The 126,756-nt window shown below is 49.5% G+C and overlaps 2 protein-coding genes across 4 annotated transcripts; both read left to right on the top strand.

Annotated features, from left to right (window-relative positions):
• Nucleotides 1-17,585: 17,585 nt before the first annotated feature.
• Nucleotides 17,586-119,473, top strand: LOC140390377 (large proline-rich protein BAG6-like). Of its 3 annotated transcripts, none has more exons than XM_072475488.1 (26): nt 17,586-17,763; nt 27,704-27,792; nt 32,549-32,666; nt 35,178-35,389; nt 37,316-37,387; nt 68,001-68,075; nt 77,816-78,087; nt 81,499-81,628; nt 83,225-83,419; nt 84,740-84,983; nt 85,341-85,406; nt 90,611-90,715; nt 97,566-97,678; nt 98,773-98,881; nt 100,854-101,164; nt 101,806-102,100; nt 102,383-102,552; nt 105,545-105,598; nt 106,037-106,139; nt 106,892-107,016; nt 111,079-111,243; nt 112,709-112,777; nt 113,831-113,971; nt 114,850-114,957; nt 117,950-118,096; nt 119,118-119,473. In XM_072475488.1, exons 2-26 carry the CDS (start codon nt 27,724-27,726, stop codon nt 119,211-119,213), a joined length of 3,564 nt encoding a protein of 1,187 aa, XP_072331589.1. In that variant the 5' UTR covers nt 17,586-17,763; nt 27,704-27,723; the 3' UTR covers nt 119,214-119,473. The 3 variants fall into 3 exon arrangements, with proteins under 3 accessions (XP_072331589.1, XP_072331588.1, XP_072331591.1); XM_072475487.1 differs by having other exon boundaries at nt 84,737-84,983; XM_072475490.1 differs by lacking the exon at nt 37,316-37,387 and having other exon boundaries at nt 84,737-84,983.
• On the top strand, nt 119,315-123,925 carry LOC140389141 (uncharacterized). The gene is made up of 4 exons (XM_072473298.1): nt 119,315-119,319; nt 119,500-119,506; nt 119,781-120,579; nt 120,622-123,925. Exons 1-4 carry the CDS (start codon nt 119,315-119,317, stop codon nt 123,000-123,002), a joined length of 3,192 nt encoding a protein of 1,063 aa, XP_072329399.1. The 3' UTR covers nt 123,003-123,925.
• Nucleotides 123,926-126,756: the final 2,831 nt, after the last annotated feature.

The following is a 126,756-nucleotide window of genomic DNA, read 5'->3' as shown; positions in this document are numbered from 1 at the left end:
CTGCCCTGTATGTTCTATGTTCTATGTAATGTCTGTTGTCCCTTTGGAATAGAACGCTACAGATTCCAGGGTTCTTACCCGCCCAAATAAAAGCAGATATCAATTTGTTAACCTTAATAAAAAAGTATTTGGGCAGAAAAAAGGCGGAGAAATTGAAAGAAAAATAGAAACCGAGGAAGTACATTCATTTTAACCTGCCAGAGACAGAGGACGACTGTTCCACCTCCAAAGATCCATTTTAACATTATTGATCAGGCTTGAGTAATTTAACTTATGAAGTGAGGCCCAATTGCGGGCCACCCGGATCTCCAAATAGCAGAAACATGTATAAAAGAAGCGGAAAGGTAACATGCCTAATTGAGCTTGCCTCCCAGGGGGTTGACCATAAAACATTCACCCGTGCCTAGATTTAACTTATAGCCAGAGAAGGAGCCAAATGTATTAAGTGACTTTATTATGCCGTCCATGGGGGGAGTTTGGTCCGTAATATACAGAAGTAGGTTATCTGCACAAAACGATACCCGATGCTCCATCTCATACCCCTCCATTGACTTGAGGCCCACAATGTTATAGAGCGGTTCTAATGCCAAGGTGAATAAAAGTGGGGATAGGGGGCAGCCCTGTCTAGTGCCCCTATTTAAGGGGAGATAAGTGTTCATGTGAACGCTGGCCGTAGTGGAATTATAGGGATCCAAGAGGGGGATTTATGGCCGAAACCAAATCTCCTGAGAATCTCAAATAAATATTCCCATTCCACTCTATTGAATGCTTTTTCAGCATCAAAAGAAACTATCACCTCAGATTCGGGTGCAGTGCAGGGGAAAAGAACGATGTTTAAAAGGCGACATATATTGACCGATAATTGTCGGCCCCTGTTTGATCCTCTGGAATTATACTTGGGAAGCAAGGCTCCAACCGGAGCGCCAAAACCTTAGTGAGCAGCTTGATGTCCGCGTTTAACAGGGAGATGGGTTGATGTGAACCGCACTTACTTGTCCCGCTTAAGGAGCAAGGAAGTAGAGGTTTGAGTGAGAGTCGGAGGCAAAGAACCCTGAGACAGGGAGTCATTATGCATATCCAATAGCAAGGGTACGAGCTGTTCCAAGAACTTGTTGGAAAACTCGACCAGACAGCCATCCGGGCCTGGGGCCTTGCCAGACTGCATCAGCCCAATACATTTTAAAATCACATCCGGGCGTAGTGGGGAATCCAACTCACAGCTCTTCCTCACATCAACAATTGGGCTGGGCAGACCGTCCAGAAAGTCAGACATGATCGATTTATCTGCAGGGGGTTCTGATTCATACAGGTCGCAGTAATAGGATTTAAATGCTGCATTGACCTGAAGGGGGGGCGGAAAGGAGATTGCCATCCCGATTGAGTATCTGAGGGATCTCATGGGAGGCCGCTTGTCTTTTGAGTTGGTGAACTAGAAGACGGCTGGCCTTCTCACGCACTCATAAATAGTGCCCCTGGAGCGCTGTAACTGCTGCACTGACTTGTTAGTGGACAGCAGCTCAAACTGGGTCTGTGATCTTTTCCTCTTTGCTAATAGCTCAGGAGTAAAATCGAGCGATTATAAGGTGATCCACCTCTAAGATGGGCAGCACGGTAGCACAGTGGTTAACACTGTTGCTTCACAGCGCCAGGGTCCCAGCTTCGATTCCCGGCTTGGCTCACTGTCTGTGCAGAGTCTGCACGTTCTCCCCGTGTCTGCGTGGGATTCGTCCGGGTGCTCCAGTTTCCTCCCAAAGTCCCGAAAGACGTGCTGTTAGGTGATTCGGATATTCTGAATTCTCCCTCGTGTACCCAAACAGGCGCCGGAATGTGGCGACTAGGAACTTTTCCCAGTAAGCCTACTTGTGACAATAAAGCTATTAATATTAGTATTCTTTTTCCCCCCTCCCCCTCCCCGTCCCCCGCGCGCCCCACCCCTCCCCCTCCCCGCGTGCCCCGCCCCCACCCCCGCACTCCCGCCCCCCCCCCCCCCACGTGCCCGTCCCCGTGCAACCCACCCCACCCCGCGCAACCCACCCCACCCCCCCCAGCCCCAAAACACTATACAATGGTCCCTGGGCACCCCGGTCCAAACGCCAACACATAACAAATGTCAGCATGGCACCTTCAGGCTGACATCCAGGTGGCACTCCCAGGCTGTCTAGGTGGGATCATCAGTACCAGGGTACCACCCTGCCCAAAGGGCATGCACCTGGGGGCTCTGATACTCTGGAAGACCTGAGTGTCGTTCTGTCTGGTCCCCACTTATGGAGACCAATACTGAACGGTACTCATCCAAGGTCTCCGAGCCCTAATATTAGTATTCCAAAGTCTAGAGAGTATAGGCCGAACTGTTCAATTTCTCCTCATGCGACAAACCCCTCTTCTCTAGAATCAATCTAGTGAACCTCCTCTGAACTGCCTCCAATTCCACATCTTTCCTCAAATAAGGGGTCAAAACAGTGCACAATACTCCCAGGTGCAGTCTTACCAATGCCTTGTATAGTTGCAAAAACACTTCCTTACCTTTGTACTCAATTCCTTTAGGTACAAATGCCAACATTCCATTTGCTGTCAACATTCCATTTGCATTCAGTGGTCAACTGAAGGCCGCGTGATTATGTCCATGTGAATTCTCTTCTTTTGAGGTTTAGCAATCCTTCCACTCAGTCACAGTGTCCCTCTGTGAGATTTAATTTGATGTCATGTCAACCTCACTGAAGATCGTTCCCGCAGCCAGAGCGGCATGGTAGTACAGTGGTTAGCACTGTTGCTTCACAGCGCCAGGGTCCCAGGTTCGGTTCCCAGTTTGGGTCACTGTCTGTGCGGAGTCTGCACGTTCTCCCCGTGTCTGCGTGGGTTTCCTCCGGGTGCTCCGGTTTGCTCCCACAAGTCCCGAAAGACGTGCTGTTAGGTGAATTGGACATTCTGAATTCTCCCTCTGTGTACCCGAACAGACACTGGAATGTGACGACTCGGGGCTTTTCACAGTAACTTCATTGCAGTGTCAATGTAAGCCTACTTGTGACAATAAGGATTATTATTATTGTGTGATGTCAAGGAGATGATAAAAAATCTTTGTGGTAAGTATGTGTTTAGTGTGCTTGTAACCCTTTACCCTGATGACACACCATTGTGTGAAGGCAGCTCAGCAGCCTTGAAGGGTTAGTGTTAGTTGTGTCTCCTCGATGGTAGTGACAAGGAGAAGATTGGATGGGAGGAGAAATCCCCAACACTGTCCTCATCCTACTGGCCGCTGTACTTTCTCATCAATGTGGCGAATACGTTTCTGCCGAGTTCTCGCTGCTGTTTTGTCTCTCACTTCCCAGAGCGAGCACATACAGAGTGCACTGCCGATCTTTGTAGAGATCACGGCTTGGTCAACTCATGAAGCTGGAAGGTGCAAGTCTGAATGTTAAACTTTCGCTCTGTTTGACTGGATGGACATCCCTTTCAATGCAATGGACTGGCATTAAGAAACAGAGGGAACATGACCATCTCCCATTGCCTTTACTTCCTCCTGGAATCTGGTGGCAATTAAAGTGGCATGGGCACGGTCTTCCACATTGTGCTTCCTCAATGGGCGTTGTCCTGTGGTAGCTGACCCTCTACACACTGGCCCTCCTGCTCTACATGCTCTGAGGAGCTCCCATCCTCCTCCATTTCTCCCTCTGGGAAGAGATCTCCCCTCTGCAGCACAAGGCTGTGAAGGGAACGACAGACGGCGATGATGTGGAATACCCCACCTGGACTGTACACCAAACATCGGAAGAAGTGCATCTTCAGAATGCCTATGGTCGAGCAATGAGGGATTATGTGGAGCTATGAGCCACATTGTATCTCTCCTCCGAGGCACTCTGAGGATAATACACAGGTGTCATGAGCCAAAGTTTCAGCGAGTACCCCTTATCCCCAAGCAGCCATCCACCTCCACATTCAGGCTCTTCGAGTAGCTGAGGGACCTGGGAGTAATTCAGGATGTATGATTCAGGGAAACTTCCAGGCTTCCGATGTTCACAGACCACTTGAAAATTCACGGAATAAAAACCTTTACAGTTGATAAACAGTAGGGGCTGCTGTCATGGAGCCCTTAATGCCAAATGGGGCAGTCGATTGCACCAACTCTTGGGAAACGTGAGATAGCTGCAAATCCATTGAATATCGTAACCGGGCGATCTTCATTGAATGCAAATCTCACATAGTGCCCTGCTGTGGAGGGTATCTGTGACCTCTGTTACGACACCCTGGGCTAGTGCACGGTCAATTCCAGGTCCATAGGCTCCGGAGTCCAAACACAAGTGAATTAACCAATAATTTGTATAAAGTTTCTGATATCCTTAACTCCTCCAATGACTTTCAGGCACCAGGGGCGAAATTCTCCGGAAACGGCGCGATGTCCGCCGACTGGCGCCCAAAACGGCGCCAATCAGACGGGCATCGCGCCGCCCCAAAGGTGCGGAAGGCTCCGCATCTTTGGGGGCCGAGCCCCAACATTGAGGGGCTAGGCCGACGCCGGTGGAATTTCCGCCCCGCCAGCTGGCGGAAATGGCCTTTGTTGCCCCGCCAGCTGGCGCGGAAATGACATCCCCGGGAGGCGCATGCGCGGGAGCGTCAGCGGCCGCTGACAGTTTCCCACGCATGCGCAGTGGAGGGAGTCTCTTCCGCCTCCGCCATGGTGGAGACCGTGGCGGAGGCGGAAGGGAAAGAGTGCCCCCACGGCACAGGCCCTCCCGCGGATCGGTGGGCCCCGATCGCGGGCCAGGCCACCGTGGGGGCACCCCCCCGGGGCCAGATCACCCCACGCCCCCCCAGGACCCCGGAGCCCACCCACGCCGCCTTGTCCCGCCGTTCAAAAGGTGGTTTAATCCACGCCGGCAGGACAGGCAATTTATCGGCGGGACTTCGGCCCATCCGGGCCGGAGAATCGAGCGGGGGGGCCCGCCAACCGGCGCGGCCCGATTCCCACCCCCGCCGAATATCCAGTACCGGAGACTTCGGTAACCGGCTGGAGCGGGATTCACGGCAGCCCCTGGCGATTCTCCAACCCGGCGGGGGGGGGTCGGAGAATGACGCCCCAGATTTGTAAGTGAAACACAACAACTGTTTATTTACAAACAATAACAGAAAATAAGATAGGCAATAATTATACTAGAATAACAGCCAGCTAATCTACTGCTCTCCCCCCTCCCTTTTACCATCCCACCCTCTACCCAAACACACACAAGACGGACACACACACAGAAAAGGGGAGGGTAAAAATAATAGAGGATTTATGTGAGATGGAAGATGAGTGTCCTTGTTTCGGATGTTGACGTTGTTTTCCAACTGACTGTCCTTCCAGGACATGAAGTGATTGTGAACCACCGGTTGGATGGCTAACGAGGATCTTCTGGCTGTAACCTTCAGCCAGAACTCTCAAGCTGCAGGATCCCCTCTGGGGAGTCACTTTAGTTTGTATTAACCCGGGCCTTCACTCGGAAGATCCGCCTCAGGTCTGTTTAATTCTGACTTACTTCCAACTCCACCAGAATAAATAACACCCTCACTGAGATAAGACTAGAGTTCTCCACACGAGATTGCAAGAAGGATGTTTTAAACCACTGACGTTGCTCAGTGGCTGCATTGGATGCTTAAACGCAGCTTGGATTTTTAATCTTACTTGATGTCCAGTTTCCCTAGAGCATCTACCAGCTTGGCTGAGGAGAAAGCAGAGCCTCCAGCTGGGGTGTTTGAGGGAGTTTTACCATCTGAGAGAGAGATTCCGAAAGAGCTTTCTTCAGCTCTGTGTTCAAAAAGAAACTGAAACTTCTGAGAACAAACTTGCCTTTGCAGAACATTCTGGAACGGCCAGCGCCAATCAGCATCGAGTATCGGTTAAGACCCGGGAATATAAATTGGGTGACGGTCAAATCCGTCAAGGCGTGTCATTATTGATGTCAGAGCAATAGCACGGCCTTCTGGGTGTCTCCTGGTTTTGAATTAAAGGTGCACTTCATCTTAAAAGTATCGTCAAGTTTTGTATTGAGGTTTAGAAAGGGCAAAATAACAGAAAATAAAGGGAATACAAAGAGAAAACAAAGTTTAAACAGGAGGATCCTTACACACCTTGGTGCATTGGTGGGTGGCGACAGACTGCAAGGTGCCAACAGGTGCCCTGTGGATCCCTAGAACGATCTGCAAGCAAAGAAATTGAGCGCAGTGATGACCTTAAAGGCAGGGGATAGCCTCCCATTCCACGGGGCGTTAGTTCTTCTTGAAGAACGTGGCAGATATGATCCTTGGGACAAGCGCAGACATGGGTGGCATTGTCTCTCACTCATCTTGCGTAGGCTCAGGCCCTAGTGAGTCGCGTCCGTGGTCCGGGTCTACCCTCCTGATCCTCATGTTCTCGCTATGGCTCTCCTGCATCCTGGACCGCCTGAAGCTGCGCTCAGCTTCACTTGTTCCTTCTCCGCCTCCTCCATTCTATGGGAACCGTCAAAAAGGCCATATTCAGGCCTGGGTGCATAACATTTTTGTCCTCCCCTTTGAAATGATAGATTGAATAGATGAATGAATAACATTTGAAAACACTGAAGCTCACAATCTTCAACCACTAGCAACTACAATGACCGATATTACTTCTGCCCTACAAACCTTGTCACGCATGTAGCTTGCATCTGAGGTGCTATCATTCATATTGTGGTATTCAAGGTGCCATCCCTGAGACTTAATATCTGTGCCCCACTGATGTTGAAGAAGATCTGAATGACACGAGTGACTTGACCTAGCTCAGTTTGAACCATAGAATCCTTACAGTGGAGAAGGAGGCCATTCAACCCATCAAGTCTGCACCAGCCCTCTGAAGGAGCAGCCTACCTCGGCCCACTCCACCGTCGTAACCCCACCTAACCTGCACAACCTTGGACATTAAGGGGCAATTTTTTTTTTTTTAAACAAACAATTTTATTGAAGTATTTTAGGCATGTAGAAAAAGTGACATTGTATAATACAAAAAAAAAGTCAAGACACAAATTAAACATAGTGCAAACCACGGCTCTGTTCACGCAAGGACCTGCCTCAATATCCCCCCTACTCTACTCTACCTTAGCCCCCCCCCCCCCGCTGACACTTACTCCTCGGCGAAGAAGTCAATAAATGGCTGCCACCTTCGGGCGAACCCCAGTAGCGAACCTCTCAAGGCGAACTTGACTTTCCCTCGGCCAAGAAAGCTCGCCATGTCCGATAACCATACCTCAGCCCTCGGGGGCTTTGAGTCCCTCCATGCTAACAGTACTCATCGCCGGGCTACCAGGGAAGCAAAGGCCAGAACGTCGGCCTCTCTCTTCCTGGACTCCCGGGTCCTCCGAAACCCCAAAGATTGCCACCTCAGGGCTCATTCCAACCCCAGTTTTCAATACCCGGGACATGACATCTGCGAATCCCTGCCAGTACCCCCTGAGTTTAGGGCACGACCAGAACATCTGTACATGGTTAGATGGCCCTCCGGCGCATCTAGCACACTTGTCCTCCATCCCGAAGACTTTTCTCATCCGGGCCACCATCATGTGGGCTCGGTGCACGACCTTAAACTGGATCAGGCTGAGCCTGGCGCATGTTGCGGTCGTGTTTACTCTGATCAGGGCTTCTGCCCAGACACCATCCTCCATCTCTCCCCCGAGCTCCTCTTCCCACTTAAGCTTCAGGTCCTCGGTCTGCGTATCCTCAGCTCCCATTAGCTCCTTGTAGATGTCTGAGACTCTACCCTCTCCCACCTATCCCCTAGAAACTACCCTGTCCTGCCTCCCCTTCGGCGGGAGACGTGGGAAGGACGGCACCAGTCTGCGTACAAAATCCCGCACCTGTAAGTACCTAAAGTCGTTCCCTCTCGCCAGCCCAAACTTCTCCTCCAGCGCCCTCAAATTCGGAAAGCTCCCTCACAGGAACAGATCCCCCATCCTCACAATCCCCGCCCTCCTCCACAGTCGATACCCCCCCCGTCCATGTTACCCGGGGCAAATCGGTGGTGGCCTGATATTGGGGTCCACACCGATGCTCTTACCTCCCCTACATGCCTCCTCCACTGGCCCCAGATCCGAAGAGCCGCCACCACTATCGGGCTGGTGGAGTACCGTGCCGGCGGAAGCGGCAGAGGCGCCGTGACCAGGGCTGCTGAGCTAGTGTCCCTGCACGAAGCAGCCTCCATCCACTCCCAAACCGACCCCGCACCCACCATCCATTTACTTATCATTGCTATGTTGGCCGCCCAGTAATAGTTGCTCAGGTTCGGCAACGCCAGCCCCCCTTCTCCTCTGTTCCTTTCAAGCATCACCCTCTTCACCCGCGGGGACTTCCCTGCCCATACAAACCCCAGAATAATTTTATTCACCCTCTTAAAGAAGGACCGCGGGATAAAAATGGGGAGACACTGAAAAACAAACAAGAACCGCGGGAGAATCGTCATCTTAACAGTCTGCACCCTCCCCGCCAATGACAGCGGGAGCGCATCCCACCTCCGGACCTCCTCCCTCACTCGTTCCAGCAGTCGGGACAGGTTGAGCTTATGCAACTTGCCCCAGTCCCGTGCCACCTGAGTCCCCAAATATCGGAAACTCTCCCCCACTAGCCTGAACAGCAACCCCTTCAGCCTACTCTCCTGCCCCCTCACCTGAATTACAAACAACTCGCTCTTAGCCATGTTCAGTTTGTATCCGGAGAACCGGCCAAATTCCCTCAGGGTTGCCATAATACCGTCCATCCCCACCATTGGGTCCGATACATATAACAGCAGATCGTCTGCGTATAATGAGACTCTATGTTCCACTCCCCCCTGGACCAGTCCTTTCCAGCCCCGAGAAACTCTCAGTGCAATTGCCAGCGGCTCTATGGCCAGCACAAACAGCAGTGGGGAGCGAGGGCAGCCCTGACTTGTCACACGGTGCAGTCTAAAGTAGTCCGATGTCATCCTGTTCGTCCTTCCACTTGCCTCTGGGGCCTGATACAATAGCCTAACCCAGTCGATGAACCCCAATCCGAAACGTCCTAGTATCTCCCACAGATAATCCCACTCGACCCGGTCAAAAGCCTTTTCAGCATCCATGGCTACCACTATCTCTACCTCCCTACTCTCCGGGGGCATCATAATCATGTTGAGGAGCCTTCTTAGGTTGGCCTCCCCTTTACAAACCCGGTTTGATCCTCCACAATTACATCCGGTACACAGTCCTCAATTCTTGTCGCCCAAATCTTGGCCAGTAACTTGGCGTCTATGTTGATCAAAGAGATCGGCCTGTATGACCCACAGGCCTTCGGGTCCTTATCCCGTTTCAGAATGAGCGAGATGGTGGCCTGCGACATTGTCGGGGGTAAACTCCCTCTGTCTCTTGCCTCGTTAAAGACCCTGACCAGCACCGGCCTCACTATCCCAGCAAATCTTTTGTAAAACTCCACCGGATACCTGTCCGGCCCCGGGGCTTTACCCGACTGCATGACCTTCAGGCCCCCCAGTACCTCTTTGATCCCAACCAGGGCCCCCAGACGGTCTACCAACCCCCTCCCCACTCTTGGGAAGGTCAGACCGTCCAGGAATCGCCTCATCCCCCCCCCCCCCCCGCCGGTTCCGAAGTGTACAGCTTCCTATGAAAGTCCCAAAAGACCTTGTTCAGCCCTGCCGGGTCACCCACTAGATTACCTTCCCCAGCTGCTTCCCTCTTCCTTAGTTGTTGCGCAAGCATTCTACTGGCCTTTCTCCCCATGCTCATAAATTGCACCTTTACCTTTCTAAGCTGCTCTACAGCCTTGCCTGTAGTCAGCATCCCAAATTCGGACTGCCGCCTCTGTGTTTCCTGAGTAACTCTGGCCTCGGGGATTCCGCGTAACTCCTGTCCGTCCGTAGAATTTACTTGATCAGTCGGTCCGTCTCTGCCCTGTCTGTCCTGTCCCCGTAGGCCCGGATTGAAATCAGCTCCAGTCTCACCACTGCCTTCAGTGCCTCCCAGAGCACCGCTGCCGAGACTTCTCCATTATTGTTCACCTGCAGGTAATTCTGCATGCATTTCCTCAGCCTCTCACACACCGCCTCGTCCGCAAGTAATCCAACTTCCAGCCTCCATGGTGGGCGCTGAAAGCTGTCCTTACAAAACTGCAGGTCTACCCAGTGTGGAACATGGTCCGATATGGCAATTGCCGAATATTCTGCCCCCACCATTCCGGCCAGCAGGTCCCTACTCACAATAAAGTAGTCAATTTGGGAATACACCTTGTGGACGTGGGAGTAGTACGAGAACTCCCTCGCCGTCGGCCGGCTAAATCGCCACGGATCTGCTCCCCCCGTTTGCTCCATGAACCCACTCAGTTCCTTTGCCACAGCTGGCAACCTGCCCGTTCTTGAACATGACCTGTCCAGGCTCGGGTCCAGGACTGTATTAAAGTCCCCGCCCATGATCAGCTTAAGCAAGTCCAAGTCGGGGATCTTCCCTAGCATCCTCCTAATAAAATCCACATCGTCCCAATTAGGGGCATACACACTGACCTGGACTACTCTTACACCTTCAAGCTTACCCCTCACCAGAACGAACCTGCCACCCCCATCCACGACTGTGCCCTCCGCCTCAAATTGTACCCTATTATTAATCAGGATTGCAACCCCCCTCGTCTTAGAATCCAGCCCCGAATGAAAGACCTGACTGACCCAGCCCTTCCTTAACCTAACCTGGTCTGCCACTTTCAGGTGTGTCTCCTGCAGCAAGACTATGTCCGCCTTCGGAACCCGCAGATGAGCAAACACACGCGCCCTCTTCACTGGCCCGTTTAACCCTCTAACATCCCAGGTGATCAGCCTGGTTGAGGGGCACTTCGCCCCCTCCCTTTGCCGATCAGCCATCCCCTTTCCTTGGCCAGCCCCCCAGCCATGTGTCGCGCTTCATCTGGCCCGCCTCCTGACCGGCTCCATGCCCAGTTTCCATCCCCAACAGCAGAACGACTCCCCGCTCCCGCCCCTCCCCCCTCACCCCCTAGCAACACCATCCTATCACCTAACCCCTGCTCTAATCTAACTATATGCACACCTCCCACCTCGGCTACCGTTGACTAACCCCACTCAGCTAGCCTGGGGCTCCCAGCCTCGGCGCCAGCACGTCTCCCACCCATTGTTCCCAGTCACCCTGACCCCGACCCATCCATACCACTTCCCCAGATCAGCCCTACTTAAGTAACCACTCTATACAAGTCATAAATAACCCCCACAATAGCACAATTCAAGTTATACAAGAAAAAAGAGATAAGAAATAACAGGCACTCTCAGTCCTTCCTATACAGACACAGAAAAAGATTGCACAAAGTTCCCCTGAAGCATCCATTTTAACCCAACCCTTTTAACTCTTTTCTTTATTATTTTCCCCCCAGCCAAACTCCAACTAATCAAAGAGCCCAAACAGGAAACATTCAGGTAAACCACGCAAAAAGCACGCAAAAAAACACATCCCTACCACCTTCCAACACCCTAAAAAGGTCGAAAAAAGAAACAACAAAAACAGACCCAAACATGCAGCACTTTTCAAAACGGGAGAGACACCACATATACTTAAAAGTTCTAACATGAGTCCAAACATCCTCAGCTCAAGGCCAGCCCTTGCTTCTTGATGAAGTCCATCGCCTCTTTGGGTTCCTCGAAATAGTGGTGCTGACCCTCATACGTAACCCATAGTCGCGCCGGAAAAAGCAGCCCGAATTTCGCCTTGTTTTTATACAGTATCTCCTTCACCTGCCTGTAGCCTCCCCTCCTCCTGGCCACCTCAGCGCTCAGATCCTGGTAAACACGTTGGGTGGTATTGTCCCAAATACAGCTTTGTGTGCTCTTTGCCCATTGCAGCACCCGTTCCTTGTCCAGGTACCTGTGAAAGCGTACCACCATCGCTCGTGGGGCGCCCCCTCGTCGCGGCTGCCTCACCTGCACTCTGTGTGCCCTGTCCACCACCGGCGGGCGCGGGAACACCTCGTTCCCCAGCAACTTCTGAAACATACCCTCCACATACGCTGCAGCGTCCAGCCCCTCTGCCCCCTCCGGTAGGCCCACGATTCTCACGTTCTGCCGGCGAGATCTGTTGTCCAGGTCCTCCAGCCTTTCCAGAAGCACTTTTTGCTGGTCCCTCAGCCTCCAAATCTCCACATCCGCCACCGTTTGAAAGTCAGCCTGCTCCTCCACTGACTTCTCCAACTGCTGGAGCTTCTCAGTCTGATCATCCAGACTTTTCCCCATCCGGTCAATCGACTTCTGTAGCAGCTCCAAGTTGTCACGTTTCAGAGCCAAAAAGCCCTCCTGCATAGTCTGCAGCAGCTGCTCCATTGTGGGCTGGGCTGTCGGCACTTTGCTCTGAACACCAGCCATGCTGGTCCCTCTCACAGCCTCCACTGAGCCCTTACTCGACCACTTCTTCTGCTGTTTATGGTCTCTCCAGCTTCTTAGGTCCAAACAATTCTGTATGGGTCCTGTGCCTGAGTACTATTGCTTTCCAGTTCCGTGCTCAAAAGCGCAAAAAAAGTCGGGGGAAAAGGTCCAAAAGTCCGGCCGAAACGGGAGCCACCAAATGTGCGATCTACTCCCTCAAAGCCGCCACTGGAAGTCCATTAAGGGGCAATTTAACATGGCCACTTCACCTAACCTCCACAACTTGTGGGGGAAATGGGAGCACCCGGAGGGAACCCACGCAGATGCAGGGAGAACACGCAAACTCCACACAGTCACTCAAGGCTGGAGTTGAAACCAGGTCCCTGACACTGTCATCATAGAATTTACAGTGCAGAAGGAGGCCATTCAGCCCATCGAGTCTGCACCGGCTCTTGGAAAGAGCACCCTACCCAAGGTCAACACCTCCGCTCTATCCCCATAACCCAGTAACCCCACCCAACACTAAGGGCAATTTTGGACACTAAGGGCAATTTATCATGGCCAATCCACCTAACCCGCACATCTTTGGACTGTGGGAGGAAACCGGAGCACCCGGAGGAAACCCACGCACACACGGGGAGGATGTGCAGACTCCGCACAGACAGTGACCCAAGCCGGAATCGAACCTGGGACCCTGGAGCTGTGAAGCAATTGTGCTATCCACAAGGCTACCATGCTGCCCTAAAGGGTGTGAGGCAGCAGTGTTGACCACTGTGTTTCCATGTCGCCCGATAGTTCTCCTATCTCAGTTCTGACACAAAAGACTGCTCACGATTAATTCTGGAAATCAGATGGAGGACTTGCATTGACAGGATGCCGTGTGTGCAGCACCTGTGACTGCTTAAATGTTGCACATTCCTCTGTGTTCATGTTGAAATGCGGCAATTGTGACATTAAGCAAGTGACTCTGATACTACCTTACAACAGTGGGACAAAGGGCATGGATTACAATGGCTAGATTTTCAAGAACGTCTTCCTCCTTGCACTCAGCTCTAACTCCATTTTAATGTTGTGGCACCAACAAATTAGAGGACACCCCCAGAAAGGGTCCTTAGTCCAGCAGTGTGCTCTTCCCTCAATGCCTCAGGTGCCTCCCATGCAGGTTTGCTTCAACTTTCCATGTGTAACTGCACCATTAGTTCAAGACAAGATGGCCGTTCTCCACTATCGCTTTTGCTCGCAGGTTCGACACTTCCATTTACACTATCTGCATCGCAGAAATTTAGTTTGAACCTCACAATGTGAAGGTAGGATCCCCTCCTGTTATTCCACTCAGTAATACTGGATCCCATTGATGCTGTTGTCAACATTACTACCCTCTCCCCTCAACTTATCCCTGTTGACGTGCCCATACCCCATGTGGATTTCTACCCTCCCCAACTGGAGGCTATGAGCAATGGCACCTACAACTACAGCCCACTCCGCAGGATATCCTCACATACCACCCCTCCCCCCCACCCTTGACTATTTTTCCCAAATCCAGGCTACAGATGCCTCCAATTACCACTGCATCCCTCCCAATCTGCAGACCAGACCAGAGGCAGTAAACCAAATGCACACCCAAGGTGAACACGCCCTGCACACCAAGCTGAGCAGTATCCCATTGAGCACACAGTCTTTGCCCTTCCCTGTGGTCGGAGTACAACATTGCATGCCATACATAGCCTTGTAGAGTGGCCCACTGAACCCCAGATTGTCTATTCTTGCTATTCCTGACTGTGAGCCCTAGGACAGTCTGTACTCTCTCAATCCTTAATCTGAGTCCAAAAACAGTCTGTACTCTCTCTCGCTGTTCAACTAACTTTCTGGAGTTTTTAGAGGCGGTAACAGAAAAGGTCCATGAGGGTAATGCTGTTGATGTAATGTTCATAGACTATTTGATTCAGTGCACCACACATTACAGGAAGAATGTGATTGCACTAGAGAGGGGGCAGAGGAGATTCACCAGGATGGTGCCTTCGCTGGAATGTTTCAGCTATGAAGAGAGGCTGTTGTTTTCCTTAGAGCAGAGAAGACTGAGGGGGGCCTGATCGAGGTCATATGAGGGTATATGATATGAGGGTCATAGATGGGGTAGATAGGAAGAAACTTTATCCCTTAGTAGAGGGGTCAATAAGCAGGGGCATAGATTTAATGTAAGGGGCTGGAGGTTTAGAAGGGATTTGAGCAAAAACATTTTCACCCAGAGGGGGTGGGAATCTGGAACACGCGGCCTGAAAAAGGTGGTCGAGGTGGGAAGCCTCACAACATTTAAGAAATATTTAGATTAGCACTTGAAATGGCATAAAAGGCTATTGACCAAGTGCTGGAACATGGGGTTAGAATAGATTGGTGTTTAATGGCCAGCACAGACAGGATGGGCTTAAGGACCTCTTTCTGTGTTGTAAAACTCCATGATTCTATGATTTGTGAGAAAAGTTAAAGCTCATGAACCAAAAGGGACAGGAGCAACATGGATATAAAATTGATTGTATAATAGCAAGCAGAGGGTAATGGTCCACGGATATTTTTCTGGAGGAAATTTTGTAGCGGTGTTCCCAGGGATTGGGGCCCTTGCTTTTCCTGATCAATACTAAATAATGATCCAGATCTTGGGGTGCATGGGGACAATTTCAAAGTTTGTGGATGATATAAAGCTTGGAAATATTGTAAACTGTGATGAGGACAGTATAGAACTTCAAAAGGATATAAAAGTTGGTGGAATGGGCAGATAGGTGGCGGATGAAGTTTAATGTTGAGAACTGTGAAGTGATGCATTTTTGTAGGAAGAATATGGAGAGACAATATAAAATACTGTAAGGGGTAAAATTCTTAAAAGGCTTCTTCATCGGCGATTACTCGCTAACAAGTAAGATTTTCCACCTAAGAAACTCCATGTTGCTGGTCATGGGTTCTTACATGGCTCATGAGTCCGATCCTCGAGCCACATCTTTGACCGCACACTTGGCAGGTGTTTCTGAGAGGTGGGATCGGTCCTTGGATTCTCGATCACTGGTATTCCTTTCCCAGGCACCTTTTCCAGGCCTCCTCTTGCCGTCGAGTGTCCTCAAAGAATTGTGTCCCTTCAATCAGGAGGTTCCTCCAAGTAGGTTTCTTCTGAGCAAAGGTCTCCCAGGCATTGACATCTATGTTGTTTCTTGAGGTTAAACCTTCAGGGTGTCTTTGAAGTGCTTCCTTTGTCCTCCTCTTGTTTGGGAGCCTTCTTGGCGTTGGGCAAAGAAGATTTACTTTGGAAGTCAGGACTCTGACCTCCTAGGCACATAGCCCGTCCAGTGGAGTTGGTTTTGGATGATCATGGCCTCAATGCTGGTGCTCTTGGTTCCTTCAAGGATGCTGATGTTAGTAAACCTATCCTCACAGCTGATGCAGAGAATGTGTCTCAGGCAGCATTGATGGTAACTCTCCAGAGTGTCGAGATGGCATCTGTATGCAGTCCAAGTTTCTGAGACGTATAGAAGAGTTGGGAGGGCGACTGCCTTGTACATGAGGAACTTGGTGTCAGCACAAATTTCGTAGTCTTCAAAGACTCTTGTGCAAAGGAAGCGCTCACGGATTGGATGCCATGTTGGATCTCCGCATCAATGTCAACCTTAGAGGAAAGGTGGCTCCCCAGGGTAGGGTAAATGTTCCACATTTCGTAGGGTTGATCTTGGTATCTATCAGGGTAAAATTGGCAGATCCATCCGAAGTTAACGATTTAAATTACTTCTGTTGGTTGGATTCCAGCCTAGCTCAATTGTCCAGAGGAAGTTAGCACTTAAAATCTCATGTGGGAATGTCCAAGAGGGATTCCCCAGCGCATCCCTGCAGTACCTGCTAAATCTGACGCTGTGGATCCCGGATGTTATGGGAAGATGTGTGTGAACACAGACAGTAAGTCTGAACAGTCTGTGAGTTTGAACATTCAGTGAGTGTGAACAGTGAGTGTGGAGACTGATTGTGAACAGAGTGAGTGTGGACAGACAGGGATTGTGAAAAGACAATTTGTGAACAGTCAGTGTGAACAGATAGTAAGTGCGAACAGAGAGAGACAGTCTGAATAGACTGAGTGGTGCGACCATCAATTCACTCAAAGACACGAGTATGAAAAATGAAAATCGCTTATTGTCACAAGTAGGCTTCAAATTAAGTTACTGTGAAAAGCCCCTAGTCGCCACATTCCGGTGCCTGTTCGGGGAGGCTGGTATGGGAAGTAGAAGTAAACCGTGGTTTTAATCAGCTTAGAAGTGCCTGCCTGCAACTGGTACAATACAGTGAACCGCCTACAGGTCAACTGCTCTTTATACTTCCTTTCAAGGGGAGGAGCCATGGGCGGAGCCCTGACATGCCCCAACATATCCCCCTGTGGGTGAAGCCACACAATGGCCCATAGGTGGAGCCCACAAGGTCAACAACATAACATAGCTGTAACCCAATGGCAGAACATGATACTAATACACTGGTGAATTACGAGTACTATACATTCACCACACTGAGTATGAGCAGACTGTGAGTGTGGACAGGCAGTGAGTGAAAACAGCCAGTTGAGTGTGAACAGGAAGATAGTTAGTGTGAATAGTGAGTAATCAGGCAGTGAGTGAATACAGTGAGTGAATGTGAACAGTTGAACAGTGAGCGATAATAGGAAGACTGAACAGTGAGTAAACAGACAGGCAGTGAGTGTGAACAAAGAGACAGTGAGTGTGAACAGATAGTGAATAGTCAGGTAGTGAGTGTGAACAGATGTACAGTAAGTGTGAACAGAGAGACAGTGAGTGTAAACAGATAGTGAGTGTGGACAGGCAGTCAGTGTGAACAGACAGGGAGTCAGTTTGAACCGATAAGTGAGTGTGAACAGCGAGTCAGTGTGAACAGTCAGTGAGCATGAACAGATGGACAGTGAGTTGAGCACCATGTGAACAGAGAGTGTGAACTGAGTGTGAAGTCAGTATGAACAGAGGCAGTGAGTGTAAACAGAAATAGTGAGTGTGAACAGGCTGTGTGAAGTGAGTGTGAACAGACAGTGAGTGTGAACAATGAATGAACATAGAGATAGTGTGAACAGTGAGTCTGAACAACGAGTGAACAGAGATTGAGTGTGAATAGACAGTGAGTGTGAACAGGCGGGGAGCGGGGCAGCCGCGGTCTCCATGGCAGCGGGAGGTAGGGGTCCTGGCGGCCCTGCGCACGCGCACTGCAGACACCGGGACAGCGCCGGAGCCGGAGAGAAGCTGTGGGGACGGCGCTGGGATCGCTCTCCCACCAACCCCTGTCCCTGCGCCCAGGGAGCAGCCTCCCTGCCACCCTCCCCGCTGGGTCGAGATCGTGAACCCCGAGAGCCCGGAGCAGGAGCCGGATCCAGGGTGAGTGCGACCCTGGCAGGCCCGAGGCCTGAGCAGTAGGCCGCAGGCAGAGGCCAGGGGGGTGGACCATTGTCCAGAGTGGAGAAGGTAGTGGCGGAGAGTGAGCAGCGGAGCGGGCTCAGCCTGACCCTCCTATCACCGCCCACAAATCTTCACTCTCCACACTAGCTGCCAGACTTGCTGAGCATTTCCAGCACTTTCACATCGTATAAAACACCAGTTGGGCCACAACTGGAGACCTGCTGCTCTGCTCGCCCACATATGGGAAAGCAGGGTGACCAATTCTGTGCCAGGGAGGGAGGGAAGAGGGTAGGGTTACATTTTAGGGTATGGCGCTGTTGGTGTCACTCACCTCCAAGAGAATCTCGCGGACCTGGGTGAACGCTCAAATCCCCCCCTCGAGCCTTCCCTTCCTCCTACCATGCACAAATCATGGCACCCACAGGGCCGATGCTGAGCGGGAACAACCGGCAGCCGGCGTATCGAGGGCCGGCAAAGATGGCAGCCGGCGTATTGAGGGTCGGCAGACACGCCCGCTGGCGTATTGAAGGCCGGCGGACAAGCCAGCTGGCGTATCGAGGGCCGGACGTCACTCCAGCCGGCCTGCCGTGGGTCGGCCGACACTCCCGGTGGCGTGACGATGGTCGGCCGACACTCCCGGTGGCGTGACGAGGGTCGGCCGACACTCCCGGCGGCGTGACGAGGGTCGGCCGACACTCCCGGCGGCGTGGCGAGGGTCGGCCGACACTCCCGGCGGCGTGGCGAGGGTCGGCCGACACTCCCGGCGGCGTGACGAGGGTCGGCCGACACTCCCGGCGGCGTGCCGAGGGTCGGCCGACGCTTGTGCAGCCACAGAAAAACGATTTTTTTTCTCTGAGGGTTGTAGGACTTATAACTTTTTTCCCTGGAGAGTGGTGATGGCTCAAGGTCCTTGAACCTTTCCGATTCAGAGGTGGATTGATTCTTGACATTGGGGGTGGGTTGGGGTGGATTTAGGTGGGACTGTGGAATTGATGTCACAATTAGATCAGCCATGATTTTAGAGTGGTGGAGCAGTCTTGAGGGGCTGAATGGCCGACTCTTGCTCTTAATTTGTTTAAGAGATGCAAATAAATTATGGAACAAAAAATGTCCTGGGAAGGTGTGACATGGAACAAAAGGGCTAATTACAGTGGATGACCGAGGGTGTTGTCTGACCCGACTCAACCCCCCCGAATGCAGCCGCATGCCCCCGGAGAGGGAACCTGTGGAGTCCACTGGCGCAATTGTGCCCTACCATGCCAGATGGGCACCATGGCCTGGGCTGCCTTGACCACACGTTAATCACATTTTGGTACTTAAATTTCATTTGTTTTTGTTTAAGGCGGGATCTCTATAAGGGACGGCCCCTTAATTTATCCCTCAGTTTATTTGATTTAGTTTCCTTGGTTGTTTGAATACCAAAATAATTGGAATTCACTGACGAGGGGCAGTAGAGGCAGAAACCGGAGCAACCGGAGGAAACCCACGCAGACACGAGGAAAACGTGCAGACTCCGCACAGACAGTGGCTCAAGCCGGGAACCCGGGTCCTTGGCGCTGTGAAGCAACGGTGCTAACCACTGTGCCACCCAATGAGTTCAGATCCCATGAGCTAGGGGAATTTAAACTCAAATGTATTAATAAAATGGCCGCTCTCTTAAGTGGCCTTAAAACCATTGGATTATTGTAAACCCCATCTTGTGTATGAATGTCCCTCAGAGAAGAAAATCTGCATCCTCATCCACTCCGGTCTACATGTGATTCCAAGCCCACAACAGTGTGTTTGACTTCAACCTCCGAAATGGCTGAACGAGGCCAGCCCTGTTCACTCAGAGCACTCAGTTCAAGGATAGTATTCAAGTAATTGTGAGAACCTGTGTTTGGACCATAGAATGGATAAAGCACAGAAGGAAGCCATTCAGCCCATTGAGCCAGTGGCAGAGTAATATAGCCAGTCCCACTCCACCTCCCCTTTTCGGTAGCCCTGCAAATATTTTTCCTTGGTATCTTAACCGACTTGGATAATTAAATTGGCCTCCCCCACACTCAGGCAGTACATTCCAGCCCCTAATTGTTCAGTATGTTGAAAAAGAAATTTGTCGTGTCACCTATAGTTCCTTTTTCAATTGGTTTCCCCTGGTTTTTGACCCTTCCTCAATGCTTTGTCTAGACCTCGTGATTTTGGATCAACTCAATTCAATCTCTTCAACTTCCCTGCTCTGAAAGATAGCAACCACGTTATCTCCACTTAATGAAGTCCCTCGACCCTAATCTATTCTCATGCGTCCTCCCTAAAGCCTGCACATTTTTCCGAAAGTGCGGTACCCAGAATTGGACACATTACGCCAGTTGTGGCTGAACCAAAGGCTCATTGTAACTTCCTTGCTTTTGTACTCTATGCCCCTATAAAGCCCAGGATTGTGTATACCTTTTTGATCATTTTTGTTTCCTCCCTAACACCTTCAATTATTTATACCCACATAACCCCCCAGGTATCCACTTTAGAAGCACCCCCTTCAGTTTGTATGGCATCCATGGTGAAAGGCAAAAATGAGGCTAACAATGACCATAGATGAAGGATTACAGGAAGGAAGCAATAGGACGGAAGTGGTTTCAAGTCAGTGGGGGCAGCTGGATGTTCCTCATTAGAAAATGGCCTTTGAATAAACCACTGGTTTGGGCAATGGTCAAAAATACATCTAGATTATCTGATGAGCCGACTTGTACCTGTCTGAGAGGTCGAGCTAAGCTAAACTATTGTCCTTATCTGTGTTAAATTTGAGATGTGTGCAGCAAGGGTACAGCAGTTATTATGGGGTGACTTCAATCTGCACATTGATTGGGTTAATCAAACTGGTAGCAATGCGATGGAGGAGGATTTCCTGAAATGTATAATGGATACAATATGTCGAGGAACCAACTAGAGAGCAGGCCATTCTAGACTGGGAATTGTGCATTGTGAGAGGATTAATTAGCAACATTGTGGTACGAGATTTATTCGGGAAGAGTGACCATAATATGGTAGAATTCTTCATTAAGGTGCAGAGTGACACAGTTAAGTCTGAGACTGGGGTCCTGAGCTTAAAGAAAGCTAACTTTGATGGACTGGGACGTGCATTGGCTAGGATAAGCTGGCAAAGGATACTTAAGGGGTTGATGGTGGGTAGGCAATGGCAGACATTTAAAGAACACATGGATGAACTTCAACAATTGTACATTCCTGTCTGGCACAAGAGTAAAACGGTGAAGGTGGCTCAACGTGGCTAACAAGGGAAATCAGGGATAGTGTTAAAGCCAAAGAGGAGGCAAATAAATTGGCCAAAAAAAGCAGCAAGGCTGAGGACTGGGAGAAATTTAAAATTCAGCAGAGGAGGGCAAAGGGTTTAATTCGGAAGGGGCAAAAAGAATACAAGAGTAAGCTTGCAGAAAATGTAAAAACTGACTGCAAAAGCTTCCATAGATATATGTGAAGAGAAAAAGACTGGTGAAGACAAATGGAGGTCCCTTGCAGTTAGAACCAGGTGACTTCATAATGGGCAACAAATATGGCAAACCAGTTGAACAAATACTTTGGTTCTGTCTTCACTGAGGAGGGTACAAATAACCTTCTGGAAATACTAGGGGACAGAGTGTCTAGCATGAAGGAGGAACTGAAGGAATCCTTATTAGTCAAGGAATTGAATTGGGGAAATTGATGGGATTAGAACCAGATAAGTCCCCAGGTCCTGATGCTCCACATCCCAGAGTACTTAAGGAAGTGGCTCTAGAAATAGTGGACGCATTGGTGATCATTTTCCTGCATTCTATAGACTCTGGAAGAGTTCCAGTGGATTGGAGGGCAGCTAATGTAACCCCACAAAGGAGGGTGAGAGAAAACTGAATTATAGACTGGTTAGCCTGACATCGGTGGTGGGGAAAATGCTGGAGTCAATTATTACGGATGGAATAACTGCTCATTTGGAAAGCGGGACAGAATCCAAGTCAGCATGGATTCACTAAAGGGAAATCATGCTTGACAAATCGTCTGTCATTTTTTGAGGCTGTCTTTTGGGTAGCACAGTGGTTAGCATAGTTGCTTCACAGCTCCAGGGTCCCAGGTTCGATTCCTGGCTTGGGTCACTGTCTGCAAGATAGGAGAGGTTACTGGTGTTACGGGCATAGGTTGATAGTGTGGGCTTGGGTGGGGTGCCCTTTTCAAGGGCTGGTGAGGACCCGATGGGCCGGATGGCCTCCTTCTGCACTGTAAATTCTATGCTCTATGTGACCAGTAAAGTGGACAAGGGTGAACCAGTGGATGTGTATCTGGCCTTTTAAAAGGCTTTTGACAAGGTCCCACACAAGAGATTAGTGAGCAAAATTAAAGCTCATGGTAATGGGGGTGATATATTGATGTGGATAGATGATGTGAGGAGGATGCAAAGAGCTTGCAGGCTGATTAGGACCGGCTAGCTGAGTGGGCAGACACTTGGCAAATGCAATATAATGTGGGTAAATATGAGGTTATCCACTTTGATGGCAAAAGCAGGAAGGCAGATTATTATTTGAATGGTGGCAGTTTAGGAAAAGGAGAAGTGCAACGAGACCTGGTTATCATGGTGGAACAGTCGCTGAAGGTTGTCATGCAGGTACAGCAGGCGGTGAGGAAAGCTAACGGCATGCTGGCCTTCATAGCGAGAGAATTTGAGTACAGGAGTAGGGATGTCTTGCTGCAGTTATGCAGGGCCTTGGTGAGGCCACACCTTGAGTATTGTGTGCAGTTTTAGTCTCGAGGAAGGACATTCCTGCTATTGGGGGTGTCCAGTGACGGTTCACCAGACTAATTCGCAGGATGGCAGGACTGACATATGAAGATAGACCGGATTGACTGGGCTTGTACTCACTGGAGTTTAGAAGAATGCGAGGGGATCGCAGAGAAACATATAAAATCCTGATGGGACTGGACAGGATAGATGCGGGCAGAATGTGCCCGATGTTGGGGACGTCCAGAACTCCGGGTCACAGCCTAAGAATGAGGGGGTAAGCCATTCAGGACTGAGATGAGGAAGAACTTCTCTCAGAGAGTTGGGAACTTGTGGAATTCTCTCCCACAGAAGGCTGTTGGGGTCAGTTGGAAAGATTCACCCCATCCACAAACATTCACTCCCTCTGCCACCGGACTGTATACCATCTGCGCACCATGTACAAGATGCACTGCAGGAACTCGGCAAGGTTCCTTAGACCCGACCTTCCAAACCCACGACAACTACCATCCAGCTGGACATGGCCCTTGCTGCTGAAGGGATCAAGGGGTTTGGAGAGAAAGCGGGAGTGGGATACTGAATTTGCATGAGCAGCCATGCTCATATTGAATGGTGGTGCAGGCTCGAAGGGCTGAATGGTCTACCCTTCCTATTTTCTATGGCTGTCATTGTTGCGTCTGGAGCAATGTGTGAGTGACAGAAAATCTTTGAATTCGATTTGGGTAAAGAATATTTTCCAGTGTGTTTTCGGGATGGAAATCTGGCCTTGTAACTGGTCTGGCTTGTATGTAACTCCAGTGACACAGTACCGTGTGTGCTTCTTAACTGCCCCCTGGAATGGCCGAGCAAGCTACCCAGTTATGTTCAATAAGGTGGTTCATATCAGCCCTCCCAAGCACAGTTAAGGATGGTCTGGCTGTAAATGCTGGCCTTGTAAATGCGGGCAACACAGGTGGAGAAGGTAGTCAAGAAGGCATACGGCATGCTTGCCTTCATTGGCCGGGGCATTGAGTATAAGAATTGGCAAGTCATGTTGCAGCTGTATAGAACCTTAGTTAGGCCACACTTGGAGTATAGTGTTCAGTTCTGGTCGCCACACTAGCAGAAGGATGTGGAGGCTTTAGAGAGGGTGCAGAAGAGATTTACCAGAATGTTGCCTGGTATGGAAGGCATTAGCTATGAGGAGCGGTTGAATAAACTCGGTTTGTTCTCACTGGAACGAAGGAGGTTGAGGGGAGACCTGATAGAAGTATACAAAATTATGAGGGGCAGAGACAGAGTGGATAGTCAGAGGCTTTTCCCCGGGGTAGAGGGGTCAATTACTAGGGGGCATTGGTTTAAGGTGAGAGGGGCAAGGTTTAGAGTAGATGTACGAGGCAAGTTTTTTTACGCAGAGGGTAGTGGGTGCCTGGAACTCTCTACCGGAGGAGGTAGTGGAAGCAGGGACGATAGGGACATTTAAGGGGCATCTTGACAAATATATGAATAGGATGGGAATAGAAGGATACGGACCCAGGAAGTGTAGAAGATTGTAGTTTAGTCGGGCAGCATGGTCGGCACGGGCTTGTAGGGCCGAAGGGCCTGTTCCTGTGCTGTACACTTCTTCGTTCTTTGTTTGTCAGCAATTGCAAATTACTGCGGATGCTCTTTGACAAAGAATAATCTGCTTTGCCAGACTTGAAACGTTAGCTCCCTTCTCTCCACAGGCCTGCTGAGATTGTACAGTATATTCTGATTTAAAAAAAAATGAATGTGTGACTTGTTCTCTGTATATACCCAGTGTTGTGCTTCCCAATTGGGATTACTATCTTTCTCCTCTGTTCGCCCACAGCCACGTAACATGAATAATTCTGTCCAAATTCCACCCTTCCCTTGCAGCATAGCCTCATGATCTGGTCCATGGGATGGGGAGGAAAAAGCAACATGCAAACTCTTTCCAATGCCCCACAAGCATTGGGATGGCGGTAACTCGGGAAGCACTGGGGTAGTGTACAAATACGAATTAGGAGCAGGATTTAAGAAATTCGGTTCTTCAAGCCCGCTCTGCCATTCAATGAGATCATGGCTGATCTGACTGTGACCTCAACCCCACTTTCCTGTCCACCCCTGCTGTGTTTTGACCCTGTTGTTGGTCACGAATCGATGTACTGAAGCAGTCCATGTCCAAATGCAGCAAGACCTGGAGAATATCTAGGCTTGGGCTGACGGGTAACATTTGTGCCACACAAGCGCCAGACAATGTTTATCTCCAACCAGAATGAATCTAACCTTGACATTCAATGGCATGACCATCGCTGATTCCCCCACTATTAACATCCTGGGGATTACCATTGACCAGAAATTGAACTGGACAAGCCCCATAAATACTGTGGCGAGTAACTCACCAGCTGACCCCACAAAGCCTGTTTGTCATCTTTTAAGGCACAAGTCAGGAGTGTGATGGAATAATCTCCACTTGCCTGGATGAGTGCAGCTCCAACAACACCCAAGAAGCACAAACCCATATAGTATAAAGCAACCCGCTTGATTGGCACCCCATCCACAAACATTCACTCCCTCTGCCACCGGACTGTATACCATCTGCGCACCATGTACAAGATGCACTGCAGGAACTCGGCAAGGTTCTTTAGACACAACCTTCCAAACCCACTACCATCCAGAAGGACATGGGCAGCGGATGCATTGGAATCCCACCACCTGGAGGTTTCCCTCCAAGTCACTCACCATCCTCACTGTCGCTGGGATAAAGTTCTTTATTGTGCTCCCTACCAGCACTATGGGTGTACCTACACCTTATGGACTTCAGCAGTTGAAGATGGCAACTCACCACCACCTTCTTAGGGCAATTAAAGATGGGCAATAAATGTTGGCCTAGCCAGAGACATCCACATGAAGTTTAAAAAACAATATCCTGCTGCTGTAAAAATATTCAATCACCCTTTCTCTACTGCTCTCGGAGAAAGAGAGTCCCACAGACCCACGACCTGTGAGAGAAAATAATTCTAGAACATAGAATGTACAGTGCAGAAGGAGGCCGTTCGGTCCATTGAGTCTGCACCACCCACTTAAACCCTCACTTCCACCCTATCCCCGTAACCCAATAACCCCATCTAACCTTTTTGGTTACGAAGGGCAATTTATCATGGCCATTCCACCAAACCTGCACGTCTTTGGACTGTGGGAGGAAACCCACTCACACACGGGGAGAGCGTGCAGACTCTGCACAGACAGTGACCCAGCGGGGAATCGAACCTGGGGCCCTGGAGCTGTGAAGCCACAGTGCTATCCACTTGTGCTACCGTGCTGCCCTCTCTCTCTCCTAATCTCTGTCTTAAATGGAATACCCCCTGTATTTAGATTAGATTTAGATTTATTGTCACGCGATCGCGGTACAGCATTGTATTCTGCGTACGCTCCACGCAGAATGTAGGAAGAGGATCTATGGGAGCTCGCTCGCAGAGTCACTGCACTCCGGCGCCAATTAAACCGTGTCCCTAGTTCTAGTCTCTCCCATAAGTGGAAACAGCCTCTCAGCATCCACATTGTTGAGTTCCCGTAGGATCTATTATTTTTGAACATAGTCACCCCTCATTCTTCTAAACTCCAATGGATACAGGCCCGACCTTCCAATTTCCTCAAGAAAGTGGAAAAATGGCAAATAGAATTTAATCCAGAAAATTGAGAGGTTATGCATTTTGGAAGGGCAAGAAGGCGAGGCAATGCTCAATATACCCAAAGGTATTGCGAGGAATAGAGGAAATGAGAGATCCTGGATTGCATGTCCACAGGTCCCTGACAGGTGGATAAGGTATTAAAGAAAGCATATGGAATGCTTTCCTTTGTTGGGCGAGGTGGGATATAATGATGGAACTGTAACTTTAAAACGCTTGTTAGGTCACAGTTTTGTGTACAGTTCTGGTCAGTACATTACAGGAAAGGACATAACTGCTCTGGAGAGAGTTCAGAGGAGATGAATAAGAATGCTGCCAGGGCTTGAAAATTGCAGCTATGCGGAAAGATTGAGTAGACTAGGGTTGTTTTCCTTCAAACAGAGGAGGTTAAGGGGTTCCCGTACCGGCTTACCCGAACAGGCACCGTGGCGACTTAGGGGCTTTTCACAGTAACTTCATACTTGTGACAATAAATGATGATTATTATTATTATAAGTGAGGGGCACAAAATTATGAAGGCCTAGGCAGGAAAGACTTGTTTCCCCTTGCTGAGAGGTCACTTACCCGAGGGCACAGATTTAAGGTGATTGTCCAAAGATTAGAGGGGACATGAGGACAAGTTTTTCACGCAGAGGGTGGTGGGTACTTGCAAATTATTTCTGCGCCTAGATGATTCATTGTGTGGTTTCTGTTTTAAATGCCAATATGACAAATATATAAGTATCCAAATTGGTGCCTGTTACTGCGTTGATTTCTGCAAAATAATGTACCCATATACTGTCTGCTGAAACATCCATTTATATTTGACCCATGCAGCCAGTCGTCCCAGGTAAGTTTTTGATGCTACGTCTATAATTAACTTTCTGATCCTGCTCTCCCCGCATTAGTTGATTCAAACTTTCTGTCCCCGATAATTCTGCTGCTGGAGCCCACAGATTTTTCCCACCGTGTGTTAACGTGCCTGCGACGACATAAGTAGTGGGAATGCTGGCATGTACTCGGTTAGTGGTGGTGGGATCGGTTTAAGATGATGCATTGAGGGTCCTAAATAAGATGCACGTGCTGGAAGTACAAATTTTGCTTTTGAACTGTTCTGAATAGCTCCAGTCACATTGCCAGCTCTTTTGTGCTATTTTATTTTTGTTTAGGTGAGAGATGGAGCTCTTTCCATTTTGGACAGCCAGCTGCTTCCAACCCAAACTCCTCCGGAGTACCGTCTAGTTATCTGTCTAGTGTCAGGGGTGGGCCCTGATTTACTGATTCAGAGAGCAGAGTGAGCCACAACCAACCCCCTCATAAGATGCTTCTCCCAGTCTGGGCTGCATTTGAACCCCAGTATCAGAGGTGATAGGACTGTATCTAAACTGAAGTCACAGAATCGTTCAGTGCAGCAGGGGACTATTTGGCTGTCGCATCTTCAGATCATTATCTTCCATCTACTGTGAACAGTTTAAAAAAATGTTGTGATTGCAGCAACCATAACAATTACAAATGGTCTGTTCTGTTGCAGAGGAGGACAGCAAACCAGGCATGGCCATGGTAGAGGTTACAGTGAAGACTCTGGACTCTCAGAGCAGGACCTACACAGTTGAAGAAGAGGTAAGTACTGAGCACTGGTTGAATCTGTAGGAGGCCCATGGCCGCTCCTTTGATACCTCCTTTCTCCCGCTCAGCACCACCCAGCAGGGAGGTGCAATTTCAAAGAACTAACTTGCCCGTCCAATTGCTCTGTGTTTATTCATCAAACCAGTCGAAGAATCTTAGTGCTGGACAATATCAGGCTTCCCATTTCAGACTGAAGCCCATTTCTCAAGATGTCATCTGGTCTGTGGCTTATCAGTATCCTTTTCAAAGATCCAGTGGGAGGAGCTGAGTTGTCTCCTAGTCATAGTCATTATGATGCAGAAGGAGGCCGTTCGGCCCATTGAACCCATGCTGGCTCGGAGTAGATCCAATTCCCCCTGATCTACCTCTAGCCCTGTAAGTTTATTTCCCTCCAATGCTCATTGAAATCATTTGTGTCTGTTTCCTCATAGGCAGCAAGTCCCAGACTTTTAGTTCTTCCTCACTACCCCACCCCCTCCCCTCATCTCTTGCTTGAAACCTAAATCCGTGCCCCCCTAATCCTTGTACCATCAGCTGATGGGATCAGATTGCCTGCCTTATCTAAACCTGTCATAATCTTGTACACCTCTATCAAATTTCTCCTCCATCTTTGCTCCAAGGAGAACCACCATAGCTTTTCCAACCTAAGCTTGTGGTTAAAATTCCTGAACCCGAGAACCATAGGGGCGAATCTCCTCTGCACCCCCTGATGGGGCCCTCACACTCTTCCTAAAGTGTGGTGACCAGAAATGGACTCTGTTCTCCTATTGTCGCCTAATCAGAACTTTATGAAGGTTTAGTGTAACTTTCTTACTTTCCGGCAAGTTATGCCAAATGGAGTGCCATGGGAACCGTGCTGGGACCTCTATTATTTACAATCTATATCAATATCAATGACTTTAATGATGGGACTGAATGTATGGTTTGCTAATGACTCAACGATAGACAGGAAGGAAAATTGTGAAGAAGACATGTGTCTACAAAGTGATATCGGCAAGTTAAGTGAATGGCAGATGGCGCATAATGGGAAAGTGTGAACTTGCCCACTTTAGCAGGAAGAATAGAAAAGCAGCAAATTATTTGAATGGAGAGAGATTGCAGAACTCGAGGAGCAGAGGGATGTCTCCTGGTGCATGATTCATTAAAAAGCTCGTCTGCAGGTACAGCAATTGAGTAGGAAGGGAAATGGAATGCAGTTTATCGCAAGGGGAATGGAATAGAAAAAGAGGAATATTTTGCTACAGTTGTACAGGGTGTTGATGAGACCGCATCTGGAATACCGTGCACAGTTCTGGTCTCCATATTTAAGAAAGGATGTAATTGCATTAGAAGCAGTACAGAGAAGGTTAACTTTGACTGACAGCTATCTTCTGAAGAAAAGTTGAACAACTTAGGCATTTATCCGTTGGAGTTTAGAAGAATGAGAGGCGATCTTCCGAAACATCATAAAATCCTGAGGGGACTTGACAGGGTGGATGCGGAAAGATTATTTCCCCTTGTGGGAAGACATAGAAATAGGGGACAAGGTTTAAAAATAAGGGGTCTCCCATTTAAAATGGAGATGAGAGATTTTTCCTCTGAGGGTCATGACTCTATGGAGCTCTCTTCCCCCACAAAGCTTGATGGAGACAAGGTCGTTGAATATTTTTAAGGCAGCAATAGATAGATACTTTTTTGGGGGGCAATAGGTAGATACTTGACTAACAAGGGAACCAAAAGGTATTGGGGTAGCTAGGAAAGTACAGTTGAGGCCATAGTCTGATCAGCCATGATTTTGTCAAATGGTGGAGCAGGCCTGAGGGTCGAATGGCTTATCCCAGATTCATAAGTTTGTATGTACTCGGTACCTCCATTTGTGATGCTCAACATCCTGTATGCTTTGCTAACAATTACCTTAATATACCTGATTCAAAGATCTGTTCATGTGCACCACCGGTTCCATCTGTCCCTGTACACTCTTTACAACTGAGTCCTACAGTCTACATTGTCTCTTCTTATTCCTTGTGCCCAAATGCTCACCTCACAGATTGACCGCTTGCCCATTCTGCTAGCCTACCTATGTCCTGGTGCAGTCGATTGGTGTCGTCCTCACTGTCACACCTTGCAAGTTTGATATTGTTCCAAATTTCAGAATTGTACTCTATTCCAAAACCCATGTTATTTTCATATATACAAGTGGTCCTGACAATCTTGGGGGAGCATCACTGTAACCTTCCAGTCCGTGAAAACACCATTTACCACAACTCGCTGGTTTATTGTCCTGAGCCAATTATTTTTATATATGCAAGCTAACACTTGCCCTCCTATTCCATGAGCCTCAATTTGGTTAACCAGCCTTTTATGTGGCACTTCATCAAAAACTTTGTGAAAATCCACATAGACAACATCCATTGCTCTCCTTTGTCAACTTTCTTTCCTACTTGATCAAAAACTCCACTTGGGTTAGTCGTGCACGCTCTGCCTTTTACAAGTCTATGTTGGCTCCACTTAATTAACTCAAACCTCTCCAATACCCTGTTGATTGTTTTCTCCCCAATATTGTTCCTAAAGCGTCCAACTACCACTGATACTAATCTGCCTGGCTTGTAGTTACCAGAAATGTGCTTGTGCCCTTTCATAAGGCCATCACGTTTGCCACTCTCCAGTCCGCTGGCCCTCTTTCACCCCCTTCCATTGAACATAGAACGTATAGTGCAGAAGGAGGCCATTCGGCCCATCGGGTCTGCACCGACCCATTTAAGCCCTCACCACCCTATCCCTGTAACCCAATAACCCCTCCTAACCTTTTTTGGTCACTAAGGTCAATTTATCATGGCCAATCCATCTAACCTGCACATCTTTGGACTGTGGGAGGAAACCGGAGCACCCGGAGGAAACCCACGCAGACATGGGGAGAACGTGCAAACTCCACAGAGACAGTGACCCAGCGGGGAATCGAACCTGGGACCCTGGCACTGTGAAGCCACAGTGCTATCCACTTGTGCTACCGTGCTGCCCAAAATGAAAATCGCTTATTGTCACAAGTGGGCTTCAAATGAAGTTACTGTGAAAAGCCCCTAGTCACCACATTCCGGCACCTGTTTGGGGAGGCTGGTACGGGACTTGAACCGTGCTGCTGGCCTGCCTTGGTCTGCTTTTAAAGCCAGCAGTTTAGCCCTGAGCTAAACCAGCCCCTCAGTCTAGGGAAGATTTGAAGATAATGGCAAACCTTTTCTCTATCTCCACTCTGCACATTTAGCAACCTGGAATACAAGCCACCTGAACCAGGCAACTTACTCTCAGGATCATCAGCCTCACCAATATATGCCACCTATCAGCTTTTACCCCATCCATTACCTCTAATATTTCTGCTTTTACCACTATTTTGTCAGCACCCTCTTCCTGGGTACACACTGACATTAAGAATTCTAGCCTTACCCTAATCATGTATCACCCTCTTTGTCCCTTATAGGCCCCACCCCACCTCATTGCCCGCTTGCTATTTACATTAGAAGATGTTTGAGTTCTCTTTTATGTGACTATTTTTTTCCAATTGTCATATCTCTCTGCCCGTTGTATTTTCCTCTTCACTTCTCTCTCCACCCATTTTATTCTGATTCTTGCCTGAAGAATTCACCTGACCTGCATCATACTGCCTCTGTTTTTTCACATATTCTATGTCTTGTCATTCAGTAAGTTCTGGCTTTGGTTTCCCTGCCTTTCGCCCTTGTTGGAATGTATTTAGCCTGTACCTGAAACTTCTTAAAGATCACCCATTGGTCCATTACAGTTTTCCCCGCCGTCTTTGGTTCCATTTCACCCTCCCATTTAAGGGACCCCTCTTCCAATTTAGGAGTTATACTTTAAAGAACACATTTCTGGAATTCTTTCCTTTAACTCTAAGACTATCCCAATCGATATTAAATAATTAAAGTCCCCCGCCAGTATCGCCACTCTGTAGTTCTTGCACATGGAAACATAGACATCGAAAATATGAGCAAAAGTAGGCCATTTGGCCCTTTGAGCCTGCTTCTCCGTTCGATGTGATCATCGTCGATCTTCTATTTCAACGCCATACTTCAGTGCTCTCCCCATAATCCCTTGACACCTTTTTAAGTCAAGCAATCTATCTGTTTCCTCAAATATATTCAGTGACTTAGCCTCCACAGCTTTCTGTGGCAGAATTCCACAGGTTCGCCACCCTCTGAGCGAAGATGATTCTCCTCCTCGCAGCCTGTATCCTGAGACTACGATCCCTTGTTCTAGACTCTGTGATTTCCCTACAGATTTGCTCATCAGGTGCTCTCTCGGTATTTGGAGGCCTTTAAAATGCTCCCAGCACCGCAATTATCCTCTTTTACTTCTCAATTCTAACCAAATGATTACGCCCTGGCCTGCTGAGGGATGTCTTCTCTTTCCAACACTACAATGTCTTCCCTAATGAGTATTGCTACTCCATCTCCCTTTTTTTCCTTCTCTGTCTATTGTGAACTGCATTGTGTACCGTGCTGTATTCTATGAAGATCTAGAAATACTCTCTCTCTCAGTTTTCCCTGTTGAGAAGCACCAGGTTGTAGGTCAGACGATCCTTGTAACAACGCTGATGAGGTTCCGGACCCCTCCGGAATCTCGGCTGTTAACCTGCGTCGTTATCTACTCTGCATTGCATGTGTTTTATGTCTACATTTGTGCTAAATAGTTTGAGTACGTTTTGCTGATTTGTCATTTGTTGTAGCTCACTTTGACTGATCTGATGTTTGTTCTCCTTCAGCTGACAGTCAAAGAATTCAAAGAGCACATCTCTAGCTCTGTGAACATCCCAGCCGACAAGCAGCGGCTCATTTACCAGGGTCGGGTCCTGCAAGATGACAAGAAGCTGAAAGAGTATGGCAAGTATTAACCCCAGGATTACTCTTCCTTTAAGGCACTCAGTTTTGTTCCTCCACCCCATGGTACAGAACTTCTTTTTACAAATCTTATTACATAATGGCATAGATAATGGCATAGTGTAGGTGATAATGGCATAGTGTAGGTTAGATGGCTTTTGTGATAATGGCATAGTGTAGGTTAGATGGCTTTTGTTTCGGTGCAACATCGTGGGCCGAAGGGCCTGTACTGCGCTGTATTGTTCTATGTTCTATGTTCTACATTGAATATACATCAGAAATTGACCATTTAGCCCAGTTGATCGCGGTGACAACAATACGGACAATGTCTTGGCTTTGCGGGTGGGGAAGGGCGGAATGGAAAGCAGGGAATTCACAATCCTCTTCAAGCCAGAGGCAGTGGAGAGAAATCCAGCGGTTGTTAACACACTTCCAAAATGAATATTGGCCAGCAAAATCTTGAAACGTTTTCACCCTATAAACGGGAGAGGATGTAAATTTGTGCCTCAAGTGCAAACTGCAAGTCTACTGACCAAAAGCATTAGGTTGGGTCGCTTTTTTTTTAGTTCACACAGGCATGAGGAGCCTCTTTCTGTGCTGAAACTCTCCTAGGAGTCCAAGAATCTTGCAGGGTATGTACCTGCTTGAAGACTAACGTTTGCCTTTAACTTACTCAGACTAAATAAGGAGAAGCTGTTTTATGTAGTAGAAGGGTTGGTAACAAGAGGACAAAGAACCAGAGGCAGCGTGAGACAAAAATATTTCACGCAGTGAGTGTTGCGATTTGGAATGCACTGCCTGAAAGGGTGATGGCAGTAGATTCAGGAGTAACATTCAGGATGTAATTACGGTCTCTCACTACTTGCTAATCGACAAGCAGGCCTAGGGACTAGTCTGTGCTGAGTGTTGGCTAGCAACTGTTTGTTTCTGCAGCAGTATTAATCACGTAGTATATTACACGTAGTATTCACAGCACAGTCAACAGGCCGGAGAATGCACTGCACGCAAGCCTCCTCCCGCTTTACTTCATTTCCCCCTCGCTCTCACCCTATCGTATAAACATTGAGATGGTGGAGGTTTTTATGAACCGTGCCAATGCCAGTATCTCATTTATCTTAGAGCTTGAATTTGGTTTTCACAAGACAGCAATTCCATTGATAAGTGAGGCCTGTTATCTGCAGTTGCTGACTGGCCCAACTCTGCATTGAAGAAAATGCATTCAGCTCAAGAAAGGCCCCGGGTTTCATCATCTCCGCTAAATTGACAGGTTACAGATTGGTTGCAGGCTGGAGGCAGTGGAGGTGTGGTGCCTGCCATGTGCAGGTTGGCACCATCATACATTTTTGAAGTGAGCAAAGATGTCCAACTCCTGAGTTCATAGAATCCCTACAGTGCAGAAGGAGGCCATTTAGCCCATCGAGCCTGCACCGACCCGCCAAAAGAACACCCTACCTAGGCCCATTCCCCCACACACCGCCCCCACAACCTAACTTACACATCTTTCGATACTTGGGGACAATTTAGCATGGCCAATCCACCTAAACTGCACACTGTTGGACTGTGGGAGAAAACTGGAGCACCCGGGACAACCACATGCAGTCACAGAAATAATGTGCAAACTCCACACAGACAGTCCCCCAAGGCCGGGATTGAACCCGGGTCCCTGGCGCTGTGAGGCAGCAGTGCTAACCACTGTGCCGCCATACACTTGCCTTTGAGTGCACACGGTTACGTCCTATAATATCTTAGAAGTAAGTTATTCTTGCGGTGTTGTCAGCCCTAACTCTGGCCAAACGTGACTCCTTGACTTTCGTCGCTCCACCATTGGCGAATCTGCTGTCATCTGGCTGGGCACTGGGCTCGTGAATTTCCTCCCTAAACCGCTGCATTTCTCTGTCTGTCCTCCTTTACAATGCTGCTTGAAACCTACCTGTTCAACCCAGCTTTTGGTCATCTGTCCTGATGTCCCCTTGCTGGCTCAGTGTCAAATTTTGTTTAACAATACCTGCCACAAAGTGCGTTGTGATGTTTGGCGCTGATGGAGGTGCTAAATAAATTGCAAGTTAAGTGAAATATTCAGCACTCAGACTGGGTTTGCACATGGTTTCATGGCCTTTTGGTTTAGGCAGTGAAGGTTCATTAACAGCCTGGTACCATGCAACTTGAAGCAGTGTGGCATAAGTGGTGGTGTGGTGGTATTGTTGCTGGACTATTAATCCAAAGACCCAGGGTAATGCTCTGGGACCCGGGTTTGAATTCCATCACTACAGATGGTGAAATCTGAATTCAATAAAAATAATCTGGAATTAAAAATCTAATGATGACCATGAAACCGTTGTGGATTGTCATAAAAACCCATCTGGTTCACTAATGTCCTCTGGGGAAGGAAAGATAGAAGGACTTTTATCATATTTGTTCATAATATTTATTATATGCCTTTAAACAAGTAGCTAAATTTATGTGTCACTCGCTGCAGAGTTTTAACTTTTTATTTGTGTTCCATCTTCTCTTCAGATGTCCACCACAAAGTCATCCATTTGGTGGAGCGCGCTCCACCGCAAGCTCAGCAAGCCACGGGAGGGCCCTCCTCGGCGGGCGCCTCCATGCCACACCCCGGAGGTGCACGTGGGACTCCAGGCGGACCCCATGACAGGAATGCCAACAGTTATGTGATGGTGGGCACCTTCAATTTGCCAGTCAACCTTCTAGACCCTCAGCAGATACAGGTTAGTGGCGGAGATCTGAGGGTAAGGGGCAGCGAGTGGAGCCAACTGGAAGTGTGAAACCCCTTTCCCTACGCTGTCCCTGCCCCTCCCAAAAAAAAAACTATGTTTTAACCTCGGGTGGCATGTCAGGTTTTCTGCTTCCTAACCATTGCAAGCTCATTGCATGTGCCTCTTCCAAAATAATAGAGCGCCTTCATGACACTGAAAATGGCCTGTGAAAATCCGTGGCCTATTTCTCCATCTACGGCCCTTAGCAGCAAGTATTTTGCATTCGATCCATTGCTGTTAAAATGAAGAAATATCCCAAGGAGCTTTGTAAATAGCTGTTACAGGGCAGATGGCCAGCCAGGAAGAGAGAGATTATCAGGACTGGCCAGGAACTTGGTCAGGGGTCTTCACAAGCATTTTAATTAAAAGAAGAGGCAGGCAAAAGCGTTGCAGGGGGAATTCCAAATGTAGGACGGAGCTGGCTGATTGCTGTCATAACAGTGGATGGATGAAGGTGCCGGAGGCGGGTAGGGATGAGCCCCAAGTTTCTTTTTGAGCTGTGGAGTTTGGGAAGCAATTCGCTTGGACTGCAGTGAGTATAATGTATCAACAGTAACAGACCTACCTGTTCTGGGGATGCCCAGTCTCCATATCTCCATCAAAACAAATCTCACCCTCCGTATTCGCCGCTGTTCTGACTGTGGCACTTGTACAGTAATTGCAGTTAATGCCAGGCCACGCTGTTTTAATGGTGATTTTCATTTTTGTTTCCAGCGTTCCGACTTTGGTTGTCTTATTAAATCTAGTTGAGGATTTTAGTGATCGTGTATGAGCCAAGCAGCTTTAATATTTGTTGCAATAACTTGTATAAGTTTATGCAGACCCTCGGCTAGGCTTGTAACCAGTAGCACTTCATTCTAGGATTGCTTCTCTTCGTATATGGGGAGATGGTGGCGTAGTGGTAATGTCCTGGGCTAATAATCCTGAGGCCTGGGTCCTGGGGACAAGGGTTCAAATCCCACGACGGCAGCTGGTACAATTCAAAATTCGATGAAATACATGGCGATTGTCGTAAAAATCAGTCCAGTTCACTAATGTCCTTACCTGGTCTGGCCTCCATGTGATTCCGATGTGATTGACTCTTAACTGCCCCTCTGAAATGGCCTTGTGAGACACTCAGTTTGAGTACACGTCCCATGAAAGAATAAATAGTATATGCAAACCAAGTTTGAAAGGACAGATGCAGGGAGTACACTGTGTCAATAAGACCTGCCCTTTCTGGGGTTTCCCAGTCTCCATAATCTCAGCTTTTCCATTAATATGAATCTCATCCCTCATACTCTGCACTGCTCTGGCCCTTGCATACTAATTGCAGTTGGTTCTAGGCTGCACTGTTTTAATGGTGATTTTCATTTTCGGTCCCAGGGTTACGACATTGGCCGTAGTGTTAAAATCTAGTTGAGAATGTTGGTGGTTGTATATTGTCGCATGGGCATTTTTCCACAGTTAAGAGTACAAGACAGTGGTCGTGTGTTCACATTCACACTTCACTGACACTGCAATTACTCTAAAGCAGGGAACGACACCGCAGATAATCTGCCGGAACAAAACCTTGACATGCCCACTGGTTTTCAGGGAAGTGTGACATATTTTGCACAGCAACCAGGCAATTCTGCGTATTTAATCTGTTAAGTCTTTTAACAGTATTAAGTCGCAAACCAATATGGTGGTAGATATCCTGCGTACGTCTTACAGTTGTGCTTGCTTTTAGGAAGGCTTCCAGGTAACTGCGAATACATGCACGTTGCAAGGGCACCTCTGATTATTTTTGTGATGCGTGTGTTCCCATGTAAGGTGACACTGATTTATAGTGTGGAGTACATCCACATGGGTGCTGCAGTGTCGTCCCGATGATGTTTCCTTTCCCTATTGTTACAGCAATCAGTACAGCAGGTGATGGCAGGTTTGGGTGAGGCTGGTCGGAATACAAGAGTTACAACTTCCACCGGGGTAAGTGTCAGTGTGTGTCTTTGATTGTACTTGGGGGTGAGGGCTGGGGGCAGGAAAGGTTTGTAAGGTGCGCAGACTGACTGGCGCAGTTATGGCAATTAAAAAATAAATATTATTTCAGCATTCAAAGCTAAATTTAATTCTCCCAGGGATTCCAGCCTTGCAAACCTTTCAATATACAACCAGTTATGATTGTCGATTCAGTTCCAACATCTTATCAGATTGCTCATTTTGTCAAGGCTAGTATTTTGCCACATTTACTCATGAGTATTGCAAGTTGTGACACACAGAAAGCCGGACATGCTCCATACTGTTTAAGCTCCAGGTTGTTGGGCACTTGTTTCGGCAAAGTGTTCGAATTATTGGATGTTTTAGCTAGCGTTTAATATTGTCACACCTTAGAGACTGGCATTGAGGGTAATATGTAAGTAGTACGTGGAGTTCAGGGGAATATAAAGGTGGTTGCAGGACAGGAAGAGTAGTGGTAAAAGGCAGCTATTCAGAATAATTAGGTAGTTTGTCTACGTTAGCATCTATAGTATATTTACTATTTATCAAAGTGATCTGGGCTTAGGTGTTGAAAGAGCCAAATTGATATTTTATTGACTCTGGGTTGTTGAAAATTGTAATACATTGTGAGGAAGATTGTGAAAGATTGCAGGGGGAAACAGGCGAGTAGGATTGACAGAGTGGGATTAGCATAAATGTATCACCTTTGGGAAGTAATATATTTTAACAGGAGCAGAGGGAATCTCAGATATAGAGGTCATGAAAGGTCTAAGTAAGGATGGATCCAGAAGTATAGATTAGAAAAATAAGTTGGAAGCGTCAAACCTGATTGTGTGCAAGACTGCCGACCAGTTATTTTTAATTCCTCTGTGGGATGTGGGCATTGTTGGCAAGGCAAGTATTTGTTGCCCATCCCTAATTTTTCTTCAACTGGATGGTCTGATTTGGCCATTTCAGTGGGCCTGGAGTCACAAGTAGGCCAGACCAGGGTAAGGACGCTGACTTCCTCGTGAACCAGATGGGTTTTTATGATGGTCGATAATAGGGTCACGGCCACCATTACTGAGACCAACTTTCAATTCAAATTTAGCTGCTGTGCTTGGATTTGAATCCCTGTCCCTTGAGAACTAGCCTGGATCTCTGTTCCAGTGACATTCTCTCCTAGCCACCATCTCATTCCTTGCTGGAGTATTTCCTACAGTTTTGGAGAACGTGTTGGAGGTGCAGAGTAAATTAAGTGGAATGTTGTCAGAGAGGAGGCGTTTTTGGGGGAAATTGGTGACAAATTGGGTTGCTTTTCAGGAGAGCTGAGAAAAGCTGAGGAGTGACCCGGTAGAGCTCTTTAAAATCTGGCAATTATCAACTGGCTCTCGCTCCTTGACAAGCGATAAATAAGAGGGTGCGAATCAGATGAGCACAAGCGACTTGGGGATATGGTTAAAATTCCTTCATCCGCACAGTTTTTAAAAGCTGGAAGCTTTTGCCATAAACCATTATTTAAAGTCTTCAAAAGGCAATTAGATGGCTCTTTGGGAATAAAAGATTGAAGGTATTGGTGGCCACCAGTAAATTGTGAGACCAGATTAGAAGGCCTGTGGGAAGGAAGGAATGAGTTCAAAATCAAATGGCTGAATGGTTATCTCTGTTTCAAAACATTTTATAAAATGCAACTAGAAGAAATGGTGCGAGCCTGACCAAGGAAGCCATTCTTTGAATGTAGTGTTGAATGATGTTTTTCATGTTTCTGAAGGAGCGATCACCACAGTGCAGTCTAGATCATGTAGATGTGCAAAAGCTGTTCCCTATTTCACTCCAGTCCCCATTGAATGGTGGGTAAGCGCACAACCTATTGTTTTACAAAGCAGGGTAGACCTGGAAGTTCCTGGTTGTGGATTGAACTGCTTGGAGAGAGAAAAGCAGCAAGATTACTATGCAGTGACCTTTTTTTGTTATTCACTTAAGGGATGTGGATTTCGCTACTTAGGTCAGCATTCATTGTCCATTGCGGAGGCTGCTCGGAGGTGGTGGTATAACTGAGCTGAACAGTTGTAATCTCTAAGACAGAAATTCTGTTTTTGAATCATGGTAATAAGGGCAGTTATTCGAAAGCAGCTCGTGGCCCATATAACTGGATAAAGGGTTAAACATTGAGAGCTGGTGTGGGATCGGCACCTTGAGAAGTGTTGGTGTGGGATCTGCACCGCGGGGAGAGTCGGTGTGCGATGGCACCACAAGGAAAGTCGGTGTGGGATCGATGCCGCGAGGAGAGTCGATGTGGGATCAGCCCCGTGAGGAGAGTCGGTGTGGGATCAGTGCCACGAGGGCAGCCGGTGAGGGATCGGCACCACAAGGAGAGTCGGTGTGGGATCGGCACCGCGAGGAGAGTCGGTGTGCGATCGGCACCGCGAGGAGAGTTGGTGTGGGATCAGCCCCGTGAGGAGAGTCGATGTGCGATCGGCACCGCGAGGAGAGTCGGTGTGCGATCAGCCCCGTGAGGAGAGCCGGTGAGGGATCAGCACCGCGAGGAGAGTCGGTGTGCGATCGGCACCGCGAGGAGAGTTGGTGTGGGATCAGCCCCGTGAGGAGAGTCGATGTGCGATCGGCACCGCGAGGAGAGTCGGTGAGGGATAAGCCCCGTGAGGAGAGTCGATGTGCGATCGGCACCGCGAGGAGAGTCGGTGTGCGATCAGCCCCGTGAGGAGAGCCGGTGAGGGATCAGCACCGCGAGGAGAGTCGGTGTGCGATCGGCACCGCGAGGAGAGTTGGTGTGGGATCAGCCCCGTGAGGAGAGTCGATGTGCGATCGGCACCGCGAGGAGAGTCGGTGTGCGATCGGCACCGCGAGGAGAGTTGGTGTGGGATCAGCCCCGTGAGGAGAGTCGATGTGCGATCGGCACCGCGAGGAGAGTCGGTGTGCGATCGGCACCGCGAGGAGAGTTGGTGTGGGATCAGCCCCGTGAGGAGAGTCGATGTGCGATCGGCACCGCGAGGAGAGTCGGTGTGCGATCGGCACCGCGAGGAGAGTTGGTGTGGGATCAGCCCCGTGAGGAGAGTCGGTGTGCGATCGGCACCGCGAGGAGAGTCGGTGTGCGATCGGCACCGCGAGGAGAGTTGGTGTGGGATCAGCCCCGTGAGGAGAGTCGATGTGGGATCAGCCCCGTGAGAAGAGTCGATGTGCGATCGGCACCGCGAGGAGAGTTGGTGTGGGATCGGCACTGTGAGGAGAGTCGGTGTGGGATCGGCACCGCGAGGAGAGTCGGTGTGCGATCAGCCCCGTGAGGAGAGTCGGTGTGCGATCAGCCCCGTGAGGAGAGTCGGTGTGCGATCAGCCCCGTGAGGAGAGTCGGTGTGGGATCAGCCCCGTGAGGAGAGTCGGTGTGGGATCGGCACCGCGAGGAGAGTTGGTGTGGGATCAGCCCCGTGAGGAGAGTCGGTGTGCGATCAGCCCCGTGAGGAGAGTCGGTGTGCGATCGGCACCGCGAGGAGAGTTGGTGTGGGATCAGCCCCGTGAGGAGAGTCGATGTGCGATCGGCACCGCGAGGAGAGTCGGTGTGCGATCAGCCCCGTGAGGAGAGCCGGTGAGGGATCAGCACCGCGAGGAGAGTCGGTGTGCAATCGGCACCGCGAGGAGAGTTGGTGTGGGATCAGCCCCGTGAGGAGAGTCGATGTGCGATCGGCACCGCGAGGAGAGTCGGTGTGCGATCGGCACCGCGAGGAGAGCGGTGAGGGATCAGCACCGCGAGGAGAGTCGGTGTGCGATCGGCACCGCGAGGAGAGTTGGTGTGGGATCAGCCCCGTGAGGAGAGTTGGTGTGGGATCAGCCCCGTGAGGAGAGTCGATGTGCGATCGGCACCGCGAGGAGAGTCGGTGAGGGATCGGCACTGCGAGGAGAGTCGGTGTGCGATCGGCACCGCGAGGAGAGTCGGTGTGCGATCAGCCCCGTGAGGAGAGTCGGTGTGCGATCAGCCCCGTGAGGAGAGTCGGTGTGGGATCAGCACCGCGAGGAGAGTCGGTGAGGGATCGGCACCGCGAGGAGAGTCGGTGTGGGATCGGCACCGCGAGGAGAGTCGATGTGCGATCGGCACCGCGAGGAGAGTCGGTGAGGGATCGGCACCGCGAGGAGAGTCGGTGTGGGATCGGCACCGCGAGGAGAGTCGGTGAGGGATCGGCACTGCGAGGAGAGCCGGTGTGGGATCAGCCCCGTGAGGAGAGTCGGTGTGGGATCGGCCCCGTGAAGAGAGTCGGTGTGGGATCGGCACCGTGAGGAGAGTCGGTGTGGGATCGGCACCGCGAGGAGAGTCGGTGTGGGATCGGCACCGCGAGGAGAGTCGGTGTGGGATCGGCACCGTGAGGAGAGTCGGTGTGGGATCGGCACTGTGAGGAGAGTCGGTGTGGGATCGGCACCGCGAGGAGAGTCGGTGTGGGATCAGCACCGCGAGGAGAGTCGGTGTGGGATCGGCACCGCGAGGAGAGTCGGTGTGGGATCGGCACCGCGAGGAGAGTCGGTGTGGGATCGGCACCGCGAGGAGAGTCGGTGTGGGATCAGCACCGCGAGGAGAGTTGGTGTGCGATCGGCACCGCGAGGAGAGTCTGTGGGATCAGCACCGCGAGAAGAGTCGGTGAGGGATTGGCACCGCGAGGAGAGTCGGTGTGGGATTGGCACCGCGAGGAGAGTCGGTGTGGGATTGGCACCGCGAGGAGAGTTGGTGTGCGATCGGCACCGCGAGGAGAGTCTGTGGGATCAGCACCGCGAGAAGAGTCGGTGAGGGATTGGCACCGCGAGGCGAGTCGGTGAGGGATCAGCACCGCGAGGAGAGTCGGTGAGGGATCGGCACTGTGAGGAGAGTCGGTGTGGGATCAGCACTGTGAGGAGAGTCGGTGTGAGATCGGCGACCACACACAGTCGGTGAGGGATTGGCACCGCGGGGAGAGTCGGTGTGGGATCGGCACCGCGAGGAGAGTCGGTGTGGGATCGGCACCACAAAGAGAGTCGGTGAGGGATTGGCACCGCGGGGAGAGTCGCTGTGGGATCGGCACCGCGAGGAGAGTCGGTGAGGGATCGGCACCGCGAGGAGAATCGGTGTGGGATCGGCACCGCGAGGAGAGTCGGTGTGGGATCGGTGCTCCGAGGGGGAGCCGGTGTGGGATCGGTGCTCTGAGGGGGAGCCGGTTTGGAATCAGTGCCCTGAGGGGGAGCCGGTTTGGGATCGGCACCGCGAGGAGAATCGGTGTGGGATCGGCACTGTGAGGAGTGTCGGTGTGGGATCGGTGCTCTGAGGGGGAGCCGGTTTGGGATCGGTGCTCCGAGGGGGAGCCGGTTTGGGATCGGTGCCCTGAGGGGGAGCCGGTTTGGGATCGGTGCTCCGAGGGGGAATCGGTTTGGGATCGGTGCCCTGAGGGGGAGCCGGTTTGGGATCGGTGCCCTGAGGGGGAGCCGGTGAGGGATCGGCACTGTGAGGAGAGTCGGTGTGGGATCGGCACCGCGAGGAGAGTCGGTGTGGGATCAGCACCGCGAGGAGAGTCGGTGTGGGATCGGCACCGCGAGGAGAGTCGGTGTGGGATCGGCACCACGAGGAGAGTCGGTGTGGGATTGGCACCGCGAGGAGAGTCGGTGTGGGATCAGCACCGCGAGGAGAGTTGGTGTGCGATCGGCACCGCGAGGAGAGTCTGTGGGATCAGCACCGCGAGAAGAGTCGGTGAGGGATTGGCACCGCGAGGTGAGTCGGTGAGGGATCAGCACCGCGAGGAGAGTCGGTGAGGGATCGGCACTGTGAGGAGAGTCGGTGTGGGATCAGCACTGTGAGGAGAGTCGGTGTGGGATCAGCACTGTGAGGAGAGTCGGTGTGAGATCGGCACCACACACAGTCGGTGAGGGATTGGCACCACGGGGAGAGACTGTGGGATCAGCACCGCGAGGAGAGTCGGTGTGGGATCGGCACCGCGAGGAGAGTCGGTGTGGGATCGGCACCGCGAGGAGAGTCGGTGTGGGATTGGCACCGCGAGGAGAGTCGGTGTGGGATCAGCACCGCGAGGAGAGTTGGTGTGCGATCGGCACCGCGAGGAGAGTCTGTGGGATCAGCACCGCGAGAAGAGTCGGTGAGGGATTGGCACCGCGAGGCGAGTCGGTGAGGGATCAGCACCGCGAGGAGAGTCGGTGAGGGATCGGCACTGTGAGGAGAGTCGGTGTGGGATCAGCACTGTGAGGAGAGTCGGTGTGGGATCAGCACTGTGAGGAGAGTCGGTGTGAGATCGGCACCACACACAGTCGGTGAGGGATTGGCACCACGGGGAGAGACTGTGGGATCAGCACCGCGAGGAGAGTCGGTGAGGGATCGGCACCACACACAGTCGGTGAGGGATTGGCACCGCGGGGAGAGTCGGTGTGGGATCGGCACCGCGAGGAGAGTCGGTGTGGGATCGGCACCACAAAGAGAGTCGGTGAGGGATTGGCACCGCGGGGAGAGTCGCTGTGGGATCGGCACCGCGAGGAGAGTCGGTGAGGGATCGGCACCGCGAGGAGAATCGGTGTGGGATCGGCACCGCGAGGAGAGTCGGTGTGGGATCGGTGCTCCGAGGGGGAGCCGGTGTGGGATCGGTGCTCTGAGGGGGAGCCGGTTTGGAATCAGTGCCCTGAGGGGGAGCCGGTTTGGGATCGGCACCGCGAGGAGAATCGGTGTGGGATCGGTGCTCTGAGGGGGAGCCGGTTTGGGATCGGTGCTCTGAGGGGGAGCCGGTTTGGGATCGGTGCCCTGAGGGGGAGCCGGTTTGGGATCGGTGCTCCGAGGGGGAATCGGTTTGGGATCGGTGCCCTGAGGGGGACCGGTTTGGGATCGGTGCCCTGAGGGGGAGCCGGTTTGGGATCGGTGCCCTGAGGGGGAGCCGGTTTGGGATCGGTGCCCTGAGGGGGAATCGGTTTGGGATCGGTGCTCTGAGGGGGAGCCGGTTTGGGATCGGTGCTCCGAGGGGGAGCCGGTTTGGGATCGGTGATCTGTGGGGGAGCCGGTTTGGGATTGGTGGCCTGAGGGGGAGCCGGTTTGGGATCGGTGCTCCGAGGGGGAGCCGGTTTGGGATCGGTGCTCCGAGGGGGAGCCGGTTTGGGATCGGTGCTCCGAGGGGGAGCCGGTTTGGGATCGGTGCTCCGAGGGGGAGCCGGTTTGGGATCGGTGCCCTGAGGTGGAGCCAGTTTGGGATCGGTGCCCTGAGGGGGAGCCGGTGTGGGATCGGTGCTCTGAAATGAAATGAAAATCGCTTATTGTCACGAGTAGGCTTCAATGAAGTTACTGTGAAAAGCCCCTAGTCGCCCCATTCCGGCGCCTGTTCGGGGAGGCTGGTACGGGAATCAAACTGTGCTGCTGGCCTGCCTTAAAAGCCAGCGATTTAGCCCAGTGTGCGAAATCAGCCTCTTGAGGGGGACCCGGTTTGGGATCGGTGCTCTGACGGGGAGCCGGTGTGGGATCGGTGCCCTGAGGGGGAGCAGATTTGGGATCGGCGCCTTGGTGGGATGAGGTGCAAGATCGGCATTTTGAGGGGAGTCAGTCGGGGTCTCAACGGGAGCCAGTTGGATCCAGCCCATTGATGGGAGATGGTGTGGGATCGGGGTCTCGAGGGGGAGATAATAACTGGGACAAAGTTTCAGATTAGCTGCTGAATTGCAGGTCAGATCTAACCCAGTTGGATGAAGCAACAACATTTAACTAATCTCAAAATGAGGTCAACTTTAAAAATGTTCTTGCTCAGTGAACTCGTGTGTGTTGCCCTTTTAAAGTTGTTGGGACCTTTTGACGATGTGAGTCGCGTTGCGATGACTGTTTAGCAACTAACCCGTGGTGGTGTCTTGTGCAAATGGATGCTGAAGAAACCTGGTTCTCAATCTGTGGAAATGGTTAAAATCTTTCCGATCCCTGCAATGTTCTGCACGACGTGTCCCTAATATTTGCAGAAGGAAGCACCCAATATAACGAGGAGGAAAGGATATAATTTAATTAACATCATAGACATATAACAGAGAATATACAGCATATAAACAGGCTGTTTGACCCAAATATTCTCTGCTGGTGTTTATAATCAAAGTGTCTCCTCCCATTCCATCTGCTTTCCAGTTTATTTCTAGAAGCATCTGAACAATTCATTTCATCCACTTCCTTGGCAGCAGATTTTACAGTCACCTCGGCCGCCGATGCTGTTTTCAATAATTTGTTCACCAGAATCTCTGGATCCCTTTTCTTTTCTACTCCATGGGGTGGAACCTGGTACATCGAGTTCCTTTGTGTAGGAGCCACTCCTGATGTGCTCATGCCAGAATAAAGTACTGCAGATTACCTCCCACAGTCCAAAGACTTCTTGCTGTGCCCACCCCTGTCCAGCGCCAGCATCTCCACATCATGACATAAGTTTAATATTAATCTTTATTAGTGTCACAAGTAGGCTTACATAACACTGCAATGAAGTTGCTGTGAGAATTCCCTAGTCGCCACATTCCGGCACCTGTTCGGGTACACTGAGGGAGAATTCAGAATGTCCAGTTCGCCTAACAACCATGTCTTTCGGGACTTGTGGGAGGATAGCGGAGCATCCGGAGGAAACCCACGCAAACCTAACAAGCACTTCTGTAGGGAGGAACCTGGAGCGCCTGGGGAAACCCACGCAGACACGGTGAGAGCGTGCAGACTCCGTACAGACTGACCTAAGCTGGGAATTGAAGCGGGTTCCTGGTGTTGTGATGCAACAGTGCTAACCAACGTGCTACCGTGCCGTCCATTTAATCACTTGTGTAATAATCTAAGAGTAACAGCATTGTTATAGAATACCAAATAATTTAAGCTCAGGCAACACGCAAAGAACCAATTGCCAGGTTGTACTGAAATGTTGACTCAGCTTATTGACAATCCTTGATGGAAATGCTGCATGTCTGGACCTCCACTTATGACTCCCCTAGCGATGGTGTTGTCACCAGAGCTGAGATGTAGTGCTGTTTCACCTTCCTCTTACAACGAGGTGAAGTAAAATGGCCACAGCGGGACATGCCAGGAGTAACAACTAGCAGACCCAAAAATGAGGTGTCAAACTGGTGAAGCTACAACAACAAGGCTAGCACGTCAAACAGCATAAGCATCAAATAATAGAGCTAAGCAATTCCACAACCAAGGGTTCAGATCAAAGCTTTGCAGTCCTGCCACATTCAGTCGTGAATGGTGGTGGGCAATTAAACAACTCACTGGAGGAGGCTCCACAAATATCCCCACCCTCAATGATGCCGAGTGGACGATCCATCTCGGTCTCATTCGGATGCCTCCAGGATCACAGATACCAGTCTTCAGCCAATTCAATTCACTCCACGTGACATCAAGAAGCAACGGAAGGCACTGCAGAAGTCAAGGGCCCTGACAACATTCCAGCAATAGCACTGAAGACGTGTTGTACAGAACGTGCCGTGCCTCTAGCCAAGCTGTTCCAATACGGCTACAACTCTGACATTTACCCGCCATGTGGAAAAGTTCCCAAGTATGTTCTGCGCACAGGAAACGGAGAATCCAACCCGGCCAATTATCGCCCTATCAGTCTACTCTCCATCATCAGGAAAGTGATGGAAGACGTCATCAACATTGCGATCAAGTGCCATTTGCTCTGCATTAACCTGCTCATTGACGCTCAGTTTAGGTTCTGCCAGTGTGAGTCAGCTTCTGACCTCATTTAGGGCAGCACGGTAGCACAAGTGGTTAGCACTGTGGCTTCACAGCTCCAGGGTCCCAGGTTCGATTCCCCGCTGGGCCACTGTCTGTGCGGAGTCTGCACGTTCTCCCCGTGTCTGCGTGGGTTTCCTCCGGGCGCTCCGGTTTCCTCCCACAGTCCAAAGACGTGCAGGTTAGGTGGATTGGCCATGCTAAATTGCCCTTTGTGTCCAAAAAAGGTTAGGAGGGGTTATTGGGTTACGGGGATAGGAAGTGAGGGCTTAAGTGGGTCGGTGCAGACTTGATGGGCCGAATGGCCTCCTTCTGCACTGTATGTTCTATGCTATCATTGCAGCCTTGGTTCAAACAAGGATAAAAGAGCTAAATGCTAGAGGTGAGCTGAGAGTGACTGCCCTTGATGTCAGGGTAGCTTTTGACCGAGTATGGCATCGAGGGGCCCTGGCAGAACTGGAGTTAATGGGAATCGGGCACTCCGCTGGTTGGAGTAATAGCTGGTAGATAGGAAGATGGCTGTGGTGTTTGGAGGTCAATCATCTCAGCTCCAGGACATCACTGCAGGATTCCTCAGGGTAATGTCATAGGCCCAACCATCTTCAGCTGCTTTATCAATTTCCTTCCTTCCTTCATAAAGTCAGAAGTTGGGAAGTTTATAGATGACTGCACAACATTCAGTACTGTTCGTGATTCCTCAGATGTTGAAGCAGTTTCTGTCCAAATGCATCAAGGCCTGGACAATATCCAGGCTTGTGGCAAGTCACATTCAAACCACACAAGTGCCAGGCAATGACATTCTCCTACAAGAGAGGATCTAACTATCAGAAATTGCCATTCAGTGGCATTACCATCGCTGCATACCCGACTATAAACATTCTGGGAGTCATCATTGACCAGAAACTGAACTGGACTAGCCATGTAAATACTGTGGCTTAGAGGGCAGGTCAGCGGTTATAAATCCTGCGGTGAATAACTCACCTCCTGACCCACAAAGCTTGTCCAACACCTGCAAGGCAAAAGTCATGAGTGTAATGGAATACTCTCCCCACTTGCCTGGATGAGCCCCGATCCAATAAGATTCAAGAAGCTCGGCACCATTGAGGACAAAGCAGCCGACGTGATTGCTATGCCTTCCACAAACATTCAATCCCTCTACCACTGAAGAATAGTGGCAGCGTGTGTAACATCTACAAGATGCAATGCAGGAACTCCCCAAAGCTCCTCAGGCAGCATCTTGCAAACCCACGACCACTGCCATCTAGAAGAACGAGCAGCAAATACCTGGGAGCGCCACCACCGAGAGGTTCCTCTCCAAGTCACTCAACCATCCTGATTTGGAAATATATCGCCGTTCCTTCAGTGTCGCTGGGCCAAAATCTGGGAACTCCCTCCCTAACAGCACTGTGCCTACACCTCAGGAACTGTAATGGTTCAAGAAGGCATCTCACCACCACCTTCTGAAGGGAAAGTAAGGGGTGGGGCAATAAATACTGACCCAGCCAATGACGCCCACATCCTGTAAGTGAATATAAAGAGAAAATTAAGACCATTAGCTTTGATGTGCAGTTGTGCTTGGTCAGAGTGGAGGGGAGAAGGAGAGAGAGAGAGCAGCAAGGGGGACGACGACTAAATACTAATTCCTTGGGCAGTCCTCCTTATTTGCGGCAGATGTGTTCAAGTGGAACAATCATGGAGCTTATCTCGGCCCAGGTAGGTGACATAATCAACCTCCGTGCCACCATGCTCAGAAGCACAGTGAGGAAAGAGCAAAGGTTTGCTTTTTGACCACTGCCCAGTGACAGCTGTTTGAATTTTCCCTGGCTTCCAGGTGAGGGCAGAGCTCCACCAGCTCTGAAGCAGTCTGCAGATGTAATTTTTTTTTTTTTAAGAGTATCCAATTATATTTTTCCAATTAATGGGCAATTTAGCGAAGCCAATCCATCTACCCTGCACATCTTTGGGCTACAGGGGTGAAACCCAGGCAGACACGGGGAGAATGTGCAAACTCCACACGGACAGTGACCCAGGGCCGAACCTGGATCCTCAGCGCAGTAGGCAGCGGTGCTAACCACTGTGCCATCATGCCACCCTTGATGCAATGTACAGATGAATAGCTTTCTGAAGGCCCCTAGCCTGGCTCACCTGAAGAATGACCACTTGGATAATATATCTTCCCGAGTACAACAACCGTGCATTTATGCCCCGAGTCATTAACAAACACTGACTGATCTGGAGTGCTTTCAGATTTTGTCACTGCCAGGGGAGCAGGTCAGTGAGGATACGAGGGAGCCCGATGATATACCCTTGGAGGAACTTCGGAGGCAGCGATTTGGAGAGAGGATGTGAAGATGCTGCAATCGAGTCTCAGGCTAGGACTGGATTGAAATGAATAGCAACCAGGTGAGGACTGTGTCACATTGAGCTGGACAGCGGAAGAGAGAAGTCTGAAGAGTATGCTGTGATCAACCACGCCAAGAGGCCACAGACCGGTGTAGATAGACGAGGCGGAGGGAGTCTGGTCACAAAATATTAATTTGTGTCTTTGATTTCAGTAAGATTCCGTGTCTCCAGGAGGTGAGATGCAATCGAAGGGAGACTGGGGGAAAAAATGAGCAGGAAGCGGTTTCTCAAAAAAAAAAAGCTGGAAACTTCACGGGTGGGAGTTTTCCAATCAATTGTTGCAGAATGTATTGCCAGTAAAAGACTGGTCTTGACTGATCTGGTAGGAAATGCAACGACTGCTGATTGGACAGAGCGAAAATATGATGAAATTCATGAATTTGTGGAATTGGCCTGAAGGTTAAAATCTTGCACAATCAGGCAGTCTGCATTCACACAAGCAAACTGAATCAGTTGGGTGCTTGCCACTTTTCAAAGGAGTTATGAGGTGTAATTAGTTTTTTTTTTCAACTTAATTATTTTCCCTGCATTACCTGTAGGCGAGAGGCAGACACTGCAGAATCGCCATCAAGGTTGAGAGGAGCAAGAGAAAGAGAATTGAAGGAACAGTGAAGTGGTGGCACTAAAAATGTGTTCTTATAAGCAGTATGTAAATCCTTGTATATGGTGGGATTTTGTAGCCCTGGCCTCGAACACCAACATGTATGCTGCTGACCAGACTGGCTACCTGCTGAACACAATCTGGGACTTGCTCCTTGTTACTCCATAGAATCCCTACAGTGCAGAAGGAGGCCATTTGGCCCATCGAGTGTGCTCCGACCCTCTGAGAGAGCACCCAATCTAGGCCCGCTTTCCCCACCCGATCCCTGTAACCCCGCCAAACCTGCACTTTGGACAGAAAGCGGTAATTTATCATGGCCAATCCACTTAACCAGCACATCTTTGGACTGCGGGAGGAAACTGGAGCACCCGGAGGAAACCCAAGGCTGGAATTGAACCCGAGTCCCAGGTGCTGTGAGTCGCCCGTGCTAATCACTGTGCTAGGGTGCTGCCCTGTACATCGTAGCAACCATGTGGTGAAGATTCAGGGGATATTTAATGAAGGTGTTCAAAATTGTGAAGGATTTTGAGAATAGAGTACATTTTAAAAAGACCTTGCATATTTCACAGAGCCGTGGGATATTCTGAGCTTCACAGCTGATTAAGTACCTTCAAACTGGTAATGAAGGAACAATTAAGCGTATTAAAAAAATCACAGGGAAGAGAACAATGACTAGAGAACATTATGCCCATTGCTTTACTGTTCCTGTGGCAAACATCTGGAATTCCCTACATAATGGCATTGTGTGGTTTTGCCTGCACCACATAGATTATAGTGGTTCACAAAGATGGCTCACCATCATCACCTCAAGGACAACGAGGGATCGGCAACAAGTCCTGGCCTTTGCCAGCGAAGCGCACATCCCATGAACGAACCAGTGGGGAGATGGGGATGATTTATTTTGTAAAGGAGTTACGACCTGGAGTGAACTGCCAGAAAGAAGCAGATTTGACAGCGATTTTTCTAAAGATTGTGCACTTGAATAGGAAGTTTTTTGGAGTGCTATGGAGAAAGTGACGGGTAAGTCTGAGCAATTGGACAACTCTTTCATGGACGATGAGCCTTTTGCGCTGTATGACAAAAGACACTCGCCATTAATGTCCTGGTGTCTCAGGAATTTGGGCTCCAGATTTTAAAAATTAGAAAGAGCAAGACTTGCAATTATCTAACACTTTTCATCACCACCAGATATTTCCAAAGTGTTTTGCAGCCAATGAAAGTGCTTATGAAGCGTAACCACTGTTGTAATGTCGGAAACACGGCTGCCAATTTGCTCACAGCAAGCAATCACCCCCCCCACCCCAGCACCCCCTCAGTGCAGCACTGATGTGTCAGCCTTGAGTGCTACGGCCCTCAAGTGGGACTCAAAACCACAACCTTGTGATTCGGAGGCAAAATTATTCCCAGCTGAGCCACGGGCAACACCTTTATTAGTGAGGGAGCCCTCCTTGTATTTGGAGGGAGGGCTGATTGGTTGGCTATGGGGTTTACAGCAGGTTTGAAGCTTGGAAGTACTTGGAGGAAGTTAATGCCTGAATTTACACAAGATAACTATTGGTGTGACAGAACCTCAATCCTGCAACAGTTGACAGTTCAAGAAAAGGATGGACGAAAGAGAACCCACGGGGGTTTATATGAACTGGTATTTTCCTCTCCATTCACCTCACGTCATTACGTTGCTTTATAGGCCCGCACCTTTTCCAATGAACTGCAAGTTCGTTCTCAAAAACATGTTGCAATCACAGCAGACCTCTTGGTGCCTTTGTGAAAGATCAGCGATCAACAGCATAGAGCATTGCCAACAATAACTGCCAGCATAGCAGCTAGCCAAAAGTACAGGAATCGAATGCTGGCGCAGTCTGCCCACACTGGAGTGATATGTCCTGGAGCAATTTCAAGGCGGCAATCTCATTGAAAGTCAGAAATGAAGTGACGCAAGATTTAGCATGAGCTTGCTTGTTTGTGCCTGCACATGCGTGATTTCTGTCAGCTATTCATTAATCAATATCTACGCCACCTAAAATACTGAATTAAAACCCAGTCTACAATTCACTCCCACAGATCCATTATCCCATGCGTAAAGCATCTGAATCCCTTCTATTCAAGTCAGGCGTGCTTTGGCAGTTTTAAAATACTAACATGTTTGCAGACCCATTCATTCACATGCGCATCCTGAACTAAATAGTGCAACTGTGGCAAAGGTTGTAGCAAGCAGATGTAAAATACAGTCCACTGTAAAATAGTACAGCTGGTTGCAGAATTTACAGGCACTTTGCCCACATCTGCTCTAAGCTTTGACAATGAGCATTGACAATCTATTTGAACCCAAGGGTATAAAGTACATCATTTGAATCTAGCAGCGCAGAAGGAGGTCACTTGGCCCATTGCGCCTGTCCTGACCCTCTGAAAGTGCTACCAGACAGTCCCATTTACCTGCTCTTTCCCCACTGCTCTCAACGTTTTATTTTTCCCTTTTTGAAGTATATCTCAATTTCCTTGCACACCTATTCGGACTGGGGTCACAAGACAGAAATTAAGAATACGCCACTGAGCTGGATTTCCTTCTCCTCTCATTTACGTCTTGTCAAGTTCAGGGGCACTGAGACTGATTCCTTGCTTGAGATCACGTGATTAATTATCAAAATCTATTTAACGCATTGTTGCTGATCTGGCCATAAAGACATCATACTTCCCAATTTCATCGTCTCAATTTATCTATGCAAATATATTTTCAAGGGTGCTGTTTCAAATGCAAAGAACTCCGAAGTAAATCTCACCAGTAGTCCAACAATTATGTAATTAGTGCCACGACAGCCATCTCCCGCCACAACCGCTTTGAGTTCTATTTTCATTGCACTTCGACCAAGGCAGGTGGTGTCAGGGTTGTTTACAGCGGAGGAGCTGGAGACAAAATGAAGAGGTTACATTACTACTTTGCAAAGTATAGGTCAGATCCTATCTGGAGCACTGTTCAGATTATCTATTGGAGAGTCTGAGCCCTTTCTCCAAGTTCCCCACACACAATGCTGAGGCAGCGCACCCAGCACGCTGTGCTGAGATTAACACAGACCTGGAGATGGAATTAAGGGACATTGCAGTGAAGCTTGGATACTTGCTGAATGGAATTCAGTGAGCCGAAAAACTGAAGCAAGTTGATTGTGCCTCCTTTGGGAAGGAACAATGCCGCAAGGTGATGGGATACAAAGGTCCAGGATTATTCACAGAATTGACCTGAGGGAGCTTCTCGGTGGCGAGTCAGGGTGTGCAAGCTCCAAATCAGGAAGTTCAGAAATACGACGTTTTCACCGAAAGGAGAATGAAATTGCGGGTTAACTTGGAAGCAGGCAGCATAAATAAGAACAAGGGCAGCGGACACATTGGAACACCGCTACCTGTACGTTCCTCTTCAAAACACTCACCGTCCTGACTTGGAAATATATCATAGAATTCATAGAATTTACAGTGCAGGAGGAGGCCATTCGACACATCGAGTCTGCACCGGCTCTTCGAAAGAGCACTCTACTTAAGCCCATGCCTCCACCCTATCCCTGTAACCCAGTAACCCCACCTCACCTTTTTTGGACACTAAGGGCAATTTAGCATGGCCAATCCGCCTAACCCTGCACGTCTTTGGACTGTGGGAGGAAACCGGAGCACCCGGAGGAAATCCACGGAGACATGGGGAGAACGTGCAGACTCCGCACAGACAGTGACCCAAGCCGGGAATCGAACCTGGGACCCTGGAGCTGCGAAGCAACTGTGCTAACCACTGTGCTACCGTGCTGCCCTATCGCTGCTCCTTCACTGTCGCTGGCCCAAAACCTGAGACTCCCCAACAGCACTGGGTGTACCTACACCACATGGACTGCAGCATTTCAAGAAGCCGGCTCATATCCCAAGAACAAATAAAAAGAAATAGTTCCTTTAGAAAGAAGGAACTTGGAGATATAATTTAAAGTTGGGTTGATATCTGAGAGAGAGGAGAGTTTAACGAAGAACGGAAAATACTCGGCGGGTCAGACAGCACCTGTGAAGAGAAAATAATTTACGTTTCAGGTTCAATTCTGATGACAGATTCCACAGATTCTGCCTGACCTGCTGAGTTTTTTTTACAGCGTTTTGTTCATCATTTAGATTTCCACCATCTCTGCCGAGGATCCGGGTTCGATGCCTGCCCTGGGTCATGGTCCACGTGGAGTTTGCACATTCTCCTCGTGCCTTCGTGGGTCTCCCCCCCACAACCCAAAAAGATGTGCAGGGTAGGTGAATTGGCCACGCTAAATTGCCGCTTAATTGGGGAAAAAAACGACTGGATACTCTAAATTTATTTAAAAAAAAGATTTCCAACATGAATGTGGATTACAGGGTCAACGGCAGGGTTCTGAGGAATGTGGAGGAACAGAGAGATCTTGGGGGGGTTCATGTCCACAGATCTCTGAAGGTTGCCACTCAAGTGGATAGAGCGGTGAAGAAGGCTTATAGTGTGTTAGCGTTTATTAACAGGGGGCTTGAGTTTAAGAGCCGCGGGGTTATGCTGCAACTATACATGACCCTGGTGAGACCACATTTGGAGTGTTGTGTGCAGTTCTGGTCACCTCATTATAGGAAGGATGTGGAAGCATTGGAAAGAGTGCAAAGGAGATTTACCAGGATGCTGCCTGGTTTGCAGGATGGGTCTTATGAGGAAAGGTTGAGGGAGCTAGGTCTTTTCTCATTGGAGCGGAGGAGGAGAAGAGGCGACTTAATAGAGGTTTATAAGATATTGAGGGGGATAGACAGAGTGGACGTTCAGAGATGTAGCTGTTACAAGGGGGCATAACTATAAGATTCAAGGTGGAAGATATAGGAGGGATGTCCGAGGTCAGTTCTTTACTCAGAGAGTGGTTAGTGCGTGGAATGGACTGCCTGCTGTGATAGTGCAGTCGGACACTTTAGGAAATTTCAAGCGGTTATTGCATAGGCACATGGAGCACACCAGAATGACAAGGGAGTGGGATAGCTTGATCTTGGTTTCGGACAATGCTCGGCACAACATCGAGGGCCGACGGGCCTGTTCTGTGCTGTACTGTTCTATGTTCTACCTGCAACATTTTGCTTTTGTATCAGATGGAGAGGAGTGCTTGACGGATCAAATATATTGTTTCTGTCCCTGAAACGAGGGATCAAAAACCTTAAGGGGTAAGGCCAGACTGCTTAAAAATACCTGTCGCTCCTGGGTCTTACGAATAATTCTGAATGAATCCTTTTCTAACTGATTAATGCAAAAAATGTTCTGTGAATAAACAAGGTCTGCTGTTGTCCAGAAGAGAACTTTGCCCTGATAATGTCTTATCATCAAAAACTTTAACCTGTGTAGATTGTGCTGTCAGGATTTTCAGTGGTATGCTTGCTCATGTTTCAGGCTTGATTTTACTCCTCATCTCATTCATTCAGCTGTGTGAGTGCTGACGTTCCTCATTGACCATTTGCATATTTCCTTTCTGATTTTTCTTACTCCTCTCTAAATCCATGCAGCAGAGCAGAAAGCAGTACCTGTGAATCTGAATACCCATTGAGAATCAGCCATGGTTTGTCCATGCTCTTCACGTCGACTTTTTTTTACATAAGTACCTGTGTTATTTTAACTGACCCAAGATTAATCCTGCACAGCACTGCTATTTTTAACAAGCGAAAATGTTGGAGACATTCAGCGCGGCCCACGGCATCTGAGGAGAGGGAAAAAGATTTGATGCTTCACCGGGTCCACTGGAGCTGGAAGATGTTAAAAACTCAACAGCTTTAATGAAAGTGTACAGCATAAAGGAGGTGGTGAGAGTGAACAACAGAACAAAAGAGCAAGATACTGTGGAGGGCAGAGTTATTAAATAGTTTGACTCAAGAATAAATGCCAAAAGTGATAAAAGGGACTAGTAAAGTAACGATGGAGCTAACGTTGGTTAGCTCAGTTGGTTGGACGGCTGTTCGTGATGCAGAGCGACGCCAACAGGGTGGGTTCAAATCCCGTACTGGCTGAGGTTATTCGTGAAGGCATCTGCCTCCTCAACTTTGTTCCTTGCTTTGAGGTATGGTGACCCTCCATCACCCAGCTCTCTCATACGGAAAAGCAACCTATGGTCCTCTTTAGATATGCTCCGGTCTGTGAGAAAATGAGGTTATGATTTGAAATTGTGGACTTTGATGTAAAATGCCAGTTCTGTGAGCTTCGGTTGAGCTGTTGCCGTCTGCATTGCTGTGATCGGCATTTGGGAATAGGTGAAGTAGGAAGATTTGGAAGATGCACTCTTGTTTTTAGACTCCTGTTGGCAATATTTCTTTGAGGGATTGTCACCCCAATGGAATTGTGAACTTTGTAGTGAACAGGAACTTGGCTGGCTTCAGCATTATACAGTGATTACCAGCTGACTTATTTGTCTATTTTGGAATTTTTGTACAGCTGCGAGTTGTCAACGGCCAAGTTGCAAGTCTGCCATCTTCCCCCTTTGAGCTGGCAACAATTTGCTAGGTCAAACGCAGGCTGTTTCATTGCAACATTTGGCTCCTGCTGCATTTCCCACCCCCTCGAAAACAACACTCTCCAGGGCAGTTCCAACATAGATTGACGTGACGCTGATTCAGCAATGCCCTGTCTAGGTCTGCCAGGTTAAGTTTATTGTTATTTCTTCCATGTTGTGTGGCTGTTGCTGACAAGATCAGCATTTGTTGGCCCTCACCCCTATTTGCCCCTTGATAAGGTGGTGGGGGGCTGTCTTCTTGAACTGAGTGGCTTGCCAGGCCATTTCGGAATGCAGCTTGTCAATCACACTTGCTGTGGATCTGGTGTCTTATGTAGGCCAGACCAGGTAAGGATGGCAGATTTCCTTCCCCAAAGGACATTGTTGAACCAGATGGGTGTTTACAGCATTCGGTGACATGGTCAACATTACAGTGATCGGTTTTCAGTTCCAGATTATAATTCACTTGAATTTGAATTCTACGTGCTGCTGCCATGGAATCTGAACCTGTGTCCCAAGAACATTAGCCTTGGCGTTTGTGTTGTTCAAGTGACATTATCACTCTGCTACTGCCTATACCTTGTGTTAGCAACAGCATAAGCTTCCTTCCGTACTGACATAATCATTAACTCACTGTTCAGGTGCAACACCTATTTTAAGTGGATGAAAAGCTCTAACTGAACACTTCCAGCTCAGAAAAAAGCTCCCTCTGCTCTGCTCCATCAAATACTCTCGGATCTTGTACAACATGAATTGCCACCGTAAAGGTCCTTCTAATCTACTCTGTCCCATCACACGGTCGTAGGACAGTTGAAGCTTGAGTTGATGGAGTCTAAAACGTCTTTTTGATCTGTCCAAACAATGTGCCTCCATCTCTCAAGCATCCCCTGGCTACAGCAGTGTGAAAGATTTCCATTTCCTGCTCCATCCTCTCTCTCAGATTGCCATAGTCCCAAGTCTGACTTGCAGTTTTAATACTACTAATTGTGACCTGCATTTAACATTCAGTGACGATCTGGGGATACCACTTGACGTCTCCCGTGATCTTCCCTGTTGGCGAGTTATTGAATAAATTCTACTTTGTTTCCTACTCGTTCTGCATGAGGAAGAAAAAGCACAGATATCCTATCTGAGTCCTTGGTTCGAGCCCCAATCCTGAGACTTGAATGCATAATCCAGGCTGACGCTGGCAGTGCAGTGCTTTGCGAGTTGGTCTTCTCTTGGGTGATATGTCAAAGCAAGACCCCTGCCAGATGGATTTGGAATTCCTCACGGTGTTCTGGTCAACATTCATCCCTCCGACAGCTCCCAAAATAGACAATCTGGTCATGTCTAGATGCTGTTTGGAAGAGCATGCTGTGCACAAGCTGCTGCTACATCTTTCGACATTACAACAGTGACTACACTTCAGAAGTACTTCAGTGGCTGTGGATCACTGAGTGAGATGTCCTGAGGTCGTGACAAGTGCAATATAAATCTTTCTACATGGAATAAGCCAGGCACTCCATACTGGGATTGCCATCAGCATTCCTATCCGGTTGGCTGTTGCTGCCTCAGTATGTGGAGGAATTAACTCTCCAAACAGAATTGAAGGATGCAACCAACCTTCCATGGATAGACCTGAAGTAAGATGTAGAAATATACCTGCGCAGCCCTGCGTGAGGTCGGACAACTAGTTTGATTCAGCTACCTCGATATCAATGCTGCTCTTTCACATGTGACAGAAGTAGCAAAGCACCATTGTATCTCACTGAAATCCTGATGATCACAGAGTCCTCTCTTCCACTCCATACACAATGCTGGAACCATGATGTGAAGACTCATTTGTGCAGTGCCCTCTCTCCGCTCCCAGATCTATCTGAAAGTGTGTTACGTGCACTTGATTTTGAAGTCCATTGACGATTGCCCATGCACATGCAGGGGGGCCGGGTTGGGTTTCTGTCACGGCAGTGCAATGGAAGCTTCAGATTATATTGCAGCTTCTTCACAATTCTGTTTACCAGATGCAAGCATTTAACGGAAACCCCTAGAGTTGATTTATCCCCTGCTTGGATTGGAATTGACGCTTTGGCTGAGGTCTGCAAAATGCTGCAGAGGAATGTTGACCGAAACCAAATGCCTGAGAGAGATTGTTCACAACACAATGTATCTGCGGCCCAGTGGCATGTCCTGGATGGTTGGCTCAAAATGTTTGCCTTCCGAGCGCAGGAAACCCTGACATGAACCACATTGAAGCCTGTCTGGAATACACTGTGCAGTGACCAGTGTGCAGTTTTGGTCTCTTCACCTAAGAAAGAGTATACTTGCCTGAGAGTACGCACCGGAAGTTTACTAGGCTGATCCCTGGGATCAAAGGATTGCCCTGTGAGGGGAGATGAAGTAGAGTTTCTGGAGTTTAAAAGGATGAGAGATGAACTCATTGGAAGATGTAAGATTATAAAAGGACTTGACAGGGTAGATGCTGGCAGAATGTTTCCTCTAGCTGAAGAATCGAGAACTAAGGCGGAGGTAGTAGCATTCTCCATCTAAGACGTTGGCCATTTAGGATGGCTGTGAATAGAATTTTCTTCCACCTATCATAGAATTTTCTTCGCTCAAAGGGGAGTGAATTTTTGGAAATCTCTAACATGGAGCGCTGTAAATGCTCATCGTTGAGCATATTCAAGTACGGTATTAATTGATTTCCTTCGTCTCCAAAAAATCTCGGATGGGGATGGTGCGAGAAGGCCTAATTATGGTGGACGATCAACTATGACCCTTTTGAACGGTGGAGCAGGCTCGAAGGTCCGAGTGGTCTACCCATGCCTCTATTTCTTATGTGCACATGGGCCACCTTCCTACCTTGTGGTATAGTAGGCTGACATTCCCAGGTGGGGTGACCCATACAGGTGCATCGAGGCTGGGAGTGGCTGCTTATTTTGTGATTGGTGCTTTTTTCCTTCCTTCCGTCCCACTTGCACTCCTGAAGAGTGACGGATCATCGGCGGATTTGCACATCAATGTGGAACAGAGTCCCATCCAGGTAACTTTGCATTCTCTGCCTTTCCTTTTTAACCAACCCCCCACCCCAATCTATTTTTCTCTTTTCCCCTCCCTAGCCCATCTTGTTAATCCATTCCAGCCATTGACCACACTTTCTTCCGCCTCAATCATCCATGCTACTTGTAGGTGGATGCGCAATGAGCAGAGACTGCGTACAGCAGAGTGCAAGTTGGTATGTAGCTCATTCCCCAGCCTCGGTATCCATGGAAACGGTGAGGGTGAAGAATAGGTTTGGATGGTGATTTATTGAGAGAACTTGGAAGTAGGAATCCGTCATCGAATTTATATTTGCGCTGTGGCCACACCTCAGCTTTTGCATTTCCGATTATGGACACAGCTTTCCAGTTAGTTTTGTAAACTTTAGGCACCTTCATTGCGTGTTTAAACTGTTTGATATGGCAGTCACGCTTGTCATGTTTCACACCACCTCAGCGTCATTTCTATAATCCTATTGCCGTTAGTCTGAACCATTTTGGGATTCCGTCTCTCCGGCACAGCCTTGGAAGCTACTTTGCTGTTTGCTGGTCTTCTGTATTCTTGTTTATTTTTGATATCTGTTTCATTTTCTTATTTTTTTAGTTTATTGAGTCTTTAGTCTAAAAACTTCAGTGAATTTTGGAAGAGTGTGCCTCCTTGCGTGGATGTTAATGATCACATGGCGCAATTGCGAAGGAGCAGTTTCCCCGAGCATGTGGTCAATATTTGCCTCGTGAACATTACTAAAAATAAAATGATCTAATCTCTATCACATTGACGTTTGTGAGCACATGCTGTGCACTGTTTAACTGCTGTTTCTTGCATTACAACAGTAACTACACTTCAAAAGTTCTTTTTTAAAAAAATATATTTTATTCAAGATTTTTTAGCCAAACATAACAGCACATGGTTTTTCTTTTAAACAACAATAAAGCAATATAAATAACAGTGGCCAGTTTTAAACAAGTAAATAAATAATATATAAACAAAAACAAAACTAAATGGCAACTGCCTTGTCAAAAATAGTTACTCTCCAAAAATACAATCCAACAGTCCAATATACATTACCTATAACAAATGGCTATACATGTACAATGACATCCCTAAGAGCCCGCCCGGATCTCCCCCCCCCCCCCCCCCCCCCCCCCCCCCCCCCGGGTTGCTGCTGTTGTCTTTCTTTCTTTTCATTCCCTCTATCGTTCTGTGAGGTAGTTGACGAACGGTTGCCACCGCCTGGTGAACCCTTGAGCCGAACCCCTTAATACGAACTTGATCCGTTCTAACTTTATAAACCCTGCCATGTCGTTTATCCAGGTCTCCACGCCCGGGGGTTTGGCTTCCTTCCACATAAGCAATATCCTGCGCCGGGCTACTAGGGACGCAAAGGCCAAAACATCAGCCTCTCTCGCCTCCTGCACTCCCGGCTCTTCTGCAACCCCGAATATAGCCAACCCCCAGCTTGGCTCGACCCGGACCCCCACCACCTTCGAAAGCACCTTCGCCACCCCCACCCAGAACCCCTGTAATGCCGGACATGACCAGAACATGTGGGTGTGATTCGCTGGGCTTCTCGAGCATCTCCCGAGGATAGGTATTATCCTCTACCCCGAAAAATATTGCCGTGCTCCAGTCATATGCGCCCTGTGTAGAACCTTGAATTGTATCAGACTTAGCCTGGCACACGAGGACGACGAGTTTACCCTACGTAGGGCATCAGCCCACAGCCCCTCCTCAATCTCCTCCCCCAGCTCTTCCCATTTCCCTTTCAGCTCATCTACCATGATCTCCCCCCCCCTTGTCCCTCATTTCCCTGTATATGTCCGACACCCTACCATCCCCCACCCATGTCTCTGAGATCACTCTATCCTGCACCTCCTGCGTCGGGAACTGCGGGAATTCCCTCACCTGTAGGCCTCGCAAAAGCCCTCAGTTGCATATACCAAAATGCATTCCCTTGGGGCAACCCATATTTTTCCGTCAGCGCTCCCAGACTCGCAAACGTCCCATCTACGAACAGATCTCTCAATTGTACTACCCCAGCTCTTTGCCATGCTCCAAATCCCCCATCCATTCTCCCCGGAATAAACCTATGGTTATTTCTTATCGGGGACCGCACCAAGGCTCCCGTCCTTCCCCCATGCCGTCTCCACTGCCCCCAAATTTTTAATGTTGCCACCACCACCGGGCTTGTAGTGTATTTCTTCGGTGAGAACGGTAACGGTGCCGTCACCATTGCTTGTAAGCTGGTCCCCTTGCAGGACGCCCTCTCCAATCTCTTCCACGCCGCTCCCTCCCCTTCTCCCATCCACTTACACACCATTGAAATATTGGCGGCCCAGTAATAATCATTTAGGCTCGGTAGTGCCAACCCCCCCCCTATCCCTACTACGCTGCAAGAACCCCCTCCTCACTCTCGGGGTCTTGCCGGCCCACACAAAACTCATAATGCTTTTCTCAATTCTCTTAAAAAAAAGCCTTCGTGACCATCACCGGGAGGCACTGAAACGCAAAGAGGAATCTCGGGAGAACCACCATTTTAACCGCCTGCACCCTACCCACCAGTGACAGGGACACCATGTCCCATCTCTTGAAGTCCTCCTCCATCTGTTCCACCAATCGTGTTAAATTAAGCCAGTGCAAGGTTCCCCAATTCTTGGCTATCTGAATCCCCAAGTATCGGAAGTCTCTTGTTACCTTCCTCAGCGGTAAATCCTCTATTTCCCTGCTCTGCTCCCCCGGATGCACCACAAACAACTCACTTTTCCCCATGTTCAATTTATACCCCGAAAACTCCCCAAACTCCCCCAGTATCCGCATTATCTCTGGCATCCCCTCCACCGGGTCCGCCACATACAACAACAAATCATCCGCATACAGAGATACCCGGTGTTCTTCTCCTCCCCTAAACACTCCCCTCCACTTCCTGGAACCCCTCCGTGCCATGGCCAGGGGCTCAATCGGCAGTGCAAACAATAACGGAGACAGGGGACATCCCTTCCTCGTCCCTCTGTAAAGCCGGAAATAATCAGACCCCCGTCCATTTGTGACCACGCTCGCCATCGGGGCCCTATACAGCAGCGGTACCCATCCGATATACCCATCTCCAAAGCCAAATCTCCTCAGCACCTCCCTCAGATAATCCCACTCCACTCTATCAAATGCTTTCTCGGCATCCACCGCCACCACTATCTCCGCTTCCCCCTCTGGCGGGGGCATCATCATTACCCCTAGCAACCTCCGTATGTTCGTGTTCAGCTGTCTCCCCTTCACAAACCCAGTCTGGTCCTCATGTACCACCCCCGGGACACAGTCCTCTATCCTCGTCGCCATTACCTTGGCCAGAATCTTAGCATCCACATTTAAAAGAGAAATGGGCCTATAGGACCCGCATTGCAGCGGGTCTTTTTCCTTCTTTAGGAGGAGCGATATCTGCCTCTGACATAGTCGGGGGCAACTGCCCCCTTTCCCTAGCCTCATTAAAGGTTCTCGTCAGAAGCGGGGCCAGCAAGTCCATATACTTCCTATAAAATTCCACCGGGAATCCGTCTGGTCCCGGGGCCTTCCTCGCCTGCATGCTCCCAATCCCTTTCACTACCTCCTCCATCTCAATCTGTGCTCCCAGTCCCGCCCTCTCCTGCTCCTCCACCTTAGGGAATTCCAGCTGATCCAGAAAGCACATCATTCTCTCCTTCCCTTCCGGGGGCGGAGCTTTATATAATCTTTCGTAGAATACCTTGAACACCCCATTTACTCTCTCCGCTCCCCGCTCCATCTCTCCCTCCTCGTCTCTCATCCCCCTATCTCCCTCGCTGCTCCCCTCTTCCTCAGTTGGTGGGCCAACAACCGGCTCGCCTTCTCCCCATATTCATACTGTACACCTTGTGCCTTCCTCCATTGTGCCTCTGCATTACCCGTAGTCAACAAGTCAAATTCTACATGTAGCCTTTGCCTTTCCCTGTACAGTCCCTCCTCCGGTGCCTCCGCATATTGTCTGTCCACCCTCAAAAGTTCTTTCAACAACCGCTCCCTTTCTCTACCCTCCTGCTTTCCTTTATGTGCCCTAATAGATATCAGCTCCCCTCTAACCACTGCCTTCAACACCTCCCAGACCACTCCTACCTGAACCTCCCCATTGTCGTTAAGTACCTTTCAATACACCCCCTCACCCTTAAACATATCCCCTCATCTGCCAATAGTCCCATGTCCATTCTCCAGGGTGGTTGCTGTTCTTTTTCCTCCCCTATCTCCAGGTCCACCCAATGTGGAGCGTGGTCCGAGATAACTATTGCCGTGTACTCCGTCCCTGTCACCTTCGGGATCAGCGCCCTTCCCAATACAAAAAAGTCTATCCGTGAATATACTTTATGGTCATTGGAGAAAAACGAGAACTCCTTACTCCTAGGCCTGCTAAATCTCCAGGGGTCTACTCCTCATCTGCTCCATAAAGTCCTTGAGCACCCTAGCTGCAGCCGGCCTCCTCCTGGTCCTGGACCTCGATCTGTCCAGCCCTGGGTCCAGCACCGTATTGAAGTCTCCCCCCATTACCAACTTTCCCGCCTCTAGGTCCGGGATACGTCCCAACATTCGCCTCATAAAATTGGCATCATCCCAGTTCGGGGCATATACGTTCACTAGAACCACCGCCTCCCCTTGCAATCTGCCACTCACCATCACGTATCTACCCCCGCTATCCGCCACTATGATCTTTGCCTCAAACAGTACCCGTTTCCCCACTAATATAGCCACCCCCCTGTTCTTTGCGTCTAACCCCGAATGAAACACCTGCCCTACCCATCCTTTGCGTAGTCTGACCTGGTCTATCAGTTTCAAATGCGGCTCCTGCAACATAACCACATCTGCTTTTAATTTCTTTAGGTGTGCGAGTACCCATGCCCTTTTAATCGGCCCGTTCAGCCCCCTCACGTTCCACGTGATCAGCCGGGTTGGGGGGCTCTTTACCCCCCCTTGTCGACTAGCCATCCCCTTTTTTAATCCAGCTCCTCCCCCGGTTCCCACGTAGCTGTATCTCCCCCCGACGGCGCCCTCCCGCCTCGACCACCCCACCCCGTACCAGCTCCCCCTTCTCCCCAGCAGCAGCAACCCAGTTAATCCCCCCTCTCTCCCCCCCCCCCCCCCCCCGCTAGATCCTCTTCTAGCGTAATTGCACCCCCCATGTTGCTCCCAGAAGTCAGCAAACTCTGGCTGACCTCGGCTTCCCCCCGTGACCTCGGCCCCGACTGTGCGAGGCCCCCTCCTTCCTGCTTCCCTGTTCCCGCCAAGATTACCATAGCGCGGGAACAAAGCCCGCGTTTCCCACTTGGTCCCACCCCTAATGGCCGGGGCCCACAATTCCTCATCCTTCCCCCCCCACCCCCACCCCCCACGACATGGGGAAGAGAGAAAAGTTACAGGGTCGCAAGATTAACAACTTGAGAAATCATCCCTTCCCCCTTTTCCCCCCCCTTCACCCCATGTAATCACACCACCACTTTGTCCCAAACGTTCTCTTTCTGGCCCTCCTATTCCAGCTGCTCCTCCACAATAAATGTCCACGCCTCTTCTGCCGTCTCAAAGTAGTGGTGCTTCCCTTGGTGTGTGACCCACAGTCTTGCCGGTTGCAGCATTCCAAATTTGACCTTCCTTTTGTGAAGCACCGCCTTGGCCCGATTGAAACTTGCCCTCCTTCTCGCCACCTCCGCACTCCAATCTTGATATACGCGGATCACCGCGTTCTCCCACCTACTGTTCCGAGTTTTCTTCGCCCATCTGAGGACCATCTCTCTGTCATTATATCGGAGAAATCTCACCACTATGGCTCGAGGTATTTCTCCAGCCCTCGGTCTTCGCGACATAACTCGATAAGCTTCCTCCACCTCCAATGGGCCCGTCGGGGCCTCCGATCCCATTAACGAGTGAAGCATCGTGCTCACATATGGCCCGACGTCCGCCCCCTCCGCACCTTCGGGAAGACCAAGAATCCTTAAATTCTTCCTCCTCGCATTATTCTCCAGCACCTCCAGCCTTTCCACACACCTTTTTGTGTTGTGCCTCGTGCATCTCTGTCTTCACCACCAGGCCCTGTATTTCGTCTTCATTATCAGCGGCCTTTGCCTTCATGACCCGAAGCTCCTGCTCCTGGGTCTTTTGTTCCTCCTTTAGCCTGTAATATTGGGGCCAGCAGCTCCTTCTTCTTCTCCTTTTTAAGTTCTTCCACACAGCGCCGCAGGAACTCTTGTTGGTCAGGGCCCCATACTAGATGGCCACATTCCGACGCCATCTTGCTTTGTGCTTGCTTTCCTTGCCGCTGCTCTAGAGGATTCTCCGCAATCCGGCCACCTTCCTCTCCTTTTTCCATCTGTGTCCAGGGGGAATTCCCTTCTGGTTTACCGCGCAGTGTTTTTAGCCGTTAAAATTGCCGTTGGGGCTCCTATTAAAAGCCCAAAAGTCCGTTCCACCGGGAGCTGCTGAAACGTGCGACTTAGCTGGTCATCGCCGCACCCGGAAGTCCACTTCAAAAGTTCTTAATTGACTGTAGACCACTTTGGAAAGTCATTAGGTTGTGAACGGTGCGGTATAAATGCAAGTCTTTTGCTTTCTTAAAAGCATGACATGCTCGCGTACTTGGTGCAAGTTTTCAGCCTTTAGGAACGACAAACATCTCCTGAAAATCTTAATTCTGTCGAACAAATACACTTCTCCCGAACAAATGCCCTGTCCTAACTTCTGAAGGACAACGTTACTCCATATCTGAGAAGAAGACAGCGCTATCTTTGCCAAAACATACTCGAGGTATACACTATAATTGAAATAGAAATACGATGCCCTTGGGTGGGGGGCTTCCCAAGGCCTGGTTTGAAATGTAGAGAGAGAGAGACGGTAGATTGAATGGATGTGGATGCTAACTTTGAGGTGAGTAAATGCTTCAGATAATGTGGTGGTGCTGGTTGATGCGGGCTTGGAAACCACCCCCAAACCACTGTATTTGTCCTGGGTTAACCAATCTTACTTGTTATGGTGGAGTATGGCAATTATCCTGATGCCCCTTCACTAGGGAGGACCATAAGAAGTTAGCCCAATTGCGCTCTGCTTTTAATGACAATCACTGGAAAGTGTGTATGCGTGTGAATCTTGACTACCAACACGTGAATTGGGAAGAGCTGAAACTTTCAAGTTATCCCTTACGATGAGACCTTTTGTGAACTGCAGCAGGTTGATGGGTTGGGTGTTGTGGTGGCACTGTGTTATGTCAGATGTCGGGAGGTTACAGTCTTGTATTAGATTCCGCTCTCACCCGGGGGAGAGGGGTTAGGGATGGACAACAAATGCTGGCCTAGCCAGTGAAGGCCACATCCCGTAAAAAAATTATTTTAACAAATGAGAAGCTGGATCAGATGTGATGAAGTATAGGGTGGGAGCTTCATGCAGAGCATAAATAACGGTGTACACCGTTTCTGTGCTGTAAATTCATAGATAATTGGATGAAAATAGTGACGCTGGGACTGCATTCGTTTTCCCACAGGTTTATGCAGACCTAATGAATTTCCATCCCCAATTCCTGCATGTCTCCTTCATCCCCCACCCCATATCAGCCATTCCCTTACTAAGAAATGGGAGCCATTTTCCTTTCCCCTTGTAAGGCAAACCTGCAGCCAAGGCGGCTCTGTGCCGACAGCTGGTTTAGCACTTTACCTGCGAGAAAGTGGATTCTGGCCGCATACCAATCGGTGCCACCGTTGCCATTGTTGATTTGTACAGACCTTGCTGCTGTGATTCGGGAAGAAGTGAACACGGAGTGTTCCGGAAGCGACTTGAAATTAAAATTGCTGATTGTCACAAGTAGGTTTCAAATGAAGTTACTGTGAAAAGCCCCTAGTCGCCGCATTTCGGCACCTGTTCGGGGAGGCTGGTACGGGAATTGAACCGTGCTGCTGGCCTGCCTTGGTCTGCGTTAAAAGCCAGCTCACAAATTCCACAGATTTCATCCCGAGCACTGCATCATTAGGTTGCAGAGTCGGCCTCATTGTCTCAGAGTGGGAGCATTTGCTTGTGATGCTTAAAATCCAAATTGCTTTGTGACTAGTCCAGGACGAAATGATGAACTATTGGTAATTTTTTTTAATGCAACGGTGAGGGGATTTCCCTCCTTGAAGGGCCGGCTTATTTTCTGACTGGTTATCAGTGGGCGCTCATTCCTCAGCTCTGCGAGGAAGACGAAAATGAATCGGTTATCAGAAGTTGACTCGATCTTGTGCATCATAGAGCACTTACTTTTCAATGCACTGGCTGACGTGTCCGGTAAAACATAGCTTCATTCTTCGTCAATGCAAGGATGTGTTGGAAGGGAATCTCGGCCTCCTGGAAATGGGGACAAGAAGTTCCCTGCTGATGATACTTGTCTTTCTGTTTTCACAGAGTGAGCCGAGAGTTCGCCTGGTGTTGGCCCAGCACATGCTGAGAGACATTCAAGGGATCTTGAACAGACTGGAGGTGAGGAGCAAGATTCTGTTTCCCGAAAACTTTGTTTAAAATGTCGTCTTTTCGAGGTGAAACCGTGTTGGGTCAGGGTTTCAGTAAAGTGTGATGGTGTCGGTCTTGGGAAATGCATTGAAACTAGAGGCCACAAATATAAGAGCGAGAAACAGCTTTACCTTGAGAGTGATGAAAACGCTGAAGACCAACAGCGCAGTATTAACGGTGAAATAGTGACATGGTAGAGTGTTAGCTAATGGATAGAGTTAGGAGTAAATTCTTGGATTGGCGAGAGATAGCTCCAGGCATCTGTGTTGGCCTCTCCTCTCTGTTTCATAAGGACATGGTGGGCATTTTATTATAGTCTGATAATGAAGCCAGACAAAAGGAGGGATGAGGTTGCTGGGGCCTGTTGGGGAGTGGGCGGTTCAACGGAGACAAGTGTGAAAAATGGCACTGTTATGAAAAACACCAGAACAGATGTGCACTAAACTGGTAAAACTTGTTAATTGAACAGATAACAAGGTGTGCTGCAATACAGATTTTAAAAAGGACAGGTTTCTGGGTTTTTATTGCTAGTGACATGAAAACAAGGGTGTGATACATCTGTACTGAACAATGTCAGTTGTCGAGTTTTGGGAAATTGCTGTACTCTGGATATTGGAGCTGTGGACATGATGCATCAGATTTATTAGGATGTATACTAGTAGTGAAAAGCTGTGGTTAAGCTGAGAGAGCACGGTATTAGTTTTCACATGTACATTGACAACGCCCAATTCTACCTCATTGCCACATCACTCAACGCTTCCACTGTTGCCAAAATATCAGACCACTTATCCCACATCCACTATTGGGAGCAAATAAATTTCATAGAATTTACAGTGCAGCAGGAGGCTATTTGGCCCATCACATCTGCACCGGCCCTTGGAAAGAGCACCCTACTTAAGACCCCACGTCCACCCTATCCCTGTAACCCAGTAACCCCACCTAACCTTTTTGGACACTCGGCAATTTAGCATGGCCAATCCACCTAACCTGCCCATCTTTGAACTGTGGGAGGAAACCGGAGCACCCGGAGGAAACCCACGCAGACACTGGGAGAGCGTGCAGACTCCGCACAGACAGTGATCCAGCGGGGAATCGAACCTGGGACCCTGGAGCTGTGAAGCAACTGTGCTAACCACTGTGCTACCGTGCCCCCACAATTTCCACAAATTAATATCGGAAAGACTGAAAGCAGTGGTTTCAGCTCCCTCTTCAAACTCCTTGTTAGCCACCGGCTCCACCCCGCTCCCTGGCAACAGCCAGATTACATCAGACTGTTCCCGATCTCGGTGTCCCATTCAATCCGGAGGTGATCCTCACACTTTGTATTCATCCCATCGCCAAAACAGCCTACTTCCACCTCCGTAACGTTGTTCGATTTCACCCTTTTGCCGCTGAAACTCTCATCCCAGTCTTTGTTGCCTCAAGATTCGACCATTCCAGTGCACCCCGAGCTGGCCTTCGAACTTCAATCCTCTGTAAACTCGAGCTTGACCATTTCTTCACACACACACTAGTCCCCTTCCTCTACCATCTCTGCCTTCACTGAACATTGGCTCCCGGTCAAGAAACACCTCGGGTTTAAAATTTTCATCTTTCGTTTTCAAATCCTTCTATGGCCTCTCGTCTCCTTCCCTCTCTCTCTCTCCGATTTTCTCCAACCCCACAATCCTCCAAGATGTCTATGCTACTCTGCTCCTGACCTCTGTTCATCCCCGATTTTAATCGCTCCATCAATGGTAACTGGTCCTTCCCCGCCTCCCTAAAACTGCCTTACTGACACCCCTTTAAAACCTATTCCTTTGACAAAGCTTTTCGTCATCTGACCGGATACCTCCATATACGCTGTTCGATGTCATACTTTGTTTTCTAATGCCTTGGGGTGCCTTATTTTATCAATGGCGCTATATCAATTTAAATTGTTGCTAGCGCAAGACTGAATCAAATGAGGGCCTTATTCATCAGGGCAAAGAAAGGCTAAAAAAGGATCTAGCGGAGGTGTCAGGGCTTTGGAGCGTGAAGATTGAAAGATTGCTTCTGCCAGTTGGTGAATCTATAGCATGCTACACTTGGGATTGAAAACGTGTAAAGAGGCAGGTTTTCTTGACCGAGAAAGGATTTCCGATTCGGGAATGCGTTCAGTCAATGATCCTTGAAGCCGAGTAAATTGCAGCATTTGATAGTAAATTAAGTGGGGAACAGAGTGGGATTAGAGTTAGACAGCTTTGATCTGAAGCTGTTGCGTCTGGGGAGATCACTGAGTTATATTGCACTGGGGCGAGGTGGTTAGTAGTTGAAGGCTCGTCACTGATAGTGGGATACATTTTTAAGAATTTAAACAATCGTGCAGTATGTACGCTAACAGAATTTGTATCAAGTGCATTTTATTACCTTAAGTGCACAGCTGGCGATAAGCTTTGTGGCATACTGTGAGTAGCGGGTGAGGTGGTATAGTGGGGAGGCAATACCTGGAAGACTAACATGGTGTGACAGACATTCTCCAGTTGATCCTGGAAGTGGCGGAGCATTTATTTTTAAATGCTGCTGGTGAGGTGGGCTATTGAGTGGCTTCATTGAATGCTGTGGAGGCTGAGAATTTGGGATCTATTCACGAGTTCATTCAAAGCTACCTGCACTCCTGAAAGCGTACAACAGTCAGTCTTATGTTCATTGCGACCAGCCTAGTATCCTTGCCCATGTAAAATGGCAGGTCTTCTTGTGTTCAGTAAGTATCTTTGCCTGTTGGATTGGATTGGATATGTTTATTGTCACGTGTACCGAGGTACAGTGAAAAGTATTTTTCTGCGAGCAGCTCAACAGATCATTAAGTACATGAGAAGAAAAGGGAATAAAAGAAAATATATAATAGGGCAACACAAGGTATACAATGTAACTACATAAACACCGGCATCGGATGAAGCATACAGGGTGTAGTGTTAATGAGGTCAGTCCACAAAAGGGTCATTTAGGAGTCTGGTAACAGCGGGGAAGAAGCTGTTTTTGAGTCTGTACGTGTGTGTTCTCAGACTTCTGTATCTCCTGCCCGATGGAAGAAGTTGGAAGAGTGAGTAAGCCGGGTGGGAGGGGTCTTTGATTATTCTGCCCACTTTCCCCAGGCAGCGGGAGGTGTAGATGGAGTCAATGGATGGGAGGCAGGTTCGTGTGATGGACTGGGCGGTGTTCACGACTCTCTGAAGTTTCTTGCGGTCCTGGGCCGAGCAGTTGCCATACCAGGCTGTGATGCAGCCAGATAGGATGCTTTCTATGGTGCATCTGTAAAAATTGGTACGGGTTAATGTGACGTAAGGGTTAATGTCTTGAATGGAAGGGGACGAAGTCCATCCCCTCTCAGACTTTGCTTACCTTGAAGTGATTGCATAGAATTGAATGCTTAGCTATAGTTACTGTTACAACCATCTGAATGTTATATGGAGACTGGGGCCTGGGGACGTTGATTATTCTATTCAGAAATGAAGCAGAAACGTCGGTCGTCTCTGTCATTAGTCAGCTGAAAGTTTCATTCCATTGTTCGACCATTGTCCTTCCAGGATTGAGACCCGAGTTCTGCCCCAAAGGCTCCCTCCCCTCACTAGACACTGCCCGCTACTGTTTAGCCCCATTGCCTTCACCCCTCGAGTCTGATGTTCAACCCCTGTCGCTACCTCATTGGGGAACCATCATTATTTGCTTTGGGTTTGTCTTTCCTTTTGCATGTCTGAACAGAAAATGAGGTGCCCTTTAAATTGTGGAAATGTCATTGGGTAAAGGTGTGTAGAAGTTTCAGGTTAACTTTCAGATTTTATTTGTGGTGAGTAGGTCATAGAAGCAGCATCAGTGTAAATGTTAAAGACAGCGATAGATGCTTGGGAGCAGAAGCAAAATATTGCATACCCAGAATCACAGAATGGTGTAGTGCATTCAGTCCATCATACTCTTCAAATAGTTGCAAACGCTGGCTCTTTGCACAGGATCCTGTAAATTATTTTCTGTAAGTATTTAGTCAGCCCTCTTTTTAAAGTTACTATAAAAACTGCTTCTGGCACCTTTCCAGTCAATGCATTCCCGTTCACAACTTTACATACATTTCCTTTTCCCACCTGCCGCATCTAGTTCTTTTGCCAATCACGTTAAGTCGGTGTTCTCTGACCAACAAAGCAAATTTTCCCGGACTTTATGAACTTCACCATTGATTTTGGATAGGTGCGGTAGTCACAGGGTAGTTGTCATGGGTGACTTTAACTTTCCAAATATTGATTGGAACCACTAATTCAAATAGTTTGGATGGGACTGTTTTTGTCCAGTGTGTGCAGGACGGTTTCCTGACACAATATGTGGATAGACCGACAAGAGGCGGGGCCACATTGGATTTGGTACTGGGTAATGAACCGGGCCAAGTGTTAGATGTGGTTGTGGGAGAGCACTTTGGAGATAGTGACCACAATTCGGTGACTTTCACTATAGCAATGGAGAGAGATAGGAACATACGGCAGGGCAAGGTTTATAACTGGGAGAAGGACGTTGCAGGTTCCGGGGTTTAAGTGTTTTAGTAAGCTCAGAGAAGGAGGCAAAAGAGGGGAGGTGTGGCGCTGCTAGTCAAGAGCAGTATTACGGTGGCGGAGAGGATGCTAGATGGGGACTCATCTTCCGAGGTATATGGGCTGAGGTTAGAAACAGGAAAGGAGAGGTCACCCTGTTGGGAGTTTTCTATAGGCCTCCAAATAGTTCGAGGGATGTAGAGGAAAGGATGGCGAGGATGATCCTGGATAAGAGCGAAAGTAACAGAGTCGTTATTATGGGAGACTTTAACTTTCCAAATATTGACTGGAAAATATATAGTTCGAGTACATTAGATGGGTCGTTTTTTGTACAGTGTGTGCAGGAGGGTTTCCTGACACAATATGTTGACAGGCCAACAAGCGGCGAGGCCACGTTGGATTTGGTTTTGGGTAATGAACCAGGCCAGGTGTTGGATTTGGAGGTAGGAGAGCACTTTGGGGACAGTGACCACAATTCGGTGACGTTTACGTTAATGATGGAAAGGGATAAGTATACACCGCAGGGCAAGAGTTATAGCTGGGGGAAGGGCGATTATGATGCCATTAGACGTGACTTGGGGGGGATAAGGTGGAGAAGTAGGCTGCAAGTGTTGGGCACACTGGATAAGTGGAGCTTGTTCAAGGATCAGCTACTGCGTGTTCTTGATAAGTATGTACCGGTCAGGCAGGGAGGAAGGCGTAGAGCGAGGGAACCGTGGTTTACCAAAGAAGTGGAATCTCTTGTTAAGAGGAAGGAGGAGGCCTATGTGAAGATGAGGTGTGAAGTTTCAGTTGGGGCGATGGATAGTTACAAGGTAGCGAGGAAGGATCTAAAGAGAGAGCTAAGACGAGCAAGGAGGGGACATGAGAAGTATTTGGCAGGTAGGATCAAGGAAAACCCAAAAGCTTTCTATAGGTATGTCAGGAATAAGCGAATGACTAGGGAAAGAGTAGGACCAGTCAAGGACAGGGATGGGAAGTTGTGCTTGGAGTCTGAAGAGAGAGGAGAGATACTAAATGAATATTTATCGTCAGTATTAACTCTGGAAAAAGATAATGTTGTGGAGGAGAATGCTGAGACCCAGGCTATTAGAATAGATGGCATTGAGGTACATAGGGAAGAGGTGTTGGCAATTCTGGACAGGCTGAAAATAGATACGTCCCCGGGGCCTGATGGGATTTATCCTAGGATTCTCTGGGAAGCCAGGGAAGAGATTGCTGGACCTTTGGCTTTGATTTTTATGTCATCATTGGCTACAGGAATAGTGCCAGAGGACTGGAGGATAGCAAATGTGGTCCCTTTGTTCAAAAAGGGGAGCAGAGACAACCCCGGCAAGTATAGACCGGTGAGCCTCACGTCTGTAGTGGGTAAAGTCTTGGAGGGGATTATAAGAGACAAGATTTACAATCATCTAGATAGGAATAATATGATCAGGGGTAGTCAGCATGGCTTTGTGAAGGGTAGGTCATGCCTCACAAACCTTATCGAGTTCTTTGAGAAGGTGACGGAACAGGTAGACGAGGGTAGAGCAGTTGATGTGGTGTATATGGATTTCAGTAAAGCGTTTGATAAGGTTCCCCACGGTAGGCTATTGCAGATAATACGGAGGCTGGGGATTGAGGGAGATTTAGAGATGTGGATCAGAAATTGGCTAGCTGAAAGAAGACAGAGGGTGGTGGTTGATGGGAAATGTTCAGAATGGAGTTCAGTTACAAGTGGCGTACCACAAGGATCTGTTCTGGGGCCGTTGCTGTTTGTCATTTTTATCAATGACCTAGAGGAGGGCGCAGAAGGGTGGGTGAGTAAATTTGCAGACGATACTAAAGTCGGTGGTGTTGTCGACAGTGTGGAAGGATGTAGCAGGTTACAGAGGGATATAGATAAGCTGCAGAGCTGGGCTGAGAGGTGGCAAATGGAGTTTAATGTAGAGAAGTGTGAGGTGATTCACTTTGGAAGGAATAACAGGAATGCGGAATATTTGGCTAATGGTAAAGTTCTTGGAAGTGTGGATGAGCAGAGGGATCTAGGTGTCCATGTACATAGATCCCTGAAAGTTGCCACCCAGGTTGATAGGGTTGTGAAGAAGGCCTATGGAGTGTTGGCCTTTATTGGTAGAGGGATTGAGTTCCGGAGTCAGGAGGTCATGTTGCAGCTGTACAAAACTCTGGTACGGCCGCATTTGGAGTATTGCGTACAGTTCTGGTCACCGCATTATAGGAAGGACGTGGAGGCTTTGGAGTGGGTGCAGAGGAGATTTACCAGGATGTTGCCTGGTATGCAGGGAAAATCTTGTGAGGAAAGGCTGATGGACTTGAGGTTGTTTTCGTTGAAGAGAAGAAGGTTAAGAGGAGACTTAATAGAGGCATACAAAATGATCAGGGGGTTAGATAGGGTGGACAGTGAGAGCCTTCTCCCGCGGATGGAAATGGCTGGCACGAGGGGACATAGCTTTAAACTGAGGGGTAATAGATATAGGACAGAGGTCAGAGGTAGGTTCTTTACGCAGACAGTAGTGAGGCCGTGGAATTCTCTACCTGCAACAGCAGTGAACTCGCCAACATTGAGGGCATTTAAAAGTTTATTGGATAAACATATGGATGATAATAGCATAGTGTAGTTTAGATGGCTTTTGTTTCGGTGCAACATCGTGGGCCGAAGGGCCTGTACTGCGCTGTATCGTTCTATGTTCTAAGGGTAATTACGATGCAATTAGGCAAGAATTGGGGAGCATAAGATGGAAACAGGAACTGTCAGGGATAGACACAATTGAGATGTGGAACTTGTTCAAGGAGCAAATATTGCGTGTCCTTGATATGTATGTCCCTGTCAGGCAGGGAGGAAATGGTCGAGTGAGGGAACCATGGTTTACAAAAGAGATTGAATGTCTTGTCAAGAGGAAGAAGGTTCAGTTAGGACATTTGCAGGATACAAGATAGCTAGGAAGGAGCTCAAAAAAGGGTTTAGGAGAGCTAGTAGGGGGCATGAGAAGTCCTTGGCAGATAGGATCAAGGAAAACCCCAAAGCTTTTTACACTTAAGTGAGGAATAAAAGAATGACCAAGGTGAAGTTAGGGCCGGTCAAGGACATTAGTGGGAACGTGTGCATGGAGTCTGTAGATATAGGAGAGGCCCTAAATTAATACTTTTCTTCAGTGTTCACAAAGGAGAGGGGCCATGTTGTTGAGGAGGATAGTGCAATACAGGCTGGTCGGCTGGAGGAGGTAGATATTCGGAAGGAAGATGTGTTAGAAATTTTGAGAAGTCTGAGGATAGATAAGTCCCCTGGGCCTGATGGGATATATTTTAGGATTGTTTGGGAGGCGAGGGATGAGATTGCAGCGCCTTTGGCTTTGATCTTTATGTCATCACTGTCTACAAGAATAGTGCCAGAAGACTGGAGAGAGGCGAATGTTGTCTCCTTGTTCAAGAAAGGGAATAGGTATAACCCTGGGAATTCTAGGCCGATTAGTCTCACTTCGGTCATCGGTAAATTATTGGAAAGGGTCCTGAGGGATAGGATTTATGATCATTTGGAAAGATACAGCTTAATCCGGGATAGTCAGCACGGATTTCTGAGGGGTAAGTCTTGCCTCACGGGTTTGATTGTATTCTTTGAGGAGGTAACTAAGTACATAGGTGAAGGTAGAGCAGTTGATGTCGTATACATAGATTTTAGTAAGGTGTTTGATAAGGTGCCCCATGGTCGGCTCATACAGAAAGTAAGGAGGCATGCATAGAGGGAAATTTGGCGATTGGATCAGTAACTGGCTATCACATAGAAGACAGAGGGTGGTGGTAGATGGTAAATTTTCATCCTGGAGCCCAGTCACCAGCGGTGTACCACAGGGATCAGTGCTGGGTCCTCTGCTATTTGTGATTTTTATCAATGACTTGGATGATGGAGTTGAAGGTTGGGTTAGTAAATTTGCTGATGACACTACAAGATTGGTGGAGTAGCGGATAATGTGGAGGGCTGTTGTAGGCTGCAAAGAGACATTGATAGCATGCAGAGCTGGGTTGAAAAGTGGCAGATGGAGTTTAACCCTGATAAGTGTGAGCTGATTCATTTTGGTAGGACAAATTTGAATGCGGATTATAGGGTTAACGGCAGGGTTCTGAAGAATGTGGAGGAGCAGAGAGATCTCAGAGTTCATGTCCATAGATCGCTGAAAATTGCCACCCAAGTGGATAGAGCCGTGAAGAAAGCCTATAGTATGTTAGCATTTATTAACGGGGGATTGGGTTTAAGAGCCATGAGGTATGCTGCAACTGTACAAGGCCTTGGTTAGACCACATTTGGAGTATTGTGTGCAGTTCTGGTCACCTCATTATAGGAAGGATGTGGAAGCATTGGAAAGGACATTTACCATGATGCTGCCTGGATTGGAGGGTGGGTCTTATGAGGAAAGGTTGGGGAAGCTAGGGCTTTTCTCATTGTAGCGAAGAAGGATGAGAGGTGACTTCATTGAGGTGTATAAGATGATGAGAGGGTTAGGTAGAGTGGATGTTCAGCGATTTTCCTCGGGTGGATGTAGCTGTTACAAGGGGGCATAACTATAAGATTCATGGTGGAAGATATAGGAGGGATGTCAGAGGTAGGTTCTTTACTCAGAGAGTGGTTGGAGCGTGGAACGCACTCCCAGCTATGGCAGTGGAGTCAGACACTGTCGGAACATTCAAGCGGTTAGGCATATGGAGTGCACTAGAATGATTGGGAGTAGGTTGATTTGATCTTAGTTTCAGGCTAGTTCGGCACAACATCGTGGGCCGAAGGGCCTCTACTGTGCTGTACAGTTCTATGTTCTATCGCCAATGTGTCAAAACTCCACTTCTCTGCACTAAGAACAATCCCATCTTCTCCACATAGCACAGGTCCTTCATTCTGGCACCATTCTTTTGAATTATAATAGAAAATGCTGGAAAAACCCTAGCAGGTCAGGCAGTGACTGCGGTGAGACAGAGAGGAACTAAGTTAACATCATCAGACATACGTATGAAGTAGAAATGTTTAAACAATATAGAGAAGTGGTAAGACCATTGCGAAAGATCAATTAGTGGAATAAAAATGGCGGCTGTTTTATTTGTGCAGTTTGAAGCCACTTCAAGGAAGACTTTCGGTCAAGTATTGTCTGCTCTGGTTCTGTTTTCTGTAACCCTATTCTTCAAAACCTTTCCCAGGGTCATACAAATGGCACTCCGCAGGAGGCAGCACAGAGCCCTTTGGCTGCCACAGGCACGTCAGCAGAGCCCGTGGCACCAACCGCACCGGTGGCAGGAGAGACCATGGAGACATCCATCACAGAGCCCCAAGCAGCTGCAACTGCCCCGCCCCCAGAAGCCGCAGCAGAGAGCAGCTCCCAGGAGACTACAAGCACATCAACAGCCACTGAACCCAATGTGGGCTCATCCTCTGCTACCACACAGACGGAAGAAGCTCCGCCTGGGCCCAAGTAAGTATTGGCTGCAAAGGAATCGATGGGTCGGCTCACGAGATTCATTCACGATTCCTCTCTCTCTCTATTTGTTTTACACATTAAAAAGTTAAACAGAAAGGAAAGTGCAGGACATGAGGTCTCTTGCCTTAAGGTGTCGGCTGTGCCTTAGCTGGCAGAAGGGCTCATCTCCTGAGCCAGAAGGCTGTGGGTTAAGTCCCATGCCAAGGACCTGAGCACAAAATCTAAGTGGATAAAATGTTAAACAGGTCTTGGGTGGGCGGAAAAGATCCCGCTGTATTCTTTTATGAGGAGGAGGAGTGGAACTGTTCTGCCGGGTGTCCTGGCCCATATTCCTCGACCAACATCACCCACCCGGATTATCTGGCGAATTACCCCATAACAAGTAAATGCAAGGCTCCCTTTTTCAATGTCCTCTCTGTTCTATTCTTTGCACCTTTAATTAAAAATTCGAACTGTTCATTTTGATAAACTGGTGTTGGGATTTCTGCCCATTAATCTGGTGGCGACACCAAAAAGTCAAGTGAAAAATTAACTTGTTGACCTGGTGGCAATGGGACAAGTGTACCGCCTGAAACTGAATGAAAGTGACAAAATTAGAGCCGATGTCAGGAAAATCCTTGTCCGCATGGTCTTACATAAGGGAGGGGGTGGGGGATCTCGGTCGGTCATTGGGGCCAAAAGCTTTGGGATCATTGACTAGACTGTTTCTGTGATACTTCCACTGCGGGTTCTTTCGTCATAAAGAAACTAGGGCGAACTGGGTGTCTTTTTTTAACCTGCATTCATCGTGTGAAGTGTGAACTCTGGCCGACCATCGGGAACCAGAAAGTATAAAGAGAAACAGCGAAGGCAGTTATCAGTAGCTGGTGTTTCCAACACTGCAGGAAAGATCCTGCAAAGGGGAATGCCCAGGTGGCAAAACGCTTTGCTTTCTGCACTGTAACTTCTATGTCTATGTCTTTAATTTCAGACGCCCAAGTGTGCTTTAAAAAATAATAAATCAATGAATTTCTCTGGTCTGGGTCAACGTTAATTCCATTCTAGGAATTCTCATTGACCATGTGGTGTAGGTACATCCACAGTGCTTTCTACTTTGCGTTTCATACAACAATGTCCAGTTTACGAGGCAGTTAAGAGTCAACCGCACTCCTGTGGATCAAGAGTCTTGGTTAAGGTTGGGATGGCCGATTTCCTCCTCGGATTGGCTTTTACAATGATTCCGTGCATGATCATTACAAACACACGCATTTTGTGTCATATTTATTAACTGAATTCAAACTGGATTGCTACGGGTGGCAAGGTGGCACAGTGGTTAGCACTGCTGTCCCACAGTGTCAGGGACCCAGCCTTCCGTGCCTTCGGTGACTATCTGTGTGGAATTTGCACTTTCTCCCGGTGTTTGCGTGGGTTTCCTCCCACAGTCCAAAGGTGTGCACGTTAGGTGGATTGGCCAGGCTAAATTGCCCCTTAGTGTCCAAAGATGTGTAGGTTCGATGAGGTTATGGGGATAAGGTGGGGGAGTGGCCCCAGATCGGGGGCTCTACCAGAGGGTCCGCACAGACCCGATGGGCTGAATGGCCTCCTGCACTGTAGGAAGTCTATGGTTCTATTTCACAGGATAGTTAAGAGCCGACCTGGAGTCACATAGCCCAGAATAAGTAAGGATGTCCAATTTCAGTAGTTTTGTGATCATCATCACTGATGCTAGGTTTTTGTTGCAGATTTATTAGTTAATTACATTTAAATTTCCCCAGCTGGTTTGGATTTGGACTCCTCTCCAGAGCATTAATCCATTCCTCTGGACCACTTGCCTATAACGTTACCACGATGCTCCTGTTCCCTCAGATATTCCTATCCGTCAGCTCAGTAGTGTTAGTAGTGGCAACCAATGAATTCAGTCTAATACTCTTGGTTTTGAACTGATCTTGTTGCCTCAGTTACTTGTATCCCCTTCTGTGAGAGGTCATCCTTGACATGGTCTGTCCAGCACTTCCTTGGACTTGCCTCATGTTCAGTGTATTTCGGAATGCAGGACTGTGAAGGGTATCGTAGCTGTCGCCATCATTGGCCCTTACCTGACCCATCGCCGATGTCTGTCGCTGACCTGCATCAGCATCGGTTCTTTACGAAGTTTTGTTCTTCTAACATCGTTCCTGATTCTTTGTAGTCTAGATCTCCCGGTGATCCAATCAGCTAATTCCTCTCTGCTGTTTGTACCTTTTACTGTGGAATGGTGTCTGGCATAAATGGGAGAGAGAGAGGGCAGGGGTAAGATTTTCCTAGAAATCGGCAAACAGTCTCGATTGCCTTCATTGATTCTGGGTGTTTGTGAATATGTGACTTTTTAAACTAACTGAATTTCTAACTAAAATTCTTTGCAAAGTAGGAAATGTAGAGGTGAATATAAAAGATGCTTGCCTTTATCTGGCAGTTTTCATGACCAGCGAATGTCTTAAAAGCTCTTTACAGTCAATGCCATATGTTTTGAAGAGCAGTCACTGTAGTGATGTAGGAAGCGTGGCACAGTGGCTAGCACTCCTGCCTCACAGTGCTAGGGGCCCGGGTTCAATTCCGGCCTTGGGTGACTGTCTGTGAGGTGGTTGCACTTTCTCCACTTGTCTGCCTGTGTTTCCTCAGGGTGTTCCGGTTTCCCCCCTCAGTCTAAAGGTGTGCAGGTTAGGTGGGGTTATGGGGAGAGGGTGGGGGAATGGGCCGAGGTCGGGTGCTCTTTCAGAGGGTCGGTGCAGACCGTTGGGTCGAATGGCCTCCTGTGCTGTAGGGATTCTATGATTCTATTCTACGAACGCAGCAGCTAACTGGTGCACAGCAAGCTCCCACAAATAGCAATGTGATAAATGAGCAGATTATCCATTTTTGTAATGTTGAGTGAAGGATGGATTTTGGTCAGCTCCCCAGCACTTTCAACATAAAGCCATGGGATCTTTTGCCAAGCAGGCAGATGAGACCTCGGAAGGAACCATCTTCAACTGTGCGGCACTCCTTCAGTACTGTATTGGCGTGTCTGTGCAGATTTTTATGCTCAAATGCTGGTGTGGGAATTGAACGCTTCTGTGTTTCAGAAGTAGGCCATGGCTGATTAAAATCTCGACTATAAGCCGTGTAATTGGTTCAAGTTGACAAAACGACTTCAGGAGATTGCTTCAAATCCTAGCAGGTTTCAGGATGTGTAATTTGGGGTTAAGAACGGAACGTTTTCACATGAAAGAAATAGCAATGGAATTAAATAGCCTAGAAAGGACACTGAGGCAGACTGTTTCAATGGGGAAGAGTCCCCATTGAGAAAGGAAACCGAGGAATGCGACGAGAAGGGTGGGATCGGCTGATTAAAGGGTGGGCTTGCTGTTCAAAATTTCCACGCTCATTTGACCTCTTCCTTTACCTCAGCCACCCGTCCCCGACCGAGTACCTCGACGTTCTGACCGAGCTCCAGCGGGTGGAGGCGAGACTGCAGCCGTTCGTGCATCGGTACCAGGAGATCCTGAGCACAGCCACGACGGCGGACTACAACAACAACGTACGGCCTCTGGAATCGTAACATAACTTTATTCCCTTCCTGCAGCTTTATCTGCCGGTTCGCGCCTTCCAACTTTCAGGTTTGCGACCAGGATGAGGGATTGGCCGTTTAGGCCCAAGTTGAGAGATTCCTTCACACACACACACACACACACACACACACACAGCAGTGAGTCTTTAGAATTCACCATCCCACACAGACCTCGGATGCTCAACCATTCGGCATCTTCAAAACTGTGATTGATAAACTCTTGGCCACTAAAGAAGCCAAACGAGATGAGTGTTGGGGGAGTGGAGGCAGTGGAGATAATGTAAGAGTTGAGCCACAACTTTATGGATTGGAGAATCAGGCTTTAGGGTCTATATGACCTACCCATGCCCCTGTTTCTGATGTATGTTCATCAACTCATGAGAAATGATCTGTTCAACCATGAGTGGAATGTTTAGCAACAGGTTGATCAGTATCCTTTTTTATAAATTTAGAGTACCCAATTCATTTTGTTTTTCCAATTAAGAGGCAATTTAGCGTGGCCAATCCACCTACCCTGCACATCTTTGGGTTGTGGGGGTGAAACCCACGCAACACGGGGAGAATGTGCAAACTTCACACGGACAGTGACCCAGAGCCGGGATCCAACCTGGGACCTCGGTGTCATGAGGCAGCAGTGCTAACTATTGTGCCAACGCGCTGCCCTGAGTTGATCAGTAGCCGAACACTGCGCCCCTATCTCCCTTCATACCCCTGGCTAGCGAAAATCTGACCACAGGTTAAAAATTCTTAATTGAATTGGCACCTACGTAAGAATGGTTACAGCACACAAGGAGGCCATTTGGCCCATCACATCTGTACTGGCTCTCTGGAAGAGCAACTCACCCGGTCTCACTCCTGAGCCTTTCACCCATAGCCCTGCAATTTCTTCATCTCATCAGATAATTCACCGATTCTCTTTTGAAATGAGCCGACCTCCACCGTGCTCGCAGACAGCCCGTTCCAGATCCTAACCACTCGCGGTCTGAAAACCATTTTTGTGTCGCCATTGCTTCTTTTGCTGATCACCCGGTGTCCTCTGATTCTCGATCCATCTGCCAACTTCCTCCCAAGTCTGTTCTATCCAGAACCCCTCATTAATGTGAATGTGGAAGATAAGGCAGCCTTACCCCCTTCAATTCGGTGCCACCTGTGAATCCAGGCTGTCCAACTCTGGTCAGTGAGAAGTTGCTCCTGTTGATTTTCACAAGGGGTACCCTTCATACAAAGACAGCCTGATGTAGCCGAGCAATCTTGTATTGGATCCCTGGCCTATCTAAACTGACCACATTGGGGCTGGTAATTAAGAGTGCTGTGATTAGGTTTAAATCAGCTAATTAGCCCCCTACCTGAAGCTGCACAGGCCTGACTTACCTATTGGCCTCACATTAGTGGGATTGCCCCTTGGGGCAAGGTATTGCATAAAAGCTGCTCTGTGGAACTGAACTGTATCTCGTCGAGAATACTTAGCACCTTTCGGGCGAACTAGGGACCGGGAAAAATAAGATGAATGATGTTTGTACAGCATTGTTTATATATTGTGGCCTTTCCCACTTTTCCTTCCCGCAGATTGAGGGCAGAGAAGAAGACCAGAGGATCATCAACCTTGTCGGCGAGGCCCTTCGTTTCTTGGGCAACACCTTTGTGGCTCTGTCTGACCTCCGGTGTAACCTGGCAGCCAATACTCCCCGTCACCTGCATGTGGTGAGGCCGATGTCCCATTACGCGTCACCTGTGGTGCTGCAGCAGGCTGTGCCCATTCAGGTGAGTTACTACACACTGGCTGTTTAGGCCTTGCACAAGAGAGCGAACCAGTTAGTCAGAGAGTGACAGGGCTTGGGATTTCCTGGAAATGCCTTTACCTGTGACTGCTCTATTTCATGTGGCAGTAAGTGTTTTTGACCAACATGGTCCCTGTCTTAAGGTTTTGAACTTAATAATCATAATTTTTATTAATGCCACAAGTTGGCTTACATTAATGCTGTACTGAAGTTACTGTGAAAATCCCTTAGTCACCATACTATGGCACCTGTTCGGGTACACTGAGGGCGTATTGTTAAACTTAACATTGTTTCGGTTCTTGGATGAAGAATGTGAAGGGGTGATTAGGGACCGGGCACCATTTTATTGCGCGCCAGCATAAGGTGTCATTTTCAGGCGTGGAGAGGAGAATATTGGATACTGTGCAGTGGATTGATAATGTGTGTCCTGGGAGACTTTGAAGAGCCCATCTGCATGCTGTGAAATGGCGCCGGTGATAACGGCCCCCTCAAGCCAGCTACGCCATTCAGTACCATGACTAACCTTCAGCGTCAATGACATTTTCCCACTTTTTCCTCCATATCCTTTGAGTCTTAAATGGTCAACCCATTATCCTGGGACAGTGACTGCCGGTGTGTGTGTGTGTGTGTGTGTGTGTGTGTGTGTGTGTGTGTGTGTCCATCCAAGGGGAGGCAGTGGCATAGTGGTATTGCTGCTGGATAGAAATCCGGTGACTCAGTCCTTCGGGCAGCTGGAGAAATTTGAATTCAATTCAAAAAAAGATCTGGAGGGGCAGCACGGTGGCACAGTGGTTAGCACTGCTGCCTCACGGAGCCGAGGACCCGGGTTCGATCCCGACACCAGGTCACTGTTCGTGTGGAGTTTTCACATTCTCCCCATGTATGCGTGGGTTTCACCCCCACAACCCAAAGATGTGCTGGATAGATGGATTGGCCACGCCATATTACCCCTTAATTAGAAAAAATCATTGGGCACTCTAAATTTTTTGAGGAAAAAAAATCTGGAATTAAATGTCCAAAGATGACCACTGCTGTAGAAAACCACCTGGTTCACTAATTAGCATCCTTGGGACCTGATCTGGCCTACATGTGACTCCGGACCCACAGCAATTTGGTTGACTCTTAAATGCCCTCAGAGATGGGCCCAGCCAGTAACACCCACACCCCATGAACAAATAGAAAAAAATGAAGTGCCTAAGATTTGAGAGCGGGGGGGGGGGGGATGTGCATAATTCTACAACCTTGCTGAGCTGCCACTTGTGCTCCCCGATACTAAAATTACCGCATTTTGTCCTTTCAGCAGATCAATGTGGGAACGACAGTCACCATGACCACCAACGGCAGCCGGACGCAGCACACCGCCGAGGGGCAGACGGCGGCCCCACCGACTGCCAACGCTGCTCCTGCCGCCCCGCCGCAGGGCACAGAGTCACGGGATGCACCAGAAACCCAGGGATCGCAGACCCAGACCCCGCATCCCCGGGTCATCAGGATTACGCACCAAACCATGGAGCCCGTTGTCATGATGCAGATGAACCTACAAGGAGGTAGGGGTCACGGTACTGCAAGGGCTCAGGAGGTGCCCCGCAGCGACTTCTGGTTGCCTTTAACCCAACCCTGCTCCAGAGCATGAATTTAAGTTCTGATGTGAGGGCAAGGGGATATGTGTGTGCAAACAATTGTTTCTGCTTTGCTCTCATTGCGTGTGCAGTAGTCCTGATTAACAAATTTTGAATATTTTGACACACGGGGCATGCTGATTGCAAACTGCTGAACGAGGGGTAGGCCATTCGGCCCCTCGTCGTGTTTTTGCCTTACTTGACATTGTCCCATATCAGCTGCATCTTACTGAATGTATCTGAAAGGTGCTGTTTTATTCCCTTTGTTTTTCTTTCTTCGGACAGATTCTGCGACGCCGACTGGGAATGCTTCTGCATCTGCCTCGTCAGCAACGGGGAATGCTGCACCAGGTAACGGCCTCGCTCAGGCAGTCATATGACTGCAGAACATTCATTTAAACTTTACTGTTTAAAGAGTTGGATAACATTCGGAGGGCTGTCAACAACTGAGGAGAAAGTTGGTTTAGTATCCTAGATGGTTTGGATGAATAAATAAATGTACCACAGGGTATTCCAGGGCGCATGGCAACCTGTTAAGTATTCCTTGCAAGTTCTTCTCATCTTTTGAGATAAAGGTGAGCATGTAACTGTCGTGTGTGGTAGGGAATTATTGGGTTTGTAGGTCACTTCCCCATAGTGGGCGCTGTTGTTTGGGCAGCACGGTGGCACAGAGATTTGCACTGCTGTCTCACAGTGGGAGGATCTTGGGTGACTGTGTGGAGTTTGCACATTCTCCCACTGTCTGCATGGGTTTCCCCAGGAGCTGTGGTTTACTCCCATAGTCCAAAGATGTGCAGGTTAGGTGCATTGGCCATTCTAAATTACACCTTCATGTCCAAACGTTAGGTGGTGTTATGGTGATAGGGCGGGGCCAAGGGAGAGTCGGTGCAGACTGGATGGGAGAATGGTCTCTCTGCACTATAGGGATTCTATGAATGTTCAGGTGAAGCGCAAAGTATAGCTTTGGAACCCTTGATCTTTGCCTAGAGCCATCTCAGATTGAGCATTTTTGTGTCCATGTGATATTTGGCTGTGATGCCAAAGATTGAAGAAAATATGAGCTGTACTATTGGGGCAGCCTTCACCTGCAGCATACTGGGACCAGTGCTCTGCCAAGTCATATAGCTAGGGTGGTAGAGAGGGCATTAAACTCACGTACCAATGAGGGATCAATTGAAAGCAAGATCAGATAAATTAAAGAGAGAGGGCACCGCAAGAGAGCAAGGTCACAATAAGGGGATTGATGATCAGAATGTGGGAAGAAGAGACAGAGCATACAGACTTTGTGGCAGCATACAAAGCTAGAAGTTGTGAAAATGATAAAAAAGACCGAAGTAAAGGCTCTATATCCGAATGCACGCAGCATTCTCAACCAGATAGACGAACTGATGTCACAAATAGAAGTAAACAGATATGCTCAAATTGTCCTTATGGAAACGTGACTGCAGGGTGACCGAGGCTGGGAACTGAATGTTCAAGGATATTTGACGTTTAGGAAGGATAGGCAAAAAAGAAAAAGGAGGTGGAGTAACACTGTTAATAAAGAATGAGATCAGTACACAAGTCAGAAAGGATCTCGGATCGTAAAATCGAGATGTAGAATCAGTTTGGGTGGAATTAAGAAACAGTAAGGGACAGTAAACTTTGGTAGGAGGTGTTTGTAGGCCACAGACCAGGAGTGGTAATATTGGGCACGGTATAAGTCAGGAAATTAGAGGCTCATATAACAAGGGTATCATGGGACCTTCAATCTACACAGACTGAGTGAACCTAATTAGCACTAATGCTGTGGAGGATGAATTCCTGCGATATATACAAGATTTTCAAGAACAGTATGTTGAGGACCCAACCAGAAAACAAGCTGTTTTGGGCCTAGTATTGTGCAATGATAATGGGCTAACTAATAATCTTTTTGTAAAGGAGCCTTTAGGAAAGAATGACCATAATATAACATTTTACACTAAGTTTGTAAGTGATATAGTTCAATCCAAAGTTCGGGACTTAATTCTAAACAAAGGAAACTATGAGGGTATGAGTGGCAAGTAGGCTGTGGTAGATTGGGAAACTACATTAAAAGGTATGATGGTGGCCAGACAACGGCTAACATTTAAAGAATGTGTACATAGTTTACATCAAATTTACGTTCCTTTGAGGCACAAAAATCCGAGCAAGAAAGCTGATCCAATCATGGCTAACGAGAAGTTAAAGATTGTATTAGATCAAAGAAAGTGGTGGATAAGATTGCCAAAAGAGATACGCCTATATTGATTGGGACACCATCCAACACCTCCTAGGAACATCAGAATTAGGAGCAGAAGTATGCAATTCGACCCTTCAAGCCTGCTCCGCCATTCAAAGATCATTGCTGATCTCTTCCTGGTCTCAAATCCACCTCCCCACCTGTTCCCCATATTCCTTTAACCCGTTTTTCTATCAGAAATATATCTATCTCCTTCAAACTATTCTACATCCGCTCCCTCGACTACTGGCACACAGTAGCAGCAGTGTGTACAAGCTGCAAGATACACTGCAGGAACTCAGCAAGGCTCCTTAGGCAGCACCTTCCAAACTCACGACGTCTTAACATCGAGAAGGACAAGGGTGACAAATACCTGGGAACACTAGCACCTGGAGGTTCCCCTCCAAGCCACTCACCATCTTCACTTGTATTCCTTCATTGTCACTGGGTCAAAACTCTGCAACTCCCTCCCTAACATGTCACTGGGTCAAAACCCTCCCTCCCTAACAGCACTGTGGGTGTACTGCAGCTGTTCGAGAAAGCAGCTCACCCACCACCTTCTTGAAGGCAATTAGGGATGGGCAATGAATGCTGGCCAGTGACGTCCAAAGCCCGTGAATGAGTACAAAAAACACACTGCTGGCCAGTACCCAATAGTTACTGATTGCAACTGCACTGAAAATGCAATTCAGTGCTGGTGTCAGGCACCCATTCCTCTCAGTCAACACCTTCTGTTATTATCTGCGCAGATAATCCAGCTTGTCATGCAATGGTGTTTATTAATTCCTTCCTGTCAGCACCTTTGTGAATTGTTAGTCTGGTTCTTTCCCACATTGGATTTGGTAACTGAAATGAAGCAGACAGAAACTCCAGGCTATCTACTCAATCAGAATTCTTTTTCATTGCTTTCTTTCCAATAATCATTGTACTGTTCCAGTGCAGATACAACATAGGCATCTTGCTGATAGTGTGGAAAATAGAGCCCAGCTATGTCCTGTCCATCAAAAACAGAGCAAATATAAATCTGGTCAATTGCTGCCCTCAGCCAGTTCCTGATAATTAGAAAAGTGATGGAAAATGTCACTGGCTATGTTGTCAAGCGGCACTAGTGAAACATGCTCACCAATGTACAGCTTGGGTTCCACCAAGTTCGTTCGGCTCCAGACTTCTTTACAGCCTTCGTGAAAACATGGACAACGAGCTGAATGCAAGAGGGGTAGGTCAGAGCTGCCCTTGGCATCAATTGCCCTTCACGTAGCATGATATCTAGGAGTCCCAGCAAAACTGAAGATCGTTTGAATCTCCATTGGTTGGAGTCTAACTAGTACAAAGAAGGATGATTGGTGGTCAATCATCTCAGTCCCAGGACATTGCTTCAAGGGTTCTTTAGTGTCTTCGGCCCAGCCATCATCAGCTTCTTCATCAAGTGTGGCACAGTGGTACGCACTGCTGCCTCACAGTGCCAGGGACCCGGGTTCAATTCCAGCCTGGGGAGACTGTTTGTATGGAGTCTGCACGTTCTCCCTGTGTATGTGTGGGATTCCTCCAGGCGCTTTGGTTTTCTACCACAGTCCAAAGATGTGCAGGTTAGGTAGATTGGCCATGCTAAAATTGCCCCTATAGTGTCCAAGGACGTGCAGGTTGGGTGGGGTTGCGGGGGAATGGACGTAGGTAGGGTGCTCTTTCAGAGGGTTGATGCAGACTCGATGGGCTGAATGGCCTCCTGCCCTGTAGGGATTCTATGGTTCTATGATTCCATGATCTTTCCTCCAACATGAGGCCAGAAATGGAATGGCAAGTAGCTTTCTGGTTGCACAAGTGCCAGGCAACGACCATCTCCAACAAGATAGAATCTAATCATCACCCCTTGATAGCCAATGTTGAATCCTGCACGATCAACATCTTGGGGTGTTACCCTTGTCTAGACACTGAACTGGACCAGCCATTTAAATACTGTGGCTATGTAAGCAGGCCAGAGGCTGGGAGGTTTGCGGTGAGTAATTTCCTGACTGCCCAAAGCCTGTCTATCTAGAAGGCATAAGTCGAGGGTGTGAAGGAATACTGTCCACTGATCTGGATGAGTGCAGCTCCGATGACGTTCAAGAAGCGTGACATGTCCAGCCCACTTGATTGGCACCTCACCCGTCACCTTAAACATTCACTCCCTCCAGTGGCAGCAGCGTGTATTGTATGCAACTTGCCAAGGCTCCTTCGACAGCTCACTACCAGCTGTCAGGGCAAAGGCAACGGGAGCCTGAGAATACCAGCCCCTGCAAGTTCACCTCTAAACCATACACCATCGTGAGGTGGAGATATATCACCGTTTCTTCACTGTTGCTGGATCGTGGTCCTGAAACTCCCTCCCTAACAGCACCGTTGAGTGTTTCTGCACCAGATGGACTGAAGCAGCACGAGAAGACGGCTCAGCACCACCTCCTCAAGGACAATTAGCGCTGGGCAATAAATGCAGGCCTTGCCAGCGACACCCGGGTCGCATGAAAAAACAATTTTTAAAAATCTCACACAAATGACGGGTGCCAAGTATTAACATTTCATAGATTTCTTCACTAATATTAGAAATAAACATGCGAGGAAAGGCTGTTTTTTTTTAATAGAGAAGGCTTTGATGCCAAGACTGTAATACTGATTAATTTTAAACCTTCCTCAGTCACCCTGAATGAATAAAAATAAAACGACTCTCTGGAGGGAAGGATTGAGCTCTGGTAAAGTCAGCGCATTTCCACCCACCCATCCCTCACCTCAAAACCGGGATGACGAACTTCCATAACCCGAGAGGTTTTTCCCCTCCGTGTTGAATTTGTCTTGTTTATTTGGCTTGAGGTTATCCCCTGGCTTTCAAAGGCACATGGCTTCACCCCACCCTATTTCTGTAGCATTCTCCAGCCAAACAATCCTTCACGGGCTCCGCCCTACATCCCCTCCAGTTCATCCTAGATTTTAATTACTGCAGTAACCCCATCATTGGTGCCTTGCCTTCTGCTGTCTAGGGTGTAAGCCCTGGATTCCCTACCTAAGCCTTGCCACCCCGCTACCTCACTCTTTTCCTCATTACAATGCAGCTTTACACTTACCTCTTCGACCACGCTTTGGTCACGTGTTCTAATATCTCCTTCTGTTTGAAATCCTGTATGACGATCGCCATTGTTTTACATGTTAAAAGGCACAATAGAAGTACAACTTGCTGCTAAACGTCTACAATGAAAGCTTTACACTGTCAGGATGTATTGTTTGTTAATGTGCAAATGTTACACCCTGAGAATGACGTCTAACGTCAGTGTCGTCTTCTCTTGTTCAGGTGCCGTGCCCCACATTCAGATCCCAGGGATAACACCCGAATTCATGCAGACCATCATGCAACAGATTACCCAGCAGGCTATGGCAGCAGCCGGTGCAAACCCAGGTACAGTGGCGGAGCATTCGCCTGAAACGAAACATGATACTTGACTTTGCAATCGGTGGGGGGGGGGGGGGGGGGGGGGGTCGACGACCAAAGTGGTGGCATTGGGCTAAACCATGACGAATCTCTGGCTAGCTCTCAACTGGTGAATGGGTCCAATTTTGGGAAAGATGCCGAGGCCCAGTGCGGTGGACGGTTACTGGTATTACAATCCGGGACGAGACCACAGCAGTTGCTAGGTTACCGGATAGAAAGCCCAATATTTAATTTAATTTGTAAGTCTGTGAGGAAAGGACACTTCGCCCCAGGAGTGATTCCATGCACAAATAGGATATAGTGTATTTAAACACACTTTATTATTATTAACAAAGTATTGAACTAATGTTTAACCTCATAAAAGCGAATAGCTTACAATTACTGGTTAAACAATGCTTAACAATAAAATGCAACACCAACTCCTTCATTCATCAAACCTGGATGATGCCATGGCTGGGAGAATTGAGTTGCGTGAAAAGATTGGAGGAGTTAGGATTGTCCTCTTTGGACCCAAGAAGATTGGGGGCAGAACTAGAAGTGGTATTCAAAACTCAATCGGTCAAAACAGTTTTTAATCTGGCAAGCAAATCGGTAACCCAAGGTCATAGGTTTAAAATAATTGGAATAGAATTAGAGGGGAAATTCCTTCACACAGGGTCGTAAAGATCTGGAACACTTCCTGCGATGGAATTGTATTCTGCAGTAACTTTCAAAAGTCATTTGGATATGTACTTGAAGAGGACTTGCTGTGTTATGCAGAAAAAAACTAGAGTTAAATTGGGCAGCACAGGCATAATTGGTTGAAGGATTGCTGTCGTCACTATAAGACACTCAGAAATTCACAGCAAATGCATTCAACTGCACTGTGAAGGGTTGAAGCAAATAGCTCGCAGGATGTACAGTGAGAGCACATGGGAAAATAATTTCTGAGTCAGCATCTATTGTACAATCTAATGGAATAGGAAGTAATTGAGTAATTATGGAACTTCTGTTATCATTGTGAAATTATAATTTTTAGTTTCCTAAAGGACATTTTAAGAGTTTGGGTGTGGAGCGTTTTACTTTGCAGTTCACAGTGCAATAAGCAGGTCGAAAAACATCTTGAATGTTTGGCATTACCTTTAGCCCCAATTAGGTGTCACAGGGATGTTGCAACAATCGCTTGGCATGCAGGCCAACGTAAGACCCACTTGTAAAACCGTAAGGAGCAGGGGTAGACCACGCGGTCGAGCCTGCTCTGCCATTAGGTATGAACGTGGCTGATCTTCAATTTCAACTCCACTTTCCCACCTCCTTCCCATATCCTGTAGTTCCTTCAGAATCCAATAGTCACTCTGTTGCAGCCTTAAATATACTCAGTATAGTTCATCCACAGCCCTCTGGGGGTAGACAGTTACATTGGGTGAAGGAATTTCTCCTCATATCAGTCCCAAGAGACTGATCACTTATTCTCAGACTGTTCTAGATTCCCCAGAAGAGGAAACCCACACAGACATGGGGACAAAGTGCAAACTGCACAGACAGTGACTGATGGCTGGATTTGAACTCAGGTCCCTGGCATTGTAAGGCTGCAGTGCTGGCCACCTTGCTGCCCCAGCACCCCATGCTGTGGGATTATTAATTAAACCTGCCTTATTGCATATTATTGGATCTAAATGAGCTTTTATCCTTAGTTGATTTCATAATGCATTATTCCAGGGAATTGTCACGAAAGGATGCTACAAATCCCGCCACCAGATTACCTTTGCCAATTTGATTTGCCCAGTCTATGTGGAGGTTAAGGTCCCCCGTGATTGTTAATTTGCTTTTGTTCAATCCTCAATTATTTCTTGCTTAATGTAACTATAGTTAGGAGACCTATAAAATACTCCCGCCAGTGTTCTCTGCTCCTTGTAATTCTTAATCTCCAAACATACTAATTCGTAACTTCCAGACATGCTAATTCTTACTGCTGCACTTATATCACCTTCACGATCAGGAGTATTCCTTTTTCATTCTGCTTGAGTTATTGAAATGTTGTGTATGCCTTGGAGAATTTATTTCTCAACTTTGGTCACCTTGCAACCATTTACCTCGGTGCCACAAGTTAAGTTATCTTATCATTCATTTTATTTCTTTGTGTGATTTATTGACAGACTATCATAATTAAATTCTGTCCCGTTCTGTTTGTCTTTGGCTAAATTGCTGCGTTTTTTGGTTTTAAAAAATTGTTCATGGGATGTGGGCACGTAATTGCTGACTGGGCATTGAACAGTCAGCTGCATTGCTGTGGGCCTGGAGTCGCATGCAGGCAAGGTGGGGGGGGAGGGGGCAATGGTTTCATGGTTATTATTAGACTTTTAAATTCCAGGGGCGGAATTCTCTTGATAATGGGGAGATGTCCCCACGCCCACGGGAAAACTGGCTTGAATAACTCTGGACTTTCCTGGAGAAAGCCCAGAGTGATTCTCCGTTTTGAAGGGCGCTTGCAGGGCCCCGGAGTACTCCACGCAGCTCCGGCTGCCAATACGGGGCCCTGCACTTCCGGACCACGGGTCCGTGCATGCGGGCGGTGGCCCCGCGCAACATGGTGGACCCACACAGCAAACCGGCTCCAACAATATAGCCCCGCTCCCCGCCCCGATCGCGTGCACCCGCCAATTGGTGACCCAGATTGGGACCCTGGCCGCACTGGAGACCCCCCTCCCTCCCTCCCCTGGTTACGGTTCCCCCCACACCCCCCACCAAGGCAGCCGCGGACTGTGTCCGCATCCGTCACTTCGAGTGCCCACGAGGGAACCACGCAGGTGGGAACGCGGCCAGCTGCCGACTGAGAATCGCCGTGGGGGCCTCTTTCAATGGTCCCTCACCGGCACCGCTTCGACCGCCTGCGTGCGACTGGCGGCAGATCGCCGGTCTGCGGAGAATCACGGGAAGCCGTCTGACCCGATTGCGGGCCTGACACCCCGCGCTAAGCGCAATTTAGGCGCGGAGGTTTGGAGAATGCCGCCCCTGATTTTCACTGAATTCAAATTGCACCATCCGCCACGGTGAGTTTCGAACCACGGCCTTGAGAGCATTACCCTGGATCTCTGGATTACTGGTTCAGTGACAACACCACAATGCCACCACCACCATTTTTCTCTTTATATTTCTAAATCTTCCTCCATCTTGTCCAACCGCCCCCACATTAGTTTAAAGCCTTGTCCGCAGCCCTAGTGAAACAATTTGCCAGGACATTGATCCCATCCGTCAACAGAAGAGCCCCCCCACTTCCCGCTTTTCCAGTGTTGGTACCAGTCCCCCATCAATCAAAACCCCATATTCTCACACCACACTTTGAGACAGGTATTTAATTGTCCAATCTACTTGACGCTGTGCCAATTGGTCCGTGATTCAAGTAATAATCCAAACCTTGGAGGCTCTGCATTTTAATTTGGACTCTACCCCCTCCAGTTCTCTCCACAGAACGTATTCCGTCTGTCATTGCTTCCCACATGGACCACAATAACTGGAATCTCCCTCTCCCACTACACATTTATCTCCAGCCTACACGGAGATGTCCATTATTCCTGCAATGGGAGTGCAGCACAACCTTTGCTGCTCCCGGTTACAGATGCAGAAAAAACAGTATCGCCCTTACTGTATTGTCGGCTATCCCTACCACGTTCCTTTCCACCCTCCTCCTTGAATAGCCTCAAGCACCTATGGTTCTGTAGTCAGTTTGCAGATCTACACTACACCCTTGTCCTCATCCACGCAAATATCAAGTGCATCGTACTTCAGTCAAAGTCGAGGGTCCAGGCTCCTCCATCACTATACCCACGACTCCTGTAACTGCCTGATTTATAGTCACACGCTCCTGTCCTTGATCATTGACTAACTCTAAAGCTCTTTCTTAACCTAAGGGATGTGACTGCCTTAACAAATTGTTCAGGTATCCCTCCCACTCCCTGGTATCTAGTGTCTGCAGTTAGGGCTCCAGCTCAACAATTCTGAGCTGAAGTTGCTGCAGATACTTACCACTGATATGGTTGTCAGGGAATGCGAGGCCCTTGCCATGTCTGTCGAACCTTATTTATTGGGTTGGATTTGTTTATTGTCACGTGTACTGAGGTACAGTGAAAAGTATTTTTCTGTGAGCAGCTCAACAGATCATTAAGTACATGAGAAGAAAAGGGAATAAAAGAAAATACATAATAGGGCAACACAACATATACAATGTAACTACATAAGCACTGGCATCGGATGAAGCATACAGGGTGTAGTGTTAATGAAGTCAGTCCATAAGAGGGTCATTTAGGAGTCTGGTGACAGTGGGGAAGAAGCTGTTTTCGAGTCTGTTCGTGCGTGTTCTCAGACTTCTGTATCTCCTGCCTGATGGAAGAAGTTGGAAGAGTGAGTAAGCCGGGTGGGAGGGATCTTTGATTATGCTGCCCGCTTTCCCCAGGCAGCGGGAGGTGTAGATGGAGTCAATGGATGGGAGGCAGGTTCGTGTGATGGACTGGGCGGTGTTCACGACTCTGAAGTTTCTTGCGGTCCTGGGCCGAGCAGTTGCCATACCAATCTGTGATGCAGCCCGATAGGATGCTTTCTATGGTGCATCTGTAAAAGTTGGTAAGGGTTAATGTGGACATGCCGAATTTCCTTAGTTTCCTGAGGAAGTATAGGCGCTGTTGTGCTTTCTTGGTGGTAGCGTCGACGTGGGTGGACCAGGACAGATTTTTGGAGATGTGCACCCCTAGGAATTTGAAACTGCTAACCATCTCCACCTCGGCCCCGTTGATGCTGACAGGGGTGTGTACAGTACTTTGCTTCCTGAAGTCAATTACCAGCTCTTTAGTTTTGCTGGCATTGAGGGAGAGATTGTTGTCGCTACGCCACTCCACTAGATTCTCTATCTCCCTCCTGTATTCGGATTTGCGTTATTCGCGATCCGGCCCACTATGGTCGTATCGTCAGCAAACTTGTAGATGGAGTTGGAACCAAGTTTTGCCAAGCAGTATTTAATTTGTTAACTAGTTGCTAATTGAATAAAGCAATAGAAAGTTAGCCTCCAAGCTTGCAGACAAAAGCCAAACATTCATCAGATACTAACAATGAAAAGTTGGTTCATCCTCCCTCTGCAACAAATACCCAACTTGCACCCCGACCCCTCACTGCAGCACTCTGTTTACCAAGTACTGTGTTCGCCAGTCATTCAGTAATCCACATGCTTGGGAGCACAGCAAGTGCCCGCAGACTGCAGGTGGGTGATTGAACAGTCAATCTGTTAGCATTCGACTAGGGCCTTTTCACAGTAACGTCATTGAAGCCTAGTTGTGACAAGTTATTATTATTATTTGACAGGGCACTAGAAGAACTCGCTATGTGTCTGCGAAAAGCACTTCCAGATTTTTAGCGTTTGCCAGAACTTTAAGAGCAGGCAGTGTCCTTCAAAGAATGGCCCCGCATAATGTTGCAATGCTGCTCCCTACCCTGACCTGGACGTTGCCATCTATGCTAAGCTGACATTTGATGTTTCTGGTGGTAGTGCCGTTTCAAACGAAAATGGGCACATCAAATCGATTAAAATAACCAGTTCCGAAACCACCCGACTATTACTGAGGAGCAGGCTCAGCAACAGTAGAACAACTGAACAAAACAACAACTTCTCGCCCCTCCTGCTATCGGTGGGTGGGAGGGGGCAGAGGTGGAGATCCACAAAGATCGGGATCAGTAAAAGAAAACTACTGCAGTTACTGGAAATCTGAAATAAGAACAGAAAATACTCTGCAGGTCGGGCAGCGTCAGTGGAGAGAGAAGCGGACTTAACTGTTCAGGTCTGTGACCTTCCATCATATCCACAAATAAATGCATGAAAGGTCACAGACAAAGACCTGACACATGACCACTGTTTCTCTGTCCACAGAAGCTGCCTGGCCTGCTGAGTATTCTCAGCCCTTTTCTGTCATAGAATTTACAGTGCAGAAGGCCATCGAGTCTGCACCGGCCCTTAGAAAGAGCACCCTACCCAAGCCCACACCTCCACCCTACCCCCGTAACCCATTAACCCCACCCAACCTTTTTGAACACTAAGGGCAATTTAGCATGGCCAATCCACCTAACCTGCACATCTTTGGACTGTGGGAGGAAACCGGAGCACCCGGAGGAAACCCACGCACACACGGGGAGAACGTGCAGACTCCGCACAGACAGTGACCCAAGCTGGGAGTCAAACCTGGAGCTGTGATGCAACTGTGCTAACCACTGTGCCAGCGTGCTGCCCTAATTTTCTATTTTTCTATTCTTCGGGGTCAGCGAGAACTAACGCACCTCAGACAACTCTGTTAAGTGAAAGGAAGTTGAGTGTTAGTCATCATCGCATATAAACTGTGACTATTTTTGAGGTGTTTTCACAATTCCATGTAAGACCAACTCATTATTTCCTGATCATTATCTTGGTGTGTTATCTGATTTGGAGCTCCTCCCAGTGGATGCGAGGCTGCTGTGCTAATCTGGTCAGTGGCAAATAGAGCTGGTGGCGTTGAATAAAGAGAGGCTGTTATATTATGCACGGAACAGCTCGTGTTGCACTTCAGCCCGGACATATGGGGCAGGATTTACCGCCCAACCTGTCACTTGTTTCTCTGCCGGCGGAAGAGGCCCACCATTGGCCAGTGGTTGAACCTTCTGACCCCGCCGGTGTCAGCGGGGTTTCCTGTTGAATACAGCGCGTACACGCGGTGGAGGTGCGCTGTTGGGTGGGCCGGAATATCCCGCTGGCATGAATAGTTCCAGCCTTGGATTTTCCCCATGCTGTCTCACTCATTCATTTTTTTGCCCTTCCCCCCAACAGGGCAACAGGTTCCTGGGTTTCAACCCTCACCGGCCCGAGTGGTGATTACCAGACCGCCGCCACCTCCCCCACGACAGACCCAGCCGGCATCAGAACCACAACCCGGCACGCAGGTAACGTTAAAAACAGAAATACAAACAGCACGAGAGGCACAGTAAAGTCACATGTCCATTTCCAACATGAAAGTTTCTGCACGGCAAGCAGTGTTATCCATCCGGATTGTTTTAACGGGGGCAATGAAACAGAACCAGTCTCAGAATCCAGATAATGGGCGGGATTCTCCAATGCCGCACCGTATGGGAGAATCGCCGATCACCCCATTTTTTCCCACGGCACCGGTCCGACGCCGGCAGGCTATTCTGCGAGGAGCAGAGAATCAACGCCATTTGCTCCGGCGCGTTTGGCGCGGCGCTGGTTGCAGGCCGCTGTCCGCGGCGGGGCCGCCGATTCTCCGGCCTTGATGGGCCGAGCGGCCTCGTGGAAACGGCAGAGTCCCACCGGCGCCGTTCACACCTGCTCGCAGCCGGCGGGAACTCGGGGGGGGGGGGGGGGGGGGGGGTGCCTGTGGTGCGGGGAAAAGCGCTCCTTCGCCGGGTGGGGGGCCTCCGATGGGGTCTGGCCCGCGATCGGGGCCCACCGATCTGCGGGCCGGCCTCTCCAGCCCCGGCCCTATTTTATTACGCAGCCGGCCCCTGAACCCCCACGCAATGTTGTGTCAGGGCTGCCGCTCTGAGGAAGTCCCCCGCGCATTCGCGGATTGGCGCGGCGCCCAATTGGCGCCGGGAAGGGAGGCTGGAACGACGTGAACCGCTCCAGCGCCGTGCTGGCCCCCTGTGGGGTCAGAATCGGTAGTGCCCGCGCCCGTTTTCACGACGGCGTTCAGGACGGCACGAACACTCTGTCTCCATTTCGGAGAATCGCGTCCAAGATCGTGTAACATCTTTGCGCTCTCACACTCCTCCTTTCACCCTCTTGCACTTTGCAGCCATCTCTCTCAATCCTCAGGTGGAACAAGTATAACAGTAGCTGGCAGATCATAAAAGAACCATCAGCGAGCAGAAATCCTACAACGTGTAACTTGGAATTGCGCCCAGGAGGAATTTATTAAGGGCACAAGCTATGGACCTATTGAGGTTGTCTTGTCTCTTGAGTGTTTCCTTCACAGTAGATATGTAGCCCACTTTCTGCACCTTCTCTTCTACTCCAGGTTCCTCCTGGCCCTGCTCCTGATCCTGGTGCCAGCCCTGGCCCTGCCTCTCTGGCTCAGATGATCACTGGACTGGTTGGACAACTTCTGATGCAGCCTGTTGTCTTTAGTAAGTACTTGATTGTCACAGGATGCGGCAGCCCCTCGCTCTGTGCTGTCTAGTTGATTTATTATCTTGGCATCAGCTTGGTGAAATCACTAGCACGAGAGTTGCCTGGTTGAGCCCCGTTCTAGGGGCAGTCCAGCCTGGCACTCTGCGCTGGTGAGGGGAAAAGGCGTCGCCGAAGAGGCTGACCTCCAGGTGAAGTCTCTGTACAGCACTGCGAAGTTGTTTCCACCACTTTGCATTCAGGTGGAAGTTAGCTATGAGGGAAGAAGAGTACTTGGGGGCGCTGCTGTGAAAAGGTTCTTTTGGGCGATGGGGCAGGGGCTGCTATGGGAAAGCAGTCATGAAGGGAGTGGTGGCGGGCCATTGAGGAAAAGATGGGGTTAATATAATGGAAGGTGAGACACGGCAGCACAGTGGTTAACACTGTTACCTTACAGCGCCAGGGACCCAGGTTAATTTCCGGCCTTGGGCAACAGTCTGGAGTTTACACGTTCTCCCCGTGTCTGCGTGGGTTTCCTCCGGGTGCTCCGGTTTCCTCCCACAGTCCAAAGATTTGCAGGCTAGGTGGATTGGCCGTTTTAAATTGCCCCTTTGTGTTCAAAGGTGTGTAGATTAGGTTAAAGGGTTTGTGGGATAGGGAGGGGAGTGGACTTGGGTGGAATGCTCTTTCAGCGGGTCGGTGAACATTTACAAAAATATATTTTTATTCTCCTTGTTCACATTTTCATCCAAATTTACACCCACCGACAAACAATCAACGGTAACAAATACAATGTCAACCCCCTGGCCAACAATTTCTCCCTCTCACTAACCCCCAAACAACCCTCAACATTTTAAATACAAACATCAAAGAAAATGATTCGGGCATCCACCATCCACCCATACATAGTCACTAACATCCACAACCCCCCCTCTTAATGTTCGATGTCATCCATTCCTTGAAAGTGCATAATTACAAAACCCATGAATTGTAGAATCCTTCCCCTCAACTCTAATTTCACCTTCTCAAGTGTTTAAAAACTCACAACAGATTCCCTCGCCACGCCAGGGCACAGGGTGGAGAAACTGGCCTCCTCCCCAACAGGATCCGCCGTCGGCCAATCAGCGAGGCGAAGGCTAAAACATCTGCCTCCGCACCCGCGTCCAACCCCGGCCGATCCGATACCCCGAATATGGCCTCCAGAGGACCCGCCTCAAGCCTCGCATGTACCACCTTCGACATTACCCTGAAAACCTCCCTCCAATATCCCTCCAGCTTTGAGCAGGCCGGTGAACATAAGCATGGTTTGTAACAATGATAATCTCACTTTTACAGCAACTAAATTGTGCTTGCTGCAGCCACAGTGTCTGTCTTTCTTTTAAACCAGTGTTTTAAGAAATATTACTGCAGCAGATGTACACACTCTAACCCAGGCTTCTAAAACCAGTATTCACCAGTGTTCACAAATGACACCAAAAAGGTGTCAAGATTATAAGTGATTTTAAAGTAGGTGATTAAGAAGCCAGGGTTTAAATATGTGCACGAGCGAAGTAGAAACAAAAAAACTGCATGAGCCGTGACAAGTGAGAGGAGTTGAGCTGTCCCAAAGGTGAATGGTTGAGTGACGCAGAGTGTCTGAGGCTGATGGCAGCAACCTCTTCTCATTAAATAAAGTGCTTGAGAGTTCCTGCCTGGCCATCTCCTGTCTGACAAAGACTGCAGCCAAAGTGGATCAGGTTGAGAAACTCTTACCAGTCTGAAGTGTTTCTTTTCACACTCTAGCCTGTTTTTAACCGTTTCTCTATCGGCAACCTTACCAGGATTGTCAGTGCTAGAGAGACACCCTTGGTGGGGACAAAGGCCTGCTGCTGTGGAAACGTTCTTCATTAGGTTTCTATAATATCCAATAAATTCCTGAAGATTTTTATACGGTAAAGTTTATCCAACGTTTTTTTTACATCTCTCTCTCTCTCTTACCTTAATTTCCTGCAGCCCAGCCCACCGCTACCGACACCGGCTCCTCAGCGGCCACCGGCACCAGTACGACAGCTGCCTCGGCCACGACGACCTCTGCCACGGCGGGCCAAAACCCCACCTCGACCACCAACTCCACCGGAACTACCTCCTCGGCCACGGCTGACAGTAACGGCCAGCCCCCGCCCGACGCCCAGTTCTCGCAGCTCCTGGGGAACCTCCTGGGAGCAGCCGGCCCTGGCGGCGTGGCCAGCATGGGCTCGCCGACCATCACTGTGACTCTGCCGGGGATGCCGGCCTTTGTGCAAGGGATGTCAGAGTTTCTGCAGGTGGGTGATCACGCACGAGGAAGCGGGGGTGGCCCTTGGTTGGACTGTGCGGGTAAAGGGCTGTTGACGGTGTGGGAGTGGGACTGCCTGGATAACGCTGACAAAGACCAGCACAGGCACGGGAGCCCAAACGGCCTGCTGTGCTGTCTCATTCCAAGTGTTGCTGCGATGCTGTTACCCAGGCAAGGGACAAAGCGTGGAGCCCACTGTCAGTGGTTTGAGCATGTATGCACTTGCGGTTCCTGCCTCACAAGCAGGAACTAGTCCAGTTATTCTTCACCTTGTGGTTCAAGTGGGAAACCAGACCAGAGTAAATCTCGTCTCAACTTCCCCTGTGAATTGCGTACATTGAAATACCTCTTCAGCAAGTGGAGGTGTAGCAAAAGCAGACGCTGTTGAAATACGTGCTCATTATACGCCTGGATCTCTATTCGGTTTTGTTGGCTTCGACAGAACCGATTCTCAGGCATGTGGATGGAAACACCATGTCCGACCTCTCGGCCAGAGTGTCCACTTATTTCTGAGCAAGAGTTCGATGTCAAAGGACGGCGCAGAGGTGCTCCAATGTGACCGGTTCATTTATCTGCTTGTTTTCATGCCCGCAACTCATTTCTCCTCATCTTGTGTTCTCTGCCCTTAAGGCGGCCCAGGGAGCTGCGGCGATGCCCCAGCCAACTCCTCAAGCTGCCCCCCAGCCGACGGCTCAGGCTGCCCCTCCGCCCCAGTCGCAGCCAAGCCAGGAGCGGGTCAACAGGCAGCAGGCGGGGGCCGACACCCTGACACCGGAGTTCTTCACCAGCGTGGTGCAGGGTGTGCTGTCCTCCATGATGGGCTCACTGAACGCACAGCAGGGCAGCACAGAGAGCATCGCCGATTTTATCCAGCGGCTCAGCGGTACCAGCAACATCTTCGAGCCAGGAGTAGACGGAGCTTTAGGTATGTTTACCGCTTACTGTACTGACCACCCGTGTTCAATTTAATCAGTGTATGGGGATTTCACTCCGTTATCCGGACGGTTATGAACTCACCTTTTTGAGCTTTGAAGTGTCTTTATCCATCTAAGTTTGTACATTTCTCCTTTGACGCTGTTGGTCTCTGGAAAAGTACCGTGTTATCTTTTGATCTCATTTTATACTCTTCACCTCGCCTGCCGCCCGATGTGTTTCTGTCTCAATTACCTTGGATCAGATTTTCTTAAGTTACTCCGCTCCTTGGCAGGATTCTTCGGCGATCTGCTGTCCCTCATATGCCAGAATTTCTCTATGGTGGACATGATCATGCTGCTGCACGGCCAGTTCCAGCCACTGCAACGCATCCAACCGCAGCTCAACTGCTTCTTCCGCGAGCAGTACCTCAACAACCAGGAGCCGACAGAGGAGAATATCCGGGTAAGCAGGGCACTCTCTCTCTCTCTCTCTCTCTCTCGCTTCCCTTTCCACCTTCCCCCCTCCCCTCACTCCATCTCTGCACCATCATCACTGTTAATTCTTGCTCCCTCCCGCCCTCTGGCTCTCGCTCCCTCCCTCCCTCTGGCTCTCGCTCCATCCTGCCCTCTGGCTCTCCTTCCCTCCCTCCCTCTGGCTCTCGCTCCCACCCGCCCTCTGGCTCTCGTTCCCTCCCTCCCTCTGGCCCTCGCTCCCTCCCGCCCTCTGGCTCTCGCTCCCTCCCGCCCTCTGGCTCTCGCTCCCACTCGCCCTCTGGCTCTCGCTCCCTCCCGCCCTCTGGCTCTCGCTCCCTCCCGCCCTCTGGCTCTCTCTCCCTCCCGCCCTCTGGCTTTCGCTCCCTTCCGCCCTCTGGCTCTCCTTCCCTCCCTCCCTCTGGCTCTCGCTCCCTCCCGCCCTCTGGCTCTCCTTCCCTCCCTCTGGCTCTCCTTCCCTCCCTCTGGCTCTCGCTCCCTCCCGCCCTCTGGCTCTCGCTCCCTCCCGCCCTCTGGCTCTCGCTCCCTCCCGCCCTCTGGCTCTCTCTCCCTCCCGCCCTCTGGCTCTCTCTCCCTCCCGCCCTCTGGCTCTCTCTCCCTCCCGCCCTCTGGTTCTCGCTCGCTCCCGCCCTCTGGCTCTCGCTCCCTCCCGCCCTCTGGCTCTCGCTCCCTCCCGCCCTCTGGCTCTCGTTCCCTCCCGCCCTCTGGCTCTCGTTCCCTCCCGCCCTCTGGCTCTCGCTCCCTCCCGCCCTCTGGCTCTCGCTCCCTCCCGCCCTCTGGCTCTCTCTCCCTCCCGCCCTCTGGCTCTCGTTCCCTCCCGCCCTCTGGCTCTCGTTCCCTCCCTCCCTCTGGCTCTCGCTCCCTCCCGCCCTCTGGCTCTCGCTCCCTCCCGCCCTCTGGCTCTCGCTCCCTCCCGCCCTCTGGCTCTCGCTCCCTCCCGCCCTCTGGCTCTCGCTCCCTCCCGCCCTCTGGCTCTCGCTCCCTCCCGCCCTCTGGCTCTCGCTCCCTCCCGCCCTCTGGCTCTCGCTCCCTCCCGCCCTCTGGCTCTCGCTCCCTCCCGCCCTCTGGCTCTCGCTCCCTCCCGCCCTCTGGCTCTCGCTCCCTCCCGCCCTCTGGCTCTCGCTCCCTCCCGCCCTCTGGCTCTCGCTCCCTCCCGCCCTCTGGCTCTCGCTCCCTCCCGCCCTCTGGCTCTCGCTCCCTCCCGCCCTCTGGCTCTCGCTCCCTCCCACCCTCTGGCTCTCGCTCCCTCCCGCCCTCTGGCTCTCGCTCCCTCCCGCCCTCTGGCTCTCGCTCCCTCCCGCCCTCTGGCTCTCGCTCCCTCCCGCCCTCTGGCTCTCGCTCCCTCCCGCCCTCTGGCTCTCGCTCCTTCCCGCCCTCTGTGTCTCGCTCCTTCCCGCCCTCTGTGTCTCGCTCCTTCCCGCCCTCTGTGTCTCGCTCCCTCCCGCCCTCCGGCTCTCTCTCCCTCCCGCCCTCCGGCTCTCTCTCCCTCCCGCCCTCTGGCTTTCGCTCCCTCCCGCCCTCTGGCTTTCGCTCCCTCCCGCCCTCTGGCTCTCTCTCCCTCCCTCCCTCTGGCTCTCGCTCCCTCCCGCCCTCTGGCTCTCGCTCCTTCCCGCCCTCTGTGTCTCGCTCCTTCCCGCCCTCTGTGTCTCGCTCCTTCCCGCCCTCTGTGTCTCGCTCCCTCCCGCCCTCCGGCTCTCTCTCCCTCCCGCCCTCCGGCTCTCTCTCCCTCCCGCCCTCTGGCTTTCGCTCCCTCCCGCCCTCTGGCTTTCGCTCCCTCCCGCCCTCTGGCTCTCTCTCCCTCCCTCCCTCTGGCTCTCGCTCCCTCCCGCCCTCTGGCTCTCCTTCCCTCCCTCCCTCTGGCTCTCGCTCCCTCCCGCCCTCTGGCTCTCCTTCCCTCCCTCTGGCTCTCGCTCCCTCCCGCCCTCTGGCTCTCGCTCCCTCCCGCCCTCTGGCTCTCGCTCCCTCCCGCCCTCTGGCTCTCTCTCCCTCCCGCCCTCTGGCTCTCTCTCCCTCCCGCCCTCTGGCTCTCTCTCCCTCCCGCCCTCTGGCTCTCGCTCCCTCCCGCCCTCTGGCTCTCGTTCCCTCCCGCCCTCTGGCTCTCGCTCCCTCCCGCCATCTGGCTCTCGCTCCCTCCCGCCCTCTGGCTCTCGCTCCCTCCCGCCCTCTGGCTCTCGCTCCCTCCCGCCCTCTGGCTCTCGTTCCCTCCCGCCCTCTGGCTCTCGCTCCCTCCCGCCCTATGGCTCTCGCTCCCTCCTGCCCTCTGGCTCTCTCTCCCTCCTGCCCTCTGGCTCTCGTTCCCTCCCTCCCTCTGGCTCTCGTTCCCTCCCTCCCTCTGGCTCTCGCTCCCTCCCGCCCTCTGGCTCTCGCTCCCTCCCGCCCTCTGGCTCTCGTTCCCTCCCTCCCCCTGGCTCTCGCTCCCTCCCGCCCTCTGGCTCTCGCTCCCTCCCGCCCTCTGGCTCTCGCTCCCTCCCGCCCTCTGGCTCTCGCTCCCTCCCGCCCTCTGGCTCTCTCTCCCTCCCGCCCTCTGGCTCTCTCTCCCTCCCGCCCTCTGGCTCTCTCTCCCTCCCGCCCTCTGGCTCTCGTTCCCTCCCTCCCTCTGGCTCTCGCTCCCTCCCGCCCTCTGGCTCTCGCTCACTCCCGCCCACTGGCTCTCTCTCTCCTTCCCGCCCTCTGGCTCTCGCTCCCTCCCGCCCTCTGGCTCTCTCTCCTTCCCGCCCTCTGGCTCTCGCTCCCTCCCTCCCTCTGGCTCTCGACCTCCTCGGGATTGAGCCTGCTAACTGTTGTTGTGCTAATTTGATGCATGTGGTGTGCTTTGGATTTCTGTTGTTTTGAGTATTGCATTGACGTGGAGAGCTGCAGGATGAGGTGATTGCCTTGGGTGACATGCAGATAGACACTCTGGATCTGTGTTGGAAGTAATTTTAGACCAGGAGTTCTATGAATGCACCTTTCTTTAATTCCAGGTGTCAACAGATGTCTTGATAAATGGCTTGGAGGAATATATTCAGGAAAGTTTTGTAAGTATGCGATAAACTGTTTTGCATGGAGTGAGGGGTATTATGTCCATTGCCAAGTTTGATGCGTGGAGGGATTCAGGGGGGACATATTGCAGATCGCAACCTTGCACTCAGCAGGAAAAGATGTCCATTTAAAACTGGTGCTGGCGGACCGGTGTCCCAGGTCTTCAACCTCTCCAGTGCTCTCGAGGCTTTTGAGTTGTTGTTGAGTTATGGACATGGGGCCAGTCGGCATTCGGCCGGGCTGCATGCCCGGGCTCAGCGGACAGTGTGGAGGGTGTGCGCGGGGCGGGTGAGATGCCGCTGGCCTGGGGCCCTTGCAGATGTTTTTGGGTGAGGAATTGGATGCCTTGGGGTCCAGTGCAGAGCTCAGTTTGGCTGGAGTAGGCCGGCTTGCGCAACCATGCTGCCGGCTCATTTTATCCGTTTACTCTCTAGGCATCTGTTGGAGTGCGCGATGAAGTGGACATCACAGCCACAAATCTGGACTTCTTACGGGAGCAGTTCAACAGAATCGCTGCACACATTCTACAATGCACTGGTACCTTCCTCATTGGATTTTTTGCCTTGCTGTCGCTGTCGTTTATTTGCTTCCCTTTGCTGATCTGTTTTTCCTCTCCCACCCTCTCTTCCTCACGCTGAGTTTCTGCTGGCCTCCAGACCAGGCGAGTGCTTAAGTATCTCTGGATTATTATGAAGAGTTGGTTATTCCACATGAACAGTAAATCTCCCCCTGCTCTCACAAAGAGTGACGCATGCTGGCTTCGCTGGAGCGTCTGGATGACGATCAGGAGTGTCAATCCTGGCGCCTTCCCTCCCACCCACAAGCTGCAGAGGCCAAAAAATGCCTTGGCTGAGATCGGTGAATGCAGCACACGCAAGGGGTTGCATCTTGAATCTGTACAGAGCACTCTCACTCTCTCTCTCTCTCTCACACACACACGCACGCACACACACACACACACACACACACACACACACAGCCATGGGGCTGGTTTAGCACAGAGCTAAATCACTGGCTTTGAAGGCCAGCAGCACGGTTCAATTCCCGTACCAGCCTCCCCGAACAGGCGCCGCAATGTGGCGACTAGGGGCTTTTCACAGTAACTTCATTTGAAGCCTACTTGTGACAATAAACGATTTTCGTTTTTTTTTCATTTTCAGTGCATAGCAGTGGAGCCCCTCACGTGGCTCACTCTTTCATCCGCTGCCTCGTTCTTTTGTTGGGTTGCCCTCTTTCTCACACGTATCCTTGCCCCACTCTCTGATCGCTCTCTCTCTCTCTTCCTACAGATGCCAGTTTTGGTCACCGGCTGCTGGAGTTGTGTAATCAGGCTCTGTTTGAGTGCTTGGCATTGAACCTGTACAGTCTGCGAGGAGAGCAGAGTGCGCTAACCACGGTTATCAATGATCGAATTGTAAGTAGACTTTTCAGCCAGGGGAGGGCACTGAACCTCTGCATACTGCAGCATGGGGAGACCGTGAACCATCAAATTCCTACAGTGCAGAAGGAGGCCATTCAGCCCACTGACCCTCTGAATGAGCACCGTACCTAGGCCGACTCCCCTGTCCTATCCCCGTAACCCTACCTAACCTGCGCACCTTTGGACTTTGGGAGGAAGCCGGAGTGCTCGGAGGTAACCCAAGCAGACACGAGGAGAAATTGCAAACTCCGCATAGACAGTGACCCAAGGCCAGAATTGAACCCAGATCCCTGACGCTGTGAGATAGTAATGCTAACCACTGCCACCGTGCCGCCCTGCGGTGGCAGAGTGGTAATGTCACTGGACCAGTAATCCGGAGGCCCAGAGTTCTGGGGACAAGGGTTCACAGCCCGTCCGGGCAGCCGAAATCTGAAATATAAATCTAGTCTCGGGACAAGCCCCCATGGGGCTCTTGTCGATCATTGTGTAAAAAAACCCATCTGATTCCATAGAACGATAGATGTCCTACAGTACACAAGGGGGCCATTTGGCCCATGTCTGCAATGACCCTCTGAAAGTGCACCCCACCTGGGCCTATCCTACTCCTCCACTCTAACCCTGTAACCCCACCTAACCTGCACATCCCTGGACACCAAGGGGCAATTTAGCATGGCCAATCCACCTAACCTGTGGGAGAAAACCAGAGCACCCGGAGGAAACCCATTCAGACACAGAGAATGTGCAAACTCCACACAGACTGATGTCCAATGACTTGAGCAGGTTCTCTAATGTCCTTCCGGGAAAGAGCTTACCCGGCCTTGACTCCAGACCCATGTCAATGTGTTTGTCTCATCACTGCCCTCTGAAATGGCCTGATATATCAGTCAGTTCAGGGCAATTGGGGATGGACACAAGGTCTAAGCAGCGACGCCCACATCCCAAGAAGAAGATTTTTAAAAATTATGAAAAAGTTGATAATTTTCCTTTTGAGGTTATCGAGAAACCACTTTGTTTCAGGGTGACTATTTAAAGCTCTGGGTTGATGTAACCTGGAAGAGGATTCTTGATGAGCTAAGTAGTTTATCCAGTGAGTAAGAACTTGCCTCCATGCAGATCCTGGAGAGAGACCAGAACACACAGGCACCAGATTCAGGCAAGGATGGTGCCAGGTCGACAGTGTCTGTGCCTCAAAAGAGCCCTTTTAAAAATTGAATCTGCCGCCCCATTGTGCATGTGACAGTAATCTGATTGCAATGCATCAGCCGATGTGATATCCCATGATTTCTACCTCAGAAAGACCCTGCAAAACCTTTGTTTGTCGTTTCTCTTCTCCGCACCTACTGGTGCACAAGGCAGACATTCACCTGTTCCCACAGCACGGTTTTTTCCTGGAGCAGGTCACTAGTTTATCGGCAGAGGCTTGAGGGGCGCCACTTCGCATCACGTCAACCATGGCTGACCAGGAGTCTTTTGTTACGGCCAGACATTGGCGTGTTGGAAGGATTTTGATGGTTGACACTCAACCTTTTTGGCCATGTTATGAACCCATCTTCCTTGACCATCAAGTCCTGGGGTGGGACTCGAACCCAGAGCTTCCGTCTCAGAGGCAGGGAAGCTAGCCACTGCGCCACAAGACCTCCTTGCGCAATGTCATGCTCCCTTTATATTATACGCCTTTGGTGCCGCATCAGCCCTGTCCATGCATGGTATTCGATTGAGCAGCCATAGAATAATTCTCTGTCAGTGAATCTTTCAGTCAGTCTGGCACCTTACTTGGTATTGAGGGCCAGGATTGGCAAAGAAACTGGCCTGCAGCCACCTCTGAGATAATGGGGTGAGGGCATGGAATGGTGGGCAGCACAGTGGTTAGCACTGCAGCTTCACAGCGCCAGGGTCCCAGGTTAGATTCCCGGCTTGGGCCACTTTCCGTGCGGGGTCTGCACGTTCTCCCCGTGTGTGCGTGGGTTTCCTCCGGGTGCTCCGGTTTCCTCCCACAGTCCAAAGGTGTGCAGGGGTCAGGTGGATTGGCCATGATCAATTGCCCTCAGTGTCCAAAAAGGTTGGGTGCGGTTACGGGGATAGGGTGGAGGCATGGGCTCTTTCCGAGGGCTGCAGCAGACTTGATGGGCCGAATGGCCTCCTCCTGCACTGTAAATTCTATGCACAGCAAATTCAGGAATTATCTTTTGTCCAGGATTACTTAGCATTCAAGAATCCTTTCTGTGCCAATTAACATTAGAGTGATCTAAAAACAAAAAACGCTGGAGATAGTCAGCAGGGCAGACAGCGTCTGTGGAGAGAGAAGGAGAACTAATCTTTCAGGGCGATTGATGATGTTTCTTCAGGACTGGGAAAAGTTACAAGATTTAACCGATTTTAAACAAGTTCAGAGGCAGAGAAGGGAAAAGGGTGTTAGAGACGGAGAAGGTGAGGGGGGGGGACAAGAAAGTTTAAATGACGAGGAACATGGAAAGGAGCTGTAAGTGGCAACGGCAGAATCATTAGCAACTCTCACTCTGCAAAAAAAAAAAAAAAAAAACGGGAGCAGGGTAACGGTTGGAAATTGTTGAGCTCAATGTTGAGTCTGGAAGGCCTTCGAAACTGAATTGAAAGAGGAGCTGTTGTTCCCCGAGCTACTTTGGAGCACGTAGGAACTGTCCTGGGTGGCACAGTGGTTAACACTGCTGCCTTAGAGCGTGCCAGGAACCCAGGTTCAATTCCAGTCTTGGGTGACTGTGTGAGAAGTTTGCACGTTCTCCCCGTGTCTGCGTGGGTTTCCGCCGGGTCCTCCCGTTTCCTCCCACAATCCAAAGACGTGCAGGTTAGATGGGGTCGGCCATGCTTTAATTTGCTCGTTAGAGTCCAATGGTTAGGTGTGGTTACGGGGATAGGGTGAGGGATTGGGCCTTGCTAGGGTGCTCTTTCGGCGGGTCGGTGCAGACTCGATGGGCTGAATGGCCTCCTTCTGCACTGCAGGGATTCTGCGATTCTATTGCTTCTGCATCGGTTTGATTTTAATTTTGGAGTTCAGTTGGTGAGAGTGGAATATTGACCAGGAATTTGTAGGAGTAAGGAGTCAGAAAACCAGGGGTCACCAATACAAGATAGTCACTAACAAATCCAGCAGGGATTTCGAGAGAAGCCTCTTTACCCGGAGTGTGGTTAGAGTAAAGAATTGACTAGCGCAAGAGGTTGAGGCGAGTAACAAAGATGCCTTTAAGAGCAAAGTAGATAACCTCACAAGTGTGAAACGACTTGAAGTTATTAAGATAGGATGGGAATGGAGAGGGGTGGGAAGAGGCATTTGTGTGGGGCGCAAACACTGGCGTAGAGCTGTTGGACCTGTTTCTGTGGTGGTGGGGGGGGGGAGAGATAGAGCTTTTGGAACCTGCTTCTGGCCTGTAGGTACTTTAATTCCAAATTTAATTGACCCAAGGGGACAAGGGGTTATTAATTGGATTTGATTTGAGGTACAGTGAAAAGTAATATTCTGCATGCAATCCAGACAGATCGTTCCATACATGAAAAATCATAGAACACACGATAAATACACGCCAGCAAATCTGCCTCTTGAAGTGATCTTTGAAACGCTTACTAATTAATGGGTTCAGTGATTGCTTCATTTTGTTTAAATCTCTGGTTTTAGTAACTCTTTGTTTGCCAGGTTGGTGAGTTGAGGGTGACTGAGTGCGTAGCTCCAATGATTTGTGCACAACTGTAGCGCCTCCTGCAGTATAATCCAGAGCTGTAAAAGCCGTACAACACTTGCTCTCGCACCACGAAATGACTGAAAGCTGCCGATTATCATAAGAGCTTGCCATCCCTGCCCTGTTTCCCCCCCCCCATCTCCTATTTATCTCTCTGACCCTGCTCAATCCCAATACCACGTGTATTCTCAACCCCCTCGTGTACAACCACGCATTAGATTGATGGTGCTCCTGTTTCCAATTCACTCGTAATCCTCAGAGGCTGCTCCGCGCTGGCGGAAGGTTAGCACAATGCTCTAATATTTCATTCTCTCTTGCTTTTATTAAACCGCCTGGCCCTGTACCTCAGCGGCGTATGTCGGTGGATGTTAATCCCTCGCTGGTGAACTGGCTGACCACCATGATGGCGATGAGGCTGCAGGTGATCATGGAGCACATGCCCGTGACTGAGGAGCAGATTCTGCAATACGTCAGGAGGAGGGAGCCTCAGCGTCAGGAGCCAGAGGCACAGCAGGTAAACGGTTAACAAGTCAGGCGAGAGGCAAGACGTGACTACATCCCAGCAATAGGCTCCCTGGGGTGCATTTTATTGCGCTGTTACCCAAGGCATTGAAGAATGAACTTTCATTTGTATTGCTCCCCGGGGCTTCCCACATTGTGTTTATAGTCAATAGCTTATTTTTGAAGTGCAGGCATTGTTGCAAAGCAGAAAAGGCAGCAGCCTAGGTCCCACAAGCAACAACGCTGTGTTACAGAGGGATCTGGGTGTCCTGATGCAAGAATCACAAGAAGGTTAGTGTGCTGATGCAGTAAGTGATTCGGAAGAGAAACGGAATGTTGGTATTTATTGCTAGGCGATTGTGTATAAAGGTAGGAAAGGGTGTTACATTGGTCCATATCTTTAGTGAGACCACATCTGGAGTACTGTGTACTGATTTGGTCTCCTTACTTAAAGGATAAAATTGCACAGGAAGCAGGTCATAGAAGGTTCACTCGACTGGTTCCTAGTGTAGAGACGTTATATTAGGCGGGAAGGTTGGGTCTTACACCCATTGAGTTTAGGAGAATCAGACATGTAAGATGCTGAATGGGGACTTGACGGGGCGGATGCTGGGAGAATGTTTCCACTTGTGGCAGAGCGCACCACCAACTGAAACCCAGTTGGCATTCGAGTGACCTCGGCCCTTTCGAGTGAGAATGCCGCCTTTGTCCGCAGGGGGCGTGCAGGGGCCCCACTGAGCATTGGCCGTCCGTTTCAAAGTGGAGGGGGCCAGGATATTGAATTGCACATGGGTAGTGAAATGTTACATCTGGATCAAACATAGGTTTCCTTTCGCCAATGGCCCACCTTCCCCGTTGCATGGGAAAATCTGTGTGTAGCATAATTGGAGGCAAAACCCATGCACTAGTCTGCAACCCTGTTGACCTCCAGTAACTGGCTGCTGCCCTACTTCCAGTACTACGGATGAACTGAGGCAGTCTTTCTGATGACTTTGACTCTGCCATAAACCATTACTTTTACTAAATGCAGATCCAAAGGCAGCTAACAAATTGACCCTTTAAGCGCTGGTCTCCTTACCCTTTTTTGTTCGTATTTGTGAGTCGGGGCCCATTTTTCTGAATTCTCCGTAGCCACCTCCCTACCGTATCTCTGTAACCTCTGCCAGCCCCGTAACCCTCCTTGAGACATCTGCGCTCCTCCAATTCTGGCCACTTGCGCATCTCTGATTTCCATTGCCCCACCGTTTTTGTCTGTGCCTTCAGCAGCTTGAATCCGACTGACTGGAGTTCCGTCCCTCTCTCTCCTCCGCGAAGACTTGTAAAATTACTTTTTTGGTCACTGCCCTAACATCTCCATATGTGGCCTGGCAGCAGATTTTGGTTGCTAACTCTGCTATGAAGCTTCGCTATGTTAAAGGCGTTGTATAAATGCGCATTGCTGTTGACGCACTGCACTGACGGAGCCCTTTTCAATACAGGACGTGCCTGAGGAACGCATGGAGGAGCATCCAGCCGAATATGAGGAAGCTATGCAGGAAGTACCACAGGTAATGGGAAATCTTATTGGGGCTCCCCGTCCTTTTGCAAGCAATGGTCAGGGCTCACCACTTTCACTTTCAGCATGATTCCAAATGCCAGTCATTCTTGCCTGGCTGAGCAGTGAAAGTTACACCCACCACAGACCCAACTTGTTAGCCTGAAGTAAAGTGGTGAGCCCCTCATGCCCGCTCTATTTGGAGGTCCTGGTTGCAGGCCACTGGGACGAGGTTAGCTGGTATAACCGTTCTCAGAATGTGTGAATGCAGGCAGAGAAAGATGGGTGACCCACAGACGCAGGCACACTCTGGCTGTCTTAAACCAGAAGTAGGTTTTTGACAAAAGGCCCAGGAAGATTAGGACCTACTGATCTGTGGAATTAATGGGCTTCGAAGGTTACAATTCGCGCTTCATAACTGGTGGCTGTGGAGTGCTGAAACCTGGCCCCAGCACGATCACACTGGGGAGACTATGGAGGGTTGAAATTCTGCAGTGGTGACCCCCAGGTTTATTAGAACCTTTTTTATACGGTGAGTGATAATGACCCGGGACACATTGTATACCCGGGTGGTGGAAGCGGAAATAATGATGATTTCGAAAGGAAACTGGGCGGGCACTCAAAGAAAATGGGCTTTCAGGGGCTCCAGGAACCAGGCTGGGGGAAGTGGGGTTGCTACTGGCTGGATTGATCCTCGGCAAGTCGACATGGAGTCGATGGCCCTAAAGACTGTCTCCTATGCTGTAAATGGCTCTGACATGTGAAGCAACAGCAATAGCACCCTGATGCTAACTAACGTTATGGCCGTCTGCCTTCAGTACATCAAGTTGGGATTCAATATTATTCATCCAAAAATTCTGCTGCAGTTGCAGCCACATTCCTCACCAGGTAACCCGTGCTCAGAGAGACTTGCCCCAGAGACTGTGGTCTCCAAGAGGGCCTATAATTTTCTTTCCCCGCATCTGTTGTCATGTCTGTGCCCTCATTTTAATTATGAGTTGATGTAGTTGCCGGTTATCTCTTTAACTTGATGTGGTGATTTGGGGCATTCTCTTTTGGCTGACAGAGGAAAGACTCGACTGCTTCTCCTGCTCCTGCCACCACCGCGGAGGAGGTGATGTCGACCGAGCCGACGGTGTCGATCGGCGCCGACGCTGCGCAGAGAGAAGGGTCGGAAGCAGAGCCTTGGGTGGCTGCCATGCCACCGGTAAGTTGCGTGGAACTAAATGCAGAAACGTGCCACTCGGCTTCACTGGTTGTTATGGCCCTACCCTCACCACAACCTCATCTAAATCGACCCTTCTATCTCTTTTCTCCCTCGTATTTACCTGGTAGCCCCTGAAATGTACCTATGAAGTTCACCTTAATTACGCTTTGTGGAAGCAAATTCCACACTATCACCACACTCTGGGTGGTATAGTTTTAAACCGCCCCCCACATTTCTCTGTCTCCCCGATCAACTGCTTCATAATTTTAGAAACCTCGGTGGAGTCATCCTTCTGCTTTCTAGCGAAGAGCCCCAGCTTGTTCAGAAAAAACTCTTCCCCCGAACACTATTAACTTACAGGTTGTGCAGTTCAACAGGCATTAGTTGCCCCACCTGTTTGAGACTGGATGGGACAGTAGCACTGGCCTTTACTCCCTCTGGGACTGGGTGGGACAGTGCGTCTGACTGTTCTGTCCCCGGCCCCCCCGAACTTGGGACAGTGGGTCAGGGTCTGGGCGGGACACAGAATCTGGGACAGGGTGGTCAGTGGATCCCACTGTCCACTCTCTTCACCCCCCAAACCCCTCTGCCCGGAACTGGGTTGGACAGCAGGTCAGGGTCTGGGTGGGACAGTGAGTCACACTGACATTGTCCTTTCCCCCTCTGGGACTGAGTGGGGCAGACATTGTCCTTTCCCCCTCTGGGACTGAGTGGGGCAGACATTGTCCTTTCCCCCTCTGGGACTGAGTGGGGCAGACATTGTCCTTTCCCCCTCTGGGACTGAGTGAGGCAGACATTGTCCTTTCCCCCTCTGGGACTGAGTGGGGCAGTGGGCTGAATATTCTTGTGTGTGAAATACTCGTTTGCTTTTTGTTCAGGAGTGGGTACCCGTTATCCGACAGGACATCCAGACCCAGAGGAAAATGAAACCACAGCCGCCGCTCAGTGATGCCTACCTCAGCGGCATGCCAGCTAAACGTCGAAAGGTACCAAATTTTATCTCTGATCGTATCCATGTGCCACTAGCTTTAATCAATACTTTCAGGAGCAAGTTGAGCAGAATTCGAGATATTTCTTAAGTAATTTGATAAATGTAACAGAGCGGTTAGGGTCAAATTGATAACACTTTCAAACAGAGATAGGGAGCCCAAAGCCAGGAAATTGTGCTGGGTCTTTTACCTGTCACTGGGTAGGCCTCATCCTGGGCATTGTGTCAAACCTGAGCAATATGCTGCAGGTGAAATGGCAATGCAATGGGAGAATGCAGAGGAGCTTTATCAATCGGCTATGAGAGATTGTGGAGAAGCTGGGAATATTCTCATCAGAACAGAACGAAGGTTAAGGCGCAAGTTAATTGTGTTTTGATCCAGTCAAGAGGAAGAGATTGTTACAACTGGCAGGGGGGCCCGTAACCACAAGGCAATGGATTGAAGAGGATTTTCTCAGAAGGAAGGCGTGAAGAAATATTTGTGGGTTGCAAGTTATGATCTGAAATGCACTTCCTGAAAGACTGGCAGAAGCCATAGTAATTCTCAGGGGATTGTACATATGGTACAAAAGATAAAGTGCAGGGCACGAGCAAGGAGTAGGGCGGGCTGATTGTGTTACTGTCTGAAAGAGCTGGCACCGAAATGATGGGCAGAATGAGCTCCTGTGCTGTATGGTGCTATGGGCAGACTTACACTGGTGGATTGTGCTCTGAGGCAGTGAAGGTTTCTGCTGTTCTGGAGCACCTCGTTTCCGGGACATTGCACGTGAAGCCGTGCAGCATTGGTGCTTAAAGCAGCACAGTGTCCCTCATTGGTCTGCTCTCTTGTTAATCGTGTACGTGCAAACCCTCACTTTTGCATCAACATTTACCATTGGAATTGCCTAAGTCAATATTTAGGTTGTGAATTTGCATTTGAACGGTTTTCCTGTGATGTTACTGCAGGGCAGCAATGTAATATATTTCTGAAGTCGCTTTGCTAACTGCTGTCATCTATAGAACCATAGAGTTCCTGCAGTGCAGAAGGTCATTCGGCCCATCGAGTCTGCACCAAATTTCTGAAAGAGCACTGTACCGAGGCCCACTGCCCTGCCCTAACCCCATTACCATGTCTTTATGGGTTTCCTCCAGATACTCCAGTTTCTTCCCACAGTCCAAAGATGTGCAGGTTATGTGGATTGGCCATGCTAAATTGTCCCTTAGTGTCCAACGGTTAGGCGGGGTTGCAGGGACAAGGTGGGGAGTGGGCCCAGTTACAGTTCTCTTTTGAAGGGTCAGTGCAGACTCGATGGGCCAAATGGCCTCCTTCGGCACTGCAGAGATTCTGTGACCCCACCTAACCGGCGCACCTTTGGACTGTGGAGAAAACCAGAGCACCCGGAGGAAACCCAGGCAGACACGGAAAGTACAAACTCCACACAGTCACCCAAGGCTGCTATTGAACCCGGGTCCCTGGCGCTGTGAGACAGTGCTAACCCCCGTATGTCTATGTTTTAAAAAAAGAATCCTCCACTTGACCTTGAACAGTTCGGCAGTAGTTCTTTAAAAACAAAACACTTTGTGCCTGCTGCTTGGAATTTACAGCCGATAAATCAGGTTCACAAGAAAGTGATACAGATCAGGAATAGGCATTCGGTGTTTCTCCCTTCAGTCAGATCTCGGCTGATTTGTATCTGAACTCCATCTAATCTGCCTTGGTTTCATCATCCTTCGCACCTTTTACCAACAAAGATGACTCTATCATCAGTTCTGAAAGTTTTTCTTTTCTTCCCCCAGTCCCAGCCTCTCGGTTCCTGACAGGCGAGTTCCAGATTTTCACCCACCCTGTGTTCAATGTTTCTCGACATTGCCCCGAAAGCCCTAGCTGTAATTTTGTTGCCGCTAGTGTCCACTCCAGAGGAATTTGCTTCTCTCAGTCTACCCGATTGAATCCTTGATTTGACAGTGCTGACGATGGCTGCTAACGTTTTTTTCTCCTCGTCACGCTCTCTTGGTGCTCCACTATTGATGCAATGCTGGTACTTGGTTATGTTTTTGAGGATTTTGGTTTGGCCCTCAGCGTCAGGTTACGCCCCAGTGCAGTTTGCCGCTCATCAACATCAGATAGCCAGTGCAATCTCCAGCGGGGGGGTGCTGACAGAGCGGCCCTCAGTTCATTCATGTTAAAACATGATTCCAGTCGGGTGAATAATGCTGGACCAGAAATGGGCCCTCTAGACAATCCAGCCAGTCTCCCACCATGGGTGTTACCTTGTACCCCGCAGCCTCGGCCCCCTCATTGTGGGCAGCCACCACACTGCACTCTGGGAAGCCACCTGGCCCTCCTGAGAGAGAGGCAGAGGTTTTAAAAGAAAGCAAGCGAGGAAATCCCTCTCCAGGCCCCATTAAACGATTAAAACTACTCCAGGAGACCAGGCTGATCAGTGTTATGTACTGGCGAGCCATTGTACAAGGTGATTTCTGCCCCCACCAGAAGGATATCCTGCGCTTCCTTGAAGCAAATTAAGCAATCGTCCACCGCAGGAGCTGCCAGCCAGCCAGTCAGGAAAAGAACCACCTCCTGACACTTAACCTAGAATCACGACTTTATACAACTTGATTCCCTGCTCCTCCCTAATTGGAACAAACCATCTCTTTGGGCAGACCCTTCATTACCTTCCATCATTGTTTACAGCACAAGAAAGGCCATTCGGCCCATCAATCCTGTGCCAGTCAGAAACAACCACCTAACTATTCTAATCCCATTTTCCAGCACTTGGCCCATAGCCTTGTATTGCTTGGCATCGCGAGTGCACATCTAAATACTTGTTAAATGTTATGAGGGTCTCTGCCTCCACCGCCCTGTCAGACAGTGAGTTGTATTAAGGTTCTTCAGGAAAGGTTACTCGCGATGTGCGAGTGGCAGCAACGGCGAGCGCTCCTGGCGGTCGCTGCCTCGAATCAAAATGGGTGTCACCCTCGGCGCTGAAATATCCTTCCATCTCTTGCAGACGATGCAGGGCGAAGGCCCACAACTCTCGCTCGCAGACGCAGTGGGCAAAGCTGCGAAGGCTGCAGGCGTCAAACCGGTCACCAGCGCGGAGAGTCTGACTCGAGATCTGGAGAAAACAGAGGCGCAAGAAGCCTACAGGCAACAGGTAAGACGTGCTGCGGATGCATAGCTCAGCCGAGAGCTTCCAGTGACGAGGCTGAACCGAACACGAGAGTGGGTTACTTGAGAAAGCGTAGTTTGTAGGGAAGGTGGGGGTAAGGCGGGTTCTATGGTTTCGAACAAAAGGATGAGTTAGACTAGGAGACGGCAACCAATTTTGCTTTTTATGGTGGTCGTGCTGGTCGGGATGTGTCAATAGAGCAGTGGATTTGAAGGCTAGAAATGAGAGGTCTTTCATCTTCTGCTAATGACTTTTCTCTTGACTTCTCTCCTGCGTATAAGTGACGTCCTATCGAGGCAGTCTGCCTGGATATTGGGAGTTTAGCCTCTTACCCAAACCTGATTTTAAGTGCTTTGTCATTAACCTTCAGCTGTCCAGGCCCTAAAAGTGTTGGAATCATCCCCCCCCCCCCCCCCCCCCCCCCGCGCAGGAGAAGGGGCACAGTTAGACGGCTTGCTGCTAATTACTTAGGGGCTGGTTTAGCACACTGGGCTAAATCGCTGGCTTTTAAAGCAGACCCAGGCAGGCCAGCAGCACGGTTCGATTCCCGTACCAGCCTCTCCGAACAGGTGCCGGAATGTGGCGACTAGGGGCTTTTCACAGTAACTTCATTGAAGCCTACTTGTGACAATAAGCGATTTTCATTTGATTTTTCACTTTAATGTGATTTGCTGGCAAATGTGATTTGGACTAAACTGTGATACTATGTGGAATAACCTCATCATGCATAAAAGATCATCACCGAGCAGAGGTACCGATAGGCGGATGTTTCGACAAGAGTAAAGAAGTAGAGGTGGCAGTTTTACACATTTAATGTTATGGACAAAGAGCTGGGGGACAGGTCAAGAAGGACAAATTGAATTGATTTTTAAAATAATGGGTGCAGACTTGATGGGCTGAATGGACACCTCCTGTGCTATACTGTTCTGATTCTGGGAGTGTTGGGTGAGAGGCGGCGTGAAACCTTGGAGTCATTCTGAAAGTCATTTTTCCCTCTTTCCTTCAGATCCAATCCGACATCCAGAAGAGGATAAGGGAAGACCCGGAATATAGCGCGCAGCGGTTTCCAAACACACACACGGCCTTTGATGAGCACTCCTAGTGCCTCGGCAAACCCCCTCTCCCTTCCCTCCCTCCCACCCACCGCCTGGACTTTTGAGCTACTTGTCTGAATTCTAACCAGGGAACAAACAGAAGGTTCAGATGTTGTGCAGGCCCCGTCGAGCAGCCAGTCATTGTCCACACTGTTTAATTATTCTACTCCCGTCACTGGGCTCCGGGTGTTGCACTTTTTTTTTGTTGTTTGTTCTCACTCTTGAATAAAGTATCACGGCTCTGCAGCTGTGAAACCTGATAATCTTGGCAAGCTTTTTCTCTGTTTTTTGCAGAAGGAAGGTGAGCTTTTTTTTTATACTCTTTGTAACACTCTGGCTTGCTTTCTCTCTTGCTCACTCGCTCACGCTCGCTCTTTTTCCCTCTCTCTCTCCCTTTCTCTTGTTCTCTCTCCCTTTCTCTTGTTCTCTCTTCCTTTCTCTTGTTCTCACTCTTTCTCACTCTCTCTTCTTTTCTCTCACTTGTTCTTGCTCTTGCTTCCTCGCACTCACTCTTGTTCGCTGTCCAGCCAAATGGTGGAAAAGACAGCACAGAACGATCTCCCAAAGCAACATAGCCATCTCCCAAAGCAACAGAGCCATCTCCCAAAGCAACAGAGCCATCTCCCAAAGCAACAGAGCCATCTCCCAAAGCAACAGAACGATCTCCCGAAGCAACTGAACGATCTCCAAAGCAACAGAGCCATCTCCCAAAGCAACAGAACGATCTCCAAAGCAACAGAGCCATCTCCCAAAGCAACAGAGCCATCTCCCAAAGCAACAGCACCATCTCCCAAAGCAACAGAACGATCTCCAAAGCAACAGAGCCATCTCCGAAAGCAACAGAGCCATCTCCCAAAGCAACAGCGCCATCTCCGAAAGCAACAGAGCTATCTCCCAAAGCAACAGCGCCATCTCCCAAGGCAACAGCACCATCTCCCAAAGCAACAGAGCCACCTCCCAAAACAACAGCGCCACCTCCCAAAGCAACAGAGCCACCTCCCAAAGCAACAGAGCTACCTCCCAAAGCAACAGAGCTACCTCCCAAAGCAACAGAGCCACCTCCCAAAGCAACAGCGCCATCTCCGAAAGCAACAGAGCCACCTCCCAAAGCAACAGCACCATCTCCCAAAGCAACAGCACCATCTCCCAAAGCAACAGAGCTACCTCCCAAAGCAACAGAGCCATCTCCCAAAGCAACAGCGCCATCTCCCAAAGCAACAGAGCCACCTCCCAAAGCAACAGAGCCATCTCCCAAAGCAACAGAGCCACCTCCCAAAGCAACAGAGCTACCTCCCAAAGCAACAGAGCTATCTCCCAAAGCAACAGCGCCATCTCCCAAAGCAACAGCACCATCTCCCAAAGCAACAGCACCATCTCCCAAAGCAACAGAGCTACCTCCCAAAGCAACAGAGCCACCTCCCAAAGCAACAGCACCATCTCCCAAAGCAACAGCACCATCTCCCAAAGCAACAGAGCCACCTCCCAAAGCAACAGAGCCACCTCCCAAAGCAACAGAGCCACCTCCCAAAGCAACAGAGCCACCTCCCAAAGCAACAGCACCATCTCCCAAAGCAACAGCACCATCTCCCAAAGCAACAGAGCCATCTCCCAAAGCAACAGCGCCATCTCCCAAAGCAACAGCACCATCTCCCAAAACAACAGCGCCATCTCCGAAAGCAACAGAGCCATCTCCCAAAGCAACAGCGCCATCTCCCAAAGCAACAGCGCCATCTCCCAAAGCAACAGAGCCACTTCCCAAAACAACAGAGCCACCTCCCAAAACAACAGCGCCACCTCCCAAAGCAACAGCACCATCTCCCAAAGCAACAGCACCATCTCCCAAAGCAACAGAGCCACTTCCCAAAACAACAGAGCCATCTCCCAAAGCAACAGAACGATCTCCAAAGCAACAGCACCATCTCCCAAAGCAACAGAGCTACCTCCCAAAGCAACAGAGCCACCTCCCAAAGCAACAGAGCTACCTCCCAAAGCAACAGCACCATCTCCCAAAGCAACAGCACCATCTCCCAAAGCAACAGCACCATCTCCCAAAGCAACAGCACCATCTCCCAAAGCAACAGAGCCACTTCCCAAAACAACAGAGCTATCTCCCAAAGCAACAGAGCTATCTCCCAAAGCAACAGAGCCACTTCCCAAAACAACAGAGCCACCTCCCAAAGCAACAGAGCCACCTCCCAAAGCAACAGAGCCACCTCCCAAAGCAACAGAGCCACTTCCCAAAACAACAGAGCCATCTCCCAAAGCAACAGAACGATCTCCAAAGCAACAGCACCATCTCCCAAAGCAACAGCACCATCTCCCAAAGCAACAGCACCATCTCCCAAAGCAACAGAGCCACTTCCCAAAACAACAGAGCCACCTCCCAAAACAACAGAGCCACCTCCCAAAACAACAGCGCCACCTCCCAAAGCAACAGCACCATCTCCCAAAGCAACAGCACCATCTCCCAAAGCAACAGAGCCACTTCCCAAAACAACAGAGCCACCTCCCAAAGCAACAGAACGATCTCCAAAATAACAGAGCCACCTCCCAAAACAACAGCGCCACCTCCCAAAGCAACAGCACCATCTCCCAAAGCAACAGCACCATCTCCCAAAGCAACAGAGCCACCTCCCAAAGCAACAGAGCCACCTCCCAAAGCAACAGAGCTACCTCCCAAAGCAACAGAGCCACCTCCCAAAGCAACAGCGCCATCTCCCAAAGCAACAGAGCTACCTCCCAAAGCAACAGAGCTACCTCCCAAAGCAACAGCGCCATCTCCCAAAGCAACAGAGCTACCTCCCAAAGCAACAGAGCTATCTCCCAAAGCAACAGCACCATCTCCCAAAGCAACAGCACCACCTCCCAAAGCAACAGCACCATCTCCCAAAGCAACAGCACCATCTCCCAAAGCAACAGGGCCACCTCCCAAAGCAACAGCCATCTCCCAAAGCAACAGAGCCACCTCCCAAAGCAACAGAGCTACCTCCCAAAGCAACAGAGCCACCTCCCAAAGCAACAGAGCCACCTCCCAAAGCAACAGCGCCATCTCCCAAAGCAACAGCACCATCTCCCAAAGCAACAGCACCATCTCCCAAAGCAACAGCACCATCTCCCAAAGCAACAGAGCTACCTCCCAAAGCAACAGCACCATCTCCCAAAGCAACAGAGCCACCTCCCAAAGCAACAGAGCCATCTCCCAAAGCAACAGAGCCATCTCCCAAAGGAACAGCACCATCTCCCAAAGGAACAGAGCCATCTCCCAAAGCAACAGCACCATCTCCCAAAGGAACAGCACCATCTCCCAAAGGAACAGAGCTACCTCCCAAAGCAACAGCACCATCTCCCAAAGCAACAGCACCATCTCCCAAAGCAACAGCACCATCTCCCAAAGCAACAGCACCATCTCCCAAAGCAACAGAGCCACCTCCCAAAGCAACAGAGCCACCTCCCAAAGCAACAGAGCCACCTCCCAAAGCAACAGAGCTACCTCCCAAAGCAACAGAGCTACCTCCCAAAGCAACAGCACCATCTCCCAAAGCAACAGCACCATCTCCCAAAGCAACAGAGCCACCTCCCAAAGCAACAGAGCCACCTCCCAAAGCAACAGAGCCACCTCCCAAAGCAACAGAGCTATCTCCCAAAGCAACAGAGCCACCTCCCAAAGCAACAGCACCATCTCCCAAAGCAACAGCACCATCTCCCAAAGCAACAGAGCCACCTCCCAAAGCAACAGAGCCACCTCCCAAAGCAACAGAGCTATCTCCCAAAGCACCTGCATGACACAAATTAGTTAACGGATACAGGAAACGTTCAGGAGTCCGTGGGAGACCTCCAGTCCGTGTATTCCTATACCATCCTTCAGCCCCTTACCTCATCCCCATCCTACATGTCTTCCCATGCATGTTTGTCACAACAGTTTTGGTGCCCCCCCCCCCCCCGTCCCCCCAGTGGGATGTGGGCCTGCAGTTGTTCCATGCAATGTGATCTTGTCTGTGCTGTTCCCTCCCATATCCACTGATGCTCATTGTCCAGCTTTGTGCAGGCAAATGGCTCAACTCCTGCGCCACACGGAATCAGGAACAAAAGGGCAACTAATGAAGCATTGCAGCATCGTAGAATGGTTCTTGTACAAGAGGAGGCCTGTACGCCCCTCCTATCCGCACCGCCATCACCTTTCCTGTCATCCCCGAAACTGTAATTTGCTTTAAAATGAAAAGCAGTTGCACCACATTCACACTATTTAATTTCAGCCTATTAGTCACTGAGCACTGCTGTACAGTAGAGTTTCATCAGGGTTTTTCACCACCACCTCCTTAAGCAAGCTAAATCTGGGTAAGATAAAACCTCCAGTTGGCCATCTTTCCCCCATTTTTACAGAGGCGCAAACATTTAATTTTCTTCTTTGACGTGACAGTGGTGATTGGCTCTGCCCAGAAACTGGTAAATGAGGGGTCAGTGTTTGTGTCAAGATTATCCCAAGGTCTCAGAAGGAATATGGGATGTGACCCACTGCAGCTCTGGAAGTGTACAGCTGGTCATCGACTGGGAACGCTGATTGATTTAAAAAAATGTTAACTCATGATTCTGTTAATAAATTCATCCTTGGAGCCTCTGCGAGGCGCCGGTGTGGCCTCTGGGATTCAGCAGGGGATGTGCTACAACCTCCAATCCAAACTTGCTCTGAAACACCTTTCCGGAATAAATCCCGTTGGATAAATGCAATCTTTTTCTCTTGTGTCAGCCATCAAAAGGTTTTCTCACACACACACGTTGTAATCTGAATAGTAATGAGCTGGTACTGAGCTTAAACGATGCTGGGAAAGTAACTTCCTCACCAAGTTTGGGAGTATTTTGAGTTGCAGTTCATTTAACACGGCCGCCAGTGTGTGTGTGCCTCCCCCTGTGCCGGTCTGACCCTCAAATAGGCAAATTGATTTGAAAGAACGCATTGAGTTGATGAGCGATATAAAAGTTGTTGGATTCTTGCCCTAACTTGATTCATCCCCCACCCCTCAAGGTCTGCTTATTACCTACGATTTGTGCACAAGGTCAGAGTTGATGGGAGGGCTGGATGGGTTAAAAGAAAAAAACATGGGGAGGGGGTAAAGTGCTGACCCTTCCCGTAATAAGTCCTTCATTACAAAGCTCGAATGATGGCAATGGGAAATAAAAGCAGCTGAGAATCTACCTGTCAGCATGTGAGAGGGAAGCTGCTGCTCGTGGTTCGATTCCTGGTCCGAGACACATCCTGTGTGAGGAATTACACACTCGATACCAAACGGTTCTCCCTATTGCAGGTTGATCTGTGCAGTTCCAGCATTTTCTGATCTCCCTTTCATGTGATTGTGTGAACTACTTTGAGTTCAAAATAATTAAACTAAATCAACAAACTGAGGGACAAATTAAAAGGCCCCACTCCTTAAAGGGGCACTGTCCTGATCTGAAACATAGAAAATAGGCGCAGGAGGAAGCCATTCGGTCCTTCTATCCTGCTCCGCCATTCATTATGATCATGGCTGATCGTCCAACTCAGTAGCCGAATCCCACTTTCCCCCCCACCCCCCTAATATCCTTTGATCCCTTCACCTGAAGTGCTCCTTACAATGCTTTGCTCTCAATTACTTCCTGTGGTGACGAATTCCACACACTCGCCACTCTCGGTGAAGAAACGTCTCCTCATCTCTCCTAAATGGTCTACACGTATCCTCCGACTGTGACCTCTGGTTCTGAACATTCCCACCATTGGGAACATCGTTGCTGCATCTACCCTGTCTAGTCCTGTTAGAATTTTACAGGTTTCTTTGTGGATCCCCCCCTCTCGTTCTTCTGAACTCCAGCGACTGCAACCTAACCGACTCAATCGCTCCTCATGCGTCCGTCCTGCCACCGCAGGAATCAGTCTGGTAAATCTTGGCTGCAATCCCCTCTAGAACATCCTTCCTCAGATAAGGAGACCAAAACTGGCTTTACCATTGCAGCAAGACATCAAACCAAATGTGATTGTGTGAAATCCACTGTCTCAATATGAGGGAAACGGTGTAGTTGCTAGTCCCCTTGAGAGGTGATCTTCTAATGAGCCATGTGGCCCCCTGGTCCCATTGGTAACTCACGCGTGGGATTACCTGAGCAGAGCATGGGGCTTTTGCTCATTTAGGTTCAAGAGGCATGACTGGAAGCACTGAATCTGCATCACCCTGTAAATGGTTGTATGTTAATAAATGTTTATAGTCTGTTCATAACTGGTGAAGCCAAGTTACTACATTTGGTGATGAGGTTTAAAAAAAGCAAGTGCGCTTGCAAGTTCATCAGCTGAGAAGCTGCTCCAGTCGAAGTCAGGCTTGCGAAGCAGAAGAGAGTTGCAACGATGCCTATATTTTAGTAGAGTTGATCTCTTCAACGCCTCTGCTGAAGATTGGGTACGGTCTGTTAAGCAATTATATAATTTTTCTTCAAAGCAAACAGTTGAGGTTGAGGGAAAAAAATGCAATATTAATTGTGTGTGGCACCGAAACCTATAATCTGTAGCCTTGCGCCTCCAAACGTGCCTGATGCAAGCTTCTTCATCGAGATTGTGGATTTGGTAAAAGGGCACTACCACTCAAAGCCCTCTGTGATTTTGAAGCAATTTAAATTCAATTCCATGGGGACAGCCCCAGTTTGCAACCAAGGTGTAGGAAAATTGTGGACCACTGTGTCTTTGGGATAACACTCAATGATATGCTATATGGTTGCTTAGTTTGTGGAGTCAGCGATGAAGCCATCTAGAGAAAGTTGCTGGCAAAAACACACACCTTTTAAAAAGGCACTGGAAATAGCATTTGCGATGGAGAGCGCTGAGAATGGTACCCAAGAGCTTCAGAATATGCATAGGAACAGGAGTAGACCATTCAATCCCTCGAGCTTGTCCTGCCATTTTAGGAGATCACGGCTGATCTGTTGCCTAACTCCACATACCTGCCTTTGGTTCATTGCCCTTAATATCTTTGCTGAACAGAAACCTATCAGATTCAAAATTAACAACTGTTCGAGCTTCAACTGCTGTTTGTGGGAGAGAGTTCCAAACCTCTACCACCCTTTGAGTGAAGAGGTTCTTCCTAACATCTTCCTGAATGGTCTACCCCTATTTTTAGACTATGCCCCTCTAGATTTGGAATCTCTAACCAATGGAAATAGTTTATCTGTATGTACCCCGTCTTTCCCTGTTAACACCTTGAAAACTTCAATCAGATCATCTAAATTCCAGCGAAAACACACCTATTTTGTGTAATCTCTCCTCAATCTAACCCTGCCAGTCCAGGAATCATTTTTGTAAACCTACGGTCCCTCCAAGGCCAAAATATTCTTCCTAAAGTGTGGTGTCCAGAACTGCTCTCAGTACTCCGTGGGGTCTAACCAGGGTTATGTATAGCTACAGCATAACCTGTGTCTATACTCCAATCTGCTAGACATAAAAGCTAGCATTCCATTAACCTTTTTGATTACTTTCTGTACTTGTTCGTGGCACTTTAAGAATCTGTGCACCTGAACCCCCAAATCTCTGGACATCCA

The sequence above is a fragment of the Scyliorhinus torazame genome, chromosome 14 (genome assembly GCF_047496885.1).
Source record: "Scyliorhinus torazame isolate Kashiwa2021f chromosome 14, sScyTor2.1, whole genome shotgun sequence".
Classification (NCBI taxonomy): domain Eukaryota; kingdom Metazoa; phylum Chordata; class Chondrichthyes; order Carcharhiniformes; family Scyliorhinidae; genus Scyliorhinus; species Scyliorhinus torazame.
This window is presented reverse-complemented; position numbering and strand designations above follow the sequence as displayed.

What these genes read in the sequence shown, in the direction of transcription:
- LOC140389141 (XM_072473298.1), top strand. An exon ending in TCCCAAAGCAACAGCACCAT is followed by an intron (nt 120,580 to 120,621) that starts CTCCCAAAGCAA and finishes CAACAGAGCCAC; the next exon opens with CTCCCAAAGCAACAGCACCA.
- LOC140390377 (XM_072475487.1), top strand. Translation starts at nt 27,724, where the DNA reads ATGGCCATGGTAGAGGTTACAGTGAAGACTCTGGACTCTCAGAGCAGG. An exon ending in GGATCTTGAACAGACTGGAG is followed by an intron (nt 68,076 to 77,815) that starts GTGAGGAGCAAG and finishes AACCTTTCCCAG; the next exon opens with GGTCATACAAATGGCACTCC. An exon ending in AGGAGCCAGAGGCACAGCAG is followed by an intron (nt 111,244 to 112,708) that starts GTAAACGGTTAA and finishes TTTTCAATACAG; the next exon opens with GACGTGCCTGAGGAACGCAT.